General features: G+C 38.0%; 4 protein-coding genes across 7 annotated transcripts in view; 1 reads left to right on the top strand and 3 right to left on the bottom strand.

Moving 5' to 3' along the window:
* The window catches only part of F5 (coagulation factor V), a 33286-nt gene extending 2084 nt beyond the window's left edge, over nucleotides 1–31202 (bottom strand). The window contains exons 1-24 of the mRNA XM_053457488.1: nucleotides 30965–31202; nucleotides 26138–26214; nucleotides 23985–24107; nucleotides 22867–23079; nucleotides 22323–22481; nucleotides 21877–22098; nucleotides 21039–21201; nucleotides 18807–18945; nucleotides 18468–18570; nucleotides 17878–18089; nucleotides 15548–15686; nucleotides 14778–14987; nucleotides 12339–13833; nucleotides 10779–11486; nucleotides 10009–10186; nucleotides 9461–9697; nucleotides 8716–8926; nucleotides 7616–7795; nucleotides 6225–6341; nucleotides 3245–3316; nucleotides 2149–2243; nucleotides 1477–1632; nucleotides 1131–1275; nucleotides 571–722 (exon numbers count right to left, since the gene is read on the bottom strand). Coding sequence (XP_053313463.1) covers nucleotides 571–722; nucleotides 1131–1275; nucleotides 1477–1632; nucleotides 2149–2243; nucleotides 3245–3316; nucleotides 6225–6341; nucleotides 7616–7795; nucleotides 8716–8926; nucleotides 9461–9697; nucleotides 10009–10186; nucleotides 10779–11486; nucleotides 12339–13833; nucleotides 14778–14987; nucleotides 15548–15686; nucleotides 17878–18089; nucleotides 18468–18570; nucleotides 18807–18945; nucleotides 21039–21201; nucleotides 21877–22098; nucleotides 22323–22481; nucleotides 22867–23079; nucleotides 23985–24107; nucleotides 26138–26214; nucleotides 30965–31113 — 5655 coding nt within the window. The 5' untranslated portion in view covers nucleotides 31114–31202. The remainder of the gene's footprint in view (nucleotides 1–570; nucleotides 723–1130; nucleotides 1276–1476; nucleotides 1633–2148; nucleotides 2244–3244; nucleotides 3317–6224; nucleotides 6342–7615; nucleotides 7796–8715; nucleotides 8927–9460; nucleotides 9698–10008; nucleotides 10187–10778; nucleotides 11487–12338; nucleotides 13834–14777; nucleotides 14988–15547; nucleotides 15687–17877; nucleotides 18090–18467; nucleotides 18571–18806; nucleotides 18946–21038; nucleotides 21202–21876; nucleotides 22099–22322; nucleotides 22482–22866; nucleotides 23080–23984; nucleotides 24108–26137; nucleotides 26215–30964) is intronic.
* Nucleotides 31203–36686: 5484 nt separating this feature from the next.
* ATG3 (autophagy related 3) lies at nucleotides 36687–58651 on the bottom strand. 3 transcript variants are annotated; one of them, XM_053457484.1, is made up of 13 exons: nucleotides 58546–58651; nucleotides 58295–58395; nucleotides 56939–56980; nucleotides 56223–56272; nucleotides 48725–48795; nucleotides 47806–47913; nucleotides 47357–47406; nucleotides 44202–44280; nucleotides 40955–40989; nucleotides 40633–40788; nucleotides 38903–39030; nucleotides 37658–37726; nucleotides 36687–36924 (listed from the first exon to the last, which is right to left on the bottom strand). In XM_053457484.1, the coding sequence occupies exons 2-13, from the start codon at nucleotides 58364–58366 to the stop codon at nucleotides 36840–36842; spliced, it is 945 nt and encodes a 314-aa protein (XP_053313459.1). In that variant the 5' UTR covers nucleotides 58367–58395; nucleotides 58546–58651; the 3' UTR covers nucleotides 36687–36839. The 3 variants fall into 3 exon arrangements, with proteins under 3 accessions (XP_053313459.1, XP_053313457.1, XP_053313456.1); XM_053457482.1 differs by having other exon boundaries at nucleotides 58535–58648; XM_053457481.1 differs by having other exon boundaries at nucleotides 58493–58595.
* Nucleotides 58652–59111: 460 nt separating this feature from the next.
* SLC35A5 (solute carrier family 35 member A5) lies at nucleotides 59112–74295 on the top strand. 2 transcript variants are annotated; one of them, XM_053457478.1, is made up of 8 exons: nucleotides 59112–59328; nucleotides 63422–63473; nucleotides 67857–68019; nucleotides 71208–71306; nucleotides 71809–71936; nucleotides 72234–72301; nucleotides 72919–73672; nucleotides 74217–74295. In XM_053457478.1, exons 3-8 carry the CDS (start codon nucleotides 67890–67892, stop codon nucleotides 74283–74285), a joined length of 1248 nt encoding a protein of 415 aa, XP_053313453.1. In that variant the 5' UTR covers nucleotides 59112–59328; nucleotides 63422–63473; nucleotides 67857–67889; the 3' UTR covers nucleotides 74286–74295. The 2 variants fall into 2 exon arrangements, with proteins under 2 accessions (XP_053313453.1, XP_053313454.1); XM_053457479.1 differs by lacking the exons at nucleotides 59112–59328; nucleotides 63422–63473 and adding an exon at nucleotides 67086–67336.
* Nucleotides 74296–79295: 5000 nt separating this feature from the next.
* Nucleotides 79296–116710, bottom strand: CCDC80 (coiled-coil domain containing 80). The gene is made up of 8 exons (XM_053457477.1): nucleotides 116478–116710; nucleotides 111954–113824; nucleotides 106871–107027; nucleotides 96992–97128; nucleotides 93312–93463; nucleotides 87295–87398; nucleotides 81028–81108; nucleotides 79296–80517 (listed from the first exon to the last, which is right to left on the bottom strand). Exons 2-8 carry the CDS (start codon nucleotides 113811–113813, stop codon nucleotides 80168–80170), a joined length of 2841 nt encoding a protein of 946 aa, XP_053313452.1. The 5' UTR covers nucleotides 113814–113824; nucleotides 116478–116710; the 3' UTR covers nucleotides 79296–80167.
* Between the last annotated feature and the right edge of the window lie 27469 nt (nucleotides 116711–144179).

The following is a 144179-nucleotide window of genomic DNA, read 5'->3' as shown; positions in this document are numbered from 1 at the left end:
TTTAGTGTGCCTATTAAATTATGTAATTGTACTACAGATTAAAATTAACAATCAAAATGTACTAAAAATCCACCAGAATGCCTGTAGGAGCAGCCAGTATAACTACCATGCATGATTAACAATCCTCGTTTCCTTCCCATTTGGTGGAGACTGATTCTAGACGCTTTAAAATAGCCTGGCACCAAACAGCCCATGTCGTAAACCAAAAATCTCAACTGCCCTATTTTCAAAACAAGGTACAAGGTCAATTTTATTTTGGTGGTGGTAGGGGGTTTGTGCGGCTTCAACAAAATTAAATGTCATCTGTTCAATTTTGCATTGTTTTTTATTGGATTTCTAATTTCTATATATTGAAACTAGATAAAGCTTCATGAAAAAAATGCATATTTTTAAATAACAAATTATTTTTGGGGAAGAGCTTCAAGGAGGTGAAGTTTTATTTGGAGAAAATAAATAGACTTGCCAATATTATTGGTATGGGCTATATTTGTAACTTTTAACATTTTCTGTTGAAGGTTATTGTTTGAGTTCCAAAACTTTTGTGTGTCTCTCAACACTCCTGCTTGTTACCTTGGCTTGCCAAGCATTGACACTGCCATACTTGTTGAGACGCGCTAAGGAGGGTTTCCAGGATGAAGAATACCAGGATGACTTGTATGATGAAGCTGTTATTTGCTCATCCTTAATCATATTATTTTCCATGCCCAATGGTGAAAAGCAACCTAAGAATGAGATTTGCGAGCATTCAGAAACAAATGTAATCAACAATGTATGAATAAATCTGTTTTGTTATTTATTTTATTATTATTATTTATATTATTATTATTGTGCACAATTCCCGTATATGCACATACGTCAGTTTGGCTGCCTTTTCCCAGCCCAGTGATGTAAATAACCTCATTTCACTTTGTGAGGTAAATCACATCCAAAATCCGCTTTGGAACAGCCATCAATTTTTTACTAACACATTATCAGCTAAACATGTTTAGTATACATGGATGATGATAATACGTTGTTAAATAATGATTTATAATTTGACACTTACAGTACGTTTCTGTTTTGCTAAATTTTATAAAAACGTTGTTGACCCTAACTTAATGCAAATTTCACTATCACATGAAAAACCCTACCTTGTATTTCGCACCCAAGTAGCTCCAAACGAAGTGTTGGTCTGTTGTAGTATTTCGTTGGATAAACTCTCACGTATCTGGCATAAATTGGAGGATGGAACTGATTTTCCTTTATAGTGGAAGAATCACTATTGCCATCAAAGAGCTGTAAAACATGATTTTTTCACTTTTAATATTCACAAACTAGATGAATAATGGAAAATATTTAACAACTCTAGTCCCGTCTACCTGATGATGAAGGAAAAACAGTCAGAGATTGTATAATGCAAAATCTTTTGAGTGTGGTTTAGATGCTTATGGCATAACAATTTACATATCTTTCTATGGCTAAAGATTTTGAAGGTACCTTTTGTGATCCAGAGCTGTTTCCTTTGAAAGCTGCCCACTTCTTATTATCTTTGCTGGATACAACAAAGAACTCTGTGGTATAATATGGCTTCAAATATTTACTGGCTCCTTGTGTTTGAATCCCAGAGATTAGAAACATCCTTTGCAGATCCACCTAAAACAACAATGGCAACCAGTAGAGATATCTTGGTATAAGACCAATAACACACAAGTAGTAGGTTTTTTGACAGTCAGATATTGAGTTATTTGAGTACTATGAAAAAAAACCGACAACAGCATTTTTTGCTCAGTCATCATTACCGATTTAGAGAGATTTGTCTTCTGTAAAACCAGCAGGAAAAACCTTTCTTTGTTTTTGGATTAGCCTCCCTTGTCTTCACACCCTCTTAAGGATGCCAGCATCAATTATCTTACACCAAGGGAATGCCTAATTTAAAAGGACGATTAACCTTGCCCAAGTTGTCTTATTGTCTTAATAAGAGCATTTGCTCTGAAAAAAATCTCGTCTTATAATCGAGCAAATATGGTAATACAAAATCAGCAAATATTCCTTTAATTTATGGACCACTATTTATGACACATTTTTTCCTTGCGATTGTTTACTTATCACATTTTTCATGCAATTCTTTTGAAAATACAAAATTAAAAGCATTACATACTAAACACATACCTGAATCCATGGTAATGAAGATTTACTCATTATAGTACTCCAAGCGTTGTATGAACCAGCATTGTTTAATCTGGCTAATTTGGGTTCCCAAGAATCTGTGGATAAATTAAAATTGTACATAAAAAAGATAATATCAGAATTGACACTAATAATCTTAGATTTACTTGCACATTTTTTATTGACAGTTCAAATGTAATTTACACTGGTCTGTTCCAATCATTCAGAGACACAGAGGTACAACAGTGTCTGCCAGGTGTGCCATCATGGAATCTAGTTGCTTCCTTCTCTCGCCTATACTTATAAAAGCTCCTCCACCAAACAACAAGTGGAAATTTAAAGAACTTGAGACCAAACTGTATGGACAAAATTATGATCAGGGCTGCCATCAGGAATTTTGAGGTCCCGTACAGTGTGCCTAGGCCCCCTCAGCATCACTCCTATTGTTCACTGAAACCACTTTCTCAGTTTCCTATAACTATTATTTGTTAACCCAGTGCTCCCAGTCTCTCCACTCTCCACAACCCTCAGCTACCATCTCCACCAGTGTCCTTACCCTTCTGCCCCCCGCATATCTATACCCGTTAATGGTATACAATTGTGATAGGTGGTCTTCTGTCCTTACCCCTCTTGCCTTCATTCCCCCTTAGTGTACACACCTCTCTGACTCCTCCTTCTTTCAGCGTCTATCTCCCTCTCCACTTCAGTGTCCGTATCCCTTTGCCTCCATCCCTACTTCAGTGTCCATACCACTCTGCATACACCCCCAATTCTGTGTTCATACCATTCTGCCTCCTTCCCTCTACACAGTGTCCATACACGTCTGTCTCTCACCAGTGTCCGTACCCTTCTGCCATACCTCCTGCCTTATCTGCCTCCTCCCTTCAGGGTCCATCTCCCTCCCAACCTCACTGCTCATACTCCTGTCTCCATACCCCTCTGCCCCTATCTCCTAGTACACCCCGGACATATGCCTAGCAGCGACTTTTGGCAACCATGATATACTGTACTACACCAGCAAAGGACAATGGTCATGATGTTTATATATAACCACTATATATATTGTTCTTTCTGGTTCAAAATTAAGCTTTTAAATTACCTGTATAATGAGATGCAGTGATCTGTTGATCAGCTATAAGTCCCGTTGTCATGCCTAGCGGCTTGTTGCAATCTGCAGAGAACACAACAAAGTTTATGTTAACTAAATGTGCTTAATGCATTGCAGACTTTTTTTTTTGATAACTTTCTAAACTTCCAACCAAGGGTTACAACTGAATAGAGTGAATGTAATGTACAAGTGCTGGAGACAGCCACATCTTAATACTATTTCCTGACAGCAATGTATTTATTACGGGTCCTGCCATATGCCTGAGCCAGGCAGCACCCCCAGTCATCCCTTTCTCAGTATTGTGTGTGAGAATGACAAGCATCTGGTACAACATGCTATGGGTGATGTGCTGTCTAGGTACAGCCCTTTATAGTGCCCCCCTAGATTTGTGCCACCCTGTGGACCTGCCACTTTCTCGGCATCTTGGGATTAATGCCCTGACTGCTTAATCGTTAATTGGAGGATAAAGCATGGTTTGCAATTTATCTTCTTGTCTTAACTTAACTATATGGTCACAGATTCAAGACGGTCAACTATGTTACATGGATAGCAACAAAAAACCTGCTCTCCTAAGTGATTAAATGGGGTGCATGTCCACAATGCATTTTTTTCAAATATACAGTCGAATACTTTGTCTACAAATGTTTAAATACCTGATAAGACATTTAACCTGCTCTAGAATGCGGACTAGTAACATGCTTACCTTAAACTATGCCCTAGGCCTAATCCAGCGCAGTGCCACCAACAGTCCCCTCTGCGCTGCTGTCCTTACTGTTCACACAGCGCCAAAACAGGCTGGGGAGATCAATTATCTCCCTTTTAACAGGCCTATTTAGCAGTGGGAGCTACCAGCAGCCTGATACATTGTCTCTCTGGGATGTGGCAGTGGGACATTTCTGCTGCTCTAGAATTTACCACCGATGCTGATGCAAATATCCTCACACAATGGCCGACACAAACATGTGCAGATACGTAAAACACACTATACAATGACAGCGACAATTCTACATTTTCAATGCCAGGACAGTTTTATAACATTAAAACGTAATAACGCTACCGGGAAAAAAACATAAAAAATTGTATATTTTCTTTTCTGACTGCAGGACTAGGGAACTACTGAGTGTGACCCTCACAGGATCTGATGTCTGTGTGAGTGCCACTGAAGTTGAGCAGCAGATTCTAATGGCTGATGCTGATAGCTTGGCTGCTGAGCTAGATACATAGGTGCTGGTGGCTGGTATATACTCATCAGCTTGAGACATTGATGGCATCCGACTGGAGTTAACAAATATATTAGATTACCTTCTTATAACTATATCCTTCTGAGGAGAAGTCAGGTGGGCCCTGCAATAAGATGGAGCCATATACAAGTATAGTTGGCTTGGTCCATAGTCCACTGATGTACCACCTGCCATCATCAACATAGATAAGGTGGTGGTCCCTACATGGCCATGGCCTGCAGCATGGCATAGATATGTGGCTAAATCCAGGTATGACTTAAGGTTAAGGGTGGGGGATTGAGACCTCCACATAGGTGGCTGTGGTGTTGATGTGGCTATAACATGGATTAAAATGAATATGAAGTAACTACAAGGGTGTTGTTGAAAGGAATGTCATATACCAGGACCCAGAAAGTACCAAATTCAGTTGGGATCCCAGTAACTGGAACTCAGACTCTGGTGGAGCAATTTCTTCCATTTGCTGAAGGTGATCTTTGTGGGGGCCCTCCACCTTCATCCTGCATGTGGCTTGCAGCTTTAGCCATCTTCTTTGAAGTACTTTTCCAGTCAGCCAATCTCTTCTTTATGGCCTCGTCACTGTCACTAGCTGTTACCGTAAAGAAATAAACCTGTCTTCTATATCTCTCTCTTGGAATCACTATAGCGCTATCCAAATACAGACAATGTCTTATAGTAGGTGTTTATAGGTTAGTTGGAAAATATCCCGCAAATGTATCATCTTGATATCATGAACTTTTATTGTGCCAAGAACATGGCCTAACATCAATGTGGCATTTTTCTTTTTCCATTGGAGATACTGCAATTTGTGATTAAGTGAAACTGAGAGAGGAACAACTAGTTATATCACAGCAAGCGGTCTTCATTTGCCGCAAAAGTACCATACTACAATAATACTATTGTCATTCAAACCATATTTTTTTGTATATGAAGGACGCTTTTAGCTTACAAATTCGTCTTCCTCAATAATTCTTAAAACATATTATGCAAAAAGAACTATAAACAGTAACCTATTGTAGATTTCACTGGTCTAGGTTTTGAAAAAATACATTTTCCCCCGATTTATTTTCAAATACATTTTTTTTTTAATCTGTGCTTAGCATAGTGTGTTTCCAATGTTAAAGGCTCTGTATACCATGACAGCTACTGTCTTCTGGAAGTTCCAGAGTAGGGTGACCACACCAGCCATGTTTTCCAGGACACGTATAATATTTACATATTGCTGACCAGCCCTGCAGCATGGGGGGACTAACTGATTAATTGGTTCCCTTCCCTTCCGTAAGGCTACACATCCCACATACTGCAAGACAGATTTTTTTTCTGGGCTGGTCTGCAATATGTCAAAATTATATGTGTCCTGGAAAACATGGCCGATGTGGTCACCCTATTCCGGCACTGGTTGTTAATTCCATTTCTCACACTATTTCCAGAGTCTTCTCCTTTGACCAGAGAGCAATAAATAAGTGCCCCAGTCGTTCCCACAGAACAGCAAGGGCTAAAATAATGCACGGCCACTAGTGTGGCAATGTTTTTTTATTAGTCAGACAACACAACACATAAAATGCCTGGATAAATGCCATAAATTACAAAGATTGATTTTGAAAAGCTGGTTGGTTTTGTTGTGCGGAATAGTCTAACATATCTCTGTTATTTATTAGAAATTATCACGTTAATATATACTTTTAAAATTAATTGTCAATTGATATAACCATAATCGATGCTTATGTGCCTACCTTTATGGATAATATGAAACATTGCCTGCATTCCTGCTTGCTGATATTCGGCAACCTCGGTATCCAAAAGCCACCAACCTTCTCTTGATGGCTGCATTTCAACTGTCGCAAATGAGCCTTAAGAAAGAGAATGAAAACTAATAAGAATTACCAGATTTTAAATTCCATGGATAATTACCGTATTGGCTCGATTACGGGCCGCACGCGATTATAGGCCGCACCCTAAAAGTTTGGTGCTATTTTAAAGAACAATTTATTTTTAAAGAAAAAATACACACATAGATATCCCCCTCTGCTCCTCTGATATGCCACTCTACACCCCTGATATGCCTTATGCCCCCCTTATATGCCACTCTGCCCCCCATGATATGCTTTATGACCCCTGATAATGCCACTCTGCTCCCTAGATATGCCACTCTACTTACCCAGACTTACCAATGTACTGCCTGGTGTCTTGCAGGGCCAGCCGGTGGACATCTGCGCGCAAGCTCCGTTGCCGGCACTTCCGCCGGGGCTTCTATGGTGGAGCATCCGAAGGTTATGTCACGCCGGTGCTCTGTTATAGAAGCCCCGGCGGAAGTGCCGGCAGCGGAGGTTGTCTATGCGCATCGCGCAGACATCTACCGGCTGCCGGAGAGGAGGATCCAGGTCCTCTGCAGCGCTGCGCGGGATCTGGATCCTAACACTGCTGCTTGCCCAAAGAAGGGCTAGATGAAAAAGAAAACACCTGCCCGGTGCCCGGTACTGCATGTCCCGGGCGTCGGGCGATACGAATAAAACCCAGATTATAGGCCGCACCCCCACTTTAAAGACTTAAAGTAGGGGGGAAAAGTGTGGCCTATATTTGGGCCAATACGGTTTATTTACTTTGATGTTATATATCTAAAATTTAGAGAATTAAACTTGATGGATTTCAGACACATTCTTTTACTCATAGGCAGAATTTTAACAGGGATGTACTAAGGGGGGTACACTGCACCCAAACGCTCATGTAACAAAGGTGCAGCAGTGCCCGGTGAGGGAGATCACAGGACATTCACCGGCCCACATTAATGAAGTGACATCTGGCATCGTGACCTGTTGCGGCTTCATGAGCAGACCACCATGGAACGCCGCCATCCTTCTTAAACCAATCCATAGCAATCAGCAACTTAACAACATGGCAGAAGAATAATTTAACTGATCCTGAGAAAAGTGAAAATACCTCCATCGTTTTCAGTAGGTATATATTGCATAAGTTAATATGTAAACACCGTTAGATAGATTTATTTAGTACACAGCACCATGCCCTGCAAACACATCCCTCTAAAACTAATCTAGTTTTCTGTGAGATCAAAAAATCCTCTTGGTTTAGGAATAGGAAACTAATAGTACACATATATAATATTTACCAGGAAGCAGAGGGTATGTGCCATACAGAATTTCTCTGTTGATCTTTTCGGTAATGGTTTGACCATGAAAATGAACCACGTGGATATCCTTCGGACCTCCCATATTCAACAGATGCCACCTCACTAGTTCATTTTCATACATATGCAAGCCTTGTAGGTTGTAAATAATTCCATTTATTGCTGGAATGAAATAGAAATAAATGAAAACATAAATGTTCCATTTACCAATACATGTTATTTAAAAGTATTTTGCCAATGTTGGGTTTCCACTCTTTTTGGGGCGCCACAGAGATCGGTTTGTTTGTCCTAGCTTGGGGTAAGAAGACAATCTTTTTGTAGCCTGCATGTTAAAAGATGGACACTGGGGGGCAGACAGAATATTATGTACCAAGGACAGTGATCTTAACTACTCTACATACAATTGCATTCAACAACCGTAAGTATAGGACTGGAATAGTCAGCTTGTTTCCTTTTGTTGTCCATCCATTAAAAGTACTTCTCTGCATGCACGAGTAAATATATGCATTAATTAAAACAAAGGATAACTAAAGCCATGGAGGATTTAAAATTAGGTTTCAGGGACAATGATCTCTGCTACTGCACACTAGCCTGCCTATCTGCACACCTAAGGGATGGATGGATAATGTCAGCCTCCTACTCAATGTGCAAAAGCGAGTAGGCAGTAATAAACGAAAGGCTTTATAAAATAAGGCTTTAATTACCCTAGTTCCTGAGACGATGGGAGGGGGTATCTTCCTGTGACCTCACATTAAACCACCAGGAAAAATGACCACAGAAGATGCTGTCTGAGCCATTGTAGCCTGGGCATTATATTAGCTGTGCCCCTCTACAACTCTAATTAGTACCGCAGTCAAATTTATACCTCCTCGTGAAATAGAATAAAATGAAATCATATTTCACTTATGTTCAGTATAAAAGCAAATATACATACTAAAGTTCAAGTAGCCAGTTTAATAAACCTATATATTGTATTCACTACATGTCAGCATCTTAAATGGAGGTGACGATCTCATTTTTCCAAACTCTTTATAGAAAGACTCAACCCTCTTTATTATTAATACCATCCAAAATTGCCTTACCATGGAATGTGTGGCACTTCGCATTAGATGGCTTCGTTGTCACTGCTGTGTTCTTATTGTTTGTATCAAAGTACCAACTTTTCTCTTCTTCAAAGGTCATAAAGAGCAATATGAATTCACGCATATCCACCGGCCTGTTATTATGTTTATCAAGGGTGCCATTTCTACAGATCAAAAGTGGTCCTAGAAGGCCCGAATGAATATCTCTTTCCTGTTAACACAAAATCACACATTTTTTTAAATGGTAAGGTTATTTGAAAACTACTTCTTCTGGAGGTATGCAAGAATGGTGATCTAGTTCTTTCTTCTCTAGGTTATTTGACATGTATATTAGAAAAGTGAAATGAATAAAGGTATAGGAGGAATTCCGTAATTTGTAAAGATGAGAAAAATTGGTCGATCATCTACACAAAGCTTTGTTTCACTTAACAAAGCTCATTAGTATTAGCATTATCTAATCAAATTGAATGTCCTCCCCTTTCTCCATACCCACTCTACTGTGGATGCCTAAACTCAAAGAGATGAGATATGTCCATGGTGAGAAATATTAATACAGATAATACTACAGCGTTGGCCCTTTGATAATGTAGAGTGACGTCATGGTGGTGCCTATATATTTGGCAGGGAAGAACCTTGCCACTCAAAAGATGAAGTTACAAAACAGTATCACATTTTTATTGTGGTTTTGAGTATATCAGTAAATTTGAATGCACTGATCCAGTTAGAAAAAATAATTAACTCTTACCGGGTTCACCGCTGAGTAGTAAGCCCATGCTCTGCAGGCTGACCCCTCTGGTTCAGGTCCTGATTGCTTTGAAGCATACCACACATATACATATTTGTCTCCTGGTTTCAGAGAATCATCTTTTTTTAACCAATCCTGTGTCTCATCATCGTATCCCCATCCTTCTGATGACTTTTCATAAGAAACACCGTGTGCATGCACAGAATAAGGCCTGGAGGCTAGATTTTTGAACGTTACCTTTCAAAATGAAATATTTGACATTAGTGCCTAATATTAAATTATAGTAGTAACATGCCTTATAATGTTAGGTAAATATGTATCTACATCCGCAAAATTTAGCTACGATAATGTATTAGAGCACTAGATGTGACTGTAAATCATAAAACTCATAGAGTCGCGTATTTGCTTTGAGTCATAATAAGTAAATAATCACAACAAATAAACAAGATTATTAACAATGCAACAATATATTTAAGGATCTTTGTAGAAATAGGTTCTAAATATATTCTTTTAAAAAGGTAAATTTTACCTAAATGTTCTTTTCTCACCTGTATAACATCATCAACTTCCGCTCTGATTACAGGACCAAGTATGCCAAGATGCTCTTCATATTGTCCTCGTACGGCAGGTTTCTGGAACGTGCTATCAATGTATTCTCGAAATATTACTTTTTTATATTGGGTTTCTTTTGTTTGACATTCTGGTGAATCACGTACATTATTCGAGCTAGTTATAAAGAAAATTGCATGTGATCAATGTGCTCATTTTTGTGAAATAAGACGAATATCTCAAGAAATAAAACCCAACCTATAGGTTTCTAGCTATTGGTAGAAAATTGGCTTGATGGAGATCATGAAGATAATTGGATTTCCCATTAGGAATAGTAGACACTTGCCGAGAGTTCAATATACGAAGGCTGCTACTAATGACAGCTAAACCTAGTTTAACACAATCTTGCCCATATGCCACTTGTTTCTTACTTGTCTGCCTCATTTCTTGCCAATGGCCCATTTGTAGGAAGTGTGGTTTATGAGCGGTAAAACTAGACCTCTTTTTAAATTGATACCAATCTCTAAGTACGGCCAAAGCCCCCAAAAAACTATTAACATTACCTGGTATACTTAAGTAACAGAATATTGACACAGACCAGGTTGAGTTAAAAGCTTGTCTCATACTGCACACCTAACAAAATTTGCCTACTGCCTCTGATGTGAAATACAACCCAGATGTAGAGAATGATGTTGAAAAGTATGGATTCAACTCAGATGCAGAGATCCACTGTGAATAGTATGGATAAGAAATACAAACTATACTGTACCTTTTCGAACCTCCATAGTAATCCCAATGTACTTCCTCAGCAGCAATATAGTAATTTCTCTTCTTCCCTTTAGAGCTACGCAGGTAGCGTTCTATAACCCTATCTGGGTTGGAGTAATGAATAACATCATCTTCCGTGCTGACTTTGTATGGATCCTCGAATGTAATATATTGAACAGCAGAGCCTGTGTCATCTTCATTAAAAGCATCTGTGTCATACTCAACATAATCACCTTCATATTGGCTGTATACCCCAATTTTAACTTCTCTAAATCCTCTGGGGGAAAATGCAGACTTGCCACTAGAGTTGCGTACAGGAACCTTTGATGTTGCATTTTCACTCTCAATCATGCCTTGGGTTTCATTAAATTCATCTTTGATTGGGTAATATTTATGAGAGCCTGTCCTTCTACCAGGTATATTTCCTACTCTTTTTTGTCTTCGAATCACGCCGTGCCTTTTGTGAACAGTATTGTTTCTGCTTTGGCCTGTATGAACTACTTGAGTTTGATTTGGGGTTTCCTCTTGTTTTGCAAGCTGCCCTTGATGGGTTTTGTTATTTGGCAATGTGAGTGTGCCATTTTGAAAAACTTCAGTCAAATTGTCAAGGTCTTCTTCTGCAGAATGCCCATAGTTATTCTCTTTCTCAGTGCCATTATTGTCCTTCTGATAAAATATGGCTTGTATTACATCTTCAAATAGTTGGTTCCTAAAATTCCAAAGACATATAACATGTGATAATACACAACAAATCTTATCCAACTACATGGAGGGGTATTATAAATAAGGTTCATCTGTGAATATGGGAGCACTAATATCTATATTTTGTTTAGTTTATTCATAAATGGCCAGCTGTAGTACAAGTGAGAAAATGTCACATATTGGGACATTACAATTCTGACCACCTTGAAAAAGATGGTTAAGCATGCCTTGCTAAACAATATGGATTCCTTTTTGTGCAGGAAGCTCAATGAACAATTTCTTGGTGGGGATAATAACATGATGCTGTGCGGTTACATGGGAAGAAATGGCATTAGGTCTGTCACATTCAATTAAAATAGTATGTCACAAAAGCATACTGAAGTCTCTCTGAGTCTGTCTTTTATACAACATAATTAATTCTATGTTAATTTTCTTGAGCTGCTGGGTTCAGCTGAACTGGTACGAATTTGTGCTACTGAGTTCAGAATAATGTTTCAAATCAAAATAATGGGAATTCAGTTAAATTATTTTCTCATAGTCAGTGTAGCACAACTGGATTGTATGGAGTGAGATTAAAAAAAACTCCTCTTCCTCCTCCTGCATACAGTCACTCCAGTTCACATATAGCCAGGTCAAGTATCAAATTAACCTAGCACTTACCGTGAATTATAATAGACCTTACAATAGGCCCTAGAAGTCACAAATAAGGCTCTGAATGAGTGATTCTAAGAAACATATCAATATCATAAAATGGTATTTTAACATTTAGCCTGCATCCCGATTACAGGTATAACAATCTATTCATTATTACCATAATCATAAAATCCAGCTTCAACCAAGAGATTATTGTGTGTCTCACCCAAACATTTCTGTAAATTCTGTATCTATATATTCTTCTGTTTTACTCTCTGGAGAAGTATATGTAGAATGAGTTGGTGAACTAGTTTCCATCTTCACAATATTGGATGAGTTAATGTCTGGGATAGTTGAATATGTAGGATGGATTGGTGCAGTTGATATGTCCTGCTTTCCCATATCAGTCGCATTTATGATAGAAGAACTTGAATGAGTAGGATGGGTTGGTGTATTTGTTCTTTCTAAGTCCACATAATCATTTGTGGCTATGCCTGGTAAAGCCGAAGAACTACGAATGGTTGGCCTATTTGTTCTCTCAGAGTCCACAAAATCACTCGTCGTCGTGTCTGGTGAACTGAAATAACTAGGAGTTGCTCTCACACTTGTACTCTCAGAATCCTCAAGATCAGTTATGTCTGACATTGAATGTATGGAAGCGACTGGTGCACTTGTTATTGTTACTGGATAAATAGGATTGGTTGGTGGATTTGTTATTTCTGAGTCCACAGGCTCCTTTACATTTAGTTCTGGAGAATAACCTGGCTCAATTTTAATGTACGGTTTTGTAAAGTCATTCTGATTGCTTTCCACGAAAGACAGAGGTATTCCTGTAGTAAATTGCTTGTTTTCATTAATTAAACTTAATGAGGAGACATTTTCAGGATTGAGGGGCACTGTGTTTTTTGAGTTATCAGTTTCTTTAAAATCTTGAAACTTTAGTGCAACAGCGTTCTCTGGAGTGTCAATATAATTTACGTCAGGGTGAGATTTATTTACTCGATTTATTACAGGTGCTGTATCTTCCATTCCCTCCTCAGTTTTGTCATGTTTTGGGAGAGATGCTTCTAAGTCATTCCTATCTTCAATTGAAACAAAATCTAGAGCCTCTGCTTCAATATCCGTGCCATTGTTTACTTGCGCCACCATTGGGATTTCATTATTAAACCAGTCCTCTTTTCTGTTAACATTTCCTTCTGTACGGAATTGCCCATGTACATTTTCCTCCAAAATATTTGTGTCATTAAATTGGGTATTTGTATCGGTGACTGTCTTATTCATCTGTAATAAGTCTTTATCTTCTGACTCAATGGACTCAAATGAATCACTTTCATCTTGTTTCAAAACAACTGGGCTATCAGAAGAGTTTTCATTTGACGAACCGTACATGTGTTCTATGGCCAATGCAGTCAAATTCAGCTCTTCTTCATGTGTCTTTGTCTGGTTTCTTAATGAGCGAATTTGAAACATTTCAGCCAAGTAATCACTATAGTCTTGCCTCGACGGGGAATCTGTGTTTTCCATTTCATTTATTGTATCATCGGAGTCTGTGTCTGAATGTCTGTGAATTTTTTCTTCAAAAGTTTCACTACTCTCAAAGGAAAAATGCTCATCCTCATAATTATAATAGTCTGCGGTAGGTAAACACTTGGCATCCCGAAATCTGATTCTCATGCCTTCGTTCTTCTTGGGAAAGCCAAAGGTTCCAAAAAGCCAAACACCTGTAAAAAAAACAAAACAACAAAATTATCACTGGAATTAAAGAAACCACACACACATGTTTTAAATACATATAACTACTTTTTTTATCAACCAAGGATTAAACAGAAAGTTTATTTTGTGCAGTAAATCTTGAACAGTGATTTTGGGTAAACATGTTCAATAAATCAGTACTAAGAAAACAAATGAAGCATATAGCACTTTCATGAATTCTCAACAAAAGCAGGGATTGTCTACATCAGGGATCCACATAAAGTAATATAATAGCATTTTCCAATTTTATCTGTATCTTAAACGGAATGGAACCCAAGGTTGATCAAAATGTAATGACTGCTTGTGTTTTTGCAACAAAAAAAGGCTTTGATTCCCATTCTTTCCCACACTAAATCACAACAGTGGCATCGGCAGGGGGGGCAGAGGGGGCCATGGCCCCACTACATCATGCTGTGCCCCCCTTGTGCCCCCCCCAATTTAAACACTGTACTTTTTTTTCTCCAGCTGAGAGGGAGCACTGATTGGTGGGGAGGAGAGAGAGGGAGCCAAGAGATCGTTCATGAATACATTTTCAGCAACTGCTCGGCACCCCACTGTCTCCTCTGTGAGGCCTCTGTTGGGGCTTCATGCTGAGAGCCAGAATATGACATCATATCCTGTTGCACAGCAGTGATGCAGGGCGCATATCCAGCTATTATAATTTCTATGTTTAATATATATTTATATATGATAGCCCCGTCCCACGTGGTAACGCTTATAGGAACAGTGATCTGTACTGCACAGCTCATTTGTGATGTGTGAGCCCTTTTGGTAGAGAAAGGTAGAATATGATCCATTGTTCAGTATGAAATACTTTTTTTTCATTGTGGTTCATTGTTACAATCAGTAGTTAAGCCTTGAATGTTCAACCTCTCCTTGTTTTGTTGTTTTGAACAATGTGAGCATTATTTACCTTGATTATCCATTTCAACACTGACACTTTCACTGCTCATTGGAAAAATATTTACTATATCCTCATTTTTCCTTTTATATCGAAAGGAGTGTCCAGTAACATGGACTCCAATAATTTCATCTTGGAATCCTATGCTGGAAATGTGCCATTGAATGACTTGGTTATGGCAAAAGCCTAGTATTGCATTCTGGTAGGCATTCCCATTTATAGCTAAGGGAAAAAAACACATACAATATTTTGTTATTATTAAAACAAACAATTGCTAAGTATCGTTAGCAAAATTCATTTCATTCACTCTCTGGCGCAAATAAAAGTTGCGAAATGTACTAAAATTCTATTTTCTCTTGGGCTACTATGATTTTTCTAATGATATGAAGTACATACTCCAAGGACTAAAATGTCTTGGTGCTGTCTTTAGGATATTTTAATTACATATACATATATGTTCACAACATTACATTTTATTTATAGACTGCCAGAAGATTCCATAGTGGTATTACAACAGGCAAAAGGAAAAGTAACCATTACAAACTAAACACAAAATTGACAATATACAAAATTGATAATAACATTAAGACATGTTAAGAAATATTGATGTAGAAGTAGGAGAGGGCCCTGCTCTCGCAAGCTTACAATCTATGGACATTAAAATAACAGATAACTACGGTATATAGCATTTAACATTTGCAAGACACATTAAAGCCTACATAAACTGGATTAAACCACAATAATAATAATAATAATGATAATAATAAAATGGATAAACTCACTTGGTATGACATTACTATTGTACTCTTGTATTTGACCTTTGTTAATCTTATTACATGACTTTTGGTTTTCTTCCTGGTACCAGCTTTGGTTCTCGTCAAACACTGTGAACATGGCAATCTGCTCCTGATCTGCCTTTTGCTGAAAAAAAAATATTAAGATGTAAATAGTTATGGATTTTAGGAAATCAGAATATGAGAGTAGCCCCTAATCCCTACTCTTGTTAGCTAACAAGTATATGGAGTGATAAATCCTTTTTCAAAGACGGAACTAAGCCAAAAACACCCTGTTTTATCACACCTTTATTATTCAATTTAAAAGACTACAATGTATATTTCAACCAAAACTTTTTCAATCAGATCAACCCTGGGTAAAGATAAAAAGAATTAATACCACAATTCTTGTCATGCTTATTTCGTTGTTGAAGACATTTATGAATGCTGTCCAAAAGAGCACATAGGCTGATTTATACAAGTGACCTCTGCTATTTGATGTGTGGTGGACTACACATTCAATCATGCTTATTTAGCAACTGAATAAACATGATATAACTTGTCATTGCAGATGCCTTGTTAAATGTTCTGTATATATATTAACCCCTTCATGACAATGGCTGATTAAAAGCGCACAAATTATATATTTATTTTGTTCAGGACAAGAAGGGCTTTCTTCAGATCCCATTATTTTGATAGTATCATATAATTTACTGTAATAAAGTATAAAATATGTTGAAAACAATTGAGAAAAAATAATTTTTCAGATTTTTCCTTGAAAAATCTTTTACTCATTTTCAAAAGCTAATGAAAAAATGTGCTAGTAGATTCTACTAATAGTCCTGATTTTTGAAATAACCAATGTTCCTGGAATATGTCACTGTCAAGCAACACCCCAATATGTGTTCAGCATCATCTCTTGAATACTGTGATACCCCCATGAATGGGTTTGCTGTGTTATTGGGGAGGTAATAGGTCACATTTGCAAGGTGTGCTTTTTTTTTTTTTAAATGTGGACATCTGGTCAGTCTGTGCTCATGTCCTATTTTGGGACCTCTTTGAGCCCAGCTAATTCAAATCATACATTTTTTAAAACTAGGCACCCCATGGGCATTTAAAATTCCAGTATTTTAACTCTTTTCATGCAATAATTTTTGTGAAGCTATAGTGGTAATTTAAGGACTTGATTCTAAAAATAAACTTTTTTAATATATATAACTATTTTTATTTTTTTTTTCTTCTTTTTTTTATTTGTTTTATTTATTTTACTAATCACATTGTAATTGTATTCAACTTGCAGAGGGAGCCCAGAGTTCTCAGGAGGGTCTAGAGACCCTCTAAGAAACTTTTTTATTTTTTAAAGGACGCTGCCATCTTGCAAGAGGCAAAATCTCTTGCAGTGGCATTTGCGGCCACTCTCTGGAACGGTGGGAGTGGATTTTCGGTGTCACTGAATGCCTTGCTATCGAGGCATTTTGGTGACACGGTTTAAGTTTAGGAGGTCCCTCCTAAGCTCTTTTAAATTAGGTGCCCGTCACCATATTATATATGGCAGACGCCCCTGCTACAGATCCCGGTGTTGCTGAATGCCGCAATCATAGATCGCTTTCTGCACCCTTTCAAAATCATGACGTGCCAGGCATGTCAGTTATCGTCAAGGAGTTATTTTTCTTTTTCAGTGTATTTAGAAAATTATAGAAAAATTTAATGTCCATATATATATATATATATATATATATTTAGAGAAATAACATTGGTTATTTCTAAACTCAGGACAACTAGTAGACAACTAGTAGAATCTACTTAGCACATTGTGTACAAATTAGGGGTGTGTCCTGGCCTTTTTAATAAGACTGTTCAATGTATTGCTGGTATATTACAAAGAAAGTTATATTTTTTTAGAGAAAAAATTGTTCTCATGGGCTTGTTGCACCGCTGCAAACTACACTTTCCTAGATTCAAGAGATATTGGCATTTATATTAAAGGTACTGTCCCATTTACTCTGCTGAATTTGCAATATTTCAAACTAATCATAGCATTAAAAACATCATCCTTAGTACTCAAAACTTTCCCATACATAATTCTTGAATCATGTAAAATGTTCTTTTTCCCCCCAGGAATACTTAATTGCCATGTGATAAAAAAGCAGGCTTAGGTAGATTGTTGCCTTACAACTGTGTTGTTTTATGTGAATAAACCTTCAGAGGGATGAATAAGCTTATAGACCGGCTAAGGTATATTTGGATAAGCCAACTCAAGAGTATAATATATGTGGAACAACACACTTAATGTAATTATGTTTTGATTTTAATTTTAGTTTACTAAGCTTGAGTGTTACCTGGACACCTCTTGTATTCAATGACATTGATTTGCAAATCAGAAGCGGCCCAATCAGTCCAGATGCAATATCCTTACTGATATTAACAGCACTATGATACATTCTTGTCAGACATTGAGGGTCATCTTTTGTGGGTTCATCCACATCGAGAATAGTCCAGTAATAGGTCCTTATGTCTCCTGGCATGACAGCTTGATCTTGTACCTCATTACCTAAAAACAAAAAACATTTAGACAAAACTTTACCTACATTCTGTATTATGTTTAAGAAATTCACCTTAGAAATGTATCATTATATAGTTTACACTGATCAATCATGGAAAACAACACATTTTTACTTGATTAACAAATTCTGTATTTGAAAGATTGGGGGACACAACAGTACTGTAGTACTGTACTTAGGTACAAATGTCTTAAGTTGAGAAAAGTGGGTGAAACAGACTTTAGATTTCCTTCACATTCCATATGAATTGCATCTTTTAATTTTATTGAAATGAGTGTCCACATCCTTGTGCTTGAACTAAGCCTGTGAGATCAATATAATTAGAATTCTATTCATAGTCAAAGAGCTAATACATTTAATGGTCGAACCTTTTAAGTCAGGAGGGTAAGTTGCACCTTCGTAGTCCTTTTGCAGTGATACTCCATGGGGATAAATACTGTAGGGCTGACTTGCCATGTTCTTAAATACAACCTAACAAATACAATTTTGGTTATTATTCCAGTACCAACTCTTCGTGTGAAATAATTTAAGTCATGGAAAACCTAATACCATTTACAGTACTATAGCTGCAAATGTTTGAATAGCAGCTTGTTAAAGTTGTCAAGGAAGGGTTATTATACAACTCACAACTCAAACTAAGTCTGATGGTTTGTTCGTCAAAACAACTCAACAAATTTATCATGTTTGGAAAAAAAATGAATACGTACTGTAATCGTATCCTTGACCTGTGCTCTAATAACGGGACCAAGCAGGCCTGCTTCATTGGCAGCTGGTGCACGCTTTGTGAAGGTTTTATCAGTATATTCTCTATAGATAACTTTTTTATACTTTTGTGGGCAGTGTGTCCTGTGGAAATGTAAGCATAACAAGGAAAAATTAAATGAACCCTTTGGAATAACCAGCATTTATGTATAAATGATGTTAAAATATGATATGATCTTCATCTAAGTTACAATAATGGACAAACACAATCTGTTTTAACTAATAACACACAAATTATTGTATTGTTCTGGTCTTTATTGAATACATCATTCAAACATTGTATGTATGTGAGTCAGGAGTTAGTAAACCTGGTATTATCAGGAAGCATCTGTTGATGTGAACCATGCCTCCCAAAAAGAAGACTTGTTTAAAAATGGCTACTTTCCCTAGAAGTGGGCGTTCAGCCAAGATGGCTCCAATGGCACAATTCTGAACGCTCAATGAGGTAAAAAGGTTAATATCTCTGTTCATGAGTCTATTACCGTATTTGCTCGATTATAAGACGACCCTGATTATAAGACGACCCCCCAAAATCTGAATATTAACTTAGGAAAAAAAAGAAAAAGCCTGAATATAAGACGACCCTAAAGGAAAAAAGTTTTACCAGTAAATGTTAATTCATGTAAACTATTTTTTTTAATAAAAGCTATGATTGAGAAAAATATTTTTTTTTGTTTTTATTTCTTGTATTTTCCAACCTGTCCCCCAGTTACGCACATCTGCCCCCAGGCTTGCCACACCAATATGGCACTGTGGCCCATGATATGCCTTTTAACCCTCTATATGCCACTGTGCCCCATGGTATGCCTTTTGACCCCCTATGTGCCACTCTGCCTCCAGAAATGCCTTATACCCCTATATCCCATTCTGGCATTTAGGGGGTTAAAGTGCATATTATGGGGCAGAGTGGCATATAGGGAGGTATAAGGCATTCCAGGAGGCAGAGTGGCATTAAGGGAGTTAAAAGGCATTATATAGAGCACTCTGCCTCCAGAAATGCCTTATACCCCTATATGCCACTCTGGCATTTAGGGGGTTAAAAGGCATATTATGGGGCAGAGTGGCATATAGGGAGGTATAAGGCATTTCAGGAGGCAGAGTGCACTATTAAATGCCCCCTTAACGCCACTCTGCCTCCTGAAATGCCTTATACCTCCCTATATGCCACTCTGCCCCATAATATGCCTTTTAACCCCCTAAGTGCCAGAGTGGCATATAGGGGTGTAAGGCATTCCAGAAATGCCCTACACACACACACACACACACACACACACACACACACACACACACTTACTTACTTACTTACTTACCGGTGCTTCCAATTTCCTGCTGTATTGCCGGGGCAGCGGGTTGACGTCTCATTCCGCGGCAGCCGGAAGGAGGTGGAGTTGACAGCGGGGGTTTGTATGCGTCCATCGCAAATACCTTCCCCGGCTGTCAGAGATCAGGAACTCTGGTCTCTGACAGTCGGGGAAGGTATTTGCGACGGACGCATACAAACCCCCGCTGCCAACTTCACCTCCGGAAGCACCGGTAAGTGTGTGTGTGGGGGGGCGACGACAGGAGGATCCAGGTCCCCTGCAGCGGTGCGGGGGATCTGGATCTTAGTCTCCTAATCAGACCTCTATTTGAGGTCTGATTAGAAGACGACCCCGATTATAAGACGAGGGGTATTTTTCAGAGCATTTGCTCTGAAAAAAACCTCGTCTTATAATCGAGCAAATACGGTATACCCCAAATAATAAGCAGGCATGGAGTCCATGGCAGGACACCATGGAGGCTCTCTCTCCAATTTAACATTGCTGTTTGCTTGAGGTTTGCTTCCAGGAAAATGTTTTGTAGACTGATTAAACTAAGTTTGAGTTGTTCAGGAAGAACATGCAGCAGTAAGTATGACGTAACAAGTGGTAACTTACCAAGTTCATTCTCAACAGCAAACCTGGTGTTCCATTTAAGTGAACTCAAGTTACTCTTATGTTCAAAAAACTTTAAAAGTACTACAGTGTTTTAAATAGCTGCACTGTTGTTTCACTTATTGATGTTTGGTAATTAAGGAAAAAAACTTTATTAGGGTGAGAAGCGCAGACAGTATTTTGTTTTTTTGTTTGGTAATTAATTCAGCTTTTCAATAAAAGAACAGCTTTTCATATTTATGTGTTAACATAATCAGTTCTTACTTATCTGTTCCCTGCTTTCCCGGTGCATAGTCCCACATTACTTCTTCTGCAGCAATGAAATGTTCCCAGACTTTAATAAATCTTTTATGGAAGATGGATAATCTACGGACAGTGGTAACCTTTTCACCACACGTGTCCACGTCAATATAACCATGCATGCCAGCTAGAAATGAAAAAAATGTTGGAGTAATACAAATAACAGTAATCAGGAAGAAGTTATGATTTTAGACACATGCACACAATGCCCATTATATTATGGTAGGTCTTACCTCAACCAAGTGTTTTTAGGTAAGCTGGACATTTCAGTTAACCATCTTCACTGTTTCACTGGATATATTTGGATCCACAACTATTTACAAACTCATACTGATACATTTGTGAGTGTTTGAGCCCCCCAAAATTCTGGAAGTTGATATTGTCCTAATCTATGTGCGCATGATGTAGGTACCGCTATACCTGGTTCCCACAGGAAAGAATTGGGACCATTATTCTGCCAAGACCCTACCTGTCCAAATGACCATGGATATATTAATCTACTCACTTTAAATGATAGTAACATAAGTCTTCAAATGAAATACAGAATTAACACTAGTGTTTTTATTTGATCTTAAAGTAAAACTAGTGTACCATATACAAACAAATACAGTGGAGTTACTAAGAAATTATGTACTCTGGGTAACATTACCCTCAGGGTGTCTCTTCTGCAACCTGGGCATGAAGTCCCCTTGTCCACTACTAGTCACCCTCATGCACATGTTTTAACAGTGAGTATTCATTAAACAAGACCTGAAAAATAAAAGTAATTCCAACTTTGCTGCTGATGTTCAAAACGGATTACCTTGAAGATGTTTATTAAGAAGGGATGTTATTAACCATCTACCACTTTGGTTCACTGTCATATTTGCTGTTGTGGATGAGGTGCCTACAAGACTGATGACTGATACTTTGTGATGGTATTGTTCGATACTTTGCCCAAAGAAATGCACAGAGAATAATTCTGGTTTAGAGCTTATTCCTATTATATGCAAGCGTACTGTGTCACCCTCACAGGCTTTGAGATCTGAAAAATGAAATATAAATAGATTTATCACTTTAAGCATATAGTACAAGGTCCAGCTTTGAAAACAAACAGGCCCTGGGGCAAGCCCGCCAGACCAATCATCCTGCCTGGTTTTTCTGGACTGTCATCCCCTGGACCCGCTGCCCTAGGCATTGTAAGCCTAGGCCAGAATATGCCCCTGCTTGTCAAAGCCCTTAGAAATTAGTTTACCAATAATTTCCTACCTGGCATAGTTCCATTAGTGTAGCCATTTACTGTATACATTAAAGTTTCATGATCTTTTGATGTTGGTTTTTGGGAACTTTTATTCTCATCAAATACTGCGAACATCAGGACATATTCTTTGTTGAACAACTTTTCTGTGCCATCAATGTTTAAGCTTTCTGAAAAACAAGAACATATTACAAAACATATACAAACTAGTGCATATGGTGGGATTTAGATGGGCTGAGCGGTTCCCATCTGCCATCAAATCTATTTTTCAATGCAATCTGGCAACTAAGGTACTGGGAATTTAGATGGGCAAATTACGTTCTAATGCACTTGTCACACACTTTGGATTCTAGGGAAGAGACATATAACACACATTAACATGGTTTTCAAGTCACATTACCAATGTGTGTGTTAGCATTGGGGGTCACTAGATGTACATCCAAACACAATCTAATTTAACAATCTAGCCACTCTTTTGGGTAAATCTTTTCCGTGTAAATCTTTAAATCCATATGACTACATATGAAAACAATATTATACATAAACATCGGTTACCATTTTTACATATAAGCAATGCACCAACAAGTCCAGAATTTAGATCTTCCGTCATGTTTTCATGAGAATAATAAATATTGGTAAGGCAGTTTGGATCATCCTCCTTGGGTCCCACTTCTTGAGTAATATCCCAGTTGTAGGTGTATGTTTGGCCTGGCAGAACAGAGTCATCCAACTTTTCTGAACTATATGTTTTGTCTGCATAGTTTGAACCTAAACAAAAATGATAAGCACAATTAGTTTTCTAAGACAAGGAACTGGCAGCAACACCCTTTCAGCTCACACTTGACCCATTTTACATCCGTCTATGCCTGTCCAACTGGAGACAAATCTTAAAAATGACCTATGAATGCAAAAGCCAAAACATTACCCACTCCGTCTGTACCCACAGCCTGTCCTCTCCCCTCTCCTTGTGTTGACGTTTCTTTTTTTACCCTTTTTCCCATCCACTCCACTTAACATATACTTAGGTTGTTCTCCCAATTTCCCATTTTATCTGCCATTGGATGTTGACCTTATCTATGGTGGTCTTCTAGATGGAGCCTGATCTATGCCCCTCCTGGCACAGACCGCCAATGACACCTCTTCCTTACCCTGTCTGTGCCTTAGTTGGCTGAGCACCGAGATATAATGTCATAATCCTTGTACAGCAGTCGCACACTGATTGTAGAGCAAGGGAACTGTAACTTGTGGCTCAGTGTCTTTGAAGGCCAGGTACAGACGGGAAGAGCTTTATGGTAAACATTTCAAGAAAGGCCCTGTAGCCGCCAGTGGTTTTTATATGTCTTGTCGTAGGCACCAGTGCCAGGGTATACAAACTTTACTTGTTCCTGGTGAATACAGAGGCCCTTCAGATATCCTCAACTAGTTTAATGATAATCAGATAATGAAGTCTAATCCCGTCAATGTCAGTTTAATTAAGTAGCTTTTTGCAAGCTTTTTGTTCCAACGTGTCTAAAGTCTGTAGGGTTCCTAATTACTTGCAAGTTGTGCTCATTGCACATCTCTATAAGAAATAAGTTGAGTTTTAAAATAAACTAATCAAGGGACATTCACATTTTATCATTTGATTGGATGTTATACAACAAATATTCAACTTCATTTGATTCATTTTTTACCTTCTGATTTCTTTCCATATGCAATGCCTTGCGGGTGAATGGTAAGGGGCTTGTTAGCCATATTTTTGAAATGAACTCTCAATGTATCCCCAACTTCTGCACGTAATGTTGGACCCATTATACCTTAAAAAGAAATAGTCAATATGTTTTTTTCTTAAAGCACAATTGTTACCTTAACCAAATTCTACATTTCTTACATGATATGTAAACTCCATTTATCTTAGCAAATTATGTATACTAAAAAGCAAGAACCTCAGGAAAGTAAATGGACTCGACTATGATCTATGCTTCAACTAAATATGTCCCAAACAATTAGCCTGACCACCAACCAAAAAGCACAAGTTATATGTCATTTTAGTTAACAACTAAATCACGCTTAAAACTTCAACTGTATAAGTTCCCCTTTAATTTTACATATTTCGTTTTACTTTTTAGTAAAATTTCAAAGCCATAAAGCTTCTGGTTTTTACTGCGCTTTTTCTATTTCACCAAGTAAAACAAGCTAAATTAATGATGTTTGTGGTAACTATTTGTGGTCCAGCTTGAGTCACACAAGCTTTCAGGATGATTTTATTATTTTGCAGAATTTCCTTAAAACATCTGGGACTGAGCCAAATTTGCTGGGATATTCTTTTAACATATACATAACTTATAACTTTGGGTAAATATTTCAGTTCCAAAGGTCGCTATATTTTAAGACTGTGGCTTCATAAACCCTTTTAAGAAAAATAGCATTCTTTTTAGACTTTTACAGACTACGCTTCCTTACCACTGTGCTCACTGAATACCAGTACTGTGTTTTAAATGAATTATTTTCTAGTTTAATTCTTGGAATTAAAAACTGTAATTAAACTGTTTGTGCCTAATAGCTTGAGAGGACAAAGCTATAAACAGAATAAAAGATGGCAGCAGGGGGCAGACAAAGTAGATTTGGGATTTTTCAGCAGCAGGAACTGCAATTAAAAGAGGATTATGTGTTGGCTTAAAACATTGAGCCTTTGTAACAAAAGCCAGGTTTACATTCCACATTATACTTGGTTCTTTGAGCTTTTTTTTTTTTTAATTACCATTCTTATTTTTGCTCTACGTAAAAGCTGCCATCTTCTCGCCATATCACATGTTTTCAGTTGCCACTATCAAAGGGTTTACTGTAGTGTTATAGTCATGTGTATGTATGCAGTGTGTATGTGTGATCGCATAGTGTCAGTGTGTGTGTATGTATTTTGACAATGTGTGTGTACTGTAGTGTTAGTCAGTGCGAGTATGTCAGTTGTGCTATAGTCAATGTGTGTGTGTATATATATAATGCCAAAGTCAGTGTGTGGACTGTAGTGTAAAAAGTCAATGTGTGTATACTGTGAGACAGTGTGTATGCGTATGTATAGTACCAAAGAGAGTGTGTGTATAAGAGTGTGGTGTTAGCATGTATGAATGCATGGTGTTGTGTGTGTTAGTATATGTCAGCATATAGTGTTAGCATGCGTGTTCATGAGTGTATAGTGTTAGGTGTGTGTGTTATAACATGTCTATCTTTTACTGTATGATGCTAGAGTGTCTAAGCATATGTTAGAACTTATATAGAAATTTCTATATTTATCAATTAATTATTAACTTATTATCATCTTATTAAATGGTTTAATGTTTTCACTAATTGGCTCCTACATTTTTTTGTCTGGCTCATAGATCCAAACCAAATTTGTCAACCCCTGCTTTAAACTCTATCACACAATGGTGGGTTATATGTAGTTATAGACTATAACAAAGCCTCTGAAAATTCAAGATTGTATTGTAATAAGAAGCATTTTTTTGGTGTCTGTTCTGTCTCTCCTTATTACTTATCTCCAAAATAGTCAGGAAAAGCCAACCACCACTAAGCCTGTGTGTACTTAATGTGTTTCGGAATGTCCCATAAATGGTTAATCTGGATGATTGTATATGTATTTTTAGTAAATGGAACTAAAGCCTCCCTAGTTTACAAAATGTGCTTTGTTTCCATCATCTTACGGGGTAAATGCTGCTGTACTTAGTTACTAACCACCCATTTGTGAGTACATATATTTCTTATATAAATATGGATATAAGTTCATATTACTAAGGCTGCATCGTGATGTATAACACATGTTTATGCCCAAAATGTCTGTACGGGTTCTTACCTAACAACTCTGAAGCTGGTTTTGCCTTTTGAAAGTCTGCTTCATATTCTCTGTATATTAGCTTCTTGAAAACATAACTGGAGTTAAACAAAAACAATATAATGCAAATATTTTAGTGAATACATGTACTTAGAAGCAACTTCCTGTCAGTCTGTATTTGATTTGAAAATTATCAGATAAAACAAGATTTATAGTTTTATGTTTTTGTTTCCACTAAGGGAAAATTACCGAATTGCCCAAATATAGATAGTTTACCTGTCAAAATTAATAAATAATAATAATAAATAAGCCAATGTATGGTTGCCATGGATATTTCTACCCAAGAGGGAGCATGCTATACAATAATGGTCTCCCATATATTTTGGAAGAAAGATAACCCATAAGGGTTGCTATATACAGTGAATTCTCTGAAAATTACACAGAAACATAGAATTTAACGACAAAAAAAAAAAAAAAAACATACGCCGCCATTAGCTTTTCCATATTTTTCAGCAGGATGTTTTCAAGAGAGAGCAAAATATCCTCCACTCCTTTCCCCTCTCCCACCTCAATACCTCCTTACCTCATTGCCCACCTTTGTTGGCTCAGGAGAGGGGTTTTCTGGTGAGAGGCAAATGTTAGTTACCCATTAATAGGAAAAAATATATGAGGCCACCACAACCCCAGTCTATAACTACAATTCTCGTGAAGTTCAGGCAGCAAAATGGCTGCTGAATATTATTGTAGACGCGGTCAACACATGTCAACAAAAACTAAACTTTGACAACACAGTTGTACTCACTTTCCTATAATGCTTAACATGCCATACTGGCTGAGAGTTATGGGAGCTGAAGTAGCTGCAATACATGTTTGAAATAAAACTACCTGGTGTCTGCAGCCTGCAAATTGTGTCGGGAGCTGTGTCTCTGAAAAAGCAGCTACCAGAGTGAAGGGAAGGAGACCAGCTAGAGGCAGAGGGGTGTATAGAATTAAATGAAAGCTTTTTCGGTGACTAAAAGGTATTTTTTGTGCCACTATGTCTAGTTAATGTGCCTCTTTGAATTGCCTCCTTACTTAGAATAAGGTACAACGAGTCATCTATAGTGGTTGTACACATTTCTACAACTCTGTTTGAAATGGTCTTTGCAATGCATATCCTTTTTAGAAATACATGCATTATTATTCTTTTTTACTTTTTCAATAGGTTACAAGTGAGAAAGAAAAGCAGGCATACACGTACTATGACACTTGGCCCTGAAACATAACATAAAGCAAAACCGACAACCCAGGCGTGTTCTACAGAGAGACTGCTTGTTAGTGCAGCACTTTCGACAGTAATTCAGGTTTAAAGTTTAGGCAATTTGAGTTCAAGGAGCAGTCGTCGTAGAGTGACAACAGGGTTAGGGTGTGTGATGGAGTTTAATGTAGTGCAGTCCAAACAAGGGAAAACATTTTGTTTATTGTACAGTGCTAAGGGGTGGGCAAGTGAGTTTTCCCCACAACCTGTGAAAGTAAGAGATATTCTTCCAGGATGGGTCAACACTTTTACTTGAGTAAACCCCAAGGTCAATGCACACACACATACACTGCACTGAAATGTAACCTAGGTGCCATTGCACAAGCAATTTCACCACTGATCACCAAGTTTCACAAGTTCCCAAACCACTCATATTTTGAAATTATTACTGTCTCAGAAAACAGAAGAATGGTTTTGTCATGGTGACCGATTCTATATCGATAGTTGTCTTATTAGCAGTTTTTTGTTTGTTCATAAATTGCTTCAAAATGATAGCTGTTATTTTATTTGTAATTATTGTCCAATACAAAAAGTATAATCATAAACCTGGGTTACCACAGTGACCTGTGTCCACATTCATATATTTAGACCCCCATCCCACAATATTCTAAATAACTTCTCCACTGTATATCAGATTGATGTATTAAAACACCCTTTGCACCTGTTTAGGTTTCCACTCCCTTTTATTATTAGTATTATTATTATAATTATTTCACTTTTATTTTTTATATTTTCTCATTAAGCTTGACAATTTTTTTTCTTTTGTCAAATTAGAATTGCTGTTATTATTTTTGTAGATGGGGTGACGGGACCTTAGAGGGTTAAATACTTTGGCAAGCCACCCTGCTGTTCTGTCAGTGACAACAAAAGAGGGGGAATTAAGAATAATTATTTCAGAGGACTTAAAGCTAAAAAGGCAGTGCAATAAGGTGTTGGAAAAAGCTAGCAGGGTGCTGGGATGGATAGCTCGAGGCATTAGTAGCAAGAAGAGGGAGGTGGTTCCACCACTTTATATATTGTTTTACAGACCTTGCCTAGAGTATTGTGTACAGGTCTGGAGACCCCATGTCTAGAAGGATATTGATATAGAAAGAGTTCAGGCAGGGGAGGACTACTAAAATATTAAATGGTTTGTAGGATAAAAATTCTATGGAAGGGCTGAAACATCTCAATATGTATAGCTTTGAGGAAAGAAGAGAAGAGATGTGATAGAAACATTTAAATACTCAAAGTGATTTAACAAAGTACAGAAGTTTATTTCTGGGGAGACATGTCAGACAAGGCAAGTGAGGCAATGTAAACATTCATGGCATAGACATAAAGCTGTCCTGGATAAAAGACAAGACCAAGGACTGATCAAGGTTTGAGTCTCTATGTCAGGAGAAATGGGCAGAACAGATTGGTTAAATGGTTCTTTTCTGCCATCTGATTTTCTTTTTTTAAATGCTTATGTTCCACAGTTTTGTTATGGCTGCTCACATAATCAATGCAGACTGGAAGGTCAAGAAGATCTTTTTGTTTGTTTTTGTTGTTCCCAGAAAATAATTCAGAAAACTGTTTGACACTAAGAGAATTCCTTCAACCAATAATACTTTAGGTAAAGTATAATTATGAAAATAAATCCATGATAGACCAGAGTCCATGATAGGCTTGATGAAGTTATACATGCCTCTGGGGCACCAGGTGGAATGTCCAAAACAAAGGCCTTTTGAGGCATAATGACAAGGCCATGGGAGAAATGTCCAGCAAATACTGGTGATCTATATACCTTTTGCTACTGTTAAAGTAAGGTTTCCTTAATATATATCTCAAGCATTTTTATTAAAAAACAAAGCACATTCTTATTATACTACCAATCCCTTCTTGAAGCCTGCCATAGACCTCACAATAAGACTAGGTAAGGTGATGGGGATCATGGGTATTTATAAGAAGTGGGGTAGAAAACATCCATAGATACTAACAATGATTACTCTTGTTTAATGGGAGGTTTGCACTCTAGAATTTAAAAGGTTAATAATGACACACGTACACTGCTAAAACATAGCCTGCTCTCCCTCTCTCAGGATGCAGCTGCTCCAGACACTTAGGGTCACGTTATCCTATGTGACTCAGGGGCCAGCCATAGATCTCTGTGTTAGCCAGCCATGTGGATGAGGCTTCTAGACCAGCCCCAGAAACTCTGGGTGTGTTAGAGTGTATGTGTAAGTTAGCGAGTAAGTTTTGAGTGCGTGTTAGTATGTTAAAGTGAGTGTTATGGTGAGTGTGCGTTGGGGTGAATGTAAGTACTGCTAGGAGGCAAGGTGCCAGGTGCCACCTGGCTTCACATGGCCAGAAGATACCAGGTCTCCCCTGACCACTCCTAGTTTGGCTAAAAGACATGAATCAGAGCAGCAAACGGTTTGGGTCACCGATTCCTGTAAACACTTACTTATAATTACAATTATGGTTTCATATGAGAAGAAAGCAAACCTTGCCAATGCAGATAGTACCATTTTAAGATATACTGTGAGATTTTCGAGGTTGACCCTGATTTATTTCAAAATATAAATTCTTTAATAATCTGTAATGAAAATGCAATGGAGTAATTCACCATCTGAGTTTGGGATATACTGATAAACATTTTGGCTGCACACAAGTTTTTCAATCTGCATTGTAAATGTACAATGATATTGTACAAAACTTTAGCCAATAATTCTGTATTACTATGTTGAGTGAAAAGTGACAAAAATGTTCCCCTGTGCAGAGCCACATGCAAAGTCACAGCATATGTCATCTTTTCGTTGTTTCATGTTTAAGAAGTCAAGATAGACACGGCTTCAAGGAAAACGTCCATGTACTTTCATGCTTTCATTCTATGCTGTCTAAAACACCAGGTTTAAGCAAATGAGGAAAACCATTTAAATATGGCCAAGGTATCAAAAAGTGACTTTTGTGTGCCTTAGTATTAGACATGTCAACATTGACATTTTGCTTGTTTCACAGAACTTTCGCAAGTTAATTTTTACCTGATGGCTTATTGTAATTGCTGGAATTTTAGCAGAACAGCAGGAATTGCTATTTTTCACATTTTGCCTATTCTTTCATACCAAGGCACAAAGACGAGAGCAACTTAAATACAGGAAAACAATCTGTGAAACTATATTTTCCATTTTCGTATGCTCACTTTTTTATGTTTTTAATAATAAAAACTATTTCCACTTACCAAATAACCATTTTAATTAAAAATCATGCACATCTAAAGATGATAGTACATATATATTTTTTTTTTGAGCAATGCGTAAAGGAATGGAGATTTGATAGCACTGGCAGTAAGAGATTAGCACCGTTGTTTGTCAATTTCTATTTTCATTGTACCTTTATAGCTACTGCAGCCCAACACAAAAGAAAGTTAAGGAGTAAAACTTAAGCATTATTCTCTATTTTCCACCATCCATACGTTTACAACAGTAAATATTCTAATCAAGTCACAGCTACCAGGAATCTCTCAATACTGTAGCATTTCTAACTTGTCTTTTAACATAAGAGACACTAAATATAAAATATTACTGTACCTCTGGCCTTCCTGGTTTTGGTAATTCCAATCAACAGCAACAGCAGCCACATAATACTCCCTGAGTACCCCAGCAGCTTGGGGGAGGCACTGTACAAGGAAGCCCCCCACCAGCAAGAAGAAGACAGAGGACCTTTTCCCTGGATGCATGGCAGACACTCACTGCCTAGGCAGAAGCCAGCCAGCTTCAATTGTAAACACCAGGAAAAACCTGATCAATAAAGCTGACCTCTTGTTCCAGGTATTGACACTTTGACCAGGAGATGCTGAGCCTCCCACATCCCCTTAGGGCAGCTTAAACAGTAGTGGAAGTTGCAAGTGAGCAAAGCACAAATTATTTGCACACACCCAGAAGCTGGCTGCTTGCATTTATAGCACAAAAGGGAATGAGTGGGACTTGCAACATCCCAAGGCGAATAGTGTATATGTCATCCATGGAATAGTCTCTATAAGTCACTAGCAGGCCCATAGAGAGAGAAGGTTGTGTGGTGAGGTTTAACATTAATGACTTAAACCTTCACACTGTACCTGGAGAAGTGCTCTACAACATCAAAATGGGACATCCTGCAAAAAGAAAAACTGATTGTAAAATAAAATTTGGAATTGGTCATTCTGTTTGTTTAACATGTTGCATTTTTGAACACTAGAAACAATAATTAAATATGTGATTCACTTTTTCATAGAAATATAGAAGCTTAATTTGCACTTGGGTAACTACAGTAAGCCATCTACACAATGTCTTTTCTTTTGGAGGTGGGGTGTATCCTATTGATTGTACAGGATTAGTTAAAGGGTTAAAAAAGGCATAGAATTGACTTTATGTTTATACAGGTAGGGTAACGGACTTTGATTTAAGTGACCTAAAAACCATGCTTTGTTGGTGGTCTGCGGAGGAACAAAGAGGCTTTAAGGCAAAAGTATCTCTTTGGCATTTTGAAATTTTTGTTGGTATGTTAAAAGAACAGTAAAGATTTTAAAAAAATTGTTTATCTTTTTTTGCCCCTTTCCTGATAGAATGTGTTACATGAGCCAAAATAATCATATACATTCTTATCCACCATAAAATTATATGTTTTGTGTCATTTGTTTGTTTTTTTTTAACGAAAAAGGTTGATGTCTCGACCACACTAATGCATGCTTCCCAACAGTCAGTGTTCATGTCCCATTGGTCAGGGAGGTGGCCCATTGCCCGCTTTTGCTGGCATTGGGGATTACGGCTGGCTTGGGAGATCCTCTGATGAGGTAGTTGTAATATTAACGGAGCTTTGAGTTACATCAGCACAAACCTCCACTGCAGATCCCACGTGCCCACCTTCGCGAGGTGGTCCTTCATGTAAGGTCCGACACTCCCTACAAAACATTTGTTCTCATTTTGACACCTGAAATGGGTATGCTTGTGAGTTTAACACTTGGGTGTGAGTATGGTTCGGACTCGCAAAAACTGGGTCTATGGTTGAAGACGATCACAAGTGGGAGAAAGTAGGCAGCTGCCCGATGGGTAGCCAAGCAGCATTTCCCATTGAAATGCTAATGGACTGAAGAAAGACATAGTTTAGCAAACATTTTAATTCGCTGATCCCTGATATAGCTGGTTGAGGAAACATTGGCTGGATTTTGGCCGGGCCCTGGGTAGCGAAGAAGCAAAGGCTCCAAGCCAGAGCCATGACGACTCAAAAAAAAATTGCTCTGTGAAGATTTTGGCAACTTGGGTGAGTTCCCTAAAGTTGTGCTTGTGAGTTCAGGCTTTCAGTGCAATGGGGACCTGCCCAGACAGGGCCGGCCCTATAATGGGGCAGACTGGGGCAATTGCCCCAGGCGGCACTTTAGAAGGGGCGGCACTTTAGAAGGGGCGGCACTTTGCCGCCCCAAGCGCTTTTTTTTTTTTGTTGTTTTTTTAAGCGGAGGAGAGAGGGGCACCGAGTGGTTTTCGCTTACCCGCTCGGCGCCCCTCTCTCTCTCTCCTCTGCGGCGAATCTCCCTGTTCGGTCCCGGTGCCAGCTTGTAATGCAGAGCGCCGGAAGTGACGTCAATTTCCGGCGCTCAGCATTACAAGCCGGCACCGTGGCAGAGCAGGGAGACTCGCCGCAGGACTGTTTAAAGGTAAGTACCGGGGGGGGTGGAATCGTAGATTATGGCGTCGGCTGGGGGGGGGGCGGCGTTTTAAACTTCGCCCCAGGCGGCGTTAAGTCTTCGGCCGGCCCTGTGCCCAGAGCAATACACAAAGCTCAGAGGTGCTCTATAAATGGTGAATTTATGAAGCATTATTCCCCCTTTCCACTTGCATCTTATCCTGGATGTTGGGATTAGTAAATTTTCCCCTTGGCAGCCTCTTTTTGGTAGGAAGTCTACCGAGTATCTCATTTATAGAAAACAACATATATTGTAGTTTAATGCCTGTGAATCCTGATTTAGAATTTCAGGGTAAATCTGAAGATTCTCATGCGACCCTCCTAGGCCATATCCTACTTTACCAAACATACAGTGTCACCTACATCTGTGGTTTCATAGAATTAAAATCATGCCTTAATTCATTAAACCCAACCCAATAAATGACACCAATGTACATGTTTGATGGTAAACTTAACCTTTATAAAAGTTTTTGCAAAAACCCAGGAAATATCAAACCCTATACATTACATCATTGAATTATTAGTGATTACTAGACTGCTGACATAAGTACATGGTTATAACATGACTGGACCTCCCAATAGCACCCCTGGGTAGTACATCAATTTCTACCAGGCTGAACCCATTATATGACAATAGTGCTATTATTTTTTTTACTACGTCTCCCAAATGGTATGCCTTTCTGCACTTCTTCCAGAGCACCTTCTCCTGTGTCCATCTTCTTTACTGTAAAATGTTTCATTAGCAGCTGGGACAGGAGCCCCTGAACCACAAGAATAGGTTATTTCAGGATATCAGCAATCACATTTATGTAACAAAAAAAGGTGCCTTCCATCATCCGACACTTGAAAAACTTATTTTTCTTCGTCAAGAAACCTTTCCTTGGACTTACCTTCTAACCTCTAGTCTGGACCCTGGAGTTCACACCAAAACCTGCTGAAGCCTGTAATGTGTCGTTTCCCACAAAATACATTTTCCCTCCAAGATTTTTGTGCAGCTGGAGACAATATTTTGACAGAGGCAAGTAAAAACATGAATAAACAAAGTCAGAGGACATCCCTGTTGACTGAGTAGCCGAGACTTGCTAAAGGTCAGAGCAGGCTACAGAGTATCCTGCAAGCATTATGTTGAACGATATATTATATTTGATGTGAGTGGTAAAGTTGCAAAATGAAACAACTGGATTACAATCAGTCATAAATAAAATGCAATGAATTCATTTCTTCCCAGTAATGACATTATGTCCTCAATTGTCCAATGACATTTTGAATGGGACTTTGTTGAACTATTGATAGCAGATTATGTAACAGAGTATTTGGAATGTATTTGATTAGCACAATTGAATTGTTTTTCACTTTTTTTTGCACGTTATTTTCAGGACTATAGAACGCTGTGATACCCTCATATACAGAAAACATTGCGTACTCTTAGAAGAGAGAGACATAATGGGGAAAAGGGCAATAAAGGTTTTATCAGCAGATATGTAAATAAGGGGAACCCCTATCTCCACCCAGCTGTTGATTGTATATAAATAGGAGTTTTGTGTGATTCCTGTTTATGTACTGGCATGGAAAGGGTAAAAGGAACATATAAATCACAACACAAACTTTACAGGAAACATACTATTAAAAAGTAACAATCCTAAATAGCACGTATGTATATTTTGTTATAATCAGGCGTTCCATCGGTATGCTAAGTACAAGGCATGTTTACTTAAATGATACGTGTTGTACTGAGCAAGCAACACGATGTTTGTTCACTTTAAACAAAAAGTTAATATTTAGTCATAGAAATAGTGGTTTCTGGAAAGTGCAGCCCAGTTAACTTTCAATTCCTTCTCGTGAACTAGTAGTTATGCCCGTTACCAGAATGTACATTCAACTTTAAAAGGTAAACAGGAAATTTAACGTATTATACAAAAAAAAAAAAAAAAAAAAAAGATTAAAACAAAGGGAAAACCCTGCCACGGTATCAAAGCGAGGCATAGATTATAGGAGACATAACTTTAATTCAGATCTTTATTTTAAGTAGTGAACAGAGGGTCAGAGGTGTATTATGAGAAAATGATTTGACATAAAACTAAAAAGGAACCTCTGATGTAAGAGGATAGGAATCGGGAATAGGGATGCTATAAGATGATTTTTTCACCATTCATCTTCGTGATAGCTTCAGAAGTTTCTCACCAGGGGTTTGGGAGGAAACAAGAAGTAAAAATGCATATTATGTTACCTAACAAACAAAAAAAGTAAAAAAAAGCAGAACCGGAGTTATTTGCAGGCTGTGGAAATGTTCACACATGAGCCGTATTTTGTTAAGTATTTCAGGTAGAGATGAAAAGACTTTAATCTGGTGTAAAAAAAAAAATTGTTGCTGAAATAAACTTCAAAGAAATGTGGTTGTTTTCGTGTTATCATGAGACCTGACAATTATTGAACTGTTTTTCCACATACATAGTGGGATTAACAGCAATGGACAGTGACCTCTTGCATTGATAGCTTGTTATGACTCATATCCAAGTATTACAATTGTAGACGTGAGGATCTCAATGTGCAATGATGGAATAAAACCAGCGTTTTCCTTCCGCAATAAAAAAAAACATCCCCCCGCCCCCAAATAACTAGGGAGATGAACCCTGGGATGGGTGGTGATTTCATCAGAGTGAGCTGCTGACACCACGCTGCCCCCAAGAGGGCATTTAGGAGAATGAAGTAATATTTGAGTCTCATTAGGCCACTTCAGCATCATGTTTCTCAATGTGATGCTTGGAAAATTTGGAAAACGGGGGTACTTGAATTAAAAAGTAAATATATTTCAATAAATAAATGTATCAAGGTGTTTAACCAATCTAGATGTGATCGATTTAGCCTCAAGAAACCGTAATGTACTCGCTAAACCAGGAGCTTATGGGACACGCATGAACATTTTGGTTCTCAAGTTCATTGCATTAATAAATATTATCACTCTGCAAGTTGTGTGCGAGGAGGGCAAAGTAGTTGCTGCATAACACATAGCTAAATTGGTGCAATGGGTATCACAAGAACAAAAAAAAATCCCATGAAGTCAACCTAGACTCTTTTTTTGCATGGGCTCACTGGGACTGCATCTTTAGAATACCTAGGGGTATGTTGCCTAAAGGGAGAGTGGTCAGGGGAGTTTGCAAGGTATTTGTGGCTTTGTTGGTTCTCACCAATTTAAACTAGGAATTATACGGGGCCAGGCAAGTTCTTCCTGCAGCAAAAACATACCGGGGTAAGACCTTCAAGATTTATAGTGAAGTCAAGGAGTTGGAACCAGAATTCTCCTACAAAGTCTTCTTATAACTCTCCCTTTAGCAAATGTGTGTAACCTTGAAACAAGTAAAAATTGTGACATTACACTTTTGCAACATTATTTTTGTAATATTTAGTCAATAAAAACGGGAAGCTGATTCTCAGAAAAGAATCAAGAAGCCAGTGTAGAGTTCAGTTGTATTTATGAAACACATGAAACACTTGACCATGCCCTAAGGCAACTTTTTTCCCCAAATGGAAAAAAAACTCTACAATCCCCCTTTAATTTATTATTAATTTGGGTGATAGGCAAGGATAGGCAAACAGTTTTGTTTAAATGCAGGTATTTAATCAAATAAGCTTATAATACATTAAAGAAACTTTGCATATTTTTATGTATGGGAAAACCAAAAAAAAAGACATGGTATGTAACTGTCTTTAAAAATCAGCTGTTGTAATTGCATTTCAGCATGTTATATTTCAGTTCATTGTAAAATGTCTTGTATAATCATATTCTAGGGTGGGGATGACCGCTTGTACAAACTTTAGAAAAATAAGAAGGTACCTGGAAAAAAGCAATTAAGGAAAAAGCTTTCTCTAACAAGTTACATTACATACCTAAAGTAAATTATTATTGCATTATTGCTATTAAAAAAAATAACATATCTTAATAATAGGAGGACAAGGTTGCTATACATAATATATTATATTATGTCCATAACCAAGGTTCCAGTCTCTTCTTGTCTCAAGCCTTTCAGATTCATCTGCACTTTTCAAAACCGAAAATCATACCTTTTTTTTGTCTACATTGCTATTGACAGGCTGTAATGGAAAGATGGAAAGGTAAGTGTTGATTTGCAAGAAACACGTGAGGATCATTTCAGGTCTGCCACAAATGTACAGATTACTGGTAGTTTGAAGGATGGATTTCAGAGATCCTAGCCTTTTTGCCACAAAATTTGACATTGTCATTCACATGACAACTGCTCCTAGTTTGGAAAGTTTCATCGAAGGGATAGTTTAATGTCCCAGCCAGCCATACGAAAGATTAATGCATATTAAAACACTGAATACTTAAATATGGATTCTTTAGATGTTTTTTTTTCTTAATAAAAAGATGTAGCTCCCCATCTCCACGAGTCTGGTGATTTGTGCCACAGATTGCCTGCTGCTAATCAGTAGTGGAAAAGTTCTCCCATCGAGGTCTCAATAGACCCATCCTGCTATGTTCCCCCAGCCAGTGCTGGAACTGACAGGTAAGCAAGCAATGGGGCTAAATTAATAATACCAAAGGATACATATGCACTCCCAATTCACCTCCGCCTTCAGCGACTGTTTCAATTATTTTCTTCATAACTTCTGCATGTCTGATGGCAAGAAACAAAAGTGTGACAGTTCTGAACTATTTGGTTGGTTTTCCTTCTCATCATTATTTATTTTTACATAGACATAAAAATAAGGACAAACATACTAGAAAGCAAACAGCAGAAAATTCAATCAAAACCAATAGAATATTTCTACCAAATTGCGCCAAAGTTGAACTAGTGTTTACCTAGTTAAACAGGGTACTATTTATTTAAAAAAATATCTGCCTAGTGCAGTCAACAAGGAGAACACAATAAAGAGACTTAACCCCTACAGTTTTCATAACCAAAGGATTAAAATATTTTTTGTCATTTCTTGATAAACCAAGATTCCCCTTTTCCATATTTAATCCACAGAAATTATACATCATTTTGTTCAGGAGAAGTCGGTCCTACTTTTAACCCCTTAGGGATCGAATACCCTTTGTAACCGCGGCTGTTATAACATTTTTGCAGTACTCCCGTTTAGCGGTTACTTCAAATGCTAGTATTTTAACTTTTTCCATGCACTAATTCTACCACCAGCCTTAGTCAAAGTTTGCGGTAGTATTTTGTGTGGGTTTTTTTTTTGTTCACAACAGCATCGTCTGAGTACAGTGATTCCACCCATGCATAGGTTTGTCTGGTTGTTTGAGGGCTAAGGGGCCACATTTGGGAGGTGCGCATTTTTCAATTTGGAATTTTGACATCTGTTCATCCCTCCTCCATGTCCTGTTTGGGGTATCTTTGAAGTCGCCCAATTCTGCTTACCCAATAAAAACATATATTTTTGAAAACTAGACGCCCCGGTATATTTCAAATACTGATATTTTAACTCTTCCTATGCACTAATTCTACCACCAGGTTTTCTCAAGGTTTGTGGTAGTATTTTTTTCACACACATTGTACTTTAGGTATGATCTTCCAGACACCCCCCCCAATATGTGTTCAGCAACATCTCCTGAGCACAGTGATACCACTCTAAAAAGGATACATTTTGAAGGTGAGCATTTTTTTTTTAAAATTGTTAAATCTGCTTTATTGTTGAATCCAGCTGAAAACTAGACACCCCATGGATATTTCAGTAGCTTAACTCTTTCCATGTCAGGATTTTGTTGTAAGATACTACAAAGACTTGCTCATAAAAAATCTTTGTATTTTTCATTTTTTATATTTTTGGACTTTGCATGGGGTGGTTACCTGCAAGGATGGACAGAGCACATTGGTGGTGGTGGGAGGTTGGGGTGATTCTCAATCGTCACAGTTTTCTTCACATGATCTTGGCTAATGTCTTCATACATGTCTTCTACGGTCAATGGCCGACGTTGCTAGGAATAATAATGAAGACACTGTAAATACAAAAAGAGTTTCACAACATAACAAACAAAAAGCACAGTAAAATATGAGGAATTAAGTGTAAGCAAAAAATACATTTTCAGAAAAAAAAAAAAACGTACCCAGAGTTCATGTTATTTTGTTCATGTATAAGGCTAGGTTTCCACTTGGGTTTTTGTCCGGCGTTTTTTTCTTGATGAAAAACGCCAGGAAAACTGCCAAGAAAACTGCCACTGCATTTACCTGCGTTTTGGCGTTTTTTCTGCAGTTTTTTCTGGCGTTTTAGCCTTTCTGTGGAAATTGCTTTTTTTGACCTTAGGCAGTTTTTCCAGCCTTTACAAGTTAGAAGTTTCACCCAGCTAAAAGGGATTAGGATAAATGGCAAGTATCTGCCCTCTCCTGATGTCATTTACTTGGTAGACCCTTTTGTCTCTTTTCTGTGGTTTGTAAGGCATGCTTTATTCCGAATGTCTGCTCCTCTGGGAAGATTGGCCCCAAATGATGGTGCAAATTGTTTGCTGTTGCTTTTGGCACGCAGGATCCGGTCGCGTATGTTTGTTTGTAATGGCATGTTTGTTCCAAATTGTGTAAAATTCAATATGAACCAGTCCAGGACTTTGTTTTGTGTGAAACTGTTTGTTTTCAGCCTATTTCTCGTAGGACACACAGATACTGGGTCCATCCTCTGCATTGTAACTGTGGAAAAAACGCCATAAAAAACGCCAAGGCAATAAACCCACATGGCTTTTTCATGGCGTTTTTTCTCTCCCATAGACTTCTATTGGAGAAAAAAAGCCAAGATTTCTTGCAAAAAACGCCAGAGTGTCAACATGCTGCAGTTTTGAAAAACTGCCACAGAGCCCAAAAAAGCAGAAAAACGCCAGAGGACTGAAAAAACGCCAAACAGAAAAACGCCAAGTGGAAATGGCATTTTGCGATTTCCTATTGAATTACAGCTAACATCTGGCTGCAGCCGTTTTTCACAAAAAAAACGCCAGGTGGCGCTATTGGGGTTTTTATAGGCGTTTTTAGCAAAAAAAAACCCAATGGAAACCAAGCCTTAGGGAAACACGCGAGTAATATATATATATATATATAGGAATTTACAGTATGTATTCAAGAATAGTAATCACGAGCAACCCAATTAAACATATCAGGACACAGACACAAAACACACACATAACATTTCTGCCACATAATAAAACAAACATTGTTTTCCCAATTCTGATTTTTCTCAGGAAATGTACATTGTAACAGTGAATTATTTCATTTCAGTACCTACACAGTAAAATATTTTTGTTTCTATGCATAATAATAGCATTTAATGTTTCTATTGATTTTAATTTGTAGAGTGTTGGTAATATAATTCAGGTATATATTTAACATTTATAGAATCGCTCATAAAAAAATAAGTGACAAATGATTAAATGAGGAATAAAAAGGGAAACAAGATAAATAAAAACATTTCTTTTGAGAAATAATCCTATGACTTCTATATTTTTCTTGAAGACAAGGCACTTTTACACCAGTGAAAGAATAATTAAATTCTTAAATTGCCCTTTTAAAAGAAAAACTATATTTTATAAGGGACATACCTCATCATAACCAAATAACCAAAGTCTTGGTGTCTGATAATACTTGTCATATGTGATATACAGGTCATAAGTTCTAGTCTGCAAAATTGCATCTTCGCCTCCAAGATCAGATTTTGTTTTGCAGGCATCTGTGATTTTGCTGGTGTCTACAGTGGCCTGGAAAGACATTTGCAATTAAAATAAAAGCAATAACATACACTCTGCCGTGAATGGTGTGTCAATACTTAAAAACTGTGAATTTTAGTGACAATTCTCTTAGTCTATGTTGCATAAGAAAAACATCAGGTGCATGTTCACAATAAATAGTAGGTCTTCCACTTACATCATCATTTTCCAGTAATCCACTTTCTTCATAAGCTGAAGCATAAAAGGAATAATATCTTTAATAAAGGAAATATTCAAAATTATCATTTAAAAGATCATACTGTATAGATCAGGTTTAAAGTAAATCATCTTCGATTACAGAAATCAAAATCATAGTTCTATTTGTCTCTTTATAGATTCTTTAAATAGGTTAGTAGACTTTCAATATATCATTTAGATTAACACTGACATTTGCTATCTTTTGTGCTTAGAGTAAATTATTTTACATTTTACAGCTGAGGTCCTCCACTTAATTTGGTCTGAATATAGTGTATCTTTTTTCCTCCTACGTGCATTAACTACCCCAACAGCTATTCTGTCAACCTCTGAGGATTAAATGGAAGGTATCTACTCAAGCTTATACCCGGCAAGTCAAAATGGATTGCTCCAAATGTGGTAGATTCTGATATACCCTCACTTACTGCAAATCCTAGCATCACCAGTGAAAGGACTACTTTTAAACCAGTTAGAACTGGAGAAATGAAATAGTTTTGGCTATTAACATCGTTATGCTCACAATAAAAAATAATTAACTTATACCGGAGCAAAACTTCATTCATCTACTGCCTTGGTTCATATATGAACACCTACTCCACTTTCTATATTTTCCTCTGATACATTGCTAATGAGGTTGTAGTACAGGCGGAAGATGTCCTCAAAACCTTCCAGATATGGGATTAAAACACACAAATAATGTGAAAAATGAAAGGCTATATCCTCACCTGCATTTACCAGACTACTCAACATGGGAACACCTTTCATCATTGTTTATCAATAGTCTATGACCTATATGCTAATATGCCAGTGTAAAGATTTCAAAATACATTTTTACTAAAGCACCTGTACAAGTAGAGAATTAAAAAAAAACCAGAAAGGGTTCCCACACAACAGAACCCAGGCATTGGTACAGCCAAAACCGCCTCTTCTACCCATATAACAGAAAACCCCAGTGCATCTTGAATAATAATAAGCATGTGAGAAGAGTTTGTTCATCAAAACCATTTCATGCAGGGTTCCTCCTAGTACCACAAAGCCCCCGCAAAGTCTGCAGCAAGACACCAAAACTCTAACGTAATTGCCCTTACAGGCCCCCGCAAATAAGAACACTGCCTTGGTTTTTTTTTTGGGGGGGGACATAAAAAAAATTTAAAATAACTGTGAAAGCCAGTTTAAAAAAAAAAAGGAAGTAGATATAGAAAGTGGTCACTTTTTTTTAGCTCCACATATCTTACCCTTAAAACCCCCCAAAAACACAACTTTTTAAGTTGGATGTTTGTTACTGAAATGGCTACATCAAGTCTGTCGAATTGACTTTGGTGAAATAGCCTACACCCTCTAAACCACACGATCTGTACCTGGCCAAACGTCAGTCACACCCTCTTATATCTGACCTGCAACCGTCTGAACAAGTTAATACATTCTGAGCATTTCTTTTTCTTTAGGTGCCCAATTTAGGTGCATAAACAACATCGCAGATAAAACTGGGAAATGTGCTTTTTATTTTTCTTATATTTTATGCATAGTAACAGGCAGGACAATATGTGTGGGCACACTAAAAGTAAAATACGAAAATTGTGTCCGAATATCCACTTAGCAAAAATGCCAAAAAAGCTCTGGCCCATGGGGTTTACCAGTGAAAAATAATAAGTTAGATATTCAAAACAATGTATCACTGGTAATAATAAATGTAAACAGGAAGGTGTTGAGTATCTGCTTTATGGTTCCTTAGTGAGTTCCACAGTTGTTATGTTAAAGTCACTGAAATGGTTATAAATTCAGAAACGTTTTAAAAAAACCTTCAAATATAACATGCAAACTAGGATTTATACTGCATGATTAATATCACACTCCAATAGAGAACTATTCCACTTTAAAGGGATAGCTAATTAACCCCTTAATGATGCATTGTTGTCAATGGGTTTAGGGACCGCCCATTGTCCTTAAGGGGTTAAGATTGTAAGCAGGGCTCTCTCCACCGAATGTATCGGTTTGTCTTAGTCTGTAAATTCTCGTCTTGTCATACCCCTTGAATATACGTATTGTATTAAGTGCTGCGTACATTGTTGGCGCTATATAAATAAAAGATAATAATAATAACTTAAAAAAAGTAAAAATGTAGTCCTAACATTTCCTGCTATGTGATTTGGACACAAAGCTTCAGATAAGAACAAAGAGTCACAAAGAGAACTTGTTGATTTGTTTTGTGACACAACAGGCTTTGGCCTTATACTTACCCAAGAAAACTTAAGAACTTAAGAATATGTTTTAATAAAAAAAATATAAATGAGTCAAGATTTTTTTTTTTTATTTGATTAGGTTGATAACTATACACTAGTAAAGAAACAATTTCTAATGAAAAGATTATACATTATACTACAAAGGAGTGGCTTTTCTTTGCTTGCCAGCTTCAAGTAGAAAAAAGCCACAGAGGAGGGGGTCAGCTGCAGCAGCATCTAGGTCAGGTAACTTTTCCTTTTTTCATTTTTAAAGAATGCACAATACAGTATGCACATAGCGCCTAAATATGCATCCTTCTTTGAAGGGAATGTTAGTGACAAAAGACTGTCTCTGTTTAAGACTAGTATTCATTACAAAAAAAACTTTTAATCTGAGAGGCATTGTCCACTGCATGGATAATGACCTGCATTGGAACAGAGCTCAATGAAGAGTATTATGTTGTAAAAGATCATATTAAAACGTTCTTCCTTATTAACGGTCAGAAGTGAAACTAATAAAATGGAAGAGAAAAATAATACCAACAAAGCTATATTGGAGACGGAACCTGCATTCTTTATGTTTTTATTTGTGAGCAGCTTGGATACATCAAGCTGAAATTGCTACACACAACTCCAAGAGTTGCTCAAAGCAATTTCTTTTCAGCAGGAATGTGGAAATGTCTTACCAAGATCAAGTGGACCCTGCTGCTCTCCCTACATTAACCAAGATCGAGTGGACCCTGCTGCTCTCCCCACATTAACCAAGCAGACAGAGGAGATGAATGGCCAAATTGCCATGCCATAAATCATGCAGCCTTGGCAAAAACACAATTATCTGCTAGTGCTGGTTGTAGTTTGATGTCAGTAAGAAAAGAAAAAAACAAATTTGCGAGGAATGAAGAGAAAATCACCCCAGAAAAAAAAACTTACAAATACAATAGTAAGGACAATATACCCATTATCAGTTTTCATGATAGCTCATAAACTTACCCTCCATATCAGCTGCTTCTCCATCATCATCGTCGTCTTCATCATAAACCGAAGGTTTCTGTGTTGATTTCCCACTATCCTGATTTTAAATACACAAAAGCACAACTTTAATTGTTCAAATAAATGCAAAAAAAATAAAAAAACCGGTTCAGTGCATCACAAACAGTAATATCTAACTTATACCTAAAAGTGGTTTTTAGTTTGGTCTTTGGTTTCAGTAAAGTTGCATTTGTTTCTGCAACACAAGTAAAATTACATTTGAATATATACTAAAAGTTTATTTCATTTCTGGAGTTTGATTAGTTCCATATTTTTGTGGCAGTGGGTATTACATCATATCATAAGGGATATCCAGCCAAGTAAGAAGGGACAACAAAAAATATTAGCACGATAGCAAGTATACTACAGAATCTTATTATATTAGTTGATTATATCAACTAATTTGCTATTTTAAAAAAATAATATGGTGAAAATTTGAAAAACATACAAAAACATGCTAAGTAGATTCTAATATTTGTCCTGAGTTTAGAAATACCCAATGGTTTTATGTTTTTTTTTTTTTGCAAGTTATAGGGTAATAAACTCAAGAAGAATATTGCTATTTCAAAACCATTTTTTTCAAACCATGTAATCCTGCCTCTATGTCCTAGTTGGGACATCTTTGAACACGACTAATTCCTCAGATGGGGACTTTGGAGCCGATTTCTGTGTTGCTGAATGCCTCGACATTACAGGAACACCGTTTACGCGTTTAATGCCATGACGTGCCAGGCACATCATTGGTTCTTAAGGGGTTAAGATCTGAGTCTTATACAAGAACAACATTCTTATCTGCTGTCAAATCTATGTTTCAATAAAACACAGACAACTTCCCAAACTTCACATACATAATTGAAAGTCTTGCTTTCATACTTGATTAACCTACAGTCCTGTAAAAAATATTTGTCCCTACCCAATTTCTTTTGTTACTTATTTGTCACAATAAGATGTTTCACGTCATCAAGTTAATTTTAATAAAAGACAAAGGCCATGCGACTAAGCACAAAAGGCAGCTTTTAAATGATCATTTCATTTATTGAAGCTAAATGGTTACTCAAATTCTATATCACCAATGTGAAAAAGTAATTGCTACCCTAAACCTAATAACTGGTTGTGCCACCTTTAGTGGCAGCAATTGCAATCAAAACCCTTTGAGCTAACTGGCAATGAGTCTTTTTAATCACTGTGGAGGAATTTTGGCCCACTCTTCTTGGCAGACTTGTTCAGCCACATTGGAGGGTTTTGCCGCCCCAACCTCCTTCTCACATTCAGCAAGCTCCCCTACCGTATGTCATCCTACAGCAGTATACATGAGCGGTTTTCTTTCAGGACAGTGCTTGTTCTTTATTTCAAGCTCAGTTGCAAGTTTATTGCAGTCACAATTTCCCTTACCATCCTATTGTATTTTGCTATCTCTTCTTACCCGTGTACCAAACCCTGGCTGTCTTACTGGAATACCTTCATCTCTCTGCCATGTATTTCATACCTTGCTGATCCTGCTTACTTGTGTACCAAACCCTGGCTCTCCCATTGGATTACACAACGTATTTTCTATAGTCGTACTGAATTATTCCTTCACTGCCCTCCCGCAAGTCTGACCTCTATTGGCTGTGAGTACTTTTTAGTGCCGTATCTAAGTTTATTAGTGAATCCTCCTCTGCTTAGTGGACATACCCAGACTGGTGTTTGAACATGAACTGCCTTATTTTAAGGTCGTATCACAGCATCTTAGCCATATGCAAGTCAGGACTTTGACTAAGCTTTCATTTTGTTTCTTTTGAGCCATATGGATGTGGACTTGCTTGTGTGATTCTGATCATTATCCTGCTGCATAACCCAATTGTGTTTGAGCATTCTCCTTCAGAATTTTCTAGTATGGTTCCATCAATTAGGGCAGGTCTCCAGGTACTGAAGCAGCAAACTAGCCCCAGACGATCAAACTACCACCACAATGTTTAACTGCTGGTATTTTTTTTTAATTGTGAAATGCTGTATCAGCATTAGACCAGATGTAACAGTACACAAGTCTTCCAAAAAGTTACATTTTTGACTCATCAGTCCACAAAATATTATCCCAACAGAATCAAGATGGTTTTTTTGGCAAACATAAGACAAGCCTTTGTGTTCTTTTTGGCCAGCAGTTTTTTCTTTGCAACTCAACCAAGGATGCTTTTTTTGCAGGCTCTTTCTTTTTGTAGAATCTTGAACACTGGCTTTACCGGAGGCAAGCAAGGCCTGAAGTCCTTTACACGTTATAAATTTAGTAGGCCACCCCAGGAAAAGTTCACTACTGTTGCAAGTTTTCTCTGTTGTTAGATAATAGCTCTCTCACTGCTGTGTGCTGGAGTCCCAGAAATGGCTTGGAACCTTTTCCCCACAGATATATGTTAAGGACTTTGCTTTTCATCTGTTCTTACAATCACGACATTATGTGCTGCTTTTGGAGACCTTTTAGCCGATATTGCCTTGCAAGACAGGTTCTATTTAAATGTTTAAACTCAACAAGGCTGCCAGCACTCACGCCTGGGTGTATCTAGTCAAATTGAACCCAATTATTAATTAAATTGGTTGATTTAGTAACTAAGGCAGCAATTACTTTTTTACATAGGGCCAGGTTGTGTTGATAATTTCATGTATAGAAGGAAAAAACTATCATAAAAAAAATCTCATTTTGTGTTTACTGAGGTTATCTTTGTCTAATATGAAAAAATAGAAGAAATCAGGAAGGGGCGAATACCACTTTGCAGTAATGTATGTTGAAGCAACAATGCCACTTTAAATGACAAAGGGGAGTTCTTACGTTACGTTTTTAACTTAAATGGACATTCAGCCCCACTGAAGAAAATATACATTTTCCTCAGTGAAGCAGCCAATCAATAGCAGGAAAGTGCTTCAACTGAAATCAATGGGATGCTTTTTTGTGCAGGTATCTGAAAAGACCACTGCCTCCACGGTGCTGGAGCCAGTTAACCTTAGTATCGCTAGTATGAGCCTTGTATATTCACATGTACCATGAATTCTAGTTTATTATAACTTACATTCTTTTTGTGACACCATTTCACAACATTAATTATTTAAATGTTATTTATTTTAACATTTTAGCAAATGGGTGTTACCTGGGACTCAAGGGTTATTTCTTTCGCTGCTTCTGTGATACCGCTCACACCTGCTTATTACAAATTTGAAAAAAGTTAAAGAGAAAAGGTGCAAGTATATACACAAACATACTGTTTTTTGGCAAAAGCTTAGTTGTAGTCATGCTTTGAATAGATGTTAAATATCGGTATATCGTACTAGAGATACTGGCGTTTATTTATTTTGAGTGAGTTTTATCTCACTGATTAAACAGCAAACACCTAGCACCTAGATGGCTCATAATTAATTTATTAATAAATAAAATGCTAATATTTATTACAACATATTCCATACATCCCTCAATGCGTTATGAAACTGCCACCGGGCAAAGAAGTATCTCACATAACTATGCCATTTACACATGAATTTATGCTATGCCTGAAATAAATACCTTGTGACATGTAACAATTTGATTGTTTTGGAGACAAACCTGAATGGTGAAAAGTGTCTACCCAGCCTCCATCTCCATCATCCTCTTCTATGATCGCTTCTTGCTCATCTGAATACTCCATCTGTTTACACCTTTTGTAGCATGGCACTAAAAAGGCAGCAAATCAATTAAATGAGCTCTATGGTACTGATAGACAGATATGTATATTAGTGTTGTTCAAAGACTAAACTTAAAGGGAATCAGTGGTTGGAGTGAAAACCCCATGCAAAAAATAAATAAAAATTAAAAAAAAAAAAATTAGCTTTAGATTGAGTCTATTACAGTCTCTTTGTTTTCCTTTTGCTCAGCATAGCGTTTTGTCTTACTGGTATAATAACCTACTTAGTATACAAGCGTGTCACTAGAAAGTATGAATGCTGGTAGCATTTAATCCTGAACCCTGCTGATAGGACACCATCCTGTAATTTAAAACACACATTAAATGTCTGCCTACATAATGTGGATGATCCTCTCCCAAATTATTCCTACCTTTCCCATTTGGTTTTGTCTACCTTGTAAGGGTAGGGCAAGGAGACATGATAGGGCTTAAAGACAGAAAGCTAATGAATAACACACTTTGGCCAGAGCCAACCTCCGTAGCTGTTTTTTTTCCCACCGACTGAAGGGCAACTGTGTCCACTACTGCTCCTTGGCAATAACGCAAGGTAACTAGTGTAACTAGACAATAAAAGGCTCTGAAGGAATTTTAAAGGTTTTTGAACTAAACATTTTCTCACAAAGTTTTCAGCTATTGTATTTATTAAGATCACACAAGCATATAGGAACAATAGCTGACTGGAGTCATAATTTACTGCCAAATCAACACATGCATATTAAAATAAATTAGTTCTGAATACTCAGATTAGTGCCTCTTCTGAAATGTGTACACGTTGGCTAAATAAAAGTATGCATGACATACCATTTTTTGTCAATAGAAACTGTTTCTCACTCGGTAGATATGGCTTTATTTTCGACTCTTCACCAGTTGCCCTGAATTAAATAAATTGTGTTAAAGTGATAAACACTAAAATCAAACAAATGCTTATAAAATACAGACAAACAAATACAATCGAAATCAACCCCTAATCTGTTGTTGTTATGATGTAATAAATACACCCTGCACAGCACATGTTGGGGCCCGTATTTTTATACTACTTTGTGGTGCACACTAGAGCTGAAACAACGAATCGATAAAATCGATAATAATCGATAACGGAAATCATCGATAACGATTTCCGTTATCGATTAATCGAGTGATCAATTCGTTGTTGGAGCACTCGGCTCCTTTTACTTACCTCCGCGAGCGTTCCCCGCTTCTGCTACACGCTCTGCAGTCTCCGCCTTCTTTTAGCTACGTGACGGATGTGACGCGTTCCGGAGGTAAGTATTCTTCATGTCTATGTGCACGGATCGCACAGAGCCACTCGCACAGAGCGAATCGCTCTGTGCGAATGGAGCCACTCGCACAGAGCGGTTCGCTCTGTGCGAGTGGCTCCACTCGCACAGAGCGGTTCGCTCTGTGCGAGTGGCTCCATTCGCACAGAGCGGTTCGCTCTGTGCGAGTGGCTCCATTCGCACAGAGCGGTTCGCTCTGTGCGAGTGGCTCCATTCGCACAGAGCGGTTCGCTCTGTGCGAGTGGCTCCATTCGCACAGAGCGGTTCGCTCTGTGCGAGTGGCTCCATTCGCACAGAGCGGTTCGCTCTGTGCGAGTGGCTCCATTCGCACAGAGCGGTTCGCTCTGTGCGAGTGGCTCCATTCGCACAGAGCGGTTCGCTCTGTGCGAGTGGCTCCATTCGCACAGAGCGGTTCGTGAGTGTGGGTGCAGGGCAGAGTGGGGGTGGGGGTGCAGGGCAGAGTGGGGGTGGGGGGTGCAGGGCAGGAGACTGGGTGCAGGGCAGAGTGGGGGTGGGGATGCAGGGTGTGAGTGTGGGTGCAGAGCAGAGTGGGAGACTGGGTGCAGGGCAGAGTGGGGGTGGGGATGCAGGGCAGGGTGTGAGTGTGGGTGCAGGGCAGAGTGGGTGCAGGGCAGAGTGTGAGTGTGGGGGCAGGGCAGAATGTGGGGGCAGGGCTGGGTGCAGGGCAGAGTTAGAGACTGGGTGCAGGGGCACAGTGCAAAGTGCTGGGTGCAAAGTGCCAGTGCTGGGTGCAAAGTGCCAGGGCTGGGTGCAAAGTGCTGGGTGCAAAGTGCCAGGGCTGGGTGCAAAGTGCAAAGTGCTGGTGCAAAGTGCTGAATGCTGGGTGCAAAGTGCTGGATGCAAAGTGCCAGGGCTGGGGCAAAGTGCTGGGTGCAAAGTGCTGGGTGCAAAGTGCCAGGGCTGGGTGCAAAGTGCTGGGTGCAAAGTGCTGGGTGCAAAGTGCTGGGTGCAAAGTGCTGGGTGCAAAGTGCAAAGTGCTGGGGCAAAGTTTCTTGAACAGTAATAGTCCACCTCTTTTCAGAATGTTTGGGGTTATTTTGTTTCATAAATATTGTGTTTGGGTTCTTGTACTTTGAAAATATTGTTTTTTATTACATCATAACAAAATAAGAATGTTAATGTAAATTTTAAGTTGTTTTTTAACATCCAGTTCATTAAATTCTTTTAAATAAACGAAAAATTTGCATATTGTTTTTTTTTATCCGATTAATCGATTAATCGAAAAAATAATCGGCCGATTAATCGATTATTAAAATAATCGTTAGTTGCAGCCCTAGTGCACACACTTTCATGATAAATTATTTAGTCACTGTTGGCTTATTAAGTAGAAACGAAAGGGGTCATACCACATTCACATTAATTATTAAGTGCACAGCTTGTTAGCAATGATGCAAATGGCAATATAAAACCTAGCTCAGATATGCGTCGATATTTTTAGAGCACATACACTGATAGAGAGTATTTATCAGGATCAAAATAGTCACAGGTGGGGATATTTGGACGTTGTATTGCATTTGGTTTAGGGCTGCAACTAACGATCATTTTCATAATCGATTAGTTGGCCGATTATTTTTTTGATTAATCGGATAAAAAAAAAAAACTTTGATAAAATGCATTTCTTGTTTTTATTTCCCAACCTGCCCCCAGTATGCACATTTGAGCCCAGGCTTGCCACACTGCCCTCCCAGACATGCAACTCCACCCTCCCCAAATATGCCTTATATACCCTATATGCCTTATACCCCCAGATATGTCACTCCGTCCTCCCCAGGTATGCCGTATACCCCCCTGATATGCCATAGTGCACTCATAGATTTGCAGACTCGTTCACAGACACAATACTTTTATAAATAAATATAGGGCTAATCTTCACTGCCCCCAGGATTTAGATTCCCCTCAGTTTGTCCCCCTTTACCTCTAACTGCACCTTAAGTTAACCTTATTAACCCCTTCAGGACCGGGATTTTGATGCTAACGTGTCGCTAAAGGACCGGAGCCGTTTTTGTGTTTTTGCCATGTCTTTCTTCAACTGTAATTTCTCTCTTATCAATTGGTGCACCCACACAAATCATATATTGTTTTTTTCAGCACAAGTAGGGCTTTCATTTGAAACCATATTAAGCTGGGTAGTACATTGTGGTAATAAACTGGAAAAAGTGGGGAAAAAATGAAAAACGCATTTTTTTCCAGTTTTGTATACATACAAATTGTACACACATTGAACCAATGGGAAAAAATTATCCCAAATATATTCATTAAGTTGTCCTGATTTGGAAACCACCCAACATGGCCAGGATTTTTATCTATTTTGACCAGTATAGGGCAAATATTGCAAGGCATGCATCACATTTTTGAAATGTAATTTTTTTCAAATTTGGCATGGTAGTCTAATAACTGCAATAGTTGTCACAGATACTGATTATCCCCCCAAAATTATATGTTTATGAACAGTAGATAAGTCAAGGTGTACAACCAGGCTCATTTTGACATTTTTCAAACAGGGATTTTATCGCCAATTGCTGCCAAATTTGGAGGTATTTTTATATTTTTTTGTACATCCCCCGGTTCCAACAAGGCCTTCATGCATTTTTTGAGGAAGCTACGAGGGCAAAACTGGAACATGCGCATTTTAGTTTTCACATTTGGAATTTTCAGAAAGTTTCCTGGGCCCATATCCCATTTGGGACATTTTGGAAGCCCCCCACTATAAATTACCCCATAAAAGTATATATTTATGAACAGTAGACAAGTCAAGGTGTTCAACTAGGGTAGTTTTGACAGTTTTCAGCCAGCCATTTCTTCACTGATGTCTGCCAAACTTCACAGGGAAATTATTTTATTGCGTTTTTAACGCATAAATTTCAATGTTGCAATTTATTTCTTGCACAGCATATGTGTAACACTGGAAGAAAACACCACATTTGTTTACCAACATCCCCCGGTTCCAACAAGGCCTCACATGCATGGTTCATGCATTTTTTGAGGAAGCTATGAGGGCAAAACTGGAACATGTGCATTTACATTTTTTAAAATATTTTTTTTTATCAGATTACTTGTAAGTGACAGGTTTAGGCCGCTGACATCAATCAGGGAGACCGATCAATAATCAGCGACTTAAAATGTCACCAAGTGATCAGGTAATAATTATGATTTTTTCATTTATTAATAATTTGTGTTTTTTCATAATTACCCTAGATGACCCCTCTCTCTTTGTAGAGCAGGGTCATCCGTGTGCTGCCATAATGATCCGATCACTCCTATTGGTTAATTCGTTGGCAACGATTTTCATTATCGAGTTTATCGATTAGTTGTTGCAGCCCTAATTTGGTTTTTGCAACATGTATTTATTGAACTAAGGGACCTAGCACAAACTCTGAAATTCAGCTCCACCAAACTTTACAGAAGGCATTATGCATTCCGGTAGGTAGCGTTCTCCTGACATACACAAAACCCAGATTCCGACCATTAGACTTCCAGATAATGAAGCATGATTCATCACTCCAGAGAACATGTTTCCACTGCTACAGAGTCCCACTCCAGGCGACACTTGGTATGCCACAATGATCTTCGGCTTGTGTGCAGGTTCTTGGCCAAAGAAACCCATTGCATGGTGCTGCCAACACACTATGCTTCTGTTGATGTGGCTTCCAGAGACAATTTGGAACTCTTTAGTTAGCAATGCTTCAGAGGACCAGAGCTTTTTTACACACTACGCCTTTGAACACTCAGCAGCCCCACTGTGTAAGTGTGAATTGCTTACCACTTCGTGACAAAAGGTGTTGTTACTCCTAGATGCTTCCACTTCACAAGAACACTCGCAGTAGATCGGCATTATTTCATGAATTGACCTGCGGCCAAGATGGCATCCTATGAAAGTGCCACGTTTAAAGTCACTGAGCTCTCCAGTACAACCCATTCTACTGCCAATGTTTGTCTATGTGCTTGATTTTATACACATATTAGCAATAGGTGTGGCTGAAATACCTAAACCCAAAAATTAGATTGGGTGTCCACATTTTGGTCATATTGTGTTTATTGTTCTAGTCACTTAGAAAATGTGCCTCATTCATAATATTTGCTGACAACACTTAATTGCCATTTGACAGAAAACCAGACACAAGCTGTTGAGACAAAGTGTCTCTGTTGTTTTGATGTGTTTGAATTCAGGAAAGAATATTGTGACAGAATGACCTGTCATACAGGGCCCCAAGGTACTCAGAGATGGCCCCAGCCTGACTGTCAAACAAAGATAGCACAGGTAGGAATCCCATAAATAGGATTGCTGCCAGGGGAATTAAAGGTTGGGTTGTATAAATGTATCTGTTAATTTATGTTGCAGTTCTGTAGATATACGAGTCTATGTTCATTCTTGCTGTACTCAATTCAAGGTAGTTGTGTCTACTTATTGGGTACACATAGCAGGGTTCCAAGGTGTGCATGCTGCCTGGTGCTGGAAGTGATTTCAGGGACTACAGGAGGAAACATCTGGGTGGTCTCTGGGAGTTACTACAGCTCTCTTGGTGAACCCGTTACAAATATAATAACACAGTTGTTAAGGTTTATTTGCTTAACCCCTTCAGTCTCCTATGGATGTACCGGTACGAACTGCCCTTCATGCAGCGGCAGGGACACAGCCTGGACTCCCCCCCTGACAGCAGAAGCCAGCATTGCTGGCTTTCTGCTGCCCGATCTCATGTAACAGTATGTTCCCTATAAGTGCTGGGAAAGTATGGAGAATCTATATAAAGTAGGTATTTCTGAAATCAGGACACTTGAATTGATGAAGCTGGAGGGGATTTTCCATCACTTTACCTAATTTTGTACATGTACGGGATCGCGATGCAATGCAACAACGACAAAGCTCGTACATGCACGGACTGCTGTTAAATAGCTGCATCTCTGCAATTGTGGCGTTTTCGTCGCGACTGGCGGCTCCAGGGAGAAAAGCCCCCCCCCACCAAAAAAGGCAGCCGCCGCACCATGAAACATCGCGGCGGCGGCGACTGGCTAAAAAATAATCAGTGTTGCTGAAAATGCCTTGATATCGAGGCATGTAGCAACACAAACCCCTTACCCCGATCGCCTTGTGATTGCTCCGAAGAGCAACCACAAGCGCCATCAAGTGAATTACGTTTCTGCCACTAACAAGGTGGCATCGCCAACTAAGAACTGGTCGTCTTCTAATCAGAGCTCAAATAGGGCCAGGCTGCTTACCGGTGCTTTGGTTGCACAGTGTGCGAGCAGCGTCCCTTGTACCGGTCAGGGAAACAGGGGAACAGGAACCCAGCAGAGTCCCGTGAATGCACATCACGTGCCTCTGCTCCCCTCCTTCCTCTGGGGGCGGGACAAGAGAAGTTGCAGAGGGAAGAAGTCGAGCCCCTGCAGAAGTCTGCCAGCGAGAGATCAGGTAAGGGGTGGGAGATAGTTTATGAGGAAGTATGCATGATTAAGTGAATTAATATTTAAATGTTTGTGAATGAGTGTGTGTGTCATAGCATGGATGTGTAAGGGGAGGCTGTAATCACACTCCTATCATGCCCAGGTTCCGGCATGTACTGGCTGCCTGGACATGATAGGAGTGTGCTTGCTGTTAGCAATCATATGTATATATGCCTCCAGAAATGCCTTTTACCCCCCATATATGCCACTCTGCCCCATGATATGCCTTTTAACCCCCTATATGCCAGAGGCATATCATGGGGCAAAGTGGCATATAGGGGGTTAAAAGGCATATCATGGGGCAGAGTGGCATATAGGGGTGTATAAAGCATTTCTGGGGGCAGAGTGGCAAGCCTGGGGGCAGATGTGCATAACTGGGGGGACAGGTTGGCAAATAAAAGGAAATAAAAACAAAAATATTTTTCTAAATCATAGCTTTTATTAAATATGAAAAAATTGTATACATGAATTAATATTTACAAGTAAAACTTTTTTCCTATAGGGTAGTCTTATTTTCAGGCTTTTTCTTTTTTTCCTAAATTAATATTCAGATTTTTTTTGGGGGGGGTCATCTTATAATCAAGCAAATACGGTATATTATAGCAAGTCCTACAATTCGCGCTATATCTTCCCGCATGGAAAGAGTTAAAATATTGGCATTATAAATGCCCATAGGGTGCCTACTTTTTAAAAATGTATGATTTGAATTGGCTGGCTTCAAAGTGGACAAACCCATGCATGTAGTTTTCAAAAATATATGGTTTCATGGGGTAAATTGCATTGGCCAGCTTCAAAGATACCTGAAATAGCACATAGGGCAGAATGACCTGCTTTCAACATTTTTCTGCCCCATAACGTGTAGAAAAAAGCAAAAAAACATTGGGTATTTCTAAACGCAGGACAAATAGAATCTATTTAGCAAGTTTTTTCATTAGTTTTTGCAGATGAGTAAAAGATTTTTTAAAACAAAGTAAGAAAAAGTGTCCCCCCCCCCGTAGATCACTTTCTAAGCTTGTTTAATGAAATAGTTTTTCGTGACGTTCCTGACCCGTCAATGGACGTTAAGGGGTTAATATACTAGAGAGTGTAATTTTGTTTTGTAAATAAAATAATAAATCGCATGGCACGCATATTACACAGCAGCTGGGAGGTCATTGTACTACAGCATTTTTGTACAATATACTTAAAGGCACTTGACAAAAATTGCAATGGCAGAGGTCTGTGTGATTTTTAATGTGCACTGGAAAAAAATTGCACCATTAATCTAATCTACAAAAATAAATCACAAGAATTATTTTACAGTAGCCAAACATTTTGTTCCTAGAAAGTGAAACTAAATAGCAGTGTCAAGTAACCCATAAATGGGTATTCAATGCACAATACAAATCCTCTCTGGTTTGTATCCTTATTTGAAGGAATATACATTTTTTTCTCCTACATGCATCGTGACCACAAAACACAGGATGTCAGTAGCGCGATGTCATGATCATATATGTGAAACTCTGAAAAGCCGCAGCACACATAGAAACCTTTTCACATATAATTCTACCTGCTGTACTTACCACTGCCAAGTAGGGCAATGATGAACTAGATGGTCTCCTGCTGCCAAAAACTGTTAAGGAATGAAAGAAAATTGGAGAATTAGTTCATGATAGGAATGTTAAGTCTCACATATATCACTTCCAAAAGCAAATCTACCAACATTTCCACAATTTATTAAGCAACGGTAAATAGTGTAATAAAGGCCTTTTCTGGCAATATTGGAATGACGAATGATTGATTTATAATTTGAAAGCTTCCTAAAAGGCAGTGGACTGCTAAATATATGCCACAGTATACAATAATATATTTTTTCTTTAAATGGAAAAAAACCCTAATAGAGTAAACGTGCCTTTAGTTCAAGAGCGGATCAACAGATGTTTCATAATATAAACAATCTGTTAAGAGTCAAGAAGATCTACACACATTATCACATACTAATGCACAAACAGAGTAGATGCGCAGAGCTTGCCAAATAAAAAACCTATATATATATATATATATCAATCTCTATACAATTTCAACAACCAGTCAAGAAAAAAAAAACTAATTCTGCTTGCAAATGGACAAAGGGGAAGTGTTTTAACATTTTAGAGAACTAAGTAAAGAAACAAATCTCGGTTCTCATATGCCTTGTGTTTCAATTTTTACTAGACACTCGCAAAGGAAGAAATATAATATACACGAACGTGGAAACAATCCTAATATCATTAACAAAGCAAAATCATTTTCTACCCACCTCTTCAGGAGTTATAACACCCGTCTCCTTAAACTTTGATTCCTATTGAAATAAAAACATAAAGCAACACAATTATTAACTTAAAAACCACAAGGCCTCTTACGCTACAAATCTTTAACAGACTGCATTTAAATATAGTATAATATAGTAAGCTGTGAGGGAATCATTAATGTATATGTTATTAAAGCACCTTTTTAACCAAGACAATCCAGTAATGATGGACAAAAGTCTTCAACATTTTGTCTTATAATATATGCAGTAAGTGGGGCAGTGTTAAAGGAGTTAGGGGAGTCAGACCGCAAGTATGGCTTTGATTATGATTAATGTAATAAGTGCTCTTAAAATAATTTCAAAATTATGTATTTTCACTTACTTTTTACTTTACTTACATTTTTTTTTTACTAACCTGCAGATTTATTTGTGAGCTTTTATTACTGTAGTGCTGTCATTGCTTTGTATATAGTACAACAAACACAGTCCCATTTACAGAAAACTGTTTCTATTTCTTTAGGAACTATTTTACCAAGAACACCTACGCCTATGTAAATATACACAATACACCATATTGGATATGTGCAAAATACCTCTTAAATTTGGCTTTTGACACTAACTACCCAATTCATCATGTGATGCCCTGCGTCTGCCTTTCACCACCCCGATCCATTCTGACCATCTCTGCCAGATTGATTTTCTTATCCCACCACTACTCATCTACTGCTCGCTGTGCCAGTCCCTCATACCCTCCGCCATAATATTCTCCAGGCCCTTACCTACAGGGTTCTTAATGCTCTGTTCTTATCTCCTAACTGCCATATCTACTCTGATCACAACTTGTTTCCCTCCTGAACTGTTAAATCTTCTTTCCAGGCAGTCAGGATTTTACTTGCCTTGTACTGGTTCTCTGGAATTCCCTACCCCATTCTATCAGACTCTCCCCTACACATCCAAACTGTAGCCGCTAACTAACCCCCCCCGTTCCAAGAAGATTTCAATCTATTATGTCAACCACGTGACACCTGATAATAAACCATCAGTTATTCCCACAATCCAGATAATCAGACAACATGACCCTTGTGGGTCATCATACTTATTCAAGTAGCCCTTTACCCTCCTAATATATTGTAAGCTTGAAAGAGCAAGGCCCTCCTATCAATTTGTACCAGCATGTCTTGTATTGTGTTAATGTTATCATCCATCTGTGTATTGTCAATACACACAATTGTGTTGATTTCATATAATTTAAACATAAAACACCTCTAGCAGCCAAGTGCAAGCTGACAAGAGTACCACTTCCTGTACACTAACACCACACAGATGTCACCAGACCCCTAGGCTCTCTACCCACTCGTGTCATACCTTGAGCACAGGTGTCAGGTACTCTGCCACCTCCAGCGCTTTGCCCTTCACCGTGTTAATGACGTTCTGCATTGTTCCTCTTCACAGGTAAACAAGTAGCACTAGAGAGAAAAACACCACCATGTTAGTGGTATCACATACCCCCAGTCACTTTCGTTTTTACCTCAGACACTCGCATCAGCCTCATGTCTGGCTCACCCTGCACTAAGCCTGTCACCATGACAACCTGTGCGCGCCCACCTTGTTCTCACCCGCAGTCAAGGGTCTCGAAGGGAACTGTGGCTTCTCTCAGCCCCGCCCACCAGCTCTTCTGCCGGTCACGTGAGAGGCTCCACTACCGGATACGGCTGTCGCGCAGGCCTGAAGGGGGGTGCGGCAGCCGGGGTGTCTGAGGACGGGGCAAGATGGGTGGGTGTGACGAAAGCCTCTAGGCACCACCTAGATACTTTCAATAGTTTTTTAACGAATGCAGGTGATGCATAGTGGCTTTCGGTACAATAATAAGGTTTGGTTCGCGTACTGAGGTAAAGCTGCAACAGAGCCGTTAAGAGGAGCGCGTCTCATGTGTACCAACGTGTTTAGCTATAAATATCCAGAGCTAATAACTGCACTGTTCAGTTGTGTGCTATTCCAGGCTAGGATGTCATTTCTGTACATCTGTGGAGTTGGTATATCCGGTTAGTTATTGCCATGGCAGCGTCGTATTTAATTTTTTGTTCAACTTTTACATGTTTATTTTAAGAAAAAATAAAATGGGCATTACACAGGAATAAGTAACGTTACAATGTAACTCTTTGTTGAAGTAGTTTGGGAAGGAAGCCGTTAAGGCTCGTCTATCAAAATTGACAGTCAGGTAAGCAACATAATCGTCAGAATCCGAAACGAGGCTTGGAGCGCGTGACGTCACTACATGTTATCCCGGAAGAGCGAGTGGTAGGGTATGTGCACGGTTGTTTTTGCAAAGGTGTGCAGCAGAGTGCTGTGTGATCACCTGATGACGTGTCTTACTCGCACCCTGCTTTATTGAACTCGAGGTAAGTTGTGGATTTTGTAACAATTTTCCCAGAGCAGTGAACATTTTGCATGGTTCTGATGTACACACTTTGAATTGAAATCTATTAGTTCACATCTAATACACATCAAAGTGGCTTTACAGTTGGCATCTCTGTTTTCATGGGAGATGCTGGTATTTCAAACAAAGTAATCACGTTAAGTCCTACAGAACAGCATGCAAATTCTAGACTAGATACTTATGACTATTAAAATAGATCTTTCGCTGACAGGTATTTGTTCATGAAACTGAGGTGTGTCAACACATTACATACAGGGTGACAGAGAGAAAATGGAACTGAGTGGTATAATAGGTTACCAGACTTAGCAAGTCCTTCAACATAGACCAATATTCAAGATCTCACTGCTAAATACAGAGAGATTTAAACCTTTAAGAATTGAGCGTGGGATTAAAAAAAAAACAAAAAAACTATAGCATGAAAAAAAGAATTTCAAATACAGCATATGTATGAAGAGGAAAATCAGTAACAGATTGAGGGGGGTATTCATCACAAAAAACATTGTGAGGTCAGAATATGGAACACCTAACATGATTGATGCTGGCAAGCAATCAACATTACATTTTATGAATAGTTTGCTTTCTTAAAGCCATTAACGCATTTTGATACAGAGGTTTGAGCATTGACATTGTTGGGCTCTACTCTTGGATGTAAAGAAAAAAAAAGTGTTACCTTTACCATTATGCCAGGATACAATGTATACAAATAAGGGATTTTTTTAAAAAAAATTTACCCCCTCTAGCTGGGAACCTGGTTCGATGGTAACTTGTCATAAGGAAGGAATGACTGTTAATCTCCAAACTGGAGTGAGCTGTATTTTCAGTTTAGTTTGTTTTTTATTTGTGTTTAAACTGTTGGAGAAATAAAACAATAAATGTTTATGCTGATGGCCATTTATTCTAAACAGTGTTATAAGAAATGGTTTACCCCACCCCTGGGTGCATGTGGGTGTATATATGTTTGTGTGTGTCCAATTACTATTCTGGGCAGAATGTCTCAACAGTTGTGGACTAATTAGATTTGCACATGTATAGGTAAAAGACAGGTATAAAGTATGTATTTTGCTTAAAAAAGGGAGCTGATTAGGGTTGTGTAAAGCTTTTCACACGGCGGAAACCTTACAAATAAATAGAATCCTTTCTGAAGTAAAAAGTTACGTACCTTCAATTTATTATGCTTATTACCCTGATCGATACTTACTCATAATACATATACATATGTGATGTCAAAACAACTGATGCATTTAGTTGTTTTTTTAATAATATACAGTGCCCTCCACTAATATTGATAGCCTTAGAAAATATAAGCAAAGCAGGCTGTGAAAAAATATTTGTTAACCTTTTGATCTTTTCTTTGATATATATTAGTATTTTATTTTTAAACAATTGCAAATAAAAAATGTTATAAATATATGTGTGGTGCAATTATTGGCACCCCATGAATTCATATGAGAAAAATATATTTGAAGTATATTCCCATGATGTTTTACATTTTTTTGTAAACGTGGGTGACTAGCAACAGGAAATTGTTCAACCATGACTTCCTGTTTCACAGGGGTATAAATATTAGGTAACACATAGGCCAAATTGCCGTAGTCATTCATCACAATGGATAAGACCAAAGAATAAAGCTGTGATGGGTGGCAAAACATTGTTGAGCTTTACCAGATGCAAAAAGGCTAAAAGAAAATACCGTATTTGCTCGATTATAAGACGACCCTGATTATAAGACGACCCCCCAAAATCTGAATATTAACTTAGGAAAAAAAGAAAAAGCCTGAATATAAGACGACCCCAAAGGAAAAAAGTTTTACCAGTAAATGTTAATTCATGTAAACTATTTTTTTTAATAAAAGCTATGATTGAGAAAAATATTTTTTTTGTTTTTATTTCTTGTATTTTCCAACCTGTCCCCCAGTTACGCACATCTGCCCCCAGGCTTGCCACTCCAATATGGCACTGTGGCCCATGATATGCCTTTTAACCCTCTATATGCCACTGTGCCCCATGGTATGCCTTTTGACCCCCTATGTGCCACTCTGCCTCCAGAAATGCCTTATACCCCTATATCCCATTCTGGCATTTAGGGGGTTAAAATGCATATTATGGGGCAGAGTGGCATATAGGGAGGTATAAGGCATTTCAGGAGGCAGAGTGGCATTAAGGGAGTTAAAAGGCATTGTATAGAGCACTCTGCCTCCAGAAATGCCTTATACCCCTATATGCCACTCTGCCATTTAGGGGGTTAAAAGGCATATTATGGGGCAGAGTGGCATATAGGGAGGTATAAGGCATTTCAGGAGGCAGAGTGCTCTATTAAATGCCCCCTTAACGCCACTCCAGAAATGCCCTATGCCCCCATTTAACACACACACACACACACCCTATACCCCCATTTAACTAACACTCTCTCTCTCTCTCCCCCCCTCTCTCTCTCCCCCCCTCTCCCCCCCTTCCCCCGCTCTCCCCCCGCTCTCCCCCCTCTCTTACCGGTGCTTCCAGCCGGGGCAGCGGGTTGACGTCGCCTTCTGCTGCAGCCGGAAGGAGGTGTGGCTAGCAGCGGGGGTTTGTATGCGTCCGTCGTGTATACTTTTCCCGGCTGTCAGAGATCAGAGTTCCCCGCACCGGTGCGGCACCGATGCGGGGAACTCTGATCTCTGACAGTCGGGGAAGGTCTATGCGACGGACGCAGACAACCCCCGCTGCTAGCCACACCTCCTTCCGGCTGCAGCGGACGTTGTCTACGCGGATCGCGTAGACGTCAACCCGCTGCCCCGGCAATACAGCAGGAAGCACCGGTAAGTGTGTGTATGATGGGGGGGGGACCAGGAGGATCCAGGTCCCCTGCAGCGGTGCGGGGGATCTGGATCTTAGTCTCCTAATCAGACCTCTATTTGAGGTCTGATTAGAAGACGACCCCGATTAGAAGACGAGGGGTATTTTTCAGAGCATTTGCTCTGAAAAAACCTCGTCTTATAATCGAGCAAATACGGTAGCACATTGGAAGATGCCCACTTCCCCCATCAGGGCAATAATTAATAAGTTCCAGTCAACTTGGAAATGTTATGACAGCCTGGAAGATGTTTCGTCTCAACGCACTGTAAAGAGGATGGTTTGAGTGTCCAGAAAATCTCTATTTTGGTTGCGTTTTGGGGTCAGAAAGTCTCCATTATAAGATGAAAAAAAAACATGAATATAAGACAAACTTATAGGAAAAAAGTTTTACTAGTAAATATTTAATTCATCTAAACTATTTTTTCATACTTAAAAAATATTTTTCTCAATCATAGCTTTTATTATTTCCTTTTATTTGCCAACCTGCCCCCACCCAGGCTTGCCCCCAGAAATACCTTATGCCCCCCTATATGCCACTCTGCCTCCCTGATATGCCTTATACCCTCCTATATGCCACTCTGCCCCATGTTATGCCATTTAACCCCCTATATGCCACTCTGCCTCCAGAAATGTCTTATACCCCTATATGCCCCTATGCCACTATATGGCATATAGAGGGTTAAAAGGCATATCATGGGACAGAGTGGCATATAGGGGGTTAAAAGGCATTTCTGGAGGTAGAGTGGCAAATAGGGGGTTAAAAGGAATATCATGGGACACTCTGCCTTCAAAAAAGCCTTATGCCCCCCCCCAGCTTACCAGTGCTTCTGACTCCCTGGTGGCGGACGTTCGCTGGCTGCCATTGAAGAGAATTCCCTGCAGCGCTGCGGGGAATTCTCCTCTCTGGCAGCCGGCGAACGTCTGCTTGATGCACGTAGACAACTTGTGCCAGCAGCAGCTGAGGTTTCCAGACAGGAAAACTGCGGGGGATCTGGATCTTGGTCTCATGGTCAGACCTCTATTTGAGGTCTGATTAGAAGACGACCCCGATTTATAAGACATTTGCTCTGAAAAAACCTTGTCTTATAATCGAGCAAATACGGTAATAACTGCTTCCATTTAGCTATTTTTAATTTGGGGTTGATTAGTTAAAACACACATCTGTAATGTCATGTATTACACTAAAATAGGTTATTAATAATGGTATTTGCATGTGTCTTTAGGGCTAATGAAGTTCACAGTTACAGAGAAATTGTGGCCAAAAGTATGTAAAAGGTAAGGAGAAAATAATAATAAATAACTCGTAGCAATAATTTTGATACAGACTGATTTGTGAAGTGTGTCCTACTACTGTACTCTGGTCTGTTTCAGTCAAGTGTTTGGGTGCCGCTACAGCTGCAATTCAAATCGCCTAAATTGAATGAAATCCCTTAAGATTATTTTATAATTTTACTCCTATAGAGAGTGCTGCCATGTTTCTAAAGTGGACCTATCACCATTTTTAAACCTGCCATTAATCAGTGTATTTATATGCACAAAAATACAGAAAGGGAAGCACACCCTAAAAATCATACACATTCAGATTCCGGGGTTATGCTGAAACGACCAACATGTACACACTACAAAGCAAGAAATCAGTACACACCCAGTAAATATTAATTAAAAGCACCTATCTGCGGGATTCCGTCACGCTATATGGCCGTATATTGCTTAACCTGCCGCTACAGCAAAGTATTCTTAAAAGCATCCAATCCGCCAATAATGGCATTAATTGAATTTGAATTCGGCAAAGATAAACACTCTTTTCTCTGTGCATTTGCCCTGTATGTGCTTCTTTAATGCTATCATACCCCCTTTTAAAGGGTTGCCCTAATTTTTTTTTATTACTATTATCAGATGAAAATATTTTTGCCAAAATATTTCACATAATGTTTTCATTTAGATGCATACTATTGACTTGGATCTGTTCTAGCTGTGTTATCTGCTACACCCTGAAGCCTTACTATTCGACATTGTGGTAAACAATATAATGGCTCAACCACCCAACCTGACTAACGAAAGTCTATGGGGGAATTGTACAAGCAGGATGTCATTTGCATTGCATAAAGAATCAGCTCAGCGTGGTGGTTTAGCAAAGGAAGTCACTGAAAGTATCACATGACTGACAATAAACAGAACTTACAGCTTGGGAGATATTGGAGCAGAATTAGGTAAAATTAGATTGTTAATGCTTATATGTATTACTGTACACAAAACCTATATTTTATAGTTGGAAACATATGTTTCACCGTGGGATTTCTCCTGATGTAGACAAATGTGACTCTTCTAGTCTGTTTATAGACCGTTTCTGTACTTATTCAATTTTCATAATACCGTTTTAAGAACACCCACCCAGAATTGTACTGCATATTCAAGGGGAAGACTTAAAATTTCCTAATTTGCTTTATTCTTGCCTTATTCTAATGCCCTAAAAGCCTAGGTTTTCACTTGCCTATTCAACCAATGTATAATAAGAGTGGGCACAGCAAACATGGAAATGCAGAATCACAAACGTATGGGGAAAAAATTGCCAAAATATTGGATTTTAAGGATAGGAGAACACCAGTCATGAAGGGATTGACACTAGGTAGAATGCTACTGTAAGATGTACAGCTAAGAAAACATCCAACCAAGCCAGTTTTAATGCCATCTTAAGCAACCAAGCCCAGTGTTTAACATTGACAATGGTAAATATCAATAAAATAAATTATACACGTTTAACATACAATTAAAAGTGCTTTGCAAGATCACAGGCTGTTGGCCTGTATAAAAGTTTCACTCTTCACAACCATAATTATTTCTGATATAACAAGTTTAAACTGTTTTGTTTCTTGCCAAAAATACTTGAAATTAGCATGTTCCGTAAGGTCTAGAACCATACTAGTTTAAGGAACAATGTTTATATTCTTGCCAATACAGTATTATTATTTTATCTTACATCGCCAGCCGAACAACAAGTGAGCACTCCTCCTGACTGTAAGGGCTGGAAAATGATAAACTAATCCCCCCCCCCTTCCCCTAATCCTCATGTGTTTCCAGCCCTACATGATAGGGATGAAGTCATCCCACATTTGCTGTTTTCAGGTCCCTCATGAGGGTTGCCTGGTCCAGCCTGGTGTTGCCTCATCTACTGGTGTCATTGCCGGTTTGTTGCAGCATCACCAATGGCTTCCACTTTGTTCTATGTAGTATTGCAAAGTGGTGTCTTCAATAGGGATACTTCCTATTTTATGCATGTGCATCTTATTCTGGGAAGCAGGTTCATGTGCTTTAGATTTAGATTGATTGCAGTCTTTTTTGGCCATGGTACGTTGCATGTGGTGTCTGTTTGTATCCTTCTTTTATGTTGGCTGCTCTTTTCATGATAGTTTATGCTGCTTTCCAGCACTCTCTCTGCCCAAGTAGGTACTTCGGGCACAGTGTTCTTATTAACCCATAATTTTGCAGTTGGTTATTCTCTGTTCCATTTTTTCTATATAGCATGTCCTGTGTTCATATGACTGAATAAGAGTCCTTCTGAGGATACCCCATGTAAGGCATAGGATCAAGTATATGGCCTGTTTCATTTGCAGAAAGACTCTGCATGACCAGAATAGGTCCTTATGCTCTGCCTGCTTGAGAACAACAGAGTTTGTTGATGACAAAAAATGGCTTCCTGGATTGGTCCTTCAGATTGACATATGGAAAAACAAATCAGCTATCGGTTCGACAGTAGATTTTCTCTGTTAACATGAACATTGAAAACCTGTGGCAACACTACTTTTAAGGGAAGTTTGTGTGCTATGCCATTTATGGGGAAGTAGCTCTAGGTCCTGAATTGTAATGGCTTGTGGAAACAACCACAAGGAATATATTTTGGCTGTCCAAGAGAAAGTCCAGTTACACTAGAGGTGTTTCCTTTTGGGGGTTTTGTGGGCAAGAGGAGGATTCCAGGTCCAGATCAAGTAGTGACAAGCCCTATGGCCGCTGAAACAATTCATCACATGTGATATGAGGTCACAAGACTTGTTCTAGCCCCTCATGATACCAGATCTCTACCCATGGAGACTGCCTGAGTTTATTGTCGGGTCTTGAATCTCATCAAACAAGATTACAAGATGCAGTTCCTTGCAAGAGCAAGACATGTTTTCTTCCATTTGGGTATACCAAGAAACTCTAAGGTAAAGATGATGTTGTTAATCTCCTTAATTTTCAGCAGAAGCAAGCCCTGGTAACGAAGGAACGAAGGCTTATTCCTATTCTTTTTTATGCAAAATGTCTGTGGGAGTATAAGACTAATTCTGGACCCTTAACACCGCATCAACTGGTTCTTCTAGATTTTTTAAATTAAAGATGGAGACAGTCAAGTCATGGCCTGGATCGATATTTTGGATACCAATTTTCACATCCCAATCCACTTTGACCATCGTCAGTCCCTCAGTATGTCAATTCCGTATCAGGCCTTTTCATTTGTACTCAATTGGAGGTAGCTCATATAAGACAGCAGGGAGCTACCATTGTTGCTTACCTCGAAGACTAGCTACCGATAGCTCCTTCAGTACGCCCTCTTTGTTATCCCATTGAATTGATTAAAGACCCTGGAAGATCTGGCTTGGATGGCCAACTTTCCAAAGTACTTCTTAGTGCCATACATTGGTTGGGACTTCTAGGCCTATTTACCCAAGAAGATATTTCATCACGGATTGGACAATTAGGAGTGCAATTCTATGACTGGTGAGGTAAAGATGAGTATCCTTCCTGTGTGGCAAGTCAATTGTGGAATTTATGGTTGCCTTTCACTATGCTGTTCCTTGGGTTTTGGCTCACGTGCAGCTGCTTTAAAGCAGGCGCCTTGCATGTCCCCAACTGGAAATCCATCACCACAAGCTGTAGTTCAGTGGAGTAAAGCACATTTTGAAAGCGATGATAGTGAGAGATGTTTTTTTACTGCTAACTTTTTGGAAGGTGGTCACAGAGTCACTCTCCACAAGAATACTCATGAGAGTTGCAATTCTCAAAAGGTGGTGCACCAGAGGTCAGAAAAGGTTTACATGCTTTTGAGCCTTTCCTGCGCTATATTTTGTTCCCTGACCTTTATGGACTGCGTGTGCAATCCACCTGTATGTATAACCGTATATTTCGGGTATACTTATTAAGGGGATGTGGGGCCTTTTAAGAAAATCATTCCTTTGAAATTACTTGTACTATTTGATTTTTAATTTATGGGAAAAAATGAGGGGTAAATTGTGTTTTTCGTTTGATCATTTTGAAAAATCGCAGTGTTTCATGTGGTAAGATGCACGATTTACCCTAAAATCGGTATCTAGATATTTCTTTACTGTATCCTGAAAAAAAACAATCTAGGTGTCCTTAGTTAAAGTGCTAATGTATGTCTAAGATTGTCACCTAAATTGAGGAGCAAACTCAAAGCGTTTAAAAAAAAAAAATCTAGTAAAATAGATTTCTGTGGATTGTATGATATATTGATATAATATAATATAATATGATATAAGATGATATATTAAGCAGGCATTATGTCCCAAAAGAGTTGGGTAAGAGTTATTATGTTGTGAAATGAATGAGCACCCTTAACGGTTATGTTTTAACCTCATGAATTTACTCGTCCATTTTATGTACCAGTGAATTTGGTGAGCTGCAAGGTCAACAGATGAAATGAGCTTCAAGCTGTATTTGAATCCATCATGGCCCTCCAAAGCTTCCCTGCACACATTTCTACTTGGGTTTACCTACGTGAGCCTTGGATCCAGCCGTGTCCTTCTGGTGAAATTCTCGGCTAATGAAGGTGGGCTTTTCTTTTGTTTACACACACATAACGTCTTTCAAAATTCATATACGATCGGTTTTCAAAAAAATGCATTGCCAGACAAATCATGTCTATCATAGTGATCAGTCTATATGCAATAACGAGAGTAAATGCTCAATAAATTACCTGCCAGACCCTTACTTTGCTTAACTGAATATTGTAATAGACTGCAGCACTTTGTGCTGTGCCAATTTACAAGGCGCATCCACAGCACGGCTTGGATGCGCAGACTGATATTCCGGTAATAGATAATAGATAATAGAGTTTACTATATCTTCTATTACAATACCTTATCAACTTTGGTAAGATATATGATATCTACCTATCTAGTTCTTTTGGGTAAATGGGATAATAAGGTGTACTTTTTCATGTGGTTCTAATTAAGTGCTCTATGGCAATCTAGTCTCCATTTGCGCTACATGCATTTAGCCACATGCACAGTATTTCAGTTTTTTATGTGTTTATTATTTCTTCATCATTTGGAGGAGCTGTGTATAATTATATTTTGAAGTTATATTTTATTCTTTATCATTTGTTGAGTTTCGTGTCTTCCTCTTTATGTCCAGTGCTAGGTAAAGGTACACCAGTAAACGTATAAATGTTTGATTGGAAGAAATGACATTTACCAAAATGTTTAATCAGACTTACATTTGAGTAAGGGTTTATAGTGCCTGGCTTACCCTCTTTGTGTGGCATAGTTCTCAAACCTACTCATCTTAGAGAAGATGCCTGCTGGGTTAAAAAAAAATAACTCTATTACTGGGGTTTAGATTTGAAGAGCTCTGCCAGATCTGAAGCTCTCACCCAAACAATAAAATCATGTGTCCCGTAACTAACTTCACAGGTTATTTTATGTTATCTGAAACATACACTCACTCACATAACATGTACATTCTCAAGTATACAAACTCACTCCATGCCTCACATACACATCTACATTTAGGACCCATTCTACCTGGGCTTAGGAGGAGACTGCTGGTCCAGCAGCTGGTGACAGGTCTATTCTCCTGCCCTCTTACAATCTTTACACGCTTCCTGTGCCTGGCAGTGATGTCATATCATGGCGCTCATAGACAGTCAACACGCTGGAGCAGAGGGAACAAAGAGGGCTTTGCAGGTGGCTGTGGTTTTATGTACGTGGATATAATATACACCCCTTTTCAGGATTCTTGAAATTGGGGTAAATTTGGCGGTACCTGAGATATTATGGTACTCTAGTGGAAATCTTTTAAATGGCCATTTAGAAACAGTACCTGGTTAAGGGGGGAAATTACCAGTGACCTTTACCAAATCTTACAGATGAAATTAGTAATTTATTACTTATTTATTATGGCTGTACTTTTCTGTATGCAGTGTTGTGTTTATAGAGAACAACCGCCAACAATAGGGGGGCTGTAAGTCGGTTCAATGTATTTCTCAAGTAAGCTTTTGAACTATATATTTACAAAAATCACTGATCCTTGGAAGAGCAAACAATTCACACAAATATATATTTTTTAAAATTGAAGATTGAATGTTTCACCTTTCTTGCCCATAAGGCAAAGCTTTTTGTGCAGAAATAATAATGTCCAGCAGGGGTCACTGCAAAACAGCAAATAGACCTTTATGAGGTCTGAATTCTACAATTTGCAGGTTATACTAGTTTTCTTCATGTGAAAAAAATGGCCAACCACAGAGAATTTCTCCTTCAAGAATAAATAAGTTATAAATGTGCATCATGCTGGGCCAGTTTTGCATTTCTGTTGGGGAAACTCTGCGGGAATGGCCCTTCACAATGCAATGATAAAATAACGAGGCCAGCTTTGAACTCCTAGCTTAGTGAATAATATTCCGTTGTGTGTGGCCTATAAGATAGGTATACACTTTTGAAAGCAAGCAAAAGTGTAAAGAAACAGGACTTTAAATGTTTTGCTCTGTGTTTATAACTGTACATTGCACAAACATGTTGTGGGTCATGATATAGCATATTTACTAATTGATAATATTTTATAACTAGAATGTAATAAAATTACATCATGTAATTGTGTAGTTATAGGAACACATTGAGTCTGAATACGTAACACTACTAACAAAGTTACCAATCTAAATACTTTGTTGTGTCCAAATGTAATCTGGGCATCCAAATTTTTTTTTGGGGATTAGAATCCTAAACTGTAGTTTAGCCAATTTCTGTCCAGGCAGTTACCTGACCGTTCTGCTGACAACTTGGGTATCGTGATCTATCTGTTGAGAGAAGTGGGAAGTGCCAACATAAATGCAAACATGAAGCTTTGGCAATTCTGAAAAGTACTTCAGTGTTGTAATGCGTTTCCAAATCACGTTAGATTTTCATACATCAAATATTAGCCGCAATTTTTTTTCTTGTCCTACTTGGCTGGTTATTATTCACAAGAGCACACCTCATCGTGTTTACCTCATAGCAAAGTGTGGGTAATGTGTGTAATGTTTGTGTTCTGGCTGAACACAGACTGTCTTGTGTGTGGCGGGTGGCTAATACCAAGTAGTGGCCAACTGTGGCCCACAAGCCCTCTCCATGGCTCCAGTAGTGGTGCTCTTCTCCAATTCCAAAGAAGGAACAATAAAAATGGAAAGGGCGACAACTCTTTTCTATAACCTTAAGAAACTTTATTGTTTAAAGGGCACCAACACAGGACTAAAACGGCTGTCTCTTGATAGATTTCATGCACACGTTGATAACAAAAGAAAAAAAATATATATTTTATTGTTCTGGATTTTTCCCCCCATCTTGATTATACTGTATAGTGAAACTTAACCCCTTCATGACAAAGCCCGTACATGTACAGGCTCACAATGCATGTTTTTATTGGGTTTAAGGACAACCCATTGTCCTTAAGGGGTTAAAATATGTAAAATAAATTATGAAAATATAATAACTTGCCCCCTGAATGCAGCATGTACATAAAGGTTTTCATAAGGGTTAATACAAGACAACTCAGTAACTACAGGTAACAATTGTCAATCAGCACATTTCGGTGGCAAAATGAAACCCAAAGACATCCTCTGAAGTCCAACCGGTGACATAATAGGAATAATGACCAGCTCTTAAGAAATTATAGGAAACGCATTTTAGTTTTCCTCAAACTGAAAAATCTACTTTCTTTACGGTCGCCATGTATTAAAAAAGTAACACATTTTTCTCTCTACAGACAATAAATACGACTATGTCCCAGCTACAGTAAATGTGTGTGCAGAAGCGGTGAAACTTCTCTTCTGTATGCTAATGGCTGCCAGAGTAATTATAAAAGGTGAGATTTGATTTCTTTTCTAAATTAGTTTGTCAAGGCCAAATTAGCAGTGCAAATTTTAACATTTTAAGTGCAGTGAGAGTGCGTTAGAAAGGCCCCTCTGATGATTCAAGTCTTAGACCTTTAGTCAAGAGGTCCATGATCACAAACAAGAAGAAAGTTTGGAAAGCTGGGTAGTCTGCAGTTACACAAATATTGAGGTGAAAGACAAAGCTGATAACTGTTCCTAATGCTAATGCTAATAGGTCCCCTAAACTGTAAACTTGCTGTAAATGTACTAGTCCTGCTGTTAGTTTTCATTCATAATGGAACAGCTGATGAATGAATAGATTTGTTTTTCTAAAAATAGTGTAATGGAATAATTTCAAAGGCCAGCTTCTACCTTATATTCTCTGATAAAACACAATCATTGTATGATTTTTTTTTAAGCTTGATATTACTAATAAAGTGATCTATATATATATATATATATTTTTATGTATGTTTTTTTTCTTCTCTCCAGAAAAACGGCCTTTAAGATGCGGCACTTCTTTGAAAGAGTTTTGGCGGTACTTAAAGTGGGCTGTTCCAGCATTTCTCTACTTCTTAGATAACCTTATTATTTTTTCAATTTTGAGCTATTTGCAACCAGTAAGTAAAAGACAAATTTATACATGCAGATTCCTTAGGCCAGAGCCTTGTGTTTCTCTGGAAGCCTTTTTATAAGAAATACATTTTCCATCCTGCATTAAATGTCCCTTTGCTTGGATGTCACATCTAGCTGACAATGAAGTTCATGCCTTTTGCGGAAGATTGTTGTGGAAATATGAGATGCTAATATTGGAGAGCATCAGCCTCACCATGATGTGCATTTAATGCAGCCCACTGTGAAGTTGCTATGTGTGCATTAAGTAATAATATGCAACCTTTATCTTTCTTTTTGTTTAGGCTATGGCTGTATTACTGTCCAATTTTGTCATTATTACAACTGCAGTTTTCTTCAGAATAATACTAAAGTAAGTATTACGAAACAATAAACGCATTAAGCGGTGTTCCTGTACTGTATAATAGCGGAAAAGGGCAGCTTCAAGAAGAACACATGTGCGTTTTACAAATACCTTACACTAACTTACAGAATCAATCAATAGCTGATGGTACTAAAGTTAGATGCCCCACAATAAAAACATATCGCACCAGCTTTAGTTGGGGCCATTAACCTCCACATGTGAAGGATATTTTATACCTTTAATACCAGAGACTTTTTTTTTTGCATGTGATTGCTGGTTCTCATTCATTTTCATGGGATTGCATCAGGCGCCTGCGGGTAGCAACACACACACAGTATTTTTAGTAGTATGTAGTATGTCGGGATGGTATGGTACATCCTAGGGTTGCAAAAGTATTAAGTGTCAACTCTTAGAATGTGTTGCATAAGTATTCCACAGCCCAGATTTGTAAATCATTTTGTTAAATAATTGTCTACTTTCTTTTAGAGCGTGGCATAACGTAAGTCCACTTTTATTTAAGGTTGTAAGACAATGAAGTGTGGTACCCCAAGTGCTGGTAGGGGGTCTTATGAAGCCAATCAATAAAGACTGTGTACATCTAATATGTTTTTGTTTTGTTTTTGTAGACGGCATCTTTCATACATACAATGGGCGTCTCTTTTAATCTTGTTCTTCTCAATCATGAGTCTAACGTCCCGAAATGGAGCAGGTCATGATGGGGTATCGGTCGAAGGAGCTCGTGTTTTCCATGCTGTCCCATCCAATAGCTGTGTTTACATGGAGAAGTCTGAATCCCAATCCCAGGAAGAGCAAAGTGTGTCACAAGTATCAACTACAACCTTTAAGTACTTTCCCATCAGCCCTGGCCACTTACTGATTCTCTTGCAATGCGTCATTGCTGCTTTGGCGAATATCTACAATGAAAAAATTCTCAAGGAAGCAGACCAGATTTCAGAGAGCATCTTTGTGCAAAACAGCAAACTTTACGTGTTTGGAGTCTTGTTCAACGGTCTCACGTTGATACTTCACAATAAACACTTAGGCAAGATAAAGTCCTGTGGATTTTTTTATGGCCATAATGGATTTTCTATTGCTCTTATTTTTGCAACTGCCTTTGTTGGATTGTCAGTTGCGTTTATTTTAAAATTTAGAGACAACATGTTTCATGTCCTCACAGCACAACTAACAACTGTGATGATTACCATTGTATCATTTTTTGTGTTCAATTTCAAGCCGTCCATTGAATTCTTTTTAGAAGCTCCTGTGGTTCTTCTCTCTATATATATTTATAATGCAAGTCGAACCACGGAATCCAAAGGCCCCACGCAGAGAGTAAAACTAAAAAAGGTTAATGGCGACGCATGGGAAAGATGTAGCGGAGTAAGTATTTGTGTGGGGTTTTTTTTCTGCTTCATTCACCAATTGCTTTTTATGTCCGCATATAAGGTGGCCATAACTATAAAACTGTCTGGTTTTAGTGCAGTTTAGAAGATTTCTTATGGTCTATTTAGCCATGCAGGGCAAACCCATCCTTGTTGCTGGAGAAACCATGAACTATATGTATCATTAAGAGCTAGTGTTGAACGAGGAATAACTTTGAGATTTCCTGCTTCAACTTGCCTACAACTCACTGTTGTTTGATAAATAGTCTGGCTTTTCCCCCCCTAAATGTTCTACAGCATTTAACATTGCATATAACTCCGTAAGTTCCAAAAGTTAAAATAAAGAAATCTGGTGTCAGCCATATAGGTCTTCCGCTGGGTTGGGTATCACCCAAGATTGCTTACCCAGCCATTCACGGTTGTTATTATACCAGTGGGAGTTATATTCACAATGTCTTCATCCATTGCTTTGACGTGCTTATTAACTTTCCTATGTATGTATTATAAAATGTTATACATTTATGGCTTTTGTATCATTGCAGGATGGCCAGGAGCTGGAGAAACTCACTAGTGCAATGGAAGATTCAGATACAGATGAAGAAATTTTCTAAGGGAAATAAAATGAACTGAAAAATCCCATATTTGGATAAATTTATAACAACACGTTTTTATTCTTCCCCAAGTCAATGTTTTTACAATTTATTACCTTTTGGTGTTGCTACAAGGGGACTTTCATTACGATCACAACTTCAACTGTATACGTGATGTGAAAAAAACTGTGTTTATTTTGTTATCTGTTAATACAGGAAAAGAAAAGGGTTGGTATTACTTGGGCTGCATATAACGTTCCCCTGCTTGTGCAATAAGTAGTTTAGACTCAAATCGGTAATAAAATGTTATTTTGTATCGTTGTATAAAGCACAGCTAGTGACTCTTCAGTTGTCCTAAAGAAAAAGGAGCCAAAAAAGATGATCATTATACCATTTTATGGACTAGGGGATGTTTGGTTAAATATATGGTTCTTGAAAATGCATTTGTACAAGAGTGCCTTAACTATTTTTTTAAGGATTTTGTGAAATAAATGTAAAACAAAAATACCTTGTTATACTGTGAGTTTAGATGTAAGAAGAAACTTTAAAATGGCACAACCAAAGTCATTACGATACATTTATCCTTGAACAATAGGCTACGGTGCTATCAGTCCAAACGGGGTAAGGCCAAACACCTCTGCTCTTTTTGGAAAGTATGGGGGTGCTATGGTTAGAGGCATTTATAATGAAACTTAATGTTTTTTGTTTTTTTTTCTGGGGGGGTGGGTTGTGTAAAATTTAGACCTACTATTCTAAAGACTTAACTAATGTGGAAAGAGCTTGTTTTCAGAGTACCTGTTAGGGCCATTTTTTCAGTATTACAGTCTGCTTGTGTCATTAGCAGGGCAATCACAAAACAGAGTTTCAAACTCCCTTACATTTTGAACGGACAGCCCCAGTAAGCTGCTATTGTAAGGGACTGAATTGGCACTTAATTCATAATTGTATCATTTAGATCTTTTAACTGCTGCCCCAGGCATACCAAGAGCCTCGACATAGTCGAGTACTTGCAGGCACAATTCTCGCCTCCCTTGCGATTACAATGCATGATGCTGCCTTTTTTGTTAATGCGTCCTCCACACAGTATGTACACAGCTGCCAAAAATTCTCAATAAAGCTACATTTTTTGTAAATTTGTCTAATATTATTAAAATCTGAACTATCTTGTGCATATGCATAGTCTTGTTTCCTTCGTCTTTAACAACAATTGCAATTGTATGTGAGTTGTAAGATCTTCAGGACCAACATTTTTTCATTCTGGGCAGTAAAATTGCCATCATCAAGGATAACCCCAGGAAAGGTTACCAAGCTAGGCACTGATTAGGCTTGCCTTGTTCACAAAACTAGGGCTACAGCCACATAATCTAAGTCTTCAACACTAATTCTTTTTGGGAAGCAAAACTATGTCTGACCTGCTCATCACCAAATTTGGCTGTTGGTTTGGTGTCTTAAAGTAATTATGGTCACATACCACCTCTGCTTCGTAAAATTGATTGCACCCTTACAAATATCTGCTGGCTGTCATAGGACATAGATGTCCTTAACTAAAAATTGCATATTCTTCATACAGTAATGGAGGACCTCTAAGATTTATTTTATTGGAATTCTGTTTCATATTCTTCGCATTATATTTCTGACTGGAATCACCTTTTTGCAGCATGCTTAGCGCACCGACTTTTTTTCTTTTCCCTGTTTGCACATATTTGAGGTTGTTGGCTCCTCATCAGTCTGGTTGCAGCTTGCTGTCCAGGGGTTAATAGGGAGGAGGTTTAATTGCACCTCCCCCAACACATTAATAAGGTTTTGGTAGCCGTATAAACTGCTTTGTGTGCCCACTATGTAGGAGGTGAGAGTAGGTTCTCACCCTATTGAGAGTGTGCCTTGACGTGGCGGGTGAGCTTAATTATGCTTTGGCGAATTCATATAACCAAAACCTCTCATTTATATTATGTTTATGTATTTGTTGCCAACTTTTTTAAGGTAAGAAGCGCAGACAGTTTTTGTTTCTTGTATACATTGTACAGCCATTACACTGTTTCTTGCAGCATGCTTACACCTGTTTGGTAGGCCTCGTATTATTCATTTGTATTATTTGAGCCTGTGACTAGCTCAGCGCACCGACTTTTTTTCTTTTCCCTGGAATCACCTTGATCCAGATGAAGCCAGGGATTAAAGAACTACTCAAAAGGTCACACTATTTTAAACAAAGCAGGAGACTGATGCATGCTTTTGGTTACTATAGAAGACTGGTCTTTACCCAGTAGGGGGGAATTATTAGACGGAAAGCAGTGAATAACTGCTTTAAAGGAATTTTGAATTTGACCATGGTAATGAAAACCACATTTGGAGGGCAATAAAACATGCACTTAATGCTAGCCGGGTTAGACAAGACTTTACAGAACCAAAGAAGCTGAAAAAGTGCAGAAACATTTCACCAGATGGCAGAATAAAAAGTACAGAATGTGAGCAAAACACCCTAGGCTCAGCCACAGTGGGAACCTTTGATGCTGTTCCCACCAAGCCCAGTTAACCACTAGGTGGGTATGGCTTTAAACATCGGTTATACCTTTAAATATCAATTATTCCCAGTGGCTGCCTGAAAGAAGTATTACTACACAAGCTAGTGGCAGGCTGATGTTTGTAAAATTTTTAATCTCTTGCAATGCTCCACTGGAAATTGCTGTGGAATATAATTTCCATTATTATTAGGTAAAGGTAGTTTTAGTTTACTGGTAGATATGGGGAACAGTTCCCCAGCAGAAGTGCTAGAGGTTAATACAGTTGAGGAATTTAAACATACATCGGGTGGGCATGTGGCGTAAATTTAAGACATGACCAAAGATAGGTTTGAGTCTTTACAGCAGGAAAAACGGGCAGACTAGACTAGACAATTTTTATCTGTTGTCAATTTCCACGATTTCATATTAAATAATAACTTTAAGCGTGTGTGATTTTTAGCGACACAGCAGCTGCTTTCAACCACAGCTCCTATAATGCCCAGCAAAGAGTATCTAAGAATAATGGGAATTGTAGTTCACGTTACTGTCAGATAGTCCTCGCTGAGAATTATATTAACTGTAGTTCACAGCAGTAGATGTACCCGATACTGCCTGTTCTGAATGTGTGGATTTGTTGCGCCCGATGCATGATTAACAGCGGTCTGCCTTTTGAATGTTAAGCAGTTTCTGCTGTATGCTCTGCTTTATGCTCTGCGTGTAAACCACCCCTTTAATACCTTGTTTCTATTTTTACTTCCTTACTTCAAACAAAAGAGCAGTCTGTTTCCAGGGGCAGCAGCCTAACAGCCCTGCAGAAGGGGCGACAACTCTGATGTAATTTCCTGCTGCTTTAGAATTACAGCTATATTGGTGTTTTTTCAGTACTACAGGCTAATTCCAGCTTCTGTATTAACTATTTAGTTGCTGAGTTGCCTGACTTTGTGCCGGAAACTCGTGTCATGGCTATATTAAAAGCTGAGCATGTAAAGATAAATGGGCAGATTTTAAGGGTCTGGGATTCTTTCCATAATTTAATACAGGCAGCCCCCCCCCCCGCTGCCTGTATTATCATCTACAAGAAATAATAAAAAAATAAAATAAATATGCATATCCCGGTCATCACCATGATATAATTGGAGGTAACATCTGGTTATAAGTGAGATTCTTGAGGTCTATAAAGACAGATTATGTTCTCCCCACATAAAGTAAAATAAAAAAAAAAAAACAGGCTACTATGTAATGGAGTGTTTTGGCATGCAGAGTATTAATGCAAAAGCCAGAAATTTCACGTTAATGTAATTTTCTACACGCTTATATCAATTCAAAGGCCCATTTATATTTTGTGTTGCTGTTCAGATAAATTCCTGTGACAAAAGACAAAAGTTATGAGGGAAAGTTAAAGTTTGAAAAAACTTTATTAATTTATTTCACGAACGGTCGCATACCATGTTCACAATTGTCATAATTACACTTCCAAGAAAAATCAGCAAATTCCATCAGACTTAATAATGGTCTATGTTAATTAGGTTGTGAATTATTTAAAAAGGAATATAGAGAAACAAAGAAAACCCAGTTCACCCAAGTTTGAAAACAATTTCTCTCAGGTGGTCTTTTTTGCCAAGGACCCTTAAAAGAATGCTTTCTACAGGGCAATATACATTTTAAACAACTCTTTAATATATGTTTTCTATGCATCCTTGGTCATCCTATTTCACTTCAAACAAAACAAAAAAAAAGGAAAAATGTTTTGTGTAACTAAAAATCATATTTACAGCCAAGTTGAAAAAAAATTGGTAAAAATTATGCTAAACAAGTGGCCTTTGGTTGCCTTTAAACAGATTACTACTAGGTAGTACCATTTTTATGCAGTTATTTTGAGAGATATTAGGACATTAACCCCTTAAGGACAATGGGCAGTCCCTAAACCCATTGAAAACAATGCATGGAAATGTACGGGCTTTGTCATTAAGGGGTTAAAATTAAAAAATACATGTTCCTCGTACATAAATGTATTGGGTACAGTGGCCTGATCCTGCAAGGCCCACGGTGGCAGATTAGATGAGACAGGAGCCCTTGAGCTAATTCACCAGTGGACTATTGCCCTATTGAGTGACTGCCCCTCTAATGCGCCACAACTCTTTAAAGGCCAGTTTGGGAGATCAAAGATCTCCCTTAAAACCAGCCCAGTCATAATACTGAGCTCTGTGTTTTACTTGTACACTACTGTGGCATGCCTAGCATATAGCAACATTTCCCGGCGCTTTTTACAAAGGACTGGGGCAGGTCGGGAGGTGGTGGCTGGAGGCACTTCCCTGGGTTACACCTAGGTCAGTGAATTGCACTGATTAGGGACATCCTTCTCTGTATATATTAACAAATAATATGTTGAGTCGTTACTCTTTGATGTTGTTGAAGACCATGGGGTTAGTTCCTTGAGACAGAAAACTTGTTACTATGACTAATACCTTCTAAATTTTATTCATTTTTGTCAGCAAATGATAGCTATATAAATGAAAAAAATGTCAAGATATACTTCTTTTTTGAAGGCTGATTGGCTTGAATGTCGGTCACTGATGGCGTATACTTAAATTTATGAGATTCCATGTGAATTTGAGAGTCACGTTGAAGGTTATTATCCTTAGATTTTGCAACTGACTTCAGATCTCCAAAAATATACTGTACTAAAATGAGTCACAACAAAACACACATCTCCTCAAAGCTCAAAATCTAATACATAAACATTTAAGTTGCTTGTAAATGACATTTAGGATGGGTACTGCTTTCATCAATGTACTTGATGATTGAATAAAAACAGCATTGTATCATCCATGGTCTTTCTTGAAGGAATGGGAAACACATTAGTTCTAAACTATGTTAAAAAAATAATGTAAACATTTTAGAGGTGGTAAACTGCATAGAGAGTACCACAATAACATATATAAAAAATAAAGCTGGCAAAACAAATTATTCTTTAAATAACTAAACAATACAACAGTCTGCATTTACTGCCATATTTAAAGCTAATGAAATCTCTCTCCAACAGGGCCCACTTGGTTGACAGACTGCTAAACTCCTTCTAAAACTTTGGCCATGTCTCCATGGACCTTTGTAACATTATTCTGATTAACTGATATGGCTTGTTCCTCGTTTCCATCCATTCATTTTAACATATCAGTTTTCCAATAAATATATTAAAAAAGATATACATAAAGAAACAAGAACTCTAAATTCTATTATCTGAATATAAAATCATGAAAGGAACTCCTAGCAGAGAGCAATCTTGGTCCAATCCAATTTCTAAAAAAAAAAACATGTAAAACTATATACTACATTTATAGTTGTGGTTAAGGAAGAACAACTGAATTACCATTTGCAAGTTCAAATTCCTTTACTGTTTATTTTTTTTCAGTCATGGTATCTATGATAGTATCCCTCATGGTGTCGGTAATCGTCTTGATATCCTTCCTCATATCCCTGATGTGGGTACCCATGATAGCCATAACCTCCATATTCATCTTCCGGGCAGCGCATCCCTAGTGATTGTTGAATAGCCATCTCTTGCCGTCTGAGCTGCATGGAGTCAATTAAGTCGTATACAATTGCCATAGACCACATCGGAGAAGGATACCAGGATTTCACATTGCCGTCTTTGCCAACGAGAAGCATTGAGAAATATTCAGGGCTGACTTGAAAGTAATTTCTTATGTCTTTTACTAAATTAGAAGAAAGATCTTCTCGATCAACACTGGAACTTCCTGTAAGGAGCAAACAAAATATATATGAATAGACTTTGAGATTCTAGTTGGTAATGGGACTTTGCCCTGTAAGTCTGTCAGTTGATTCAGCAGTCAAGTTGATCATCAAGTTTGTCATTCCTATTTAATTTAATTTAATGGAGCTCTCGATCAACTCACTTACTCGTGAGGTACCAAGTTAAAATATGTGATTTTTTGGATGACTTAAAAAGTAGACAGCTCAACACTGTTGAGCAACTTGCATTTTCTTACCTCTCTTGATTTGACTTTTATGAATATTTAAGCTGGACAAGTTGGCCGGTGCAAACTCAGCTGAAGTGTGAACTCACATTCACTAAATAAACTCTTCAAACACACATAGCCATCTATTCCAAAACTACATTGGAAATATCTCATTTCTTGGTAACTTCTTAAGATGTTTAGTTTACTACAAAAAGACAATGCAATGACTAACGCTGTGATGCACAGTTGCACATCCATATTTATTAAAAGACGGAAATGGTTTCTTACCGTTGATAGGATATAGTTCCAAAACACCACCGGCTTCGGTACCAATGCCTACCATTTTCAGAATTGATAAATGACGAAGTCCTGTGAGAAAAGAAGTCAAATAATGATTACATTTGTAATAACCTAATGGTATTTTACTATGTGACGTACTCTTACACTCAGGGGGAATGTCTTACTGAAACCAATGCTGAGTTGTACTCAATGGCAGGCCCATTTTACCTAGATTTGTTAATGCAACAAAAGAAGTAGCGTCTCTAAAACAATACCTTTATTTCAGGTGTATTTTATGTCCAGAGATGGTCGTGAGAAGTAACTAAACATGCTATTATGAGTGGACAATAACTTAAGAGGCAACGATAGAGTCTACTACCAGGGTTTCTTTGGTACTTCACATCTACTTTTAATAAAATTTAAATCTCAAGGAAAACATAACGAGAGCCAACATACTGTTAAATGTAAAAAAATAAATATATTTCTTCCAAGCTCAAAAACACACCTACAAGCGACATACATTTAAGCCCAAATGCATAAGGTTATTTGTCACTGGTTGGAAGCAGCTTCCATCCTTTTCTTCTCATAGTGCAGGGTTGTCCAACCTGCGGCTCTCCAGCTGCTGCGGGACTACATATCCCATACTCCTCTGCCAGCCCCTTAGCTGAAAGAGCATTATGGGAGATGTCATAGTGTATCGGCAGCAGCAGATGCAACACACCTACAGCGGGCAGAATTCACTGCTGTAGATCGGTGAGTTTTACAGGAGGCTCTCTTGTTTTAAGTATCAAAGAAACCCCCCGTAGTGGACTCTTGCATATTTTAGAAGAAGTGAGAAACCCTTAGAGCCACAGACATATTTCATAGGGGAAGATTTTTTTAAATATAGGCCTATGTTCTATATTTTATATGTCAATAATTTAAGAAGCCTCAGCACTTATGAACTAGATTTGTGATTTTATTGTAAAACTGTCTTGTCTATTCTATAAACCAACATTACAATTTAGTTATCCTTCAAAAAAATCATTAAATCATTTTTTTTAATTAATATTTAATAACAATACCAATAACCCAGGTGAAATAGAAATAAAGCAAAACACCCTACAAAATGTTATATACATTATACTGTATTTATTATGAACTTTTCTTTAGTAAAACTTTCTTTTTATAAATATATATTATATATTTATATAATATAAACCGATCGTACTATCCCTGAGGGGGATTTCTCAATGTCATATTCTACCATCTAGAATAAATTGTATCCTCCACAGTTATTCCTAGTATAATTCTTATTAAAGGTGAATACTAATTTGTACTTTAGGCGTTCAGATTAGTTGAAGGTCAAGCTTTGATAAATAGTGTGTATATCATACTGAAGAAAAGTTCTAGGTATCTGCACTATATATTTATTTTCCTCCAAGTCAAGTCCATTTTGAATGTAATTAGCTTCTAAAATAATAGGATCTACATGTTTGTTTCCAAGGGGTCCTTGGTTTATATAGACGTGGCACATTTCCATCCATACACAACACATATTGGGATAACTACTTGTGCTTTGGTATACCAGGTCAGTAGCATGCACATGTTTGCAAGAATAACAGTTAAAGGGCATTACTGGCATTATGGAACCTGTGCCCATCCTCGTTGAATTAGTGTTTTGCTGTATGACATAGAAAGTAGCAACAATTGTAAAATCCATGCCCTTTAGGGGTATAACCTGATATCCATTGTTCTACAAGTCATTGTTATGATACTTGTCCATTTGGAAATATCGATAGAAACATCCTCACAGCAACTTGGGCTTAGTTTTAGGGATTTACAAATGTTCAAGTGTCAGTACAAAAATACACAATAACATTATGAAAATGGGGGTATATTTTTAAACCTATTATGAATTTATTATTATATATCTTATTATTCAAGGTACATTATCATATTTTCATTTAGGAATATTCTTAAATATTGGATAACAAAGAAAATCAAAAGATAATGGAACACAACATTTATTATATAGATATTTTTTTAGATATGGGTTTATGTTTGTGCCAGACTGCACTGGTAAATAAATATCTTACAGGGATCTGATTTTGAGTTACGTTGTTAAATGCTGTATAAAGCCTCAGTCCCTTGGTATGTATGTAAAACCATTTAATAGTCCACCACAAGCAATGCATTATCATGATTCATGAATGGTCACTAGAAAAGCCTTCATGGTGAAGGCACTTGTACCGTGTTTCCCCGATAGTAAGACACCCCCGATTGTAAGACGTATCGGGAGTTTCAGAGGGGTCGGCTAATATAAGCCGTACCCCGAAAGTAAGACATATGTCTTACTTTCGGGGAAACACGGGGGATTTGCCGGGTCCGCCACTCTAAGGGGCCGGGAAGTCCCCACCAAGGCCGGCCTTACGTGTCTGCGGCCGCACAGGATTTAAATTAAAACATCGGGGGTTTTTTTTAACTTTATTTAACATCCTCCATGTTAAATAAAGTTAAAAAAAACTTTATTTAACATGGAGGATGTTAAATAAAGTTTTTTTTAACTTTATTTAACATGGAGGATGTTAAATAAAGTTGAAAAAAAACCCCGATGTTTTTATTTAAACCCTGTGCGGCCGCAGACCCCTAAGGCCGGCCCCTTAGAGCAGGGCCGACCTTTGGGGTGTGCGACCGCACAGGGCGCCACACTCCAGGGGGTGCCAACCTGCGGCACCCGGCACCCCTCCAGAGACGGACAGTAATGTCCGCCGCTGGAGGAGCAGGCTCGCAAGGGAGCGGTATCGGAGGTCTTTAACAGACCTCCGGCTCCCTTGAGTGATTTTAAGCCGGGTTCAACCCGGCTTAAAATCACTCAAGGGAGCCGGAGGTCTGTTAATGACCTCCGATACCGCTCCCTTGTGATCTGCGCGGCAACAGCTGTTGTGCGCCGGGGTTTCTTGTCAGATCCCGGCGCACAACACTGAAGCCGCGCCCACCGCTGTCCGTGCCCTCTGACCCGGAAGGAGACAAGAACTGAAGAAGAGGAGCGAAGAGGAGGAAAAGAAGCTGAAAGAAGAAAGGAAAGGTAGGAAAGCATTAAGTGAGAGTGGATTGGTGTATATGTGTGTGGATTGGTGTATATGTGTGTGTGGATTGGTGTATATGTGTGTGGATTGGTGTATATGTGTGTGGATTGGTGTATATGTGTGTGGATTGGTGTATATGTGTGTGGATTGGTATATGTGTGTGGATTAGTGTATATGTGTGTGGATTTGTGTATACGTGTGGATTGGTGTATATGTGTGTGGATTGGTATACGTGTGGATTGGTAGGTGTGTTGATTGGTAAGTGTGTGAGAGTGATGGGTGTTATGCTGTACCATTTCCAATGTCTTTTTCATGATCTAATTATGCTCTAAAAGTACATCATAACTCCCATCACTCTCAATTTTTTCCCAATATAAGACATACCCCGAAAGTAAGACATAGTGGGGCTTTTAGGGATAAAAAGAAAGTAAGACACTGTCTTACTTTCGGGGAAACACGGTATTTAAGCAGGTTGTATACCGGTGAAAAAAGCACCAATCTGAATGCCAAGAAATGTATGTAACTATATGAAAGGCACCAAAAGCTTAACAAATCTTCTGCTACCTGTACCACCCAGACTTAATGCTAACACTCTATGGACCTCCCTGTTCGAGAAGAAATGACACATTAATTCCATTACATTTTGGCAGCAATGTTTGTCTGGAATACATATGACTATTGAGATCATATTTGCTTTGGCAGGCAATCATGAGGATGCAGCAAAACCTGCATTTTCATTGTTTTAAAGAAGACTTATTACCATTTTTTTTTCAATTTAATGAACATTTTTCAAACTAAATAAAATTCAGTTAATAAACACTATTCTTAAATAAAAATAGCTTTATAGTATTTGGATTTTATAACATTGCATTATTATATAATAATTGAATGTTAAGTGTTTTTTAATTACACAGCATGGGCTAAATGATTCATGTAATGTAAGTGCATATAACAAAAACTTGAAATATGCATTAATCTTGGCTATTTAAATTCTTATTGTTACAGGAAATAATTTTTTTTATCTGTGCACTTTCTGGTCGATGAAAGTAGTGTGACAGCTGTGATCCTGCCATAAGAACAGAGCTTCGGTAGATAGTTACAAGGAGCAGCTCCAGTCGTAACATTTTGATGACATCACAACCCATGGAAAGCTGCCGTTTAAAGATGGTTAAAGGCACACTCCAGCTACCATTAAGTTCAGTCAAAACCAGCGCTGGCCCAGGAAATTTGCGTTAAGCATCCCATTGACGTAAATTTTCATTTTAGCTGGCCAATGTTGATTTTGGGGAAGCGACCTCTGCTGTATTGAAAGTTTATGCGACTCTACATAATGCTATATAAACATTTGCCCAATAAATGCTACAACATATTTCTTTGAACTAGACTAATTACCACATAACCAGGGGTATTTTACACTACACTAAACTGTAGTGTTTTTTTGTGTTTTTTTTTTCTATGAGGAGAGAGGCAGACAACAGAGACAAAGGCAGTGCTCTGCTCCATGTGATTGACCATGAAATCGTTCACCAGGGCATCTGCTGTACACTCATTGCTGAGTGGTCAATAAAAGCAGTGCGGCCACAATCATAGCAATGTGGGAGTGTTTTTTGAACCACTGATCCGTCATGGGTCCTGTAGGGACAACTTTTCATGATGTACCTGGTACCTCATTGGTCGCAAAGGGTTAAAAAAAAGATATATTTAGCAAGGTTAACCACTTTCAGCTTGTCATTGCTTCAGTGGGGAATTCTGGTATTGGAATAAGAAATGTCATGCTGTCCGGTCACTAAAAGAATAGCGTTGACTTTAGCCGATCTTGCTGATTCAAGATAAATGTGTTTGTTATATTTGGGGAAATATTGATAAAATACTCAGAATGGCAATCAGAGAGAATGCAGCACTCTAGAAAAGTATATTAGCAGAAATGTTGGCATGTTATGTTTTGATCCTCATCAGAGGATATTATATCAAATAAAAATAATCTCAACAAAATATTACTATAACATCAAAATGTGAGAATAAGGGGTTAAACACTATGTTCTACTTTTAAGGCCACGTGTCTAATGAAAGATGACTACTAAGTATGGGCTAACATTAGGTGTCAAGCTCTATACAGACTTTGGGGGGGAAAAATAAAAATAAATCAGCTAAACTGGCTAAATCGTCTTAATCTACAGCCATGTAGTTAGTTTGTATAAATGCCAAGTGAGTCATACAGGAAAACTCTGAGGTGTGTTTTTTCAACTCACCCTCACATTGAAATAGTTTATGTGGCCTTCTAAATTCTTCTAAAAACAACTTAAAACAGTGTTGCACATGAGAAAAAAATCATGACATCTGTTTACATGAAGAGCAGCGAAATGCAGTCTTATATGCAGTTCAATATAAAGTCTTGAAATTAAAAAGAGAAATGAAAGAGAATTTTAAGGACCTCCATAAAATTATAAGGAGGCCCACCAATAGAGAATTCTTGGAAAGGAGCGTGGACTGGGGTAGATTTACATGTGCTATATTTGGACAAGAGATGTCTGGGGACCTGACTGTGTTAAGGGCATCAGGTATTGGGCTACTGATATTTGGTGTAAGAAGAGGAGACGGATAGATGTCTATATTAAGTTTTTACTTGAGGGAAGGTGCTTAAGAGGGACATTAGTGAAAATATTTTAACAATAGTGAATATGGATATGGGAGCAGAAACTGTGAGGGATACCACATAAACTCACAACCACCACCAACATCAAATACAGATGATACTATGAGACGAAAGGACAGTTCAAAAGAAAACATTTGAGGTATAAATGAGCAAACATTTCCACTTTCTGTTGAAGGTATGATATGTGCAAAAGGGGAAAAACCTGGAATATAAATTAATTTCCCATGAGCTATTATACTTCTCCCAGAGCTATTATACTTTTCCTAATCCCTTGGTAGGGCTGTCTACAATTGTCCATCTCTTCACACCCCATGCACAGTATCGGTGTCTCTCCAATTTGTGTAAGCCATTCCGTTGCACAGCTAGCCACAGATCCTACAGCCCAACCCAGCCACTTTTTTATTCCAAATGTGGAGCTGGGGTGGGGGGTAGCCTCCCATGCAACAAATGCATATAAGGTGAGTTTCTTATACAGAAAATATGCTGAACTGTAGAATTTGGGATCTAGGAAAAGTCGCAGATCCAATTATAATTGAATGAATGCACCATGCATACCCATGTTACAGGCTTGTCCCGTCAAAGCGTATAGTTGCTGTTGATAGCCCCATTCTTCGTCATTAGGAGCTGATATGACCAGCAAACGTCTTCTCCAGCGGAACCTTAAACAAAAAAGTAACACAAAAGTGTAACCAAAAATGAAAGTTGTTTCAAATGTGTGAAAAATGTGTGTTTTTAATAATTGCTGTTTCATGTGATGTTTCTTCTGCTAAATGGTTTTAGAAATAAAATGTAAATCCATTATCCCAGTAGTGGCTCAAAACTTTCTATACATTTTCTATTACACAACTTTTTTTTGGTTAATATACAATTAAGTTAATTTACCATTACAGTTTAATATGTAGATAAAAGAACATTATGTCACTATATTTATTATTAGTTTTTTTATATATATATATATCAAAATCATTTGGAAGATTAGTGTTCTTTCTGTAAAATATATTAACATAAAACATTAATTCCTTCTAGCTGAATATTGGAAAGTACATTAACTTTATTGAAATAGCAGACCCAAGTTATATTACATACTGTGAAATCAGTTCCTGTGCAATGATTAAACTTTAAATCCAATCCAAAGAATTCTAGCTAAAAATGATTACGGCATTGCTACAGTGCTTAACAATGTTCAGAATGAGAAAAGGAACCGTATATATATGGAACAAGATGAATCATTCAGGCTTGAAATAAATGAATTTGAATATATGGTGGTTTAAGAATTTAAAGTAAAACCAGACAATTCTGTATTAAAGTCTTTTTGTGATTTTCAAAAAAGATATAGCTTTTAACATCTGACAGAATGTAACTATTTCTCAAAGTTCCAGTGCCAGGGGAATAAACCTTTTTTTGCACCTTATAGTACTTGTGTTATTTTACACTTGAGTTACTTGTTCAGTAAGCAATTTTAGAACGAGCCCAAATGATCTTTTTTTAACAATGTCTTTCTGAACATTAATTTAGTTCGGGCATGTTATATCAGTGTTTGGAAGCATATATATATATTTATATACAATTATGACCTATGAATTATGAGCCTGCTATGAGGATCTTAGGGGTTCTTGTTTTGACCCTGGTTGAGTGTGTGTCCCCTACCTTATCCCAGTCCCCTTGATATATTTCCATTTGTAAATATGTGTATCAACCTATCAGTGCCTGCTTTAGTTTCCCATGACAATTAAGTGCTCCTTGCAAAATTTTACAATTAAATAATTATTTCTGGGAAGGGTCTAAGCCAACACAATAGAAATGATGTTCTTAGTTAATTCAACAGACTTGATGGAGTTGTGGCACAATCTACTTTCTGTGAAATTCTGTGAAATTACATGTATGTATGTTACACATACAAATTTGAAATATGAGCAATGATGAGGAATAGAACAGAAGAACAGAAGATACAGGGAACTGTGTCAATCAGTTATAGAATTCAATACAATGATGATTATTATGCTATACTGATTTGTGGAAATGTCTTTTCAGGTCACTGAATCAAAAGGTGTTTAGTATTACCCCACAGCTAATCTGATTTAACAGTTCTGTGCAATTACATGTCCAAGCAGAATACCTCCTTTAAAAGATTATCCATACATTCTATACATTCCAGAAACCATCAATGCTTTGTAGGGCAATGCAAGGAATGACCAAAGAAAGTCTTGTTGAAATTATTGTTAATGATGCGTGAAATTATAGTACATTCACAGTACCATTCATTGTTACCTTGTTATTAAGCGGCCCACAGGACCACCAGCTAGTTTGTTGTGGTCACACTGTTATATGCATTTATGCATATTATGTGAATTTGTAAGAACAATAAGAATGAGTTTTAACTTGATTTTAGTGGAAAAAGAATGCCAGTATTTTTCTGGCAATTCTGCAAACTATAACACTTTTGTGATTAAATATACTGCAAAGCTGTCATCCCTATAACCTTTTGAAGCCAAAACGTACCCATCAATATGATTTTTACGAAAAAATGTTGGCAACGTTATTTTTTTTTATATATAGGAAATTGGTCTAAATTGTACATTCATCTGATGGAACAATGATGGCAAAGAAGATCATCGGCCTCCAAATGGGTTTAACAGAGATTTAATCGGAAAAGCTATCCTAATGAGTCTTGTATCTGACGCATTCATTGGCGACCATCAAGTTAACCTCATAAAAAAAATTGCTAGGCAAGTGAAGGTAGATGGCGAGATCCAAAATTGTTCGTTATTGATTACAATTAGCATTACAATCTACTCTTGATAAAGTAGTCAGTATGTTTAGACTCATTGGAACTGTAAGCCCTGCATGGATCAGTTTCGATGATATGGCTGGTAAATTTACTGTACTGTCAAGTGGATGGCCAATGCATATGAGAGAGAACAAAGATTTTGTCTCTTATTGCGCCAATTTAACCTTTGAAGTATGTTTTCAAAGTTGCAGACTGTAAGGCAGAGGTGGTCATAACTGGGCTTAGTGAATTGAAGGTACTGAAAAGGTGTGTAGAGTTGTGTAATAAGGGGGAAAAAAGGGATGTGAATTAGGTCTATTTTGCAAGGAATAGGACTCAGTAATAGGCGCATAGTGTGAAATTACACTGAGCTTACCTTGTTCACGTGCATATATTATATTACGATGGACATTCAAAAAGTTTCCACATTACGTAAAAAAAAAAATTACATCACTTTTCTACATGGTCACCTTCCTTTGCGATGCAATTTTCCCAAAGTCGTACCAACTTTTTAATGCCATTAGCAAAAATGTTTTTGGTTGAACGTGAAGCCACTGCTGCTTTCACATCATCAGCATGATGGATGCTTCCACAGCATACTCTGCCGCTTGCTTTCGGGCTCGTAATGGTGAACCCACGTTTCATCACCAGCGACTATCTTCTTCACGATAACGGGCCATGCATCACACGCTTTACTGAACTTAAGGCTGTCATGAATAGGCAGATCCAACACTCACACTCACTCCAACTGAGCACACATGCGAAGATGAACAGACGGAACCCTGTTCCTCTTTGGTGCAATTTATAAGTTTGGCAGCCATCTTCACACCAGGGTGAAAACTCTTATACTAAACTACAAGGGTATTCGGCTTGCCAGACAGAACTAGTCACATGACACGTTAGAGACGACCAATTACTACTCCTCCCGCCTTCACCGTTTTCAATGACAAAAGTGCGGAATATTTTGGAAGGTCCCTCGTATTTATCTCTGAGTAGTTTCAAAAGCAATAACTACAGTTGCCCAGCCATCTATTTAAACAATTTATTTTCATTATTCATGTTTTTTCCCTACCACACAAGATAACAAATACAAATAATATAATACGGTAATATAACACAGTAAATAAAAAAACAATATATTTATATAAACTGTTTTATACTGTTATACTGTTAAAGTGTAAAGTTAGGTGTGGTACTGTCAAACTCCTATTGCATAGTAACACTTTAAGAAGGAGCTCTTAAAATTTGCACAGTAGTTTATTTTAAATGTGATAATATGCAGGCTAAATATGGACATATTTTCCAGTGCAGAAAACAGACTTTGGAATGAAATGTAGAGGAAACAGTCATCACAAAATCCTGCTGTCATAGGAACGACGTGCTACCCTAAAGGCTACTGTCTAACTAAGTTTATAAATACCATGCTTATTTGCCTTTGCCCAGTGAATAAACCTTTACCTCATCAATCAGACCTTTAACGTCTTGGGACAGCGAAGACCCCAAACAAATAAACCTTATATTCATTTGGAAAATGTATGCCTACCTATGTTCGAAATCATAATTTTTAAAAACAAACTAAACCTTGTCTATATTTCCTAACACAAGCAGGGATAAGCTCTTCATAAGGCTGACTAGACCTTTGGAGGCAAAAGTGGGAAAAAAGGTGTACTCTTAACTATGCCTGCTCCTATTTATGGTCCATCCAGTAATATTTAAAAGTTACACCTATTTCATTTACCTTTACTTATTTATTTCACAGTGTGGAGGACATTCCACATCTTCGTGCCTATAAGGGCCCAGAATGTCAAACAGAACCTGAAAGCATAACCCTGTACTAAAATAAAAATGATCCTTGTAATAGGCCTTCATGGTTCCTAGGAGGCTCAAATTAGATTGTCTACATACATTATACCTAAATAGGTATGTACTCGTTTTGTAAGCAATCGAAGGTTTAAATTTACACAAAACATTAATTGCATATTATATCTGATATTATGGTTTTATTGTATAAAACAACTTTTTTTCAAGTTTCTATGTCAGTTATGTATCAGTGTCTCTTTTGCATCACATACCCATTAATTGTTCATGGCGAAAGTTATACAAGAGATAACATTTTACATTAATTATTAATGAATTGTTCCTCAGCAGACATTAAGTCTTGGGGAAGTTTTTGGTATTCAAGTGTACTGGGGATGATGGTGGCCATTTGGCCATGTAGATGCTTATGCCAAGCACACAAGCAAAAATGCACTAAACTGCTGGATTCATTTGTATTATTATTACAGATGTAATAGTCATTCTTTTAATGTGGGATTCTACAGAAGTTAATAGTTACGTTTAACACAACATATAAGTAGAGTAGAGCACAGGGCTAAATATGTTGCCAGATTGTGGAAAAAATTGTATGTGGATCCAAATAATGAAGCAAATAATGTTTATGTTTTTCTTTGTTGTGCTATCAGAATTAGCACTACTTTCTCATTAAATAACGAGTATATATTACAATGAACAGACTGTTCAGAGTTAGGTGACATAGATCACCACAACCAAGCTTATTTCTAAACTAAAGGAGTGCACAAGCTATCCAAAAACATTACTCAGAGCATGTAATCCAGTCACCAAAAATTGGCCATCATACCTCCTGATGATGTGCTCAAAGAAATAGCACATACCTCCCTCAAATCTTGCATTAATCAAGTGAAGTTTAATTTAATTAAATAATGCTATGACTTAATATGAGATGGAATTCAGGAGTAATCAGCTACAACTCAAAGTGAAATAGCTGACTAAAGGGTCAGGGCAGGTGGAGCTCATACAAGGTTAACAGGAAAGTAAAAACTAAAGCATCAATGTTAATAACACCCAAAATGTCAGCAAATATACATATTAACTAAGTGAAGAAATGAGAATGTCTGCATTAAAATATTCACCTAGGCTCATTTCACCACTGTGGTGCATTATTATGTATTAATGACCAGCAGGGTTTAAGTTCTCCTGATGATGTAGGTGCGTCCGCCTGCTGGATTTGTGCAGCTGCATTCTACAGTGTGCTTGTGTGGCTGGAGCGATAAATCAGGCGAGTATGGGGTGCTGATGACAGCCCACCAGGTATTTGCTATGTGTGACAGATGGCCAGTCCATGTTTGCTGGCCAGCATGTTGTTTTAATGGTGTATCGAGTTATTACGTTCCCTAATGAAAGGGTTCCTTTAATTACACTAAGTGTCACAAAATGTCTCATCACTAAGATAATACAAAATGTCACTGTAGACCTGCATACCAGGGGTTGACAAAACTCAACAAAAATGTAGGATCCAGTTTTTTTTTCCAACAGTACAAACTACCACACATACTAACACACTTACATATACCAACATATTTAAACACACTAACATACTTACACACATATACTAATACACACACAATGACTTACTTGCATACACACACATTTTTCTTACTTTTTTTTGGCTCAAGACAGCTCTTCTGCTCCCTCGCAGTCCTCACACTCTGCTTGTTTCTGAGTGCTGGGAAATGACATAATCCCCCCACGCTCATACTCAGCATGCTAGCACTGCCCCGACTGAATACAAAGTACAACATGCACCTTAGGGTTAAATTTAGCCCTAAAGTATGTATGGTACTTTTGTACAGTTAACCCAGTGCTCCCATGCAAAACCGTAGGCTCCAGGAAGTGATTTCTCGTCACCATGACGACCTGGGGTTTGTCGTGCCTTGTTCTATAAATAATTAAACGCTACAATCCAGAATGTGCTTAATTCATTAGTTGACTTTATGAATAAATTTACCTGGAGAGAAAGTTTTCCAAGGACCTTGTCTTGTCTTCCCTTTTGCATGTTATTCCTTCCCTTTTTTGCTTCTCCATTTCCTTGATTCTGGATTGGAAAGTGTCTACTATGTCAAATATTGACTTCATTGCAATGGGGACCTCATAGTATTGCTGTGCAAACAAAGAAAAATAATTCACACAAAAAACTTTACATAAAACTAAAGCATATATCCAACAAGGAAAACAAGGACAAATGTGTTGGGCTCCATATCACATCCACACAAAAGAAAAATGGTAAAACACTGAGGTTTGGACTCTTAAGTCAAGTCATGGAAACTTTGGCAGACTTTCAGCTGTCAGGCCTGAAAGACTCTGTTATTAATTGGCTATTCCACTGATTTAGAGAAAGCAGTTTGGGTGTAGTTCTGGGAAACTGTCAGACTTCCAAGAGCAACGAGGACACTTTCAGCGAAGGTGGTGTAGCCAGCCAAATGGCCCAGTCATGTAGAGTCACAAAAACATATCTGCCATAAAGTATACACTAAAACCTTCAATACAAACAAAAAATTTGAACAGTAAAGGCCAAAATTTACTAGCACTGTTCCAAGCATATGGAAACGCCACCAGTAAGTGGAAAATTATTGGCTAAGGTTAATGCGGTCTGGTGTATTTTGCTAATCTGTAGTAAAGATACAACTGAAATAACCTCGTAGTTGTAGTCCTTTGTGAAAAATGTTAGTGCCTGAATAAACCCCATTTGAAGTAGACTTGGTTTTTCTTTTCTAGGACTTGGATTTGTTTCATTAACACATAAGTAGATACCTAGTAGTTCTAGAATCTTGTCACCTTTATGGAACTAAACATTGTCACATAATAACACCCACCTGCCTTCTACATTTTTCAATGAACCAAAACATTCCATTTTTGTGTGAGTTCGCAATTAAGATGGTCTTCTATAGGGGTCTATTTGTCTTACCAGAAACAACAATAGAGAACTCAAGAATGACATATGTGTAGGACAAAAGCGGCAGGTCTGACACATTTCTCAGGGGCCCACAGAGGGCCACCCAGGTCTCCAACAGCCATCATATTTTGGTTTAAACCCCTAAAATGGAGCTAAGGGAAGAGGTGGAGAAATAAAGAAATGCATAGATTGATGGGTGCTGTATGAGTCACATTAGGGAGTTTGAGGGGCCCACCAGCCAATGTTTAAATTGTGCTCAATCTATAATAAAGACACTGCCGCATATCTTTTTGGTATTCTGTGTTTCTTTGATTAACATTTGTCTTAAGAATATGAATCATTGACAGTTTAACATATATATATATATATATATATATATATATATATAGGCTAGTATGTAGAAAGACCCTCATTACAAAATATGTTGTATTTTTCTACATACATAAAGAGGGTCTTTAGTCTTAAAGTCTGCCTTAAAAACTGGAATTTTACTTCTCTTAAGCCCTAACCTATTTAATATCTTGTAATCTATTGAATGCTTCAAGATCATGTGGGCTACAACATGTTATCTGTGGTAAAATAATTTGTCATTTAAGGAGGCCAGTGTGGTAACTCGGTAAGGACCTGCAAAAGGCTGTATCCATGTTCCAGAGGTTTTGTGCAGTTCTGGAGACCCCATCTCTAGAAGGATATTGACACATTGGAGAGAGTTCTGAGGAGGGCTACTAAAATGGTGACTGATTTACAGAGTAACATGTTTCATGAAAGACTAATGAATGTATAGCTTGGAGGAAAGAAGAGAGAGGGGAGATGTGACAGAAACATTTAAATACCTTAATAGATTTAACGAAGTAAAGGAAGGAAAGTTTTTTTCACAGGAGAAATGTTAGACAAGAGTCCATAGTCTTATGCTGGAGTGTGAGCGGTTTAGATGTAATATAATGAAGTTTTGTTTTATTGAGATAGTGGTAGAGGCTAATACAGTGAGAGACGTTAAACATGCTTGAGATTCTGAATAGCCCTATGCCTACCTCAAGACCAAGGATTGATAAAGGTCTCAGTTTCCACAACGGGCAGACAAGATGGGCTGCATAGTTTTCATCTGCTGTCAAATGCTATGTTCTGTGATCCTGAATGTGATTGATCCCACCTATATATGCATTTTGTATGTAAAATCTAAATGAAAACTTGCAGTTGGTGTAAGAGGTATGGATGGAGCAGGGGCAAATCCCACCCAGAGGTTTTACCGAGTGTAAAACAACTCTCCTATACCCATTCTTCCTCCTAAAATATATACATGTAACCCTTCACATAAAAACGTGACGCTGGGTAAATTCTATTCCCCTGAGATTTTTTTGGCTTCCTATTCCAAAAAATTTACATTAACAAATGTACTCCAGTCAAGCAACATTATATTATGTATTTTTTATATCATATAGTTGTAGTCTGAGTACCATGCCTTTTATGTATGTGTCCTGATGATGGATCTTTTCACAAGCTGAGCTGTGTCCCTTCCCTGATCCCCAGCAACACAGCTTTGAAAAATAGGTTCATGCTATGGGCACATGCCTGGCTCCACATTTTAGATTTCCTTTATTTTTAGTCCAAGAATGTTTTTTTTTTTAAAAGAACAGATAATTTTATTATAAGTACAGCTCTTTCATATCCTCAAGAGCCGTGTTTCCTACTGCTTAGATGTGAAATCATGTTTCCTGGATGTAATCTGAAACAAGATTGTGTAATAGTATGTTTACATAAAGACTTATCAAAACACATGGTATACTGTTCTGTATGTGTTCGTGTGACTACACCTTACAAATAACCAGCAAGCTTGGCCTTTTGACAAGAATGTTGACTTATCCAAGAAATTGATTTTTTTTTATCATTGCAGTCTGAGGAATTTTAAACAGTAAGGCTTTTATTAATATGCCATGACAGAGTTCAAGTAACCTAAAGTGTATCTCGGAGGCTGCCTGTAGGACTACTGAATATTGTTTTGTGTTTCATGCATACTTCACATTCGTCTTGATCTAATGGTGTTTTAACCTTGTTAAAAAAGTACCTATATACTTAAACATACGGTATTACTGCTTCTCATCCTATTGCATGAGACAACTATAAGATTATACAAAATTCTATTTCTAAGTGTCTACCTGGTTCTCCATTGGGTGGGAGCAAGGATTCTGGCTTACTGCCACAATGAACCCCACAGTCACAGGATCTTCTAGTTTGGTTGATAAACAAACTTACCATTTTTCTAATACCCAAACTTTTAAGCTGTTTTTAGTATTAATATACGCTAATTTCATCACACAATATTTCCTCTCATACTGCTTATAGCGGTATAATAATATAATATGTCATAAGCATTTGAAGAGACGCTCTGAGGTACTACATATTGTTATTATTAGTTTGAATAGGTAGCATTAAATATTGTTATCGTTAAAGCAGGATAAAAATGGCTGCCCAGCACCAAAGTTCTTTAAAAGGGCTCACAGAAACATTTCTGTGGTGGGTGTAGGGAGGACAAAGGAATTTAGTTTGGGGTAAAATAAAGAGGTGATTCTGTATGAGAGGGGCACCTTGGTATGAGGAGAAGAGACCTAAAGTTACAGGTTCTTAGGGAGCTTGTAGGAACCAAACAAAAAAACAGAGCATCACCAAGGTCTCTATTAACTTTAAAGTTGGCCATATTAAAAATATGAACTTTACTTATTTAATTATACGTGCCTTACCTTAACCTTCATGTCCAAATCTGTTAGGACCATAAAGAAATCATTGTAAGTCATTCCGTATTCTTTTCTCAATTCACTTATAAGGTCATGGTCCAGTAGATCATCATCACCTATTACCTTCATGGGTTTTTCATTATCTAAAAAAGAAAAAAAACGGCATTTGTGTTACAAAATACAGAAAGCATTTACCAAAAATGCATCTAAATTAGCAAGGAATTAATCTGAAAAGCTGTATAGATGCTGCCCAGTATGTTTGTATTGATACACACAGAGAGCTGTGCTGTCAAACTATTTTTTTTAAAGAAACAATCTATTCACAAGGCAAGGCAAAGCCATTAATCTTAACAAAACAACAACTTATCTTTCAATTAATGTTTTACTTTGTTCTGTCAAACTATCCACTACACATTGTAACATTAAACACTCACGTTTTACTAAAGAGGAGGCCATCATGTTTAACTTGAAACATAGGCTTTTCACTTTGGTCCCCTAGGCAGGGAGAAGATAGTTGTAATTGAATCAGCAGCCCTACTACACTCAAAAAATGATTTGCCATGATAGCATTTGTGGGGTGCTAAAATGAGTGTGTATGGGGGGTGTCAGCATACTGTTCTGTATGGTGTTAGAGTGAGTGTTCGTGTTCAGTATGGTGCATCGATGTACAGTGTGAGTGTGTGTATGAGTGTCAGTGTATAGTATTAGATTGTGTTGGGTGTCAGTGTACTCTGTTAGAGTGTGTGTGGGGTGTCAGTATGCAGGTAAAGCTCTGCTTCCCTAGGTCTCTGGGATAATTTTCTCTTTTTCCAGGCAGTTAGTGACACTTGGCTATTACTGTTGCCTACCCACCTGTGGCTTGCTAACGCTGGCCTTGGTTCCATGCACAGCTATCCCCACCATGCGAAGGGCTACCCCTGCCCCAAAGCATGGCTAACCTCCCTCACAAACCCACTCAAGGGAGAGGGAAAGCTCACCATATCCTACCCAAGGACATTCTTAAGTATGTTTTTATCTTAACACAAGATGGTATTAAATTTTTGTTAGCTTAATAAGAAACATTGATAGAGCACACATTGAAATGATTAGTCAGATTAGGACAGTCCTTTGTGTAGAAAACACCACCCTGCTTCTCAGAAGGCATTTAATATTATTTTATTAAGGCTGGGTAAACTCTTGCAATTAAAAATGCCTGGCATGTAAATGCTTCTTTCTGACTACTGTCAATAATTAAGGACAGCCCTACCATTTAGGCAATCAAGGAGGACACCGAGGGTGCCAAGTTGGTAGGGGGCCCCTAAAAAGTCTTATGTATGCAGGGTGGTAGTGTCAAAGATACAGGTCGCCTAGTGTGCCCTGAACTCTACAGCTAACCCTGTAAATATTGAATTCCTTATTTATCTATCTGTTAAATAGTACAATCCCAGACCATTAATTTTTTATGCTTCAGGTCAGTTCAAAGATATGGCGTATATATATATATATATATATATATATATATAAAATCCATTATACAAAAAATTGGTTGGATAAAAAAGGAGATGCTATATAGCTATTTCTAAACAAATCACAGGTTGCTATATAGTTCTGCATTCATATGCATGACATTCATATGCATGACATTCATTTGCCTTTTTAAATTCCCTTAAATCATTCTTTGAAGTAACTGGAACACATCATGGCAAGTTTATGTAACAAGAAAAAAATGTAAATACAAAAAGAGATCAAATTGCCTGTCAATAAGGATGCCAAGATACACGACCTACTGATACATCCCATCTGTCACCTTAACTGTTAACGTGCCAGATGTACACAACATTTTATGTCATAGAAGACAGCCAATTAAACTAACCATCAAGGCTCCGCCCGAGGTGCCATGGGGCCTAGAAATATCCACTGTTTGACAGATACATTTAAACAATAAAAGAACATAATGAAACGGAATGAGTGAGTCTAAGTAATGGAAAACGCAAGAACAGTTGCGTGTAATTCCTCAGAAATGGCGCGTACTTATTTATAACCAGTAAAAGAAAAACAAGATGCCTTAAGGCTGTATCACACAAAACACAAGTTAGTAAACTGTACTCTGGGATAACACAATTAGAAAGCTAGAATGTATGTCCTTTCAAATAAATGCTAGATAACCTTTTTCACCAATTATTGCTACTTTAATTTTACCGGTATATATTGCGTCAGCCCCCATCGACTTGGTATATCACGTGGACTCATTTAAGTAAAAAGCAGTTTATTACAATACGTTTCCACATGCCACTAACTTTTCTAATTTATAAAATACCAAAAAACATATACAATAAAAAAGATTTTGATTGTAAGTATGCATACTGTATATAACACATATACCCTTCCTTTGCATTTATCTTTTTAGTACAATACAAAGGCATTCTGAGTTTTAAAAGTTTGGAATGTGATATTGTCACCATATTCTGTTATTATGGTATTATTAATAATGGTATGATCCAATAAGCAGGAACATTTTGTTCTTTGCTTTAATGATAAGACTGATTTCCAGATTTGCACCAGAGTTTCATTTTACTCATAACTCTCAATTTGTGTCATTGTTAATATACCTGCCATTATACAGTGCTGAGAAATATGATGGCGCTACATAAATCAGAAAATATTTATCAGTTTGGTCATCAGCTGTGCTCCATGGGTTGACTAGACTTTGTGGAACACGTATGCTATTATGTGATATGGAATGATAAGCATAATTAAATGTTTCTGTATGGCTTCAAAAAGCTTACATCAAGAAGGCAATACAAAGTCCTAGTGTATCCTAGACAGCATGAAAACTAACGACCATAGTATTCAAATATGAGCTTCAAACTTTTTATTGGGATAAAAAAGACTTTCTTTTGAAACTATATTTATCATTTTTATAAATAAAATTTGGGAATTTCACATAAACATGTATTCACAGCTTTACTAGTATATATGGGTAAATTATACAAAGCTAGTGCAAAATATGGGCAATATGGTCACCCTAGCAACTACACAAAGTACAGCCTGGGGTGCTGTGGAGAGCCCACAGCCATTAAGCATAGAGGTGGGCTCCCCAGTGAAAGAGAGGCTGCTTGGGCAGTGTGTGTGTGTGTGTGCAAGCAGTTAGAAGGCTCCAGAAAGGTAAAGGGGTAATAGGAACTGGTGTGAGACAGGTAGGGATGAAGTATGTGTTAGTGTGTGTGTCTGGGTTTGTTGGCATGTGTATCTGAGTATGTGTGTGTCTCGTTATTTTAGTGAGTGTGCCTGGGTTTGTTAGCATGTGTGAGCGTGTGTACATGTTTGTTAGTGTGGAGTGCCTTGGTATGTCAGTGTAAATGTGTTAGTGTGTGTTGAATGTGTAGTTGTGTTAGTGTGAATGTCTGGGCATGTGTGTGTGAAAGAATGTCCGGGCAAGTGTGAGTGTCTTAGTACATTCGTTATTAGTGTTGTAACAATATTGATCTCTAAAATATTTTTTTTCCAGGGGGAACTTTTTGGTACCCAAACAGTTAAAATTCATACAACAAACTGTTAAATATTAGAAAGTATGCATGTGCTGCTCTAATGAAACTATATCAAGCTAAAAATAATAGTGGTCATTTTGGCTCAAGATACATTTTCTTCACTGTAGGCCCTGTTTTTAAGACACCACAAAGATTTTATATTGGTGTATTTCAGGTGTTGGTTGTGTGTTGGTGTTAAACACAATACAGGCAGTGTTTCTGAGTACACACAAAATTATGCGGATTTAGTCTATTTTAAGATTATGCAGACGTGTCTAGGTTGGGTAAAGGCAGAAAAACAAAAATAATACCTGGAATTAGTTCTGACTAGAATCAAGCAATATGTACATTCTAAAAATATGACAAGTTGGGCTTGACACATGTTATCTTTTTAAATTACAGTCACCTGACAGTCTTAACTCTCTTAACATAACTCGGGCACCGTCTACTTGGTGGATCTAAGAGGAACTAGCCTTTCTCCTAAACCCCAATAACGACAGGACACCATATTTGAGTTTGAAGAAGCCACAGCGTTTATTTCTAAACGCACTGTAATGACAAAAACATACCGTAATAAAATGCAAATATTCAAACCACAAATTGAACCAAAAATGTAACTCTCCACCCAACACTTTAGCAAGATCCCTCAAGAATGTAAGATAAAACCACCGGCCGCAATCTTCCTAGCGCGATGGAGCCATAGACCACTTAACTCCTCAGGGGCCCCACCCCTGAAGGAGACCGCGCACCATAGTCCCATTGGCTAGTGTTCCTGCTGTAGCCCTCCCAGTGAGTGCTACCACCTGCTCTAGTGCCAAATCCCATCAATAGAATGCATAACTCCCAATTATACCTGTTCCGTAGGGACTGAAATCTCTTGGTCCCTAATTTCCTGCCTTTAAGTCCCTCTTCTTTCGTAGTTCATAATGTTTGTTAGGTATGTGTGAAGGACAGTGTTCTATAGACCTAAAAGTCACCCTATTGTGTATAAATAGCGGTCAGTCTATAGCAGATCTCCTAAATTTCTGTGCATGTGATCACTTCTATGGATACGATCAAATGACAAAAGCCAGAGAGAGAGAGAGAGAGAGAGAGAGAGAGAGAGAGAGAGAGAACACTAAAAAAGGGTTACCTGCATTCCAGAGCCTTTTTTAAAAAAATAAAATATATATATATATTATTTACCAGATTTTTTTTATATATTTTTAAGTTTATATATTTTTAGTTAAAAATATGGGGATTAATTAGTGGGGAATTAGGTAGGTTAGGGTTATGTTTATCGTTAGGTAGGGGGTTAAAAAAATTAAAATTAGAAAACTTAACATAAAAAAATATATAGGAATATATGGTGGTTACCAAACCGGGGCAAATAAACAAAAATATTTTTGCTATTTTTTTACCCATTAATGCAAACTGTGTGTAATTTATATACTAGTAAAACACTGAATATTTTTTATAGTTGTCTAACATATATATATAGTTATATATATATATGGTTATAGTTTGGTGGTCACACCAAACATTGATTTAAATAAAATAAATTATATTAAATAAACTATAAACATGTCTACTTTGACAACTTTTGCACAGTACTGAATATAATAAAGAAAGCCTTACTGAAAAAATGTTTGTGTGGGTACACTAAATGAGAAACAGAAAATAAACGGTTGAAGGAAGACATTGCAAAAATTGCGTTTAAGGGGTTAAACAATATATCTACAATAAATATAGTGTTGCATAAACCTTGATGTGGTTTTGCTGATCTTTCTCCGAAATGTGGAGAAAAAAGTAATTTAGACTTTTATGTGGCTTCTTATGAGATCAAAGGAAAAAATGCATTCCACCTTAAAAGTGGTTAAGTTCTGTTGATGTTTCAGGATCAACTAGTGTCAGTCGACTAGACCAAAAATATGTTGGAAAGTGTGCAGGTGTAGGATAGCTCTGGTTACAAATATTCACAGACTTCTCATTAAATAAAAGTGATTATAAAACATCTGTTTGTGGGCATATACTTTTTAAAGTCCCGAGAGTGCTACAGTATCTCTGATAAAACAAAAGTGTCCTCCATTGGCCATGTGAAAGGCACAAGGTACCCCAAAACAACTAACAGTTTTCAAATTTTCCTCACCATAATTTCCATAATTCATCATATTTATGGGATCATATAATTTCTTGGCATAACATTTTGATTTCTTATAACTTTACAACATTTTAAATATTTTTCTTGTTTGCAGTTTGGAAACCAATGTTTTATGTTTATCAATAATAAATAGAGCCCAATTAGCTTTGAAGACCTTAAAGGCATCTTCTTAAGATTATGACTATATCTATCTACCAAAAGGTATCAGAAACATATCTGTAATAAATCAATACTGATTTTGTGTGAAAGAAATCTGATATTTAAGCAATTTACCATGAGAAAAGACATTTACTAAAATATGTAATAAAAGGAGTCATAATCAAAGAAGCATGGGATATCTCATGCAAATAACATCCACTTCTTGATTCTAGAATTATCATCCTCCAAACTGGACCATTATATTGCTCATCTAATCCAGTAAATTTCTTTCTGCATTTTGGGGTCTCCCAATAGGCTTTGGCTGGAGCCAAGAGAGACGGCAGTGAGTAATTTACTGGACTCCAAATGCTGCAGGGAGGCACATTTTCAACAAAAACAATTCCATGATTCAGAGACTGCTGTTGAATTAAAACCAGGCATCTGAAACATGATTCTAAGATATCACATATGCTGGTAAAAGTTTGAAACTATTTTCTGGGTTTTACATACTACAGTAGCAGTAATTTACTCTCTATCTCTCGTTTTCCCACCATTTATGGATGAACACAAAACGCCTAATAAATTAGGAAGGACCATAACTTCAGGCCTCCAACATAACTCCCACCAACATTTCACGTGTCCAAATCGGTAAGGTGTGGCAAGAGGTGGGGGCTAAGCTGGGTCCAGAAAGGGGTCACACATCTCATTACCTGAATAGCCACCTCAAGGTGGGAGCTGCAATGGATTTCAATGCATTGATTTCAATGTGTTTGATTTTTCACCTCCCTGGTCTGTTCAGGGGAGATCGAGGGATGTCCAGAACTGGCCCATGCTCCCCATCGCTCCATAAAAGTGAGATAGTGGGGTAGCTACCTGGGACAGTGCCTGAAAATCAATACTGTCCCACAAAAAACAGTACTGTTGAGAGGCTTGTATGCAGCCCCCAGGAGCTCTGACTGTCCTCAGGGAGGTGTGGAGAGCTGCCTCTCTGTGCATGGGTTGCACCAATTGTTCCTCACAGGATCTAGTGATTTTTTTATGTTTGTATGGTTAGACAATAATAACCAATGAGTGATTATAGCCTGGTGCAATCATGAGGCGGCATATACCACTAGTACCATTGCCAGGAAAAGAATGGCAGCTTTCAGCCTGGAGTCACCAAAACAAAGTGGCCCAGTCATTTAGCAGGCTGTAAAATGTTGTCAATACAATCCATTCACTCATTAAAGAAAAAGCATAAAAAAGAATACAGAAAGAACTTAGTCAGGCTTTAAATGTTGCCTGAGGTTCTTCTTACTCCAGACACCCTGAAGATTGTATGTGCAAGGATTTAAAAAAAAATGCATGCATCTGGAAATTGCCTTGTTAGCTACCTAATTGTTGATAGAAATTTGTATTTTTCACTTTATAGATGTAGTCTCTAAAAGTTTAGAGTAATGTTAGGTGACATCACTTGCCTCTCTTGCCAAAAAGTACACACAGGACTGCCATATGCTGCTAATTCTAACACAAGGGTAACTACCACTCAGACTCAGGCCATTGGCTGCATGGCTGAACGATGGCCCATAAACACCTATATGACAGACGTAACCACAGGGCACCCAACAGATGATTACTAAGACTTAGTACAGTAACTTTGTATTTTCCCTTTCAGGGAAATCTTATTTTGCTCAAAGCTAATTGTTCACAGCTGCTAATTTATCTAGGGCTAAAAATGTTTAAACTGAGCAATTTAGCTGTAGCCGTATTGAAATGTTTACTCAAAGTTACTTTTTTGTCATTGTTATATTTCCTTTGCATATCCACCCACACTGCTTATATATAGTATTATTCCCAATTGTGTGGACACAGCTGTACTTTCTAAAGTGTTTGCCTTGTTGCAGGTTTGCTAAAAAAGCTTCCTCACATTTGAAGCAGTTTATTTAAAGTTCTCCCAATTGTGTTGCCTTTAACTGCCGTGGCTTATTTTGAACCTGTTGTCCGTGTGGCTGGTTTCATCGTTCCCATCACATGCCGGTCATTACATCAGACGACAATTCGTCAACACTCTGCTGGAGACCACGAGTGATTCACAAGGGCTGGTCTGTGTCTGTCTGAGAATCTGTCTAGTCATATAACATCATAAAGTAGGTTTTCATAGTGTCTTGCCTCCAATGCAGTGCTCGTAAATATAGAGGAACCTTTACATAATGATGTAAACCAATCAAAAGTACTTACTATACATTTTATTTAATTCTCCTTATTTTAATGCATTAGATTATAATGTTTTAATTACTAAATACATTTAAATTCTGTTCATAACAATCAGGTAGACAGACACAGCCCTAGTAGCCAAATAGTCATGACTACTATCATGTTCTGTATAACATTTGTTGTCTTGATGTGACCATACCTTACCACTTACCTAGGTGTCTGGGTCACTTTCCTCTTTGTTGCGATGTTTGGCCTTGCCCACTTCCTGGTCTACTTCCAACCCATTGAAGCCTATCTGAGTCTAACCTCACCCAGGTGTGGGCATCTATCTTCACCACAAGCACAGAAAGCCCCACTTCATTGCCACAAGAGAGAGAGCTTCCGGTGGCTTAACCAGGGAAGTTCCTAGGTATGGCTTTAACATATTTCATAATAGTTATACAAAGAATTGCAAGTTATGAAATAGGGCTCAACAAGAATGGGACAATATTATTTTTTTATATTTTTCATGCGTGTGGGTTAGGCCAAGGTGAGGCCATTATTTCTGGATTACCTATTACTTTGTCACTGAATAGTTTTACAGAGTCGATTGCAGTTGTGGTATCAGCAATTTTATAGGGCTGGCGACAAGCACAAAGAGCTACTAGAGGAATTAAGAAAATCCGTGTTTTTTGTCTAATCCATAATTAGCTAATCTGATCCTTTTCACTGTTTGGAATGACTAATGCGTTTTAACAGAATGACCTTTCTCATCAACTGACACATCCGGATTGTGTGGATAATCAGATAGGAAACTACTCAACAAAAATTTTGCAGAATACAATGGATTCCACATGCTACCACTGGGGAAAAAATACATCTGGTTATATTGATGTGCAAATATTTTTCCACGAGTAATGGTTTCCTTCAAACATATTTTATGAGAATACTCAATCCCTGCATCTTCATAAAAACAGCTATATTTGACATTATACTTTTAGAATGATTATTCTTGTAGGCATTTTCTAACTTTATCATAGACTCAAAAACCATGTGGCTACAACTTATTTGAGCGGGTTAGTATTGTATGTGAAATGTAAAACATAGGACTGATGTCCAACAACAAACATGATTTATACGCTGTATATGAAGGTGTTGAATTATAAAAACATCAGAAAGGAAATTAGATTTCCTTATCGTCTGTGTAGATTTAATACTCAAAGTGTAGGTACGCCTATTAAAGAACCCTATTCAATATGAGAAAAAAAGCTTTCTCCTGCAGGTTTGGACAAATAACACTGGCATTTAAATAGGAACTCTATGCAGATTTAACCTTTTCAGTTCCAACAGAGCTACTTTCAGTAATTATTGTGACCTGCTGGCGTACAGTGAAATAATGGATTTGAGTTACCTAACAGCCTTACGTGATGCTTTGATTCTATCTATCTATCTATCTATCTATCTATCTATCTATCTATCTAGCTAATCAACACATATGCCCCAATTATTAGTACTCAGTCCAGACAAAACGAGACCCTGTTGTACAATTAAAAATTTTAAATAATGTGCAAATTCACAAGCATTTCAACGTGTCAGTGTCTACAAATGCATGTATTGGAAGATTGTTAATATCTTATTAAACAAGTGAAATTCTTGATGTATCAATAAGGGTTTTAAGCATCGTAGTGTATCATTAAAAGTACCAAGGATCACATAAAGCCACAGACCGACCCTCAAGAAAGTACCCCAAGACATGAGATGAAAAGAGGTATGTTTAGAACGTTTAGTGAAAAATCTTGCATACAGTCTAAAGTAATCAAAATGCATTCTTTAGTACAGTACATAACAATTAAGCATTTAGTTAAACTTTTGCAATTACGTTATTGCACTAATATAAGTGTAAAATAGGAAAATAATTTTACTACTTACCCAGCTGAAAGTGGTCAATTTTCATGGTACTGTTTGTCAGTGTTCCGATAATAGTGATAATTGAGACTTTCCTCACTGCCATTTCACAAACCGTCTCCAAATACTCATCCCGTTGCTGGGAATACATGGTGTTGTCTTCTTTTGGTGACGTAATCAGCTAAATGTTAAAAAGAGATCCATTAAAGCTCCAGCAAGCATTAACACTTTGGCTATGGCAAGGCCTTGATAAGAACAAACCATTATAGTGATGTCAAAAGCAGCACCACTGATGGTACCTTGCCTTAGTCACAGGTGTATTAAGGTATGGTCTCAGCAACCATTGCTTAATCAGTAATTCCAGTTTCTGATATTTGCTAAATGTAACTCAGTAGTGTTTGTACTTGAGACAGTGGCACAGTGTCAAAAATCATGACAGCTTAGACCTAGAGCCCAGAATCCTCCACCCCATAACCCATCGACTTTAGATAATGACAACACATGCTGGTAAGGGCATTGGCTGTATACAGCTTTATTATATCCCCATGCCAGCATAACATACCATATAACAATAAACCATGACTATAAAAAAACCCGCCAGCTGCTGAGCCTTGTGCTGCTCCAGCTCCAACTAGTGTTTTGAAGCACCCGCTGGACCCACCTCCCCCAAACCTGCTTGGGCCTCACTTTCAGGTATTATCTCTTAAAGAGGGAACTCCTCCGCAGCTGTGACTACAAAAAAAATGACAAACAGAAAGAGCAGCAACAGCCATCCTTAACAATCACAATTACTAATGGGTGATCAGGTGGCGTCACAGACTATAGCAAGAGAAAGACTCCCACAAAATGCATTTAATCATTAGGTGACCCAACAATCCCTGCGCCTGCTTAAATTGAACCTTACGAGATCCACATACTCACTTCAGAAAACACCTCAGGCTATCTATTTTCTTGACAGGAAGATGAAAGACCATGGTGACAGTATCAATCTCCACAAATGCAAGCACTGAATCACCATTTGAGGGCCTTCCATTTTGTCCTGTGATAAAGGGACCCCGAACTCCTGAGTTACCGCCCTTAAATTACCCATTAAATGCTGACACTCATCACTACCCCACATACCCACAAAAAGAAAGTCATCTTGGTAATGTAACACTGAATAGAGAGAAACAATTTCTGAACTACAAGCCATTCCAGAAACATAGCAAAAACCTCCAAATAGTAACATGTGATTGAACAACACATTCAATTTTGTAATTCAATATTACAAAAAAATTCCCTTCACCCCGTCAATCCCAAATTCCGGAGCAATTTAGCCATTTTTGAGCTATGTCGTTTCAGCGATTATTCTCTTTTCCTGCAAATAGTGTACCCATGTAAACTATATATTGTTTTTTCAAGAAGAGATAGAGCTTTCTTTTGATACCATAGTTGGATGATTAGCTGAAAATTTAGAATGAGAACTTTAGTAAAAACTAGCAAAAATTTGAAAAAGCATTTCTTTAAAATTTTCCCTCTGAATCCTCATAAAATTAGGTAAAGTGATGGAAAATCCCCTCCAAGTTTATCAATTTTGTATTTTTTTTATATATATATATATTTCTTTTTTTTAAACAATGGTTAGAGGTCCTCTTGAACATCTTATTAATGCCAGTGATGTCACAATGACATCACTTATTTATTTTTTTATTTTATTATTATTTATATTATTATTTTAATGATTTATTATTATTATTATTTTAAATGAATAACTCTCATTCTCACTCTCCTCCCCGCGACCCCCCTGCACCGATCACACTGTGATCTCTATGCAGGTCTGTGAGGAGATCGCAGCATCTGTGCCTCATCGGCGGGCAGTTTTAAATGTAAGAGCTTTCCGGCTTTCATGCCAGAAGCTGTTAGATCAGATCAGGCAGCAGAAAGCCGGTTCTAGATACTGGTCATACTGAAATTAGCACTGCCCGCCATAAACACACTCCCAATATTAAATCCAAATGCGGAAACAACCCCTGACTCTTTTCTGGGAATCTCTCACACATTATCCCCACAAAAGTTGTAAAACCCTGTAACCAGTTGCCAAATGTACATGGAAACTGGTGACCCTTATCGCCGTCATGGAACTCAATCTTCCGTGGGCCTATCCACTGTCTCTTTATCTGGCTGCACTAATAAGAGGACATCAACATAATCCCCTTTCACAATCTCACTCGCCTCTGGACTGTCAACAAAAAGTACTTTTTGGAGGGAGGCTTTAATGTTTGGGTCCAGCTTAGTTCTTATTTTTTTTTATTAAAGGCCCGAGCTCAGTGAGTCTTCTGTGAAAAAAAACAAAAAAGTATATGCAACCCATTCCTTCCCTCCCCGGCCAGAAGACCTGCAAGAGGGCCGGATCATCTTGCTTCTTCCCCGCAAGGGTATGGACCACTGAAATCTTCAATAGAGGAGGGTGCACTCAAAAGAGCTACTTATTTTCCCTCCTCAACAGAAAAGCCAACACCTTTTCAGGGGACCCGTCTCCACCATGGCTTTTTTCAGTGTCTCCATCAATCCGATAATCTTTGCCTGTGTCATACCATACCATATTTGTATTAATAAAATTATTTTAAAAAAATCATAGTATATAAAAAATTACAAAAAAAGTGCAGCCAGAAAATATCATGCAACTCAACAAGCTAATCAACTGCTGCAATATAAGTTAGAAAATGTGCATATAAACATATCATGTCATAGATTATTCAAAAGCCTTCCACAATTTATACACCCATTTCAAAACCATGTTAAACACTACTCAGGTGACAACAACTTCTTTTGAAAACAGGATTTACGCCAGGAAAGCAGGATACTGATAAAAGGAAGTGGAATCTCAGAAACTGGCCCTGGAAATCCAGGTCACTTGGCAGATATTTACTCCTGTTATCTTTTGAGCAAATACACATTTTTGCTTAATATGGGCTTGGCTCTGTCAAGTTATGGCATATTAGTGTTATAGGCACTAATAGTTTTATGTGAAAGTATAGGTGCACTTGAAAAATGGCAGCTTTATGGGACTAACCATTTGATTTGACACTGGAAGAGTTATTGAAAGGAGTCTTGGTGTATAGATGTGTAACAAGATGTTACTGAGCCCCAGTGCAAATATTTTCACACACTGGGAGGCAATTTCAGGAAAATGTCTTATTGACTTAAAGCAAAGGAGACCACAGCCCACTGCAGACTGTGCCAGGTTCTTAACTGACCCCTACCACTACATATACACACTGTTGAATCCTGGGATGACTGCACGCTCTGTATGCCTATAATTGTAAATGTTTGCTGTATTAACACCGTAAGTATATCAGAATACTAAAGTAAAAGGATAGATTAAGAATTGAAGTGTTGGACATTGTTGCACAAACATAGATCGTATATAAGTAATGTGTACTAGGTCGACTAATGACTAGACCTAGGATGGTAGTTCTGGCAGCCCCTGTGTTCTTTACAAGGGGCAGATCCTGTTATTAGGGTAACTACTAAAGGTCTCAACGGGACTCTTGGGGAGATGAGATCTTTGCAGACCTCTGTAGTACCTCTTACATATGTCGCACAACCTAAGCCCATAGCTAGTGATGCTCTGGGTTTCGCCTCAAGACTCTGGGTGAAGTCCTGCCACTCCAGTTCTCCGGGTCACCATAGAGAATCTCTGAGAATCACCCACTTACCCTCCTACCATGTCTAATTTTTCTGCATTTGGGGCTAACCCCTCATGCAATGGGAGGGATCTAGGTAGCTTGATGTTCCCAGGTATGCCCAAGGCAGAGTTCTAGAGTATATGATCACATGCCAGGACTCTACACAAAGAAGACACACAGCAGATGAGGGGTCAAACAAGTCCATCTAGACTGACACTGAGTGCACCAGGAATATGTCCAGTTGGATAATGCTATATTATACTCCTAAGACTGAAGGTATATTATGTACATCAAATCAATTTGCTACATCAAATTAACTTGAAGATGTACTACTCCACTGTCAATAACTCTTGCCAGCACTGTGCACATTTCCAAACTTTCTGGAATTTGTGGAGTATGGGTCATGTTTAACAGGAAGAATCTACAGTATCTCTCACCCTAGTCAATACTAGCAATAAAACGTATCACCTACAAATGATTGATCCCCAGCATGTTTGGCTGTGTTGCATGTTGCATTTATTCCCTGTATTTGGACTTGTGCTTACATTTATTTCTACAGATTTCAATAAATTGGAATATACTGTTCGGGACATGAATGTGGCATGTTCCTTTCTAGCAGTTGTTATAGATTGGCGTTTTAATGTCTTTCTTACAGGCAACCATAACCGTAGCTGAAAGTTGGATGCTAGTGTGTAGAAATTGAATGAGCTGGCAAACAACATTTTAATTAATCAGAACATTTGTTTCATTCCATGTAAGAGATAAGGCCTGTATGATAAGCCTCACACAAAGAAGACTTTGCACAGATCTGCAGTGGGGGCAAATGGGATTTCCAGCCATTCTGCAGCCAAATCTTTAGAAAAGACCACCACATAACACCCTTAAATATACCTTGTATGGTCCACAAAAAACATCAACCCATTTGGCAACATACCTCTAATCTATACGTCCTGTTACTTTTCCTGTTCACCAAGCTCATCATTTCATACATTGCAAGCTTAAACAAAGCTGATTTATGGTTTGAGTTCATCCCTGTTCTCTCTATACCAACCTTATAACCATAAAACATATCCAAGTAGCTTACAGCAAAGAATTGTGGCTCCTTCAGTGGTTCAACAGTGACATTGGTGGGTGTGATTGAATGGCATATTTTAAAAAACAAGAGGAGTAGAATACCAAGCCTTATTTAATATATTCTCTGTTGACTGTCATTTCTTTATGATTGCTACACATCAATTTAGTTTATTTATTTGTGTTAAGCTATTGAAAATAATAGAGAAAATGAAAGAAACTAGGTAGGAACTGTTAGGTAACAGTTCCTGTTCATTTGTTCATTTACCATATAAAGGTGTTACCTTTACAATTAAGAAAGTAGCTGAATAGTTCTATAATGTTAATACATAATAATAATATATGGATAAATACGTTTTCTAACTTACCAATAACCGTCGTTTGCCTTCAAAATTGTCCAGGAATGTCGACAGTGATCGTTTTGGGATTTCTAATGTTTTCTTTGCAGGCTTAATAAATTCCTCATTATCATGTTTGCTATTCTTCTTGTTCTTTTTGCTTCGATCTTTTTCTTGTTTAACCTTTTTATCTACCTTCTCTTTTTTAGCCTGTTTTTCTTTTTTTGGAGGTTTCTCCTTTTCATTTTTCTTTTTTTTCTTTTCAATTTTGTCTGGTTTCTCCTCATTTCTTTGGTCAGTTCCCTTTTTAGGTGGAATTATTTCCTCAGTCGCCTCTTCTATCTGTGTAATTGTAGGTCTTCCAGCATCATATTTGTCCTCATATTCATTGTTCAATATTTTTTCCACTCCTTTCTTTTTTGATGGCTTAGTTTTCGTTGTCTTCTTTTGGTTTGGTGTGACAGCATGAGAACTTTGAGATTTTCTATCTGTGCGGTTATCTCCATATTGTTCTGTATTTTCTCTTCTAAACGACTCTGTAGTAGTAGTTGTAATAATAGGAGGTTCAGTATGGGGTTGATAGACTGGGGCTTTGCTTGGTCTGCTTTTAGAAGCAACATGCTTTCCAGTTTGCACATGTTGTCTGTCTTTATTTTTCTCTGTTCTAACAGGATAGTAGCGATGTTCTGGCTCTGACTCCCTGGTTGTTACATCAACTTGCCCATACAATCTGTGAGACTCTGGAGTAGTATAGGGTTTGGTTGTCCATGGTTTTTGGGTTGTGGCTAGTACTGTTGTAGGAACTGTAGTAGGTGGCCTTGTTGTTGTTAATATTCGAGTAGTCGCCTTGGTTGAAGGAAAAACTGTTGTTGCTCTAGGTGTTGGTGATGGTGTTGGTGGCACTGTAATAGATTTTCTTGTGGTTTTTACCCGAGGAAATCTGGTGGGAATTACAACAGGTTTCTTTGTCTCCTCTCTCCTAGGTGATACTTGGATAGTGTTACTTCCTGGAGTAGGTTTAGCGCTCCTAGTACTACTGCTACTGCTGTCACCATCTTCAGTTACCTGTCCCTCAACTCCAGCTGCTTTGCATTTTTGTACAAATCCTTTCTGCCTGAGTTTCTCTATGCGCCTTATTGGACTTTGGTCAACAACCTCATACATTGCTTCTAGACGTACAGGATAAGGGTATCTTTCCTCTACTTGCAAGGTCTTTTTTAGCAAAACCATACCAAACTTTCCTTTCTCAAGCTTTAATGAAGCCATCATTTTTGGAATAACTGCTGGATCAAGTGGCTGTTCCACAATCTTTCCTTCATTTGTTATCCTTCTAATTTTACCCCCTTCCTCTCCTTCTTCATGGAATAAGATAATCTGTTGAATATGTCTTTCAGCAAGTTCACAGTATACGTCATTTTTAAGGAGGCTCATCATAAGGCGGTAATAACCATCAGAAGCATGTGGTGCTGATATGATCCAAACCCTATTTTTTCCAGCAAAACTAGCCAGGATATTTGGAGAGCTTGAACTAGAAGGGAAACGTGCCATCCTTGATCGTGCAGCTGTGCCACTGTCATCCTTCAACATTGTAACCGGGCCTTTTTTAGCAAGTGGTCTCTGTCCTTGGGTCAACCGACGAATGTGGCTTTCATCTCTTTGAGGCAAGTTCTTTTTATTTAGGTCCTTATTTGCTCCCAAACTGGAATAAGTTTGATTTCTAATCGAATGAAGGGATCGTCTGTGTGAACGTACTGGTCGCACTGGATTTTGCAGATGTTGAGTTTTTCTTGTTTCTCCATTTTTTAAGGATGTTCCCGGAGATGTATCAGAAGCACATACTAACCATACCACTAACAGAATTGTTAGATGTAACATGAATATCCAATTCATTGTGCCGTTGGCTGGATAAAAAAAAAATAAGGATGAGATTAGCCAAAAATAAATTAATGAAAAAAAATGTTCAGCTTCAAAAAAAGACATATCCGGCAGCCTGTAATATTCATATGAGCATTGTAGCTTTTATGTACTGAAGTGTCAATGTTCTGGCATTTCCCTTTACAACATTAATCTATTTTCTGTCCAAATAGTTGATTACTTCTGTTGTTTTTGTCTTGTATATTATGCTTTATTGTGCAATGACTTCCAGATTACACTTTGTGTGCTTGTTATTCATGAACTATGTCAATAATCTAAAAATAAAATTTTCTTTTGTTTTATGTAAATGTATTCACACACACAGATATATATCTGTGTGTGTGAAAATTATTGAAATTATAGTAAAACGCACAGTCAATAGAATACTTGTTATTAAGATGGATTGGGTATTATTTTTTATGATTTTTTTTCTTTTTGGTAGCTAGTTCATTGGATATTTAAGAAATAGTATTTTTTTTAAAAAAAATTTGTTAGCGCAGAAAAATGTTACTTAAACCTATTCTATATAATAAAAATCTGTTTTTAAATCTGCTCCTATAAAACAAGATTAGAACAATTAGGTTGTTAGTATTAGCTATTCAATATATATAATATAATCAATCTCTCTTATATCTTATGAATGCTAGTGATGTCATAATGGCATTACTGGACTCCTTATAAATTAATGTTATTTATTTTATTGTCCTATTTTCATATAAATTACATTTTTTAAATATATATGTTTTTCTTTTCTTGTTTCTCCTTCTTGTCCCTCTGGTCTCCCTTATACTGATCCCATCGCATTGCTAATTGCAATGTGTGTGATCAGTCTGCAGTGGAACAATCTGGGATTCCGACAGGGTCTGGAAAGACGCTCCTGGTCTCTACTCTTGAGACATTCTGGCAGGTGTCAGCTTTGACATCTGCAGTAAGGGAATGCACGATCTGTCAGTGGGAAGCCAGTAATGTTGGCTGCTGCTGAGAGGGGAGAGTCCAGGCTATCATTAGACAGGCTAAACAGACATATATGTCCTAATGGTTATCTTGACACGGTTTTTGAGGACTCATATGTAAGTCTACAGGGGGTTACGGGGTTAAATAAATGTAGCCCAAACCTGTCTTATACGCAGCAATTGGTTGTGCACTGCATTCCAATACTTACATAACCTTTCCAGTCGTGCAGCTAAGGAGTGACAATATATACTGTAAATTGTGTCAATTTAGGCAACTTGCATTAACAAATGAAGATGCATAATGTTAATGGTTTAGTATTAATGTTTTATATTAGTATTAATGTTTTATATTATGTTAAGTTTGTATTAGTTTTAACACCATCTGATAATACCTATTGCTTTGAATTATTGGGTAAATTGGATAAATGGCGAGATTGGAAACCATTGCCTCATTACAAAAAATTATTTTTTGTAATGAGGGAAATTCGGTTAACTTATTTTTGATGGGAAGAAACTTGTCATAATACGAGCTAGGCGTGAAACTGGAGTCAAAACCTAAGAAGTAAATATGAATTTCATATAGAAAGGTATAATGATGTACTGGTGCCAACATCATTGTGATTATAGTATAGTCCTTCACCTAATATTGCTTTGTTTCTTGAACATGTAGTTAAACTTTTAGTTTAAATATGTAGAATTTACTGTATAAATACCGAAGCATCCAATAAACTCAGATTACAAAGAATATACAATGAAACATAATGTTTAAAGTAAAGCATCGACTACTTAAAAGTACAACTATTTAAAGAAAATCTAACAATAAAAATGATTCTAACCAGATTTGAAGATGTTGGCTTTATAATAAATTAATTATTTTTGTTTGTATGGTGACCCTTAACCCCTTACAGCTTTCCAACCTGGATAAAACATTTCTCTGACTCATCTAAGTCCCAACCCTCCCCCAACATTTTTCTCCTTTTCCTCGCTACAGCTGTATGTTTGGTTTCCTGTAATCTTTTCTGGTCGTCTCTGTGTTGTGGCTCCGGGAACAAACGCAGCAATGTTAGTCTGAAGTTTTAGTGTCAGCTGTATCAATAAATTTGGAATACTTCTGCTACCTATTGTGCGGGCATCGGCAATTTGGAGAGGACATATATGGGACATAAACACAGAAAGGGTTAAACTAATTTTTTCCAGACAAACACATGTGCAGGAAAAGGAAAAAATTTCAACATCGAAAGTAAGACACCACCAGAACAACGCAAGTAGGTTAGAAAAAATAAATAATTTTCTTGAACTCTAAAAGAATGCATTCATTCGAAATGTTAGCAGCAAAGTGTTTTACTTTGTAACGTGCCACCACCCCTCTCACACTCAAACATACACACGCGCACATACCGTCTCTCCACCACGCACCCATGTTAAATACAAATGTAACTTTTCAAATGCTTCCTTAAGGATTGTCAAATTGAAGCATCAGTTTCAAGAAGTTATAGAAAATTGATATTAGACCAACATGATGGATACAAGTTACTTAAAAATGTATTTTGCTATATTTATTAGTTAAATTTCCATTTTAACAGAATGTTTTACTACTATTCCTGAAAAAAACATTAGTAGTCATTCTGAAAACAAAATCTAAAGGCAAAATGTATGTTTATCACAAAAGTTACACAAAAAAAATTACCTTCTCTTTTTTTTTGCCAGTTATACCGTCATTTTGTCCTCCACAAAAGTCAACTGTCCTTTCAAAGCATCTGGTTTCAGACGTCCATAGTGTTATAATTTTTTCCTTGGTCCTTTGTTTGGAAAGATGATGATTAATAAACCGTAGCTCTACCCTAATAAATATTAAATGCTTTCAAACGGAAACAATTGTTTGTTTTTTTACTATTATTTCCTTTTTTTAATAGTTATGCGCAGTGGGGAAAAGTTTAAGGTCGTCTGCTTTTTTCTGAAGGAAAAGATTCTCAGAACAGCAGTAGCCACTGCAAGTTACAGGGAAACTTTAGGAAGAATTTAACCGATCAGAAGCAGGACACCGCCTCCTGTCCAACTGAGGAACTGAGGGAGGGCTAAGGACTGAGTCCTATTAGGGGCTGAGACATAAAAACATCATCAGAAAGAAAAAAAAGTAACAGAAAAAGCAAAAATTTTTATTTTTTTTGTTTGTTTTTTAAGTAATGTTTTTTTTTAATTAAAATGAAATGTACAACACACACAACATTAATATTGCTATTTAACAACAACAAAAAATGCCAAATCTGTTTTTATCACCTGCATTACAGCACTCTTGCCATTTTTTATTTTTTAAAACATTGTTAATCACACATTGACAAATACTGTACGGTGTGAGATTTGACCCACAATGCATCTGCTTTATAATCAGCCATATCAAGCATTTTCTTTGAATTTTTTAAATAATACTTTTAGCCAAAAAATTGCTTATTTTACTTTGACAAATACAGCTATTTAGCTACATTTACCTAGTGCCAGAGATTGATTAGATAACTTACTATAAAACAATCAAAGCAAGAAGCAATTCCAACCAAGTGGCCCAGTAATAAAGCATTTTGGGAATATGCTCGAGGAGTGCTGTCCAGTCCTGCCAAATGCATATTAATAAAATGATATACTCATAAACAGAGCAGATAAATGATCCAATCTTTGATTAAATGATAACTCAAGTCTTATTTTATCTCCCCAACTGGTCCATTAACATGGAGGACTGGAGGACTGTTTAAAAGTGGCACAGCTTCCATAGCTTACATCTTTAAAAGGAGGAGCATTGGGATATAATGTTATATCTTGGCCTTACCCAGATAAATACAGCACTGCCTCGGTGGCACCTTTACAAAATGTGCTATGGGAAACAAAAAGACTTTTGTTGGGCTTATGGGTTTTGTGTCCCTGGTATGTTTATTGTAACTATTATATTTTCTGGTTTCCTCTCAGGAGATACCCAGGGAAACAATTTTATTTCCCCACAATCATCTTTCTGCCAGCTTAGGTTACATTATGAGATGCCGAGCATTAAATGGTTGGATTCGGGGTACAGTAGAGTAAAGTGCTCTTTTTTGGAATAATAGCGCATAGATTTTCTTTGTAGAAAGACAAAATGTGTGAAACTTGAGGACAAGGAGTCATAAATAAAATTATATAACTTTAAGCAAATCTTACTTAGAGCTTCTGTTTTAATGTTAGATAGGACAGACATTTATTTAGGACACCAAATACGTTGAAATCTGTTTTCCAGGTGCACAATTGCACTGCAATGAACATCTGTGTTAGGTAAACAACTAACAGAGCAAGCAACCAGAGACAAAGAAGACAAATCAAATCTACACAATGAAATAACTTATACTTTACATGCTGTTTGATCTACAGAATTTGTTTTGCTACAGAACCCCTTGGCAATAAAAGTATAGTAATGCCACATATATATAGCTCATAAAAGTGCCAAGTTTATGTTTTTTTTTTCTTGGTCTGCAATTCATACCTGCAGGGATTTATTTTCATTGTTTCTTCTTCAGAGTCAAATCTTAAAAAAAAACAAAAAAACAAAAAACACAATTTACTGCCTATAACAAAATAACATTTAATTTAATTGTAAGGGGGATTGCATCATATATTGATGCTTGTATAAATCCTATGCATCTGGAAGGTGAGTCCATCTTGGCTTCTCATGGGTTCTTTGAGCTTGATTCTTTCTTGGTTTTGCATGGAATGGCTGGCTCGCTCACCTCTACATTTTGAGTACATTTATGCGCACTTTAGGCTATGAGTACAATTTACATGTCTGATACTGAAAAATAAGATAACAAAGTGCAAAGGGTAAGATACTTGTGTTATATAAGATATTATGCAGAAGGAACTTATATATGGGTCCTAAGAAGCAGCTTGGCTATAGCACCCTTACTGATGGGCCAGACTACAGGGCTGGTCCTAAAACAAATGGCACATTAGGTAGGAATATCCTCTTTAATCCACACAGTTTGGGAGTATAACAGGGAGTTCTAATAAGCCACAAATGAGTCGAAGTTCCAGTGTAACATGACGATGTTAAGATCCTGCCTACCAACTCCTCATTTCATGCAAAATAGATAATTAAGTCCTTCACTCAGAACTTGACTCTTTATTCCAGGGCTGTCCTGGTGAATCCATGACCAATATCGTCCATAGGATTGAGACCCCCTCTAATTCAGGCACCTAAGACAGCTGCCTGGGAAGCCTTGTACTTAGACTGGTCTTGTCAGGTTAAGTCAGGCATTGGGTCTCGAGACTCTCGCGAGCCCCCTCTGTTGTAGCACAAAGCCACAATCTTTAGCCCATAGTAAAAATCACTGGTGGTGTTTACAGGGCATACAATCACAGTGGTGAGAGGTTGTGATGCCAGAGACCCCCAATTCCAAAAAATTGCAAAACCGGTCAATAAGCTTAAGTAAGGTTCACAGAGGCTGGAGTGTGCAAAGAAGCAATCATGTTTGTCCTTTAAAAAGTAGAGAGCTGGTTGTTCACACCATATAGCTTATACAGTGAAAGTAAACATTTGATCTTACAGACAGTTTAGAGAGCTCAATCCAAACACTTTAGTCCTGCATTGTGATGTACTTTGATATTTCTACTGTATGTCATTTTAGACAACTATAGACTTGTATCTATTATTTGTAGTACTAAAGGCAGATAACTGTATAATTTATTGAAAAAACTAAAATAATATAATAGATTTATATAAATGCCTCTTAGAGATTCTGTTGTACAAGGCACTATACCTTTTGGATTTTTTATTTCTGTCACCTTCTATATTTTACTTAACCTCCATCTGTTTTTTCTTTTTTTTTTACGTGTCAGAAAAGCAATATTTTCCATGGAAACAACAAATATTTAAGCTTTCAACATATCATCCACGAATCTTTTTTCCAGTCTGATTCCTGTGTCAGGCATTCCTCACCACAGCCTCTGAGGCATTTAGAAAACAATGGTTAGTCATTATGGGAGAATGCTCAGACTCTGATAACATAGCTGACTTTACGTGGTCAGACAACTGTAGCTTGATACATTCTGTTATTAATATGATTTAGATTATATTTTCCTGGACAGGGTTTTCATATTTATACAGCTTTGTATTCCATTTTACCGTAATCCAAGAAGAAAAAATATTATTCAGAATAAACTGAATTCCATATTCTCTGGTCATATAATGTATTACAATACATGCCTCTCAAGTACACCATTTTAGGATCCAAAACCATCTTCCCCCTTTTTCTCCCCGTATGAGGATGAAGGTATTAACTTGTACAGCCCCAATAGTCATAAACAACGGGCATGTGAATAGTAGAAAAAAGTTTTCATTACATTATGTGAAAAATATATATTCTTCTTTCACTAAATCCCTTACTTAATACAGCTATCACTACACCTTGAAGTCTCCTAAAAGTCTCATTAAAAGCCTGCCCCCTAGCTGCACCACAGGCCACATGCCAAAACCAGGTGCCCCTCTTTGTCCAGTTAAAATGATGGGACCAATGTTGGCCTCAAGCATTTTTATGTTGTTTTGAATAAAAAGAAACAGCCTGTACCATCCATCCTTCCATCCATCCAGAATAAATGCAAGTAACATGTTACAGAGAAAGGGAAGAGTGTGGCATGGACAACCATGTTGTGCTTCCTGTTTCCATTTTGAGCCCAACAAGATCCTTTTGAGAACCTTCATGTGGGGGTTCAGTTTTCACACCTCAATCTATTTTTTTGTGCTAGGTAAACCATTCAAAACCAGCAAAACGTAATGACTGGTGATTGGGAGGGTTCAACAAAAAGGCAAGTTTGCTTGATGATGGTCCTTTTTGGTGGTCTAATATATACTAAGAGGAGATCTGCACTCCTGTCACAGATTTATATGACTTGTTGCCTCATCTGGCTCCAGTCAGCTTAGATCTACGTACAACATTGTAGACTGGGATTTGCTCTGTATTTGCAAACATATAGTGACTATGGAAGCATGAGACAGAGAACCTTGTGCAGAGGGATATCTGGGTTAGCGTATGCTGAAAAGATTCCAGATGTGACCATATAGCAGGACTTTTGGATTGATTCACTAAAGAAGGCGTTTGCAGGACAATTCAAGTCGCTGATATCGCTTTGCATTATAATGAGAAAACTCTAGTGAGATTCTGCTGTAAGAAGGCACAACCTTGTTTGATCATGTATTGCATGTGACCTAAAATGTGTTCTGCATCCTCAATTTTGCCTAAACTTTCTTCCCTATCATATTTCATAATTAAATAAATTGCATCTGCTACCCACACATCTGACAAGACATGTGGCCCTCCCAGAAAACATAATGGACTAAGTAAAGCACATACATATGTTGAACTTGAACTACCTTTGTAGGTTCTCCAGTACAACAGTTCATTTGATTGCTGTATAATTTATTGGATTTCATACCAATATTTTCCTTTATACTGACTGGACACGAGACTAGGGTTAGCAGTGTAAGGGTGTGGGTGTACGTATGTGTTTGGTGTTAGAGTAAATGGGTGTTACAGCACATTGTGTGTGTATAGTTATGGGGAATGCACCGATAAAATATTTCACCCAGGCGAAAGTATCCCTAGACTTACTCCTGATCACCAGCACAGATCTCTAGGTCCCTCTGCATTGATCTAAGGTGGTACCACAAAGACAATTAATTATTCCGCACCCCCCCCTTCAAGAAGTCCTTATGCCCTCACCTAGATCACATTTACCAAAGGCTGACTCCATATGTGGCCTTAGTACATATAAACAAAACAAAACCTATAGGTCAAGTCCTGAGAGTCTCCAGCTATTTGACGCTCGCACATATACCGTATTGGCTCGGATATAGGCCGTCCCCGTATATAGGCCGCACCCTAAAAGTTTGGTGCTTTTTTAAAGAAAAAGTTTTTTTCTTTAAAAAAAGCACCAAAAACCATGCTGCCACTCTGTCCTCTCCCCCCTGAGATACGCTGCCACTCTGTCCTCTCCCCCCCGAGATACGCTGCCACTCTGTCCTCCCCCCCTCCCCGAGATATGCTGCCACTCTGTCCTCCCCCCCCCTCGAGATATGCTGCCACTCTGTCCTCCCCCCCCTCGAGATACGCTGCCACTCTGTCCTCCCCCCCCTCGAGATACGCTGCCACTCTGTCCCCCCCCTCGAGATACGCTGCCACTCTGCCCCCCCCCCCGACTTACCAGAGCAGACTCCCGGGTGTCTTACGGGGCCGGAGGGGGACATCTATGCACATCGTGTATACAACTCCCGGTACCGGCACTCAGCGGAAGTGCCGGCACCGGAAGTTGTATACGCGTATTGCGTAGATGTCTTCCGCCGGCCCTGCAAGACACCCGGGAGTCTGTCCTGGTAAGTCGGGGGGGTTAGAATGCATCGTGCGCACGTGCCGATGCGCCGTTGCCGGTGAACGTCCGTGCGATGCGCTTAGACAACCTCCCGTGCTGGTACTCCCCCCCGTGGGAAGTGCTGGCACGGGAGGCTGTCTGAGCGTATCAGACAGTAGGATACAGGTCCCCTGCACCGCTGCGGGGGATCTGTATCCTAACCCCGCTGCCTGCCCGGCGCCCGGGACTGCATGTCCCGGGCGTCGGGCGCTAGACCCCAAATATAGGCCGCACCCCCACTTTAAAGACTTAAAGTGGGGGAAAAAAGTGCGGCCTATATTCGGGCCAATACGGTAATTAATACATGACTATAGATATACTTTATTCTGTGCAGCTTGATCCAGACGCTTTAGTCTGCTATCGTCTGACATTTAAATGGTTAAGATTGGCTGCCACCCTTCCCTACCTTTCTAGTCAGCTTCCGTAAACCTTTCTTGGTACAGCTGCAGTTAATTATGTCAATTTGTTGGCATGTTAACTTACTCCTTTCAACACAAAAAACACACAAGCCTCATTACAGCTAACATTCCTCTACCTTGTATAACCCTAACCCACGATTTGTTTATATATTTTTATAACTCCATCAATTATTGATTATAAGTTTTAGCACCGAATAAATACTAGCCTTGCATGAAATTATACACTGATGCCAATCCATTTTAAATGTTATTTCAAATCTAAGAATGCCAAATGGGCTTTCCTTGCCAAGCCAAAGTACACAGTAACTTTGGCTACATACGCACAGTACATGTACAGAAGGATGATCAGTCAATTGACATACTACTACGTTAACGAAAAATGTTAACGATACTAGTATTTAGTATTTGCTAGTAGATGTGACTTAAAGCAAATTTTAGGTTCATTATGTGTTACCCGACTATTCGCAACTGAAACATTATGCATTTGTATTTAAGGCATGTACAGAAATACATGTCTGAATCCCATTCATATGTCCTTCAACTAAATTATTGCATCTTATGGCACATTGTGAAAGCACTAATAAGGTGGAACACTTTGTTGCCATAGCAGCACAAAAAGCTTGAAAATGTTTTATATCCCATGTGCTTAAAACAAGGATTGGAGAACTCTTCGACACAAGGGTAGCAAATATTTCTTATAAGCTTAAAAGCTTTTAGTATGCATACCTGGGAACTCTCCGGGTTTGACCCGGAGATTGCCGGGGGAGCGCTGCTCCTCCAGTTCTCCTGCTCAAGACCCGAATCCTCTGGGTCGCGGGAGCAGGGTCTTGACATGCCACACTCCCTGCCCATTTGTTTCCTTTACATGGGGGTGTTTTAGCGGGAACTCCCCCGACGTCAGCAGAACCGCCCACCAACGTCAGCGGGACCGCCCACCGCTGACATCAGTGGGCAGTCCTGGCCGCGTCCCGCAAGGGAAGGCTCCGGGTATCCGGAGCCGAGAAGATCCCAGGTATGCTAATATGTCACTTAAAAAATAGCATTCTAAACTACCTTTTGGAGAACCAGGCCTTGTACAAATCACAGGAACCAGATTGCCATGGCTCCTTAAATTCTGCTACATGCTATTTAGTTTTTGTGGTGTTTTAGTCTATTCTTTTTCCTTTCAAATATCGAATTTATCTAGCCCCATATGTTTTGTAGCCCAATACCAAAAAAAACAAAACAAAAATACCTTTGGAGGTAGCCATCTTGGTTTTCAAAACAAATTAAATTAAGATATAAGATATACATAGTGTGGAAAGAGTCTGATCTAATAGAAGTAATACATCTTTTTCGTTGACTTTCTTAATTATACATTCTCATACCAGCATGACATTTAGTGAATCCACATTTTCACAGCACTTTATGTAGTACCTTCATGTGAATATTCCCTGGAGCAGTTTCAAGAGGTCCTTGGAGCATGTTTACGTTTTCAAATCAACCCTAACATCTAAGGCCATGAATACCACAAATAACCTAAGACGATCTGGTGAGTGATGGTCTAAATTAGAACATGTGGCAACCCAACAATTTTTCTGGAGGAAAGGTCCTAATGATACTAACAGCAGTAGGACATTGTCCAAGGGGCATTTCGAGTACATAAAAATCAGGAATGTCAAGTCTGTGTGGTTTATTCATTAAGTTTGAAGTTGTGCTCCAACAACACCTGGGTTGTGCTTTTAATTGAATCTCTGTCAACCTAAATAAAAAGCATCTAGTGATACTAAAGAAAATGCTTCTGGAAGATCCAAAAAAATCAGGTATTGACTGAAAATATGAAGCATGCTTAAAAGAAGTGTCGCAGAAACATCACATTATATTTCATTTACAGCGCATGCAGATTTCCTAATACTTATATGACAAGTCAAAATTTCTTGAGGTCCTAAATATAAAATAGCACGATTAAATGCATGAAAAACTGGGCACCGTCAGAAGCCCAGGATGGATTCTGAAACAGCTCACCTCTCTTGAAAGAGGGTGGTAGCTGTCCGTGTGGCCCCAGGCACTGTTCCTTACCTGTATGTGATGTGGGGTGTCACACGTTGGAAGTCTGCTCTTTATAACCCAACCACTCTGTGGCTCCAACACTCCTTTCCATAACGTTGGAAATGGTTATAATCAAGGTACAGCTAGGCTGTAGACACCCAGGCCCTAAACATCATCCTCCTTCTACCTAGGTAGAACCATCAACTCCTTAGCTTAGGGGACCCTCAGTTGTCTGCTTTCCAAATGTTGATTGTGCAGAGGTTACCCGTTCAGAGAAATTGAGCACGGTTGAAGTAGTAAATTAGATACAGGCAAGTAGTCCAGTAATTCGAAATGAAGGGGAAGATTCAAGGTCCTGTGCCATTTGAAGTAGTTTAAGATCAGTTTTGATTATACTCTAGAGAATGTAACAAGTTCATCTTTAGCTCCATAGTAATTTCATAATCTATGCTTCCATTATATAGTTACTTGAACTATATTAGAGATTTTATTAATAAAAGAAACAGGCTATGGATTATGACGACAGAATTGTCATCAAATTGTACAAATCTAAACTAGGCCGCTGTGTCTTGAATTGAGACTTCACCATTTTCCACCTCAGTAAAAAAAAGAAATACAGTTAGCATGGTCAAACTCATTACTCTTTATACTCGCTTCTGCCAGCAAAATATATTAGTAGCATGTATTTCACATGGTCGAGTTGCATAATGAAGTGAACGTCCATTGTATTCTCTTATAGTAAAGAGTCCTCCTTTTCTTTACTTATAAAGAAAGTTCACATGAACTTTTTCGTGGGAAACTAGAAAAATCTTCAGAGAATGAAACTGTTCAGTTTTATTTCATGTTGGTTGTTGCCTCCTTTTGTACCATAAAAGCTGTCTGTATAAAAATGTGATGTTACTTCACCACTGGGAAACTGGTTGTTTTATAATACCTATGTTTTGCCTACTCATAATAATAATAATTATGAAATAACCAATTATCCGCAATTTCTTGGCAATGCTCTGATAAAATTAACATGTGGTTAAATACAAAAAAAAATATCTAAGCCAGTAAAATGTACTTTTGCATTTATTCACTAAAGCACAGGTTTCCAGGAGAGATGCCATTCCAACTCGCTAACCTCACTATGCTTTATGAGAGTTCTTCTTCAGGAAGGGTTGATCTGGCACTGCATAATCCATACTTAAATTGGTGAGAAACCTCAATGATTGAACTATGCCTCCTCTAGTAGAAGCTGAGCTTTTCTTGTAACTCCCATACATACATCAATGGATAAACCTCATATGACAAGATTGTACACCATGTGTTATGTTTAAGCTAAATATGTATGTTTTTGTAATATGTTATATATATTTATGCTCAGTTGCATTGTATGTTATGTGTGTTGCACTGCCACCTTCTGTCAACACCTAGTACATATTTTATTATTTCACAGGTTTGATGTCATATTTGCTAAATATTATTGAAGTCTTGGATATTGTTTTTCAACTTTTAACCTACTTTATGGCTTCATCTGAAAATGTATTTTCCTCCTGTATGCTGAGTGAGTAATCTGTAGTAGCAATAAACTGTTAAATCACAATGAGCGTGGTTATATTATGTGAGGTACTCTTTTCCTGATGTTGTCTAGTATAAAACTAGAAATATCTCCTTATTTGCAAAAATGGCTCAGTACTTCTTTGCATAAGAACATGGTAGTGGAGTCTGCTTTGGGAGTGGTCGCTGCACACACCCACTTAACAATTTTGGCAAAACATTTATAAATTAACAAGATTTGGATTTCTTTATTTCCAGCAACCTAGTTGAAATATGCAGCCAAGTCTACGTACATAAGGACTTACCCTACACCCAGATTGCACCCACAGTGGTCTGCTCTCAGAGTCTCAGGTCTCTTCTTGATCCTCCCTTTTCTCATTATCTCTTCCATTTCTCTTCATCACAGTGCTCCCTTTGCTCTTTATTTTAAGACTTGTTAGTAAGTAAGCCAGTAAGAGATATTTTCTCTAGTACATTGCCCCCCACAATACTTCCACGACCTGTTGTCTCTTACACTGAGCACTAGGATATGATGTCCTATTCTGGCACATTGCATGCAATGGCAAGGCACAGTAGTCCTTAGAGTATTTGGGCCAGTTACAAGGCAGACCTTCCCAACCGGGCCATGGACTAGTGGTGCGCCTGGGACCTGATACGTAGCAGAGGGACTGCCATTCTCATGGAGCTGCCACCCTAAGTCAAAAATAAAAAATACACTAAAAATTCAATTTCTTTTTTAATATCACTGATTTCAACATTTCTATAAAATCCCTGCTGGCCTTCAATATGTCTCCCAAGATTCTTCACAGCTATCTTAATAATGTCAGATGATTTTATTTTCTTTCATTCTTTGTTCTGGTAGATGAAAGAGCAGACAGCACATTATAGTTTCTCTTCAGTAAATGTTAATTTAACATCTCATGTTTTTAATTTTTTCGGTTTAGTTGTTTATATTTTGCTGCTTCTTACTTTTTGGTAAAGTAGGTTAGTATTGAGAAGAGATGGATACACAAGACATGCTGAAAGATCAGAACTTGGGCTTCATTGTATTCTCAGATTTTCAAAGCATTTTTTTTACCTTGCTATGTGCCCTACAAAAGCAAAATAAAAAAAAAATATCTAAAAAAATCAAAGAGGTGATTTACAGACATTAAAAACCCACCTGATAAGTATACCTAGTATATAAGTATATCCTGCTCACTTTACTCCTGTCCAATTTAAATGTCTTGGTGACCTGACCAGAAGTCCATGTCTCTGGGTCACTGAGACCTTTCAAAAGGTAATTGCAAGTAGGTATCTCTCTGAAAACATTTGTTATCAGCGGTCTCTACCCCTTGTCATCATAAAGTTTATGGAGAGATAATAGACCTGGTTAAATTCAGGTGACTCTACAACTTAATCTGTAAACATCAGTGCAATAAAGGACATCATAAAACCTATTTGATTCATTGTTTTTTGCCCAATATGGAAATATCCATGCTGTGATGATATAGTGTTTGCTCTTTATGAAATTGAGTATGGCATTTTGAAGGATTATTGTGACTTTTAGTTCTGTAGTACACAGTGATACCCCCATACCTACAAAAAGCAAAGAGAACATATTCACATTATGGTAGGAAAGAGGGACTGAGGGATTGGGATCTCAAAGAAGGTTGGTACATATATTCAGCTATGCATTTAACTTAAAAAGTGCACAAAGCGCCTGGATATGATGTTATTTCCCTGCGCTCTGTGTCTTAAAGGCACACAGAGCCTTCTAATGCAGGTTATGCAGAGACAGCCTCCATAGTGTATATCAGCCGGTTGAGGACATCAACATCAGGACATCAAGGGCACAAAGCGCCCGGATATGATGTAATTTCCCTGCCCTCTGTGTCTTAAAGGCACACAGAGCCTTCTAATGCAGGTTATGCAGACACAGCCTCCATAGTGTATATCAGCCAGTTGAGGACATCAGAGATCTCCTCTGTAACCGGCCCATTGAGCAGCGTGATCTGTCCCCCCAGTGTGGCAGCAGGGGACTGCAATAGTCCACTTTCTGTCGATCCCTTTTTGTTCAGCGTTACATGGTGTCATCCAAGATCCAACATATCACTGTTTACAATAATACATATAAGGAAAAAAAATAGCAGTCAAAATAATCTCTGAATCAGTCATCACACAAACTGGGAAAAATGCAAGTTCCCACCTCCCACCTTCTGCAGCAATTCCATTCCTTTAGTGTGTGGCAGCTGGATGGATACTCATGGTTAAAAAGTAGCATGCATAATTTTATCAGCTACTGATGTTAAAGTGTCAACACCAATTGTAATCCCCAGTCCCCAGATATTTTCTCTTATTATTTAATTAAACACTGTTTTTCCTATGAATTTATACCTAAGGTTAGTAAAATAATATGTGGCTACTTGAAGATTGTAGAATTGCCTGTTAGTCGCTGGGTTATCCCAGTCAGCTACGTTGGGAAAATACCCCAGCACAAAATCTGTTCTGTTTTCCTTTTCTGTGGCAGACACTTTGCTGTCTGTATACTTTGCAAGAGACTTTAGATTCCTAACTAGTTTTTGTAGGTGCAATGTCCCATGATAGCAAATGCTGGCAGCAGTGTTTAATAATGCCTCTGCTACCCTCTTCATTTTAAATAACCCCACCACAACTTACGCTGTGTGTGCTTCACATATTGCTCTAAGCCTTAAGTAAGATGAGTCCCATTTAGGACCAGAGTGGTCCATGAGTGGTGATCTGCTTTTGTACCTCTCTCCCGAGCTCTGTATAAATTCTGTCTAGTACAGCGGACATTTGCTCCAAGGATTCTGTGTATCAAGTGGATATATATCCTAAAAGGTGATCATTGTTAACCTAATTTCAACATACCCACACAAAATCCCTTGCAGTGGTGGCACCACTACAAGATTTCCGTGAGAACAGCAAGTCTCTAGGCTTGTCTGGAGGTGGCAGATTAGTGTTTAATAATGCCTCTGCTTCGCTGTATTTCTGATCCATTTGATTTCTTTCAAGAACAAGGAAATTTCTAAATGGCCCAAATGTTTGAATGTTTGAACAGAATCCTGTGCCCGCGCCACATGTCCTTAAGAGTCATGAGTTGATTTTATCTCATGCTGACATGGTCAGCAGAGCCCTTGCTTATAGTGTACATAGTGTAACATCTGGCTGAAGCGAAGAAGTATATACACACATACACTAGATACACACATACATTGCATTAGCCATTATAAAGATGAAATGAGGACAAAAGAGATAATTTGTCAGCTTCTGATAATGGATCTAACTTTATATAAAGTAAAGTAATCCCTTACTTTTTATCCAGAACAACAAAATTAGTAGTTTTCCTAAATGCATTGCTAAACAAGTTGCATAAAAAATAATGCTAAAAGCTGGAAATGTGATACATTTTATCATAATTGCAGTATATAATATTGTCAATAACGTGATATAGATCTATAAATAATCACTTGGAAGATTTTGGAGTGAAGAATTGTTTTTGTTCTTAAAATCTAGCATTTGTATCTAATAACTTACATAAACAGCAACTATTCATTATCAGTTGCCAGAGCTTAGATGTAGCTAAATATATATAGATGAAGGATATGCATGCCACATGATGTTCTAATTTGTTTTGAACATTTTTGTGGTTCTGGTCAAATAATTTCAAAGCGTCCTGGCAATTGCAGCAGAACTATTGCTGTCCAAATTTCTTCTGAAAGAGCAATACATTTTAGAGCTGTAAATTTCCAAGAGAAAATTGTTATCTTAAAATATACTTTCTAATTAGCATTAATTTTTAGGAAGCAAAAAAATATTAGTACAAAAATTTGAATTTGACTATATTCTTGTTTTCTTGTTTTATACTGAATACAATCATTTGTTTTTTTAAAATATTGTCACATTTAAAATGATTGCATACAGTTCAACTATATTAGTTTATTTGACTGACTTATTAAAGGTAACACATCAACTTGAACATTTTCTGAGCTATTTATACAGGAATGCAGCAGAGTAACGTTGAATTAATTTGTGAATGAAATATTGCATATGGATGTGGATCTATAAGTGTTTAGGGGTCAAATATGACACAGCCAGCCTGTTTGAGGTGGGGGGAATAGCATAGTCAGGCTGTTTGGGGGCAAAATGACACAGTCAGGCTGTTTGGGGGCAGGAATAGCACATGCAGGCTGTTTAGGGGGAAAAGTTGCACATGTAGCTTGTTTGGAGCATATATGTCACAGACAGGTGGTTTGGGGGTAAGGATGGCACAGGCAGGATGTTTTGGGCAAATATGGAACAAGCAGGCTGTTTGGGGTCAAAACGACACACACACAATCTAGGGACAAAGATGACACAGACAAGCTGTTTGGGGGGTCTGTGAAGCTGTGTGGGGCAAAGTTGGTACAGACAAACTGCTTGGGGTCAAAGACATCACAGACAAGCTACTTGGGGCAAAGATGGCACAGACAAGCTGCTTGGGTGAATAGATGGCACAGACATGTTGTTTGGGGGCAAAGGTGACACTTAGCTTGAGGGCTAAATTGGCACTGTGGGACATTTTGCTTGTGAAGTCAGGGGGCGGGGTCTGTTCCCCAGGTACTTTTTTGGGCCTTTTAGCATGTTTGGTTCCTGGGATTTTAGTAATAATGAAAATAAAAAGAGTGATTTATAGCTATTTGGATGGCAAATAGTGTGACTCAGATAGGTATGTATAAGGGGTGTGGCATGTGGGCAAAGAGCTCGACCACGCAATAAAATATATGGGACTAGTGTCCAAATATATCCAAGCCTGGTAGATAGATATCCAGACAGTGGCCGCTCATTGCTACTAGAACAGCAGATCAGGTGTCTATGGGACTTTGTCGCATGTTGTGCCAGATGGGCAGTCCAGGCCTGCGTACAGTTACCTTGGACTATTACACATAGTCTTAGACTGAACCAAGCATTTCTTTACGATAACAATATTTCTATAGATATGAAAATATGTCATCTAATTACAAATTAATAAAGTAAAATTGCCACATGTTCTCAGCTATGAATGTTACTTGCAAATCTGTTGTTTATCATAAAACCAGTGCAGTAGAATGTTAAACCGCTCTAATTAATGAGCCTTGGTATAAATAATATCAACAAAAATTCTACTTGCCCTAGAGTGAAAATTTAATTCTTATTGAAACCTTGTTTCCTTCAAAAATCACATTAAACTTAGTATCTAGAAGCCCTTTACCCTCCCCACACCCAGGGTAGTAGAAATGGCCACCACCTGCCATCACCCACGGATATAGACCAGAAGCACATGGCCCATACTGGTGAACAGAGGCAGGGTGGTCCAGGCGAAGGGGATGAGGAATAGCCAGGAACACAGCGGGTAGAGGCAACGGGCAGGTAGGCAGGTAAGGACAGGTAAAGGATTTGGATTGGTATGAATTGCAAATTTACCAAATATTTTATTTAACTTTTCTATTGAACATTTTAATTATTTTGGTATTAGTTTTATCTCCTGATCTGGGAGTTTTATGTGACTATACACCGATCAGCCATAACATTATGACCACCTGCATAATATTGTGTAGGTCCCCCTTTGGCTGCCAAAACAGTCTTAAACCATCTAGGCATGGACTCCACTAGACCCCTGAAGGTGTGCTGTGGTATCTAGCACCAAGATGCTAGCAGCTGATCCTTTCCATCCTGTAAGTTGCGAGGTGGGGCCTCCATGGATGCATACTGGTGCCATGTGTTCTCCAGGTAAGCGACGCACCTGGCCATCCACATGATGTAAAAGAAAACGTGATTCATCAGACCAGCCACCTTCTTCCATTGCTTTATGTTCCAGTTCTTATGCTCACGTGCACATTGTAGGTGCCTTCCGCAGTGGACAGTGGTCAACATGGGCACCCTGACTTGTCAGCGGCTACGCAGCCCCATGCACAACAAAATACAAAGCACTGTGTGTTCTGACAACTTTCTATCAGAACTAGCATTGAGTTTTTCAGTAGCTCATCTATTGGATTTGACCACACCAGCCAGCTTTCGCCCCCTCATGCATCAATGAACCTTGGCCGCCCATAAGCTCTAACCCAGTCGTCTAGCCATCACAATTTGTCTCTTGTTGCTATGGTTGCCCATTTTTCTTGCTTTTAACACATCAACTTCGAGGACTAAATGTTCACTTGCTGCCTAATATATCCCACCCACTGACAGGTACCATGATAACAAGATTATCCGTGTTATTCACTTCACCTGTTAAGTGGACATAATGTTATGGCTGATCGGTGTATGTGCCAGAGTATATGTGTTTATATTACTCATTTATTGGCTATTTAATTAATTCTCCTATGTAAAGTTCTTTGTGTTTTGTTCTAATTTAAGCATCACCTCACATGTGAATTGGTTGGATGTTCCATTTCATGTTACCGTTTCTGATTCATTTTCTGTACATTTTTTTTTACATAATCCTTTGGTGTGTTTCTCAAGCTTTGGACTCCTATAACATTTTTCTCTTGTATTCATTTGCTTGTCTGACATTTCCACCCATTAACTCAGAACACAGGATGATATATCTCTTCATCAAAAATCCCAGGACCAGAGTTTGTTTATTGCCTGCTATGTTTGTTTTAAAGAATCCAGACACCAGTTGTGAGGGGACTCACAAGGGGAGGATGTTTTGGAAGCCAAATATCAAACGGGCATATGCATGCCAATAGCAGAGCTCACAGACCATTTCTGACTTCATCCAATAGATGGTATTAAAAAAAATACTGTTACAAGCCAAGCAGCTAGCGTCCAGTAATGTCACAGACATAGTTCGGCTTAGGGCACTATAAAGACAGAATTTACACATCAGTGGTGCGATTTATGAAAAGGTTGTCTGTGAGATGTATTTGCAATTAATATACTAAAATAATAATATACTAAAATAAGCTTAACTCTCCTTGACTAGTAAGGTACAACATTTTTATGCAATTTAAGTACCACTGAACCTGTATTTTGTTTCTAAGGATAAATAGAGGTGTTTTCACTTTTAATTTTATAATTTTTTTGTTGAATAGATTAGAATTCGCTTTAAATACTTGATCAATTGTGCTACGCGTGTGCCATATTTAGAAACATAGAAAGTAGATAAGAACCATTTGGCCCAAGCATTTAGCTACAGGACGCATGCTGTTTTTAAAGCCAAAGCTACAATCAAGTCTAATCGCTGGATTTTACCGATGGAATAGAAGCTACGTTTTACAGATTGACCCAGAGCATGTAGTCTTCTTGTGATACAAATGTGGACATATTCCAGGCAATTAAATCTTTTGTGTATTGTGTACCGCTTCAGTGGTCAGGTTCAGGGACCTGCACCCAGATCAGAGCAAGGCTGTGGAGTTGGACTTAAGGTACCTTTCTCCTGAGATTACTTTGAGTATATGACTAATATGGTCTAAGGTCACCCCAAGAAGGTAAAGCATAAGCACATGCTTGTAATGGGCAGACAAACACAAAAGCAACTTTACCTTGACTACAATGTCCTTTTTTATTGGTTTACACGCTCTTAAACTTTGAGAGTATTTCAAGGTGTTTCTGGTATTAAAGCATTGTGTTCCTTCTAGAACATAATTCATTTCTGATGAATTCAAAAATGATTTCAGCACTTACTTTAAAATTATCTTCATTTTTTAAATTAACCCCCAAGCTGTTCTTCTGGAACAATTGCTGTCATCAAAGGCAGACGTAGAAACTATACCAACAATAGGTACGTATTTGATAGCAGTTGGCAGGAGACTTTCCAAGAGAGTTGTTATTTCAAATCAATATATTCAGTATGCATTACACCAGGGACAAGGCCGCCCCCATTAAAGTACCACGGATTTGTAAAAAGAACTAATTTTCAAATTGAAAGTTATTCATCTTTACCAGGCCCGGACTGGCCATCGGTGGGCTGTGCCGCGGCAGGGCCGGATTGACTTAGGGGCTGATGGAGCTGCAGCTCCAGGCCCCTACCTTAAAATAGTAGCATTAACGCAGGGCATAAGGGGCACCTGCCCCTTAAGCCCGCTGCAACTGCGACCAGGTCCGCCACTCTAAGGGGCCGGCCTTACGGGTGTGCGGCCGCACAGGGTTTAAATTAAAACATTGTTTTTTTTTTTTTTAACTTTATTTAACATCCTCCAAAAAAAAAAACTCTGATGTTTTAATTTAAGCCCTGTGCGGCCGCAGACCCCTAAGGCCGGCCCTGGTGGGGGCTTCCTGGCCCCTTAGAGTGGCGGACCCGGTCGCAGTTGCGGCAGGCTTAAGGGGCCCTGCGTCAATGCGGCCGTAGAGGCCGCATAGGCCCAGTCAGTCCGGTCCTGACTGGGCCTATTTTAAGGTAGGGGCCTGGAGCTGCAGCTCCATCAGCCCCTAAATCAATCCGGCCCGGTCGCAGTTGCTGCTTGCTCCGGCAACAAGGTTAGTAGGGTGAGAGAGGGGGGTTCAGTGAGAAGGGGCAGAGGGGATAGATAGTGAGAGGGGGTACATATTGAGAAGTGGGGAAGGGGGGAACTTAGTGAGAAGGGACAGATAAGATGGGGAGAGGGGGTAGTGTGAATGCGTATGACAATTAATGAATTCATGTGTGGATGAATTGCTTGAATGATTTGTGAGACTGCATTAATGAATGTGTTAATGATTTGTGTGAATGAGTGAGTAAATGCAAAGATGGTACATGAAGGGTGGGCTTTAACAATAAATAAATAAATAAAAATGGGCTGCTCAGGCTTAATTGCCCGGGCCTATTTTTTGTCCCAGTCCATGCCTGATCTTTACTGTCAAGTCCAAAAAAAGCAAAGGAAATTCTATTGGCGGACCTTGATACACTTTAGATGACTTAAATACATTTCGAAATGCTGTAATGCATAAATCATTTAGGATATTTGTATACAAACTAGAAGTATCACAGGTTGCAAGTAACAAGTCGTCATGTGGTAATTGTATTGCCTTCAACTTGTCAATCACATCCCTTGTATCCCTTAAATAGGTACTCAGACTCTGTATCTTGGATTGTAAATGCAAACCCAGCCATTTGTCAAGGAGTTCCAAGAGTCTCCTACAGCAGTGGTAATGGCCCCGGGGTATGCAAACGCCTTTATGTATGTTTATGAAACTACCAATATCTTGGATAAGTCCATGCCCTGAATACTCAGAAGGAATCATCAAATACTAAAAATTGGTATGCCATAGAACAAGATCTGACCAAATGTAAGGATCTGATTAGTATTTTTTGGAATACAAAAAAGTAGGACAGAGTTTATCTCCAACTATAAATAGCATTGTTTTAGATAACATTTTGCATAACTGGAACAAGTTTATAAAAAGTATTAATTTAAAAGACAAAGTGCTGGAGGTCCTACCTCTTAAGATCTCATCATTCAACATTAAAGATTTTAATGTTAAAAGATGGTCTGGCAACGGTCTACACAAAATAGAAGATATTTTTGATGGACAAACTATCAAGCCTTTTTCATCACTAGATAAAGAAAAAAACTCGACGAAGAGGGGAAGTTTTCAGCTATCTGCGTATTAAATTATATCTTTTGAGGTATAAGAGCTAATAAACAACAATACAATGAAGGGTTTATTAGCATTATGTATTGATATACCGAGAAGCAAAGAAGAGTTAACGCGCCCAGCTGTTATTGATAAGTGGGAAAAAGATTTAGAAATAAAAATAGCATGAAAAGACTGGACAGCTGCTTTTCATATAAATTACAAAAATGTGAGGTGCTTGAATCTAGTAGAGATGCAGTTCAAACTGATTAATCGCATATATTTGGTCCCAAGTTAGTTGGCTAAAATTTACCCAGATTATTCGAATAGCTGTTGGCGATGTAAGTGCCAAACGGGGCACTTAATGCATATTTGGAAGATTTTGGAAAGGGCTTGTACATAAAATGTACTTAGACCGGAAATACTCCTATTATAATTACACTTCCCAAAAGTATCCCTATTTGAGCATATAGAATAGACATACAATGGAAAAGAAAGGAACAAAATCTACCTCTCCTGGAGTGTCAGGGTTCCACCCTGCCATCCTGGACTATGTGGTAAGTATTCATTGTCATGCCTACCTACAGCCACTAGTGGCCACCCTCCCCTCTCAGGAGCTAATTATTGGTTTTCTTAAATTATTTTGGATGTAAAATGAATGTGGCTATTGAGATACAACCTTCCAATGTCTTCTGCCACCTGTATAGTTTTTTTATGTTCTGTATGTGGTAAAAAAATAAAATACCAAATTTAAAAAAAAAATATATATCTTGGATAAGTACTCTGTGAACATAAACTTTTTCACCAGACTCACAAATGATATATTTATGATCTGAAAGGTAGACCAGACAAGTTTTGAGAATATGATGTTACCTTTATAGAGGTCTATGCACGACCAGCCACAACAATATGACCACTGACAGTTGAAGTGAATAACACTTATAATCTTGGATAATCACAGTTTGTTGCGTATGGTGCCGCGTAGCCGCAGACCAGTCATGGTGCCCATGCTGACCCCTGTCCACTGCCGAAAGTGCCTACAATGGGCACATGAGCATAAGAACTGGACAACAGAGCAATGGAAGAAGTTGGCTGGTCTGATGAATTATGTTTTCTTTTATATCATGTGGATGGCCAAGTGTGTCGCTTACCTGGAGAACACATGGCGCCAGGATGCATCCATGGAGGGCTCACCTCGCAACTTACAGAACTTAAAATATATTAACAGCATATAGCAACAGATCCTTTAAGTGGATGGGCTGTGTCACGTGGATATTTGTAACCCTCTGATTTATTTGTACACCCACATATTGGCAAATGTTATGTTACTAAACATCGTATTCTATGCATGTTTGCGGTTTTCAAAATCACATATCCCTGTGGATTAGTATACATTGGTAAAACTGAACTAACCATGAGGGACTGCATAAGAGGGAACTGTTCAGGTCATAGAGATGTACAAAATGATGAGCCGGTAGGAAAATATTTTTGGGAAGCAGGACACCAGTTGAGCACTTCTTAAATTATTGACTGATACTGTACCACCCTTTCGCAATGGTGGTGATGGGTCTCGCCTGCTATTGCAGTGTGAGGCCTTTTTTATTAAAACAGTTTTGCCTTGAGGACTAAATATGAGTCTATTGTTATATTGTTCTCTTGACAAGCGCTGAAACATGTTTTCTTACACATTTCCACCAGATGAGAGGAATAATTTATAACCCCTCTGTCTGCTCCATTTTTTCTATGTTTACTAGAGTCCATACAAAGAGTCCATGTGAGTCCCTATGCCACTACAATGTCCTTTGCACCAGGACATTTAACTAATTAATAATTAATAATAATTATGTATTATAATTTTAATTTTCAGTAAAAAAACCTGTCTTTAATGGAATTAATATTTTGGTTTTCATAGTAACTCTAAGATGTCTGTCCCAATGAGCTGAGGATTCATATTTATTGCAGAGCTGAGATAGTAAGCATAATAGATAGGTTTTCATTGCACTATTCTTTTTAAATTATATATTTTAAAATTTTCTCTCTTTTCATTTGAAAATGTATCTCAAAGATGATAATGTTATGTACCATCGGAGCCGGTCTTAGCCAGATTCAGGCAGGGAAGGTGAATCTGGCAGGCACCATAGTGCTCAAATGTGCACGGAGGCAGGTGCAGTGGGTACCTAGGCGCCACGGTAATGAAGCAGCATCCACATCACTTAAAGAAGTGGGGGTGAGCAGACTAACAGCTTTAGATGCTAAATCTATACATCCGCTCCAATTTACTTCTTTTTTGGGAACTCACATTGTTTGCGTGTATCAGAATGTTCTTAATGTCACGTTAATGTGTGTGGACACAGCAGGAATAGGTTTGTAAATACACAAAAGTATTACTATGGAAAATAATAGGTGGCAAGAGAATGTTTTTGCCTGGGTGCCACTTAGTCTTGTGCCGGCCCTCTGCACTATAAAATTTAAGTAAGCCATACAGGGAAACTTTTTTTGCCCCATTCAGCACAATGACCATATGTGATCAACAGGTGGCACTAGTGTAGTGTTATTTGTAAGTTATTGTGACATTTATTTCCGTTGTAAAAGATTTCACATACAATCAAATCCACAATCAAGACGAATATAACAACAAATGAATGAACAAGCCCATTTTTCAGAAATTAGTTATTTTTAATTAAATGATGAGGATTGAAGGTGTGTTCCTTTATTTCAGAGATTAATGTTCTAGGGTATTAATATATTTCAAATATAAGCAAGAATTCTTCAACATTTACTTATACTAATGAGTTTTAACCCCACTTTCAATCAATTGCAAAACTGTTTTTTTTAATACATTGAAAAAAATAGCATTGAATGTCATAAAAAGAAAAAAAAACACTAAAAAGAAAAGCATGTGAGTATCTATTTACAGCTAGTACTTTTTCATAATTTTATTCAAAAGTGCAGGATGCAATTGTTAATATAGCAGATGCCGTTACTATGTAAACAACCATGTTGTCAAAATCATTCCTTCCTGAAGTTCTCTTCTAGCCAACACTGACTACAAGGCAAGATAATGTAAATAGCCTCTAATGGTCAACCTGTTTTTCAAAGACCATATAATCTCACATGTCCTCCGTGGACATGTTTTAGATACTTTGACCGATACTATCTGTCTTGAGCCAACATTGTTTGTTTAAGTATCCGCTTTGAAGGATGAATATAACATGTTTTCATTCACTTGTGCCATTACATAGAAGAAATATCCACGACGTGACTGAACACTATGGCCGGACTGTGTGCGACAAGACCTCAATCAGGGCTGTCCTTTGTGTCATGCATCCTCTCTTTTGCCTTACCATTTACATTACACTATAGGGCATCTGATCTGACAGGAATAATGGTTTCAAGCCTGAATCTTTCAGTTTTGTGAGCTTTACCCCACCCAATCCATAGCAATGTATTTCAGGAGTCAGAGACATCCTGGGGAAGAGGGGGTGCTATACATGTGTACACATCTTGTTGTACGGAATACACAATGAGGGAAGTTGTCAGATCAACATATAGAGTATAACACTCACCCCAATGAAAAACAGCAACACTGAAGCCACACATTTATGTGTTCTAGTATTATGTTACCCTATATGACACCAGAAAAGGTAGTTCAGTCCAGAAATGCGAGTTTCACACAATAGTAAAAAAAAAACAAACAAGCTCCTTTATCTGTAATTGTTTAATGTAATTATTTCACAAGAAAAGATAACAGTAAACCTGTTATAAACAGCAAAAACAATTTCATAGCAGTTGTGCCATCTAGTGGACAGCATTTGTATTTCATTTTTAGAATCTATAACAAGAATATTATTTATTAATTGTGGAACTCAAATACACATTCTCCCCTAAAATCTATGAACACTAGGGAAACAGGCTTCCAGTATGGTTGCTGTGAGTCACCCCTAATCCATGTCTCCAATAGGCAAAATCAATGGTGGCTCAGTAGCCAAGTCCAAGATATTGGTTTGGCAAGACTTGTTCGTCATAAAAGCATTATGATTAAAACTAATAATGTATTTATCAATCTAGTAATGTACCCCAAATTAATCTTTACTTGGTACTTACCGGCCTAACAAATTTGTATATGAGCAACCTGACAGTCCCTGCATCTTTCCCATGTGAATATTGAGAAAGCATTTTATCCTGTTCATCTAAATATGTAATCACATACATAAATATCCTTGTTTGCCTAAGCCATGAAACAGTTACTTTTATTTAGGGATGTTTCTGGCCAATCTGGGACATGTGGTGACCCTAAGATCAGCTGGCCAGCAGCAGCATGCAAGAAAAAATGTCTGATCCCTGCTAACATGCAGGATCAGTAACTGTGACTTCAGAGGTGTCATTAGAAATGAATAAAATAAAAACAGACACATTACTTTTCTGAATACATGTTTTGTTATATTTTTAAATACAAATAACAAAAATGCTTTTAATAGACATATGACACTTGATGGGAGTTCAAAAGCAGGTGCAAAAATTGTGTCATATGTGTGCGAATTTGTATTTTCTACCTATACCTTGTTTCTTTAGCATAATTTAATAGCTTAACCCATTGTTGTGTGTGTTCAACCTGCATTGTATTGCATACTATATGGGCTGCATGTGCAATCAATGTACAACCACATATACTGGAAAGATTTAGTTGTAGGGGGTGGAAGCTTTTAAGAAAATGCTTTAATTTATGTTTACTTATCACAAAAATGTATAGTCTACTTAACCCCTTAAAGACAGAGATATAATATGTTCCCACAACATAACGATGACATAATATTACTTCTTCTAACGCCACCTATCAAAATATGCAAAAGGTACTATCCTTTTGCTTCTAGCGCAGAGGTTTTTCATCATTGTATAAATTTTCAGCCAATTGCAGTTGCGATCAGCGACAGGACCAATGCTGCTGGCTACCCAGAGAACCAGGACAGACCTGCAGTAGCCAATAGCAGACACTTCCGTGCATGTGATTGCTAGAAAAGCTATTCACATGCAAGTTGCCAATGGCAATTTCTGTCAACATAATTAAAATAATTTTTTGAAAAAATAAATTTGTCTTTTTAGCTGCTTGATCACTCTATAATAGACAGGTCATCAGTCTTTGTACAGCTACCCATCTTTTTAACCCTAAAGAGCTGTTTACTTTTTTTGTTGCACTTAGGAAGTTTCTAAATGCGGATCCATTGATATAGGGTAAGATTAAATAAACAAAAACATAAATGTACATGATCCAATATTAAGTTCACTACATCAAAAAAGATGATTAACTATGGCATATGAGGTGTCTCCCAAATTAAGAAAATATGCAAATATATCTATATATGTCTATGTATAATAGATAATGTATTATACTATCTAGGAATCATTTTTATGAACAATCTTTCTAATATTTAAAAAAAAATTCTTTACAATGGTTTATCGTGTATGCGTAAGGTTTTTAGAATCAGGCATGGTTGTCCTGGTCAGAAAATATATACTTATGGAATTATGCTTGAAAACACATGTACACATCAATGCTCACACACACACATTTATACTCACGCATAAACACTTATACATACTGTACATCCATGAGTACATACATGAGTACACGTTCACTCGCTCCCTCACTCTCCCCCTTTATCTCACCCGCAGCTTTCTCTTTGGCTGCCCACACATTGTGCGAGCAGCCTCACTTTTACCGCAGGGTCACCTAACTTTGCATTACGTGACCCCACTGTGTTCCATCCTCCCTGGGCCAGTCAAAAATTGTTCACAGAGGGCTGAACCAGTGCAGGCCAGACCCTGCCCCTAGTGCTTAAAGGGTTAAAGTTTTTCCTAGAAAAAACAATATATGAAATTCTGGGCCAGTTACATTACCAAAAGAGATATGGTGATCATTTGAAAACTTCAAGGTGTTAAAGAGAAATTATTCACTTTGGGGAAAACTGCTTTCAACACATATTGCAAAAAAATGTGAGAAAATATGGAGAAATAGTTCTTTCTAAAAACTGAGAATAAATGCAAAAATTTTTTTGCCATTTCCCCTAAATTAAAAAATGTTTATACATATTAAATAAGTTGTCTTACAAGATGCATGTTACTCATTGCTCCAAGGCATGCAGTCAATCAGTATAGCTTTGAGGACTGTAGTTAATTAGTTAATTGGTTGTGTAGCAGCACTTATGATCCCTACCCTAACAAAGGTGAAAACGCTTTTACAAGCATATACAAGTCATGATTATAGGGCAAACCTATACAGCTAAACAGTATTCTGTGCTTGAATAGTAGCTAATTTTAAAGCCATAGCCATTGTTTGTAAGCCTTTGCTGTTCTAATAAGAATGCATGGAATTCCACTGATCATTGTTTGAGTGTGGATAAGGTTCAGTGGTTGTCATGATAATAGAAACCTAACCCAAATGACTAATCGAAACTATATTTATTAACCTTGGAGCGTGGGAAAGTGAAGATTAACTACTTTCCGAGATAGAAACAATCCTTCCGGGAAGGATGACTTTAAATTCCTGTGGTTTAGACATCGCATAGTTTAAGAATGAAAAATAGTAAGTAGTAGGATTTTAGGTAAATCTTTTCTACTAATGTGCCTTGCGCATGGTCACTTTCTTCCTATAGTCTATAGGATATCAATGGGGGTTATAGGAAATACATGAATGGATTCAGCATCCCAGTGGCCCTTACTTTGCATTTCCGCTGTGTCTGGTGGTCTAGGAGAGGAACACTGAGATCTAAACCTTGACACAGGATAGCCAACCAATGTGCCAACTGATTATACGCAGTGGATTATGACAACCCAAGTGGGGGTTATTTATAAAATAAATAATATAATATTTTATAAATTATAAAGCAACATTTTACAGGTAATCTCACCCTATAATATTCAATGGAGTGATCCAGTGAGTTGGTGATAAGACTACTTTGCACCAGAATTCTCCTTTAAACTTAAGCCATAGTGAATGCTTTCCTGTTGGTAAAACTACATAGTAGATGACATACACATCTGTTTGTGTAACAGAGACCTGGGAATTAGGAATCAGGAAACACACTAAACTTACTAATGGAAAATTCACTTACCAGTTAATAAAAAGCAAAATAGGTTTTCAAATATTTTTCCAAGCTTAAATAATAGTGAGGCAACTGCTTACCCTGCACCAGAAAATGTTCACCTCTGCATTAATTGTGCTAAGGTATTTGAAAAAACTCATTTATTTCTTGTGGTTCATTTTCACTCGAATAAAACATGGCTGAATAATTATTTTGCGAGAAAGATGCTTCAATAATACAAGAAGGGCAACTGTGTACCATAGTTTGCCTTTTAAGAGACAATCATATATGGCTGCCAACAGTCCCGAATTTGTCACGATCTGGCAACTAAGCTAATGTCCTGGCTGTCGGCTGTCCTGCAAATGTTTCCTACACTCACTGTCAACATGTGGAAAATGATGGGACATTACTTGAGTTCCAATACTACAATGTGGGGCATTTTAAATTTGTTAAGTATTCATGGACATGCCAGAAATAGTGTTAAAGCGATACAAAAAAACTGGCTTCTTTTGAAGAAGATGATATAGCCCATAAAATGACACACAGAGGGACAATGATACAATCAGAGGCCAGCAAATTGAAGAAAATATGTATTAATATTCCATGAAGGCATATAATAGCACAAAGCATTCAGCAACCTGCAAACAGGCCACTGACTGACCTCTTCATGAACATGACTATGTTCACATATGTGAAGAAAAACGTAAGGCATTTTCTTTGTGTTTTATGCATTAATGGAGGAATATCCACTGTACTTCAAGTTACACCATGTTTTCTCAAAAATTCCAGTGTTAACGATAGCTTTTACTTCTTTCAAAGTTATTTTTAATTGGTGAAAAACGTATTTGGTCCCAGTGTTGTCTGCTTGAATAACACACTAAAGTAGCCATTCACTGTGCTATTTGTATCTCAACCGAGAATTAATACTTGGAGGCCTGGAGTAGACTGCATTGGGATGCGGGCGCGGGCGTCTTGCTGATGTTACAGGCAAGAGCAGGCGGTCAGGCACTGTACCTATGGGTCCCGGTAATCCCACACAGTCCCGGAAGGCTGCCATCGCGCTGCTCCCTTACAGTGTCTCCTCTCTTGCTCCGCCCAGGAACAAAGCGGAGTCACGTGATGTGACGTCACTTCCCGTGACTCCGCTGTGTTCCTGGGCGAAGCAAGAGAAGAGACGCTGTGAGGGAGCAACTCGAGGGCAGCCTTGTGGGACTGCGCGGGAAATCTGCAGTTCAGGTAAGGAGGTGGGCGTGATTGGCCGCATTGAGCGGGCGGGATTGACCACAAATGTGGCGGGAGCAGGCGGGATTTGGCACACATGTTGCGGGAGCGGGCGGGAGTGGAACACACATTGCGTGAGCGGGCGGGATTGGAACACCCACATTGCGGGATTGG

Source organism: Spea bombifrons, chromosome 2 (genome assembly GCF_027358695.1).
Source record: "Spea bombifrons isolate aSpeBom1 chromosome 2, aSpeBom1.2.pri, whole genome shotgun sequence".
Lineage (NCBI taxonomy): Eukaryota > Metazoa > Chordata > Amphibia > Anura > Pelobatidae > Spea > Spea bombifrons.
The sequence above is the reverse complement of the archived record's forward strand: the minus strand, read 5'-3'. Positions and strand labels throughout refer to the sequence as shown.

What these genes read in the sequence shown, in the direction of transcription:
- ATG3 (XM_053457484.1), bottom strand. Translation starts at nt 58,366, where the DNA reads ATGCAGAACGTCATTAACACGGTGAAGGGCAAAGCGCTGGAGGTGGCA. An exon ending in AGAAGCAGCTGATATGGAGG is followed by an intron (nt 40,990 to 44,201) that starts GTAAGTTTATGA and finishes TTTATGCTTCAG; the next exon opens with CTTATGAAGAAAGTGGATTA. An exon ending in TGCTCTGTCCATCCTTGCAG is followed by an intron (nt 37,727 to 38,902) that starts GTAACCACCCCA and finishes TCTTGCCATCAG; the next exon opens with ACATGCAGAAGTTATGAAGA.
- SLC35A5 (XM_053457478.1), top strand. Translation starts at nt 67,890, where the DNA reads ATGAGCTTCAAGCTGTATTTGAATCCATCATGGCCCTCCAAAGCTTCC. An exon ending in TGCCAGAGTAATTATAAAAG is followed by an intron (nt 71,307 to 71,808) that starts GTGAGATTTGAT and finishes TCTTCTCTCCAG; the next exon opens with AAAAACGGCCTTTAAGATGC. An exon ending in TTTTGAGCTATTTGCAACCA is followed by an intron (nt 71,937 to 72,233) that starts GTAAGTAAAAGA and finishes CTTTTTGTTTAG; the next exon opens with GCTATGGCTGTATTACTGTC.
- CCDC80 (XM_053457477.1), bottom strand. Translation starts at nt 113,813, where the DNA reads ATGAATTGGATATTCATGTTACATCTAACAATTCTGTTAGTGGTATGG. An exon ending in AAGGCAAACGACGGTTATTG is followed by an intron (nt 107,028 to 111,953) that starts GTAAGTTAGAAA and finishes TTTAACATTTAG; the next exon opens with CTGATTACGTCACCAAAAGA. An exon ending in GGGACAAGCCTGTAACATGG is followed by an intron (nt 81,109 to 87,294) that starts GTATGCATGGTG and finishes CTTTTCTCACAG; the next exon opens with GACTTCGTCATTTATCAATT.